The following is a 137,148-nucleotide window of genomic DNA, read 5'->3' on the forward strand; positions in this document are numbered from 1 at the left end:
GCACAAAGACACAAACTCAATTTACATGAATAATGATTGGAATGTGAGTCTTTACAGCTAATCAAGTCTTAAAGGTACAGACAATGTGAGTGGAGGGAGCAACATTGTCTGTACCTTTAAGACTTGATTAGCTGTAAAGACTCACATTCCAATCATTATTCATGTAAATTGAGTTTGTGTCTTTGTGCCCTGTTTGTAATCAGAACTCCCACCCACCTGACGAAGAGACAGCCTGTTCCGAAAGCAAGTGGCTTTTGCTACCAAATAAACCTGTTGGACTTTAACCTGGTGTTGTTAGACTTCTTACTGTGTTTACCCCAGTCCAACGCCAGCATCTCCACATCTTGGAAATATATTCCCATTCTTTCACTGTGGCTGGGTCAAAATCCGGGAACTCCCTCCCTAACAGCACGGTGGGTGTACCTACACCTCAGGGACTGCAGCGGTTCAAGCAGGCAGCTCACCGCCACCTTCTCAAGGGACAATTAGGAATGGGCAACAAATGCTGCTCCAGCCAGTGACGCCCACGTCTCGTGAATGAATAACAATTTTTAAAAAAGAACAGGAAGAATGGAATAGGCAGACATAAAACTGGATCTGAATTTTGGAGTTTATCCAGTTTATCTTTCACTTCCAGGATTTTGAAATTGCCAAATTTCAGAGATGATTTCAATGTGATTCGTAGGAGTAGCGAGCCCCTCACTGCACATGTCCTTAACACCTCAGTTATTCAGTGTTGTTCGCGTGTTTCATTGGGTGATTTCAGTGGCAAAAGTTGCAAAGTTGAGAACATCACTGGAAGAAATGCAGTTTGCTGGTGCCATCCCGGGCAGTATAGATTCGGGAAGGGGCTGTGTCCGATTCCTATAACGGAATTTTACCGGCACATCCGCCCCGGAATTGGAGCGGGCGAGGCTCGCAGAACAGAATTCTCCGTTGGCCTCGGGCAGGATTTTACGAGCCTCGCCCGAGCAAGGTCGTAAAATACCAGCCTAAACAGTGGGGTTAGGGCTAAGGTTGTGGGGACAGGGTAATTAGTCAATGCTGCCACTCCTGAATGCCCCTTTCAACTGTGTAATGGAGTACACCTGAGTACAAGGTTGAGGCTGGCTGTGATGCCCCTTTTAGCTGAATAGCTCGCCAATGCCCCACTTCTTAGCTTTGCCCACGTGTAACAGCCACTTCAGTCGAATTCTGCAGGGCTGCTGCCACTCAGGTAGACAAGTACTAGTAGGAATGGCAAAAAACAGGAGAAGTGAGAATGAGGGCATCGAAAGCAGAGTGAAGCATTGAGTCAGAAATGGGCTGTTTATCCCTGTGGCCTGGGATGGATTTTGTGGAGCCAACATGGGATCTGACCCACCAGCTGGACAACCAGGAGGGATTCCCCACCCGCCAGTTCAGTGGGGGAGGTCTGACAGAGTTGGGTATCTTCCAGGCCACCCTGGGGTCTTCCCCTCAGCTGAGGTGCCCATCAGTGGAAGGCCATTTGGAGGCTGCCAGCTACTCCTCACCACCAGTGCTAACGTGAGTGGTGGCAGCAGACAGTACTGCACCCACTAGAGGCCCGGGAAAGGCATGGGACCCCAGACGAAGAGAGAGTCAGGGTGGAATGGGGGCCCCGAGGAGAAGAGGACAGAGGGGGCGTGGGGTTGACTTTCCATGGGCCGAACTCTTCAGAATCAGAGATTCACAGAGTACTGCAGTGCAGAAGAGGCCCTTCAGCCCATCTAATCCCACTTGCCAGCACTTGGCCCTTAGCCTTGAATGTTATGGCATGTCAAGTGCTCATCCAGGTACTTTTTAAAGGATGTGAGGCATCCCGCCTCCACCACCCTCCCATGCAGCGCATTCCAGACCCTCACCACCCTCTGGGTAAAAAGGTTTTTCCTCAAATCCCCCCTAAACCTCCCACCCCTCACTTTTAACTTGTGTCCCCTCGTAACTGACCCTTCAACTAAGGGGAACAGCTGCTCCCTATCCACCCTGTCCATGCCCCTCATCATCTTGAACACCTCGATCAGGTCACCCCTCAGTCTTCTCTGCTCCAACGAAAACAATCCAAACCTCTCCAACCTCTCTTTATAACTTAAATGTTCCATCCCAGTTACACCCTGGTGAATCTCTTCTGCACCCCTTCCAGTGCTTTCACATTCTCCCTGATGCTGTGAGGGCACAGAGAACTCGATAATGAAGGACCCCATCCCGGGAGACCTTAATGGATGTTAGTTAGAATCATTCAGTCCAGGAATCGCACGTCAGTTCCTTCTGCACTCCAACTTAATTGGGGGTGGTTCTGACGCCACTGGGAGACTGATGAGGGGCCTCTCCCATGGTTAAGAGTGCCTGCCTTGTTCTTGCTGTGCTACTCTACATTAAACTGGGCGGCACGGTAGCACAGTGGTTAGCACTGCTGCTTCACAGCTCCAGTGACCTGGGTTCGATTCCCAGCTTGGGTCACTGTCTGTGTGGAGTTTGCACATTCTCCTCGTGTCTGCGTGGGTTTGCTCCGGGTGCTCCGGTTTCCTCCCACAGTCCAAAGATGTGCGGGTTAGGTTGATTGGACATGCTAAAATTGCCCCTTAGTGTCCTGGGATGCGTAGATTAGAGGGATTAGCAGGTAAAATATGTAGGGATATGGGGGTAGGGCCTGGGTGGGATTGTGGTCGGTGCAGGCTCGATGGGCCGAATGGCCTCTTTCTGTACTGTAGGATTTCTATGAAACTCAGGCCCAGTGTTCAACTCCTGCTCAGAGCTGTAGAATGAAAGTCTTTGGCACTAGTTGGTGATATTTGATTTGATTTGATTTATTATTGTCACATGTATTAGCATACAGTAAAAAGTATTGTTTCTTGCACGCTATACAGACAAAGCATACCGTTCATAAAGAAGGAAAGGAGAGGGTGCAGAATGTAATGTTACAGTCATAGCTAGGGTGTAGAGAAAGGTCAACTTAGTGCGAGGTAGATCCATTCAGAAGTCTGACGACAGCAGGGAATTAGCTGTTCTTGAGTCGGTTGGTATGAGACCGCAGACTTTTGTATCTTTTTCCCGACTGAAGAAGTTGGAAGAGAGAATGTCCGGGGTGTGTGGGGTCCTTGATTATGCTGGCTGCTTTTCTGCAGTAGTGAGAAGTATAGACAGAGTCAATGGATGGGACGCTGGTTTATGTGATGGACTGGGCTACATTCACCAGCCTTTGTAGTTCCTTGCGGTCTTGGGCAGAGCAGGAGCCAGACCAAGCTGCGATACAACTAGAAAGAATGCTTTCTATGGTGCATCTGTAAAAGTTGGTGAGAGTGGTAGCTGATATGCCAAATTTCCTTCGTCTTCTGAGAAAGTAGAGGCGTTGGTGGGCTTTCTTAACTATTGTGTCGGCATGGGGGGACCAGGACAGGTTGTTGGTGATCTGGACATCTAAAAACTTGACGATCTCGACCATTTCTACTTCGCCCCCATTTGGACCAACTCAATTCCATCCCTACATCCCTAGTGGGCACAGGTCAGTGGCACAAAACTCAGTCTAATTTGATTCTAATTGACAACCTGACTCAAAGAGGACACAGACAGAAAACAAAGCATTTTGAGTTTCTAGAGTCCTTTTCAGAATTTCTCGACATTCCAAAGTGTTTTACAGCCAATGGTGTGATTATAAAATTCCAGAAACAAACAGCAAGGAGGCCATTCAACCATCATGCCTGTGTTGGCTCTTAGAAAGAGCAGTCACATTTAATCCCACACCCCAGCCTTTAGTCCATAATCCTGTCAGCTCCTCATCCTCAACTCCAACTCACTTGTAAAATTATTTGTGGAATCAGCTTCCATCACCTTTCTAGGTCGAGTGTTCCAAATCATTGTTTAAATTCATTTACAGGATGTGGGCATCACTGGCTAGGCCAGCATTTATTGCCCATCCCTAATTGCCCTTGAAAAGGTGAGCTGCCTTCTTGAACCGCTGCAGTCGTGTGCTGTAGAAACACCCACAGCGCTGTTAGGGAGGGAATTCCAGAATTTTGACCAGTGACAGTGAAGGAACGGCAATATATTTCCAAGTCAAGATGGTGAGTGGCTTGGAGGGGAATCTCCAGGTGGTGGTGTTCCCAGGTAACTGCTGCCCTTATCCTTCCAGATGATAGTGATCGTGGGTTTGGAAGATGCTGTTGAAGGAGCCTTGGTGAGTTGCTACAGTGCATCTTGTAGATGGTACACACGGCTGCCACTGTGCATCTGTGGTGGAGGGGGTGAATGTTTGTATATTGGGTTCCAATCAAACGGGTTGCTTTGACCTGGATGGTGTCAAGCTTCTTGAGTGTTGTTGGAGCTGCACCCATCCAGGCAATTGGTGAGTACTCCATCACACTCCTGACTTGTGCCTTGTAGATGGTGGACAGGCTTATGGGGAGTCAGGAGGTGAGTTACTCTCCACAGTATTCTCAGCCTCTGACTTGCTCTTGTAGCCACAGTGTTTATATGATTGATCCAGTTCAGTTTATGGTCAATGGTAACCCCCCCAGGATATTAATAGTGGGAGATTCAGCGATGGAAATGCCATTGAATGTCAAGGGGCAATGGTTAGATCATAGAAGAATCATAGAAACCCTACACTGCAGAAACAGGCCATTCGGCCCATCGAGTCTGCACCGACCACAATCCCACCCAGGCCCTACCCCCATATCCCTACACATTTACCTGCACATCTAACCTCTAACCTACACATCGCAGGACACTAAGGGGCAATTTTAGCATGGCTAATCAACCTAACCTGCACATCTTTGGACTGTGGGAGGAAACCGGAGCACCCGGAGGAAACCCACGCAGACACGAGGAGAATGTGCAAACTCCACACAGACAGTGACCCAAGCCGGGAATCGAACCCAGGTCCCTGGAGCTGTGAAGCAGCAGTGCTAACCACTGTGCTACTGTGCCACCCCAACAAGATCCTCTCTTGTTGGTGATGGTCATTGCCTGGCACTTGTGTAGCGCAAATGTTACTTGCCACTTGTTAGCCCAAGCCTGGATATTGTCCAGATCTTGTTGCATTTGGACATGGACTGCTTCAGTATCTGAGGAGTTGCGAATGGTGCTGAACATTGTGCAATCATCAGCGAACATCCCCACTTCTGACGTTACAATGGAGGGAAGGTCATTGATGAAACAGCTGAAGGTGGTTGGACCTCGGACACTACCCTGAGGAACCCCTGCAGTGATGTCCTAGGTCCTGACAGGTCACGTGTTCTAGATCTTGACAACTCTCTGAGTGAAGAAACTTTTCCCTGTCTCCCCTCTAGCACTTTTCAAATCATTCACCAAAGAGAATAGTTTTTTAAAATCTTCTGACTCTCTTAGAGCTTATCTCTCAGTCCCAAGGAGAGCCGGGTTACCTTTTCCAACATCTCCACGTATCTGAGGTCCCCCTGAACATCCTGATAAACCTGCACTGTATCCTTTCCGAGGCTTTTACACCCTTTTTGTAGTGTGGCATCTCCAATAATGTGAGAATAGCAGCAAACAGCTCACCACAGCAATGTGATAATGACCAGAAAATCCATTTTTAGTTATGTTCATTGATGGAGAAATATGGGCCAGGACGCAAGGGAATAACTCTCCAGCTCAGCCTCAAATTAAATCAAATTGGGCGGCATAGGTTCATAAGACATAGGAGCAGAATTAGGCCATTCGGCCCATCGAGTCCGCTCTGCCATTCAATCATGGCTGATACGCTCCTCATCCCCATTTTCCTGCCTTCTCCCCATAACCCTTCAACCCATTACCAATTAAAAATCTGTCCAACCCCTCCTTAAATTTACTCACTGTCCCAGCATCCACCGCACTTTGGGGTAGCGAATTCCACAGATTCACAACCCTTTGGGAGAAGTAGTTTCTCCTCAACTCTGTTTTAAATTTGCTATCCCTTATCCTTTTTTTTATTCATTCGTGGGACATGGGCGCCGCTGGCTGGCCAACATTTATTGCCCATCCGTGGTTGCCCAAGGGCAGTTAAGAGTCACCCACATTGTTGTGGCTCTGGAGTCAAGTAGGCCAGACCAGGTAAGGACGGCAGCTTTCCTTCCCTAAAGGACATTAGTGAACCAGGTGGGATTTTCCGACAATCGACAATAGTTTCATTGTCATCAGTAGATTCTTAATCCCGGATATTTTTATTGAATTCAAATTCCTCCATCTGCTGTGGCAGGATTCGAACCCGGGACCCCAGAACATTAGCTGAGTTTCTGGATTAATATCTAGCGATAATACCAATAGACCATTGCCTCCCCTATCCTAAGACTATGACCTCACGTCCTAGAATGCCCTACCAGCGGAAGCATCCGCTCCATGGCTACTTTATGGCACAGTGGTTAGCACTGCTGCCTCACAGTGCCAGGGACCCGGGTTCGATTGCCTGCTCGGGTGACTGTCTGTGCGGAGTCTGCATGTTCTCCCCGTGTCTGCGTGGGTTTCCTCCGGGTGCTCCGGTTTCCTCCCACAGTCCCAAAGATGTGCTGGTTAGGTGCACTGGCTATGCTAAATTCTCCCTCAGTGTAGCCGAACAGATGCCAGAGTGTGGCGACTAGGGGATTTTTCACAGTAACATCATTGCAGTGTTAATGTAAGCCTACTTGTGTCACTAATAAATAAACTATGGGCTATGGGCTCTGCTACACTCACCTGAGAGTAGACACAGCCAACCTTCATGGTCTAATTCAAAATGCAGCACTCACTCGCCCTAGAAATTTGTCCTCAAGTGAGACTTGAACCCACCTCCTGACAAAGAGACAAGTCACCAATGCCACACCTGATACAGGGCGAGGAACATCTGGGGAGAGCTTCACTTCACACCTGGTGGGTTATATTTAACTTGTGGGTGCTTGTTCCTGACAAATGGGAACAAAAGATTCCAGACGTTAAAAAAATGTCTAAACCTCATTTGTAGAGTCACAGCTGTATTCCAGCCTACATAAATCTTTAGCGAGATCACAGATATTTGACCACAAAGCTTGATTAGAACGGAATGGTATGGTGGCACAGTGATTAGCACTTCTGCCTCACAGTGCCAGGCACCCAGATTCAATTCTGGCCTCGAGTGACTGCCTGTGCGGAGTCTGCACGTTCTCCCCATGTCTGTGTGGGTTTCCTCCAGATGCTCCGGTTTCCTCCCACACTCCAAAGATGTGCAGGTTAGGTGGATTGGCCACGCTAATTTGCCCCTTAGTGTCCAAACATGTGCAGGTTAGGCGGATTGGCCATGGTAAATATGTGGGGTTACATGAGCAGGGTAGGGGAGAGGACCTGGCTAAAGTATTCTGTCAGAGAATCGGTGCAGACTTGATGGGCTGAATAGTCTCTTCTGCATATAGGGAGTCTGTGAGTTTATGAATACATCTAACGTGGTCAATTCTTGAATGATCCAAAGGATTTTTGCTACATGTAACTGAAGCTATCTTGGATGTGAGATAGGTTGAATCTGCCCAGATTAGTGCAGAGCCTGACATAGTGACAGGTTCCCTGTGGAAATGTCACTCCAATCCTCGGAAGGCATTGCGACTCTTCGTATGAGCAGCTGGGAACTGTGCTGAAGTTTCCTTACCCTTAAAGCGTTCGGGTCTAAAAGACCCAACGTGAATGTTGCTGTTAAATAATTCTGGCCACACATAAAGTCTCCTAATGTCAGAGAGATCAAATGTTACACTAAGAGAATCCACTCGCATTATAGTCTAGACAGAAAGCTTTTGCAAACTGCAAAATTAAGTTTCATACTTTGTTGAATTGAGAGAACGGTCCTCGAGTTTTCACTCGACATCTGTGCTGAGCACTAAGCTGGTGCCCCCTGGAGAACACGCTCGGTATTGCTCTAATGAACAAGAGAAGGGGCTAATTTCTCAGGAAGGTCATTCCATTCGGAGACAGGTTTAACACTGCCTTAACTCATGGCTGTGTTGTACCTGAAACAGGCCAAATTCAACATGCTCCACAAATCAACTTGTGGCTCAATGTACAAAAAAATGCTGACTTTGAAAATATTTTATTAATTTCCATGAAATAAAGTTTATAAGTTTTTTAAATTTATTTTATTAGTGTCACAAGTAGGCTTACATTAACACTGCAATGAAGTTACTGTGAAAATCCCCTAGTTGCCACACTCGGGTGCCTGTTCGGGTACACTGAGGGAGAATTTAGCATGGTCTATGCACCCTAACCAGCACGTCTTTGGGACTGTGGGAGGAAACCGGAGCACCCGGAGGAAACCCACGCAGACACGGGGAGAACGTGCAGACTCCGCAAAGACAGTGACCCAAGCCGGGAATCGAACCTGGGTCCCTGGCGCTGTGAGGCAGCAGTGCTAACCACTGTGCCACCGTGCCGCCAAATACTGCGGATTCTGCGACTGGAACAAGAACAGAGGATGCTGGGGAAACTCAGCAGGTCTGGCAACCTCTGTAAGGATAGAAATAGAGTTAACGTTTTAAGTCCTTTTGTTTCCTCTGGTGCTTGATCTGATTTGAATTATTTTGTGTTTGTTCACAGAACATGGGCAATGCTGGAAAGGTGGCATTTTTTCTGACGAAGCGTCATCCAGACTGGAAACGTTGACTCTATTCTCTCTCCACAGATGCTGTCAGACCTGCTGAGATTTTCCAACATTTTCTGTTTCTGTTTCAGATTTCCAGCATCCACGGTTATTTGCTTTTATCTTGGCATTTATTTGACTGCAGCTACTTGCTTTGGAAGGCAGTCTCCCTGACTGAATGGCTGCAGTGTTTGCAGTGACAATGTTTGGGAGGGAGAGTTTTTGACCCAGTCGTGAGGAAGAAATGGCAATACACGCCCAAGCCAGGAAGGTGTGAGACTTGAAAGGGAAGGTGGAGATGTTCCCATCACAGAGACACGGTGGCACAGTGGTTAGCACTGCTGCCTCGCAGCGCCAGGGACCCAGGTTCAATTCTGGCCTCGGGTTACTGTCTGTGTGGACTTTGCACGTTCTCCCCGTGTCTGTGTGGGTTTCCTCCGGGTGCTCCGGTTTCCTCCCACACTCCAAAGATGTGCAGGTTAGGTCGATTGGCCATGTTAAATTGCCCCTTAGTGTTCAAAGATGTGTAGATTGGGGAATTAGCCATGGTAAATTGTCCCTTAGTGTTCAAAGATGTGTAGTTTAGGGGGAATAGCCATGGTAAATTGTGCGTTAGTGTCCCAAGATGTGTAGTTTAGAGGGATTAGCCATGGTAAATTGTGCCTTAGTGTCCCAAGATTTGTCGTTTAGAGGGATTAGCCATGGTAAATTGTGCCTCAGTGTCCCAAGATGTGTAAGTTAGGGGAATTAGCCATGGTAAATTGTGCCTTAGTATCCAAGACGTGTAGGTTAGAGGGATTAGCGGGGTAGATCCATGGGGTTATGGGGATAGGGCAAGGGCTGAGCCTGGGTAACACACTCTGTCAGATAGTCAGTGCAGGCTCAATGGGCCAAATGGCCTCCTTCTGCACTGTCGGGATTCTATGAAATTGCTGCTCTTGTCCTCCTTGGTGGCACAGATCACCAGGGCTGGGAGGTAGCATAGAGAGCGAGCTTCAGAAAATATTGATCATCTGTCTTGTAAAGTCATAGAAGTCATTTGGTGGACATTTTAAAATACACATGGACAAGGTCTCATTGACAGTAAAATGACGGGCCCGGAAAGAGCGGGAGAAATAGGAAATTTATGAAAATAACGATGAAGATGTGAGCTGGAGAGTAAATGGAGAATCTGCCTCACATTAACTCAGTCACAGAGAGGTGAGCAGAGTCTGGCTGTATCACCTTACATCCAGTACAACCCGATCCCCACACAGTATCAGCACACAGGCTTGGTTTTCATGGAAAGTCGCTGGGCCCATGGTCAGCACCTGTGTCAGGATCTGAATTAATATTTCAAGAAAGGCAGCCTTCATTAACAAATGTTTACCAGACACCAGTCTATTCTTGTTTCTGATTCCACTGACACTCCAGTGCAGAATCGCCGCGGTGCTGCTCTTTTAGGAGGTGCCATTTCTGGAGTAGAATCCATAGAATCCCTACAGTGCAAAAGGAGGCCATTCAGCCCATCGAGCCCTGCATCAACAACAATCCTACCTAAACCCGGAATCCTATGTATTTAGAATTATAGAATCCCTCCAGTGCAGAGTCTGCACCGATCACAATCCCACCCAGGCCCTATCCCCATAACCCCACCCATTTACCCTGTTAACCCCCTGACACTAATGGGCAATTTAGTATGGCCAATCAACCTATCCCGCACATGTTTGGACTGTGGGAGGAAACCGGAACACCCGAAGGAAACCCACGCAGACACGGGGAGAACGTGCAGATTCCACACAAACAATGACCCAAGACGAGAATCGAATTGGGCCCCTGATACTGTGAGGCAGCAGTGCTAATCACTGTACCACCATGCAGCCCACCTCTGTGGGAGGTGCTGTTTCTGGAATAGAATCCATAGAATCTCTACAGTGCAGAAGGAGACCATTCAGCCCATCGAGCCTGCACCGACCACAATCCCACCCAGGCCCTATCCCCATAATCCCACGTATTTACCCTGCTAATCCCCCTGACACTAAGGGGCAATTTAGCATGGCCAATCAACCTAACCCGCACACCTTTGTACTGTGGGAGGAAACTGGAGCACCAGGAGGAAACCCACGCAGACACGGGGAGAAGGTGCAAACTTCACACAGACAGTGACCCAAGCTGGGGATGGAACCCTGATCCCTGGTATTGTGAGGCAGCAGTGCCAACCACTGTGCCACCGTGCCGCCTTGTGGCCCATGCAGCATAAGACATTAAAATCGAGGCCCACCTGTCTTCCAGGGTGGATATAAAAAATCCCATGGATCTATTTTAGAGAAGAGCAGGGGAGTGACCCCACCTCCCCCCTACCGGTGTCCTTGTTAGAATGTAACCGGTGACAACTTTGTATTGGATGTAATGTGACCAATCGTAACAAGCTGTAAGGATCAGCTGACTCAGTAAACCATGGAACCAATTACAGAATGATGTGATGGTCAGCTGACCAACTATAAATAAGAACCTGTTTGGAATTGTGGGGTGTTTGGATTGGCCCATGGTGAGGCCCCAAATTTGGAACAATAAAGTTTCTTTATTGAACCCTTTCTTTGATTTATAAGTTGGAGTAAGTTTTTTTATATTTTCATTATCTGTATATGAAGAGTTCCTTCTGAAGAATCAGTCCTGGCCAATATTTACTGCTCAATCAGCATCACAAAATCAGATTATCTGATCACTGTCACAATGCTGTTTGTGGGAGCTTGCTGTGCACAAATTGGCTGCCATGTTCCCTGCATCGTAACAGTGAGTATGCTTCAAATATTTATTTGGTTGTAAAGCACTTTGAGGCGTCCAGTGATTGCGAAAGGCGCTATATAAATGCAAGTTTTTCCTCTCTCTGCAAGCTACATTGCTGGGAAGTACGTCCAAGCACATCATGGAGTCATGACAAAAGTACCCGGTGTCTGAGACAGGAGAACATACAGCATTGGAGCAGCTAATCCCATGCCCCTAGTGTAACATCAAATTGACTCCATATTCACATGGTTCATTTGGGTGTTAAAGGTCACTTTTAGACTTTTACAGTTTATTCATTAGTGTCACAAGTAGGCTGACATTAACACTGCAGTGACGTTACTGTGAAAATCCCCCAGTCACCACACTCTGGCGCCTCTTCGGGTACACTGAGGGAGAATTTAGCATGGTCAATGCACTTAACCAACCGGGAATCGAACCTGGGTCTCTGGTGCTGTGAGGCAGCAGTGCTAACCATTGTGCCACCCATAGTGACCTGGTGACCTGGTTAACATTCCTCCCACAGCTAACCCTGTCAACTGGCAATTTGTCTTGCCGCAGTTTGTGGGATTTTTCTGTCCACACAATGATTTCCCGCGACATTTATTTCCCTTCTAGCTACACACGGGCATTTGAATTAGGAGCAGGAGGAGGTCCCCAGCCCATCAAACCTGCTCCTCCAGTCAGTAAGATCATGGTTGTAACCCTAATCCCACATTCCCGCCTCACCCCCGATAACCTTTCACCCCCTTGTTCATCAAGAATCTATCCAGCTCTGCCCTAATAATAATACTCTTGAGGAAGAGAGTTCCAGAGACTCAATGCCCTCTGAGAGAAAAAAATTCCCCATGTTTCAGTCTTAAATGGCCGATCCTATATTTCTAAACAGTGACCCCTCATTCTAGGTTCCCCCCACAAGAAGAAACATCCTCTCCACATCCACCTAGTCAATACTCCTCAGGATCTTATACCTTTCAAACAAGTCAACCTGGGCGGCACGATGGCACAATGGTTAGCACTGCTGTCTAACAGTGTTAGGGACCCGGGTTCGATTCCAGCTTCGAGTCATTGCCTGTGTGGAGTTTGCACGTTCTCCCCGTGTCTGCGCAGGTTTCTTCCGGGTGCTCCGGTTTCCTCCCACACTCCAAAGATGTGCAGGTTAACTGGATTAGACATGGTAAATTGCCTCTTACTGTCCCAAGATGTGTAGGTTAGGTGGATTGGCCATGCTAAATTGTCCTGTTGTGTCCCAAGATGTGCAGGTTAGGTGGATTGGCTATGCTAAATTGTCCCTCAGTTTCCCAACATGTGCAGGTTAGGTGGATTGATCATGCTAAATTGCCCCCTTGGTGTCCCAAGATGCGTAAGTTAGGTGAATAAGCCATGGTAAATGTGTGGGGCTACAGGGATAGAGAGGGGAGAGGACCTGGGTAAGATATCCTGTCAGAGACTCAGCGCAGACTCAATGGGCCGAATGGCCTCTTTCTGCCCTGTAGGGATTCTATGAAGTCACCTCTTACTCTTCTAAACTCCAGTGGATACAAGTCTGGCTTGTATGGCCTCTCTTCATAAGACAATCCACCCATTCCAACTCATTCATTGGGAAGCATTTGGAGATAAGTGGGATATTAGCGAGGACATGTCTCTCTGGTCACAATATAATGGCATCTTTCCTTCAGCAGGCTGTGTGTGCTGTGATGATGTGGATTTTGTAGGATTTGAGCCAAGCGCATAGCAGCAGCTATGACTGCCTCTTTCTTGTCAATTCAAGATTGCCAGCATGCTGTTGTGAGGCAAAGCCTATCTGTCAAAGCAATATTGTCCTGCGCAATGGTGTCGCCTGGAACTTGGTGCCTGGTTAGCCATTGGTTTCCAATCCAAGCCTGTCAGAGCGTGTGTCGGTCTGAGAAACCTTGGGCTTTCTCACCAGCAATCGGACACAAATTTCTTTAACTCCAGGAAACAGTAGTAATGGTTGTAGGAGCTGCCTGTCACATTGTTAGTGATGTGTCTGATTCTACCTTATCATTCTATCACTTATTGTGAAAACTAGGTTTTTCATTTAACCGACTGCCCTCCCTTCTCTGCTCAGAAATGCTGCCCCCTGCTGGAGAGGGCCACTTAGTGGACATTCTGCATTGAGTCCAGATGGGCCAGTTGTTTGATGGGGCCTGTAGACATGTTGGGTTCAAACACTGACAACTAGGATCTATAACGAAGAGTAGTTTATTCACTAGCCTTGCAGCTACTTCATGCTTGTGTCCAGTCTGCACTCCCTGTGATAACTCCCGCACCTTGACACACGACCTTTATTTTTAACCATGTCATCAACGGAGAACCATTGAATCTCTACCGCCCATTCGGCCCATCGAGTCTACACCGGCTCTCCGAAAGAGCATCCCACCCAGGCCCATGCCACCGTCCTATCCCCATAAACCCACCTATTTATCATGGCCAATCCATCTAGCCTACACATCTTTGGACACTAAGGGGCGATTTACCATGGCCAATCCATCTAACCTATATCTTTGGATGCTAAGGGGCAATTTAGGATGGCCAATCTGCATAATCTGCGCATCTTTGGACGCTAAGGGGCAATTTACTATGGCCAATTCATCTAACCCATACATCTTTGGACGCGAAGGGGCAATTTACCATGGCCAATTCATCTAATGATGTGGAGATGCCGGCGTTGGACTGGGGTAAACACAGTAAGAAGTTTAACAACACCAGGTTAAAGTCCAACAGGTTTATTTGGTGGCTTTTGCTACCAAATAAACCTGTTGGACTTGAACCTGGTGTTGTTAAACTTCTTACCAATTCATCTAACCCACACATCTTTGGACGCTAAGGGGCAATTTACCATGGCCACTCCATCTAATCTACACATCTTTGGACAGTGGAAGGAAACTTGAGCACCTGGAGAAAACCCACGCAGACACGGGGAGAATGTGCAAACTCCACACAGACAAGGTAGGAATTGAACCTGGGTCAGTCTACAAGGTCTAAACCCATCATCATTCAACATTCAGTTGCACATGTCTTGCCAGTTACTCTCCCCTTCCCTCTCCCCTAAACCAAAGGCACTGAGGTCAATTATAACCCCAGTAAAAATCAGCTAAATCAGCAGAAAAGGAATTAAACCAGGCTGGCTCAGTACCAAGTGATTGTATTTATCCTGTCAGTGGGAATGGACAAACATTTTGCAGTGAGGTAAAGATATGCTAGGAGACAGTCACTGTTAAGAGCAATATCTTTGGTGTAGAATCATGCCACGCAGGAGGAGGACATTCAGCCCGTTGTCCTGTGCCTGATCTTTGAAAGATCTCTTCAATTATTCTTTTTCCCATGCTCGTTCCCCAATCCTGTAATCTTTCCTTTTGAAGTATTTTTCCAATTCTTGTTTGAAGGTTACTGCTGAATTTGCTTCTACCATTCTTTCAGGGAAGGGGTTGCAGATATATAACCCACTGTATAAAAAAAGTTCCCATTTCCCCCTTCATTCAAATTGCCTTCAATCTGTCTGCTCCGGTTACTGATCTTTCTATCAGTGTGCAGTAGCTGGCCCTTTAAGGGACGTACACTGGGAGGGTCACTGGATTTAATCGCCCAACGGGGAACAAGCATGGGGATCTCGATGCGGAGCGCGGGCTTTTGCAGAGTAGATCTAAAGCTGGAAGTGTCAACACTGTGAAAGTATTCTGTATATTTATCTACTTGTGAATGACCAGGGATGTGTTGTTGCAATTATACAGGGCCTTGGTGAGGCCACACCTAGAGTATTGTGTGCAGTTTTGGTCTCCTTCTCTGAGGAAGGATGTTCTTGCTCTCGAGGGAGTGCAGCGAAGGTTTACCAGGCTGATTCCAGGGATGGCGGGACTGATGTATGAGGAGAGATTGACTAGGTTAGGATTGTTTTCGCTGGAGTTCAGAAGAATGAGGGGGATCTCATAGAGATTTTTAAAATTCTAACAGGACTAGACAGGGTAGTTGCAGAGAGAATGTTCCCGATGGTGGGAGTCCAAAACCAGGGGTCACAGTCTGAGGATTCAGGGTAGATCATTTAGGACAGACTTGAGGAGACATTTCTTCACCCAAAGAGTGGTGAGCCTGTGAAATTCATTACCACAGGAAGTAGTTGATGCCAAAACATTGAATCTATTCAAGAGGTGGCTAGATATAGCACTTGGGGTGAACGGGATCAAAGGTTATGGGGAGAAAGCAGGATTAGGCTATTGAGTTGGATGATCAGCCATGATTGTGATGAATGGCAGAGCAGGCTCAAAGGGCCAAATGGCCTCCTCCTGCTCCTATCTTCAATGTTTCTATATTTCCATAACCACTATAGTTTGTTATATACTAACTGGTGGTCGCCAATTACTACACAGTGGAAACAGTTTCTCCTTTCCAACTCTGTGAGGATACTGCGCCTTTCAGAAATATATGTATATCATGTTTCTTGTAAGGGATATGTTTAGAATTCCGATCTGGTTTGCAAGATGCCGATTTGTCTAAGAAATTGGTAGCTGGGAGAACAGGATTAGTACCTGGGGGGTTTGTTTGAGCTGAGCTAATGCATTTGTGTTTACTTAGGTTTCTCCTGGGGTTTCAGAGTAGAGTTTTGATTCAGTTGATTGATAGGTACTGAGTCATTTGCAAATGGGAGGAGCAAAGCTTTCAGGAAGATACACAGTTTCTCTTTCATTTTAGAACAAGTAGTTACTGCCTGGTTCTGAAAGAAGCAAGAAGTGTCTCCCTGTCTATCTCTCTCTCTCTCCAGAAGTGCTCTGAGAGTTCTAAGACTGTTAACCTGAGACAAGCAAGTAAGCCTGTGCTTTTCCTGACTAATTTTAAAGAAGGGGTTATAAGAACATAAGAACATAAGAAATAGGAGCAGGAGTAGGCCATCTAGCCCCTCGAGCCTGCCCCGCCATTCAATAAGATCATGGCTGATCTGACGTGGATCAGTACCACTTACCCGCCTGATCCCCATAACCCTTAATTCCCTTACCGCTCAGGAATCCATCCATCCGCGCTTTAAACATATTCAGCGAGGTAGCCTCCACCACCTCAGTGGGCAGAGAATTCCAGAGATTCACCACCCTCTGGGAGAAGAAGTTCCTCCTCAACTCTGTCTTAAACCGACCCCCCTTTATTTTGAGGCTGTGTCCTCTAGTTTTAACTTCCTTACTAAGTGGAAAGAATCTCTCCGCCTCCACCCTATCCAGCCCCCGCATTATCTTATAAGTCTCCATAAGATCCCCCCTCATCCTTCTAAACTCCAACGAGTACAAACCCAATCTCCTCAGCCTCTCCTCATAATCCAAACCCCTCATCTCCGGTATCAACCTGGTGAACCTTCTCTGCACTAATATTGCTTAAATCGGAGCTCATTGTGATAGGTTAGCAGTTAATTGTATCTTGTTATGTTTAAGTATTGTTCAATTGTTAAAAGTTAAGCGAATTCATTTGTAATAATTAAACTGTGTTGTTAAATAAAAATTGTGCCTGGATTGAAATATCCTATCCTCACATTAATGTCAAAATAGAAAAATTATTGGGGGGTCTAGTCTGACTTCATAATATGCCTTAGGGTTTCTGATCTGGTCGCCGAACATTGTTGAAAACTCACATCATAATCTTGAACATTTCTATTAAATCTGGCTCTAAGCAAGGAACACAATCTCAGCTCCTCCAGTCTCTCCACATATTGTACATTTTCACACAATGTACGGGGTGTTAATATTAGGAAATAACGGGAGATATGGACAATACACGAGGGAGCGCATGCTTTATTGGAACGAATAATGTACCTGACGCAATATAATCCTCCATCAAAAATCTGAACATTGAATTCAGCGATTTCAGTCCCGTAATCTCTGCCCCTGTTTTCTTACATTTTCTTTGCATGTTTTGCCTTTCCTCTTGTTTTTGCTTTGGAACAGCTGCTTTTTAAAATTCATTAGATGTGGGTGTCAGTGGCAAGAACAGCACATGCTGCCCATCCCTAATTGCCCTTGAACTTAGAACTTGCCAGTGCCGTTAAGAGTCAGTCAAATTGCTGTGGGTTGGAGTCACATGTAGGCCAGACCAGGCAAGGACTGTCCTTCCCTACATTAGTGAACCAGATGGGTTTTTTTTTTTGACCATTGATAGTTTTCATGATCACTATTACTGAGACTAGTTTGATGCCTCACATTTTAATTAATTGAATTTAAATTCCACCATCTGCCATGGTGGGATTTGAACCTATGTCCCCAGAGCATTAACCTGGACCACTGGATTACTAGGCCAGTGACATTACCACTATGCTGTTACTCACAACAAGTGACTGTGGTGGAAGAATCAATCCAGAATCGTCTTCGAGGTTCAAGAATGTTTATTATAAGACACCTCCTCAGTGCTACTAGCCTACAAGACGTTCTCCACCCAAAGTATTCCAGCTGTCTCTATTTAAAGGACAATCCATGTCACATGTTTAACTAGCAATTTCCTTAACCAGGTAATTGCCATAGACTGTGATAATAGTACATTAACATATGCCACCATCTCCTTTATCACCCATCAGTTTGCTACCATTCACACCTCCTTTAGCCATGCCTCTTGTCTCTTTACTTGTCCCATTACCATTCCCTTCGGTTGTGCACCGCCAACTCTTTTGTCGTTTCATAGAATGGTTACCGCACAGAGGGAGATCATTCAACCCATTGTGCCTGTGCTACCTCTCTGAAAGAGCAGGTTATCTGGTACCACTTCATTGTTCAACTTCTACCAGCCACTTGGTGAGGGAGGAGACCAGAATTTGATCTTTACTCAGTTTTCGATTTATTCACAGAGGCAGTACAAATGTATAGCTCCTAACTCAACCACCAACTCCCCACCGGTGTCAGTGAGCCTCCCTTTGTATATGTTCAAGACATTATCCAATGGGTGCCCCTACCTATACACCTTAATTTATAGAATTAACAGCCCTCACTGCCCTGCATTTTTTCCCTTTTCTGATAATGAGCCAATTCCCTTCTGAAAGCTCCGATTAAATCTACCTCCTCCACACTCGAAGGCAGAGCATTCCAGATCCTAACCACTTGCTGTGTGGAAAAACATTTATTGCCAATTTTTTTCCCCAATCACCTTAAATCAGTGCCCTCTAGTTCTCAATCCTGCAACCAAGGGGAACCATTTCTCCCTCTCCACTTTTCCCAGACCCGTCACGATTTTGAACACCTCAATCTCATTATCTCAAACAATGTCGAGACACAGTACAGGAAAGAGATAGAGAATCTGGTGAACTAGTGCGACAACAATAGTCTCTCCACAAAACGAAGGAGATAGTCATCAACTTCAGGAGGCGTAGTGGAGAACACACTCCTGTCTACATCAATGGGGTCGAAGTAGAAATAGTTGAGAGCTTCAGGTTTTTAGGTGTCCAGATCACCAACAACCTGTCCTGGTCCCTCCATACAGACACTATAGTTAAGAAAGCCCACCAATGCCTCTACTTTCTCAGGAGACTAAGGAAATTTGGCATGTCCGCTACAACTCTCTCCAACTTTTACACCATAGAAAGCATCCTTTCCAGTTGTATCACAGCTTGGTCTGGCTCCTGCTCTGCCCAAGGCCGCAAGAAACAACAAAGGGTTGTGAATGTAACCCAATCTATCACGCAAACCAGCCTCCCATCCATTGACTCTGTCTGCACTTCCCGCTGCCTCGGAAAAGCAGCCAGCATAATCAAGGACCCCACGCACTCCGGGCATTCTCTCTTCCACCTTCTTCCCGTCGGGAAAAAGATACAAAAGTCTGAGGTCACATACCAACCAACTCAAGAACAGCTTCTTCCCTGCTGCCGTCAGACTTTTGAATGGACCTACCTCGCATTAAGTTGATCTTCCTCTACATCTTAGCTATGACTGTAACACTACATTCTCCATTCTCTCCTTTCCTTCTCTATGTACGGTATGCTTTGTCTGTACAGCGCACGAGAAACAATACTTTTCACTGTATCCCAATACATGTGACAATAATAAGTCAAATCTCCTCTCTGTCTCTTCTCCAAGGACAGCACTCCTGGCTTCTCGAACCTATCCCGTCTTAAACCCCATCGCAGACTCTCCCTTTCGCTCTTTATCTAAGATCACCTGCTTAGAACCTTTTATGTTCCTGAACATTTCCTAGTTCTGATGAAAGGTTATTGAGTTGAAGCATTTACTCTGTTCCCCTCGCCATGGGCGCTGTGTGAGCTGCTGGGTGCATCCAGCATCTTCTGCTTTTATTCCAGATTGGCAACATCTGCGGCATTTTTCTTGTGTACACACTCACCCTCCCTCTCTCCTCACGGCTGATCGACTTGTGTCTGTTCAGCAATTTCTGTTTTTATCTCAGATTGCTAGCATTTGGGGCGGCATGGTGACACAGTGGTTAGCACTGCTGCCTCACAGTGCCAGGGACCCGGGTTCGATTCCCGACTTGGGTGACTGTCTGTGTGGAGTTTGCATGTTCTCCCCATGTCTGCGTGGGTTTCCTCCGGGTGCTCCTGTTTCCTCCTGCACTCCAAAGATGTGCTGGTTAGGTGGATTGGCCATGCTAAATTGCCCCTTACTGTCCAAAGATGTGCAGGTGGATTAGCCATGGTAAATTGCCCCTTAGGTCCAAAGATGTGTAGGTTAGGTGGATTGGCCATGGTAAATTGCCCCTTAGTGTCCAAAGATGTGCAGGTGGATTAGCCATGGTAAATTGCACCTGAGGTCCAAAGATGTGTAGGTTAGGTGGATTGGCTATGCTAAATTACCCCTTAGTGTCCAAGATGTGTAGGTTAGGTGGATTGGCCATGCTAAATTGCCCCTTAGTGTCCAAAGATGTGCAGGTGGATTAGCCATGGTAAATTGCCCCTGAGGTCCAAAGATGTGTAGGTTAGGTGGATTGGCCATGGTAAATTGCCCCTTAGTGTCCAAAGATGTGCAGGTGGATTAGCCATGGTAAATTGCCCCTGAGGTCCAAAGATGTGTAGGTTAGGTGGATTGGCTATGCTAAATTACCCCTTAGTGTCCAAGATGTGTAGGTTAGGTGGATTGGCCATGCTAAATTGCCCCTTAGTGTCCAAAGATGGGGAGATGGATTATCCGTGGTAAATGTATGGGGTTATGGCAATAGGGTGGAGGATAGGACCTGGGTAAGCTACTCTGTCTTAGAGTCGGTGCAGACTTGATGGGTCGAATGGCCTCTTCTACACTGTAGGGATTCAATGGTTTTGCCAGTCCACCCACCGTTTTATTTTACGGTCGATGTTATGGATCACAATCAGCCTCGCAACCCCTGAACATAAGTTTAAAGAAAATGCTTCAATTTGTTTGACATATACAAATGATCTGCGATAGTGAAAACGCAGTTGGAATACAGAGGAAGCATTCTGTTATTCACAAAGCAGAGACTGTGTTTCTGGGAAGTATAAGCCTGGGATTCCATTAGCCTGCTACCTGACAAAGAAAATCAATGACAACAACATCCATTTTCAGCAGAATAGCAGAAAATACCCGGCCCCGGAGATCAATATCCCATTCACATTTCTGTAATTCCTTTTACAAATCTTCAACTCACTAAAGCTCCCGGCAAACCTGATCACAGCAATGCACTGATTCATGACAAGTAGGAGTTAGTGGCATTTCTGATCTTAATGGCCAAATCACATCAGATCAGAGATGTATTCAGCACCTGTATTCAGAGCGAGACCTGAGAACAAAATTACTGGCTAGTTACAGGGCGGTTCTCCAGGCGATTTGACCAACTCTCAATCAAGACTACGCATCAAAAATATTCCATTGGCTGCAAAGTCCTTGGGGGCGTCCTGAGATTGTGAACGGTGATATTTAAATGCAAGTCTTTTCCCCTTTCACCACTGGAGTAAATTAACTGTCCGTCCATCCTTCTCCATGCTAGGGAGACCTGGCTGTGCAAGAACTGGTTCTGCAGATTGCCTATAAATCAAAGTGACTACACTTCAAAAATAATTAAGTGGTTGTAAAGTACTTTGGGATTCCAGAGGTCATAAAAAGTTGTTTTATAAAAGTTTATTTATTAGTAACGCAAGTAGACTTACATTCACACTGCAATGAAGTTACTGTAAAAATCCCCGAGTCGCCACACTCCGGTGCCTGTTCGGGTACACTGAGGGAGAATGTAGCATGGCCAATGCACCTAACCAGCACGTCTTTCAGACTGTGGGAAGAAACCGGGGAGACACGGGGAGAATGTGCAGACTCCACACAGACAGTGACCCAAGCCAGGAATCGAACCCGGATCACTGGCGCTGTGAGGCAGCAGTGCTAACCACCGTGCCACCCCATGAAGTCTCAAGCTGAAAGTAAACTGAAGTCCTCAGGTTCCTTGAGTCTCTCAGTAATCACTCACTCGATGGGGATCACAACAGATACCCTGGCATTGCCATCCCAGTTGAAATCAGTCGACTTGTCACAGTGTGAACACTGAACTCCTGACTATTTGCTCTTTATGGCTCGTTGGAATCTGTATCTGCATTATAAAAAAAAAACACTTGCCAAATGTTTGAACATAATGAAATCTGTTTGGATCAGACAAGAAGCGGTTTAATTTCATGGAGAAGGACAGGAGGTTGACTGTTGATTGCACTGTATCTCCTTCCCTGAATTAGGCTGCCTCACCAGACACCAGAAGTATTTAATGAATTGCTGCCATGGGGCAAGTCCTTGTTAAATAGCGTGGAGCTTGTAGCTTCAGACTCTGGTCTGAGCTGTTCCAACTGGATGGATGCTGAATGGAAGTTACACTACCCCTTCAGAGAGGAGGGGAAATAGATGGGGTGAATCATGCCTATCATGGGGGTATAGCTCAGCGGTAGAGCATTTGACTGCAGATCTAGCGGTCCGGAGTTCAAATCATGATGTTCCCTTCAGTGCTTAATTAGATAGTTTTGGGCGGCACGGTGGTTAGCACTGCTGCCTCAGAGCACCAGGGACCTGGGTTCGATTCCCGGCTTGGGTCACTGTCTGGGTGGAATTTGCACATTCTCCTCAAGTCTGCGTATGTTTCCTCCAGGTGCTGGTTTGGAGGGTAGGTCTTATGAGGAAAGGTTGAGGGAGCTAGGGCTGTTCTCTCTGGAGCTGAGGAGGCTGAGGGGAGACTTAATAGAGGTTTATAAAATGATGAAGGGGATAGATAGAATGAACGTTCAATGGCTATTTCCTCGGGTGGATGGAGCTATTACAAGGGGGCATAACTATAGGGTTCGTGGTGGGAGATATAGGAAGGATATCAGAGGTAGGTTTTTTACTCAGAGAGTGGTTGGGGTGTGGAATGGACTGCCTGCAGTGATAGTGGAGTCAGACACTTTAGGAACATTTCAGCGGTTATTGGATAGGCACATGGAGCACACCAGGATGATAGGGAGTGGGATAGCTTGATCTTGGTTTCAGATAAAGCTCGGCACAACATCGTGGGCCGAAGGGCCTGTTCTGTGCTGTACTGTTCTATGTGCTCCAGTTTCCTCCCACAGTCCAAAGATGTGCGGGTTAGGTGGATTGGCTATGCTAAATTGCCCGTTAGTGTCAGGGGGACTAACTGGGGTAAATGCATAGTGTTATGGGGATAGGGCCTGGGTGGGATTGTGGTTGGTGCAGACTGAATGGGCCGAATGGCCTCCTTCTACACTGTAAGATTCTATGAGTATGTGTCTGTGTGGGTTTCCTCCCACAGTCCAAAGATTTGGTGGATTGGCTATGCTAATTTGCCCCTCAGTGTCAGAGGGACTAGCTAGGGCAAATGCATGGGGTTATGGGGATAGGGCATGGGTGAGATTGTGGTCGGTGCAGACTCGATGGGCCAAATGGCCTCCTTCTGCACTGTAGGATTCTATGATTCCATGTTAAATTCTTTACCGCAGAGGGCTGTAGAGGCTGGGTCATTGAGTATGTTCAAGGTCGAGATAGACAGATTTCTAATCAGCAAGGAAATCAAGGGTTATGGGGATAAGGCGGGAAAGTGGAGTTGAGGATGTGCAGCTTAGTCGTTCTGTCGTTGAATGGCAGAGTAAACTCAATGGGCTGAATGGTCTACTTTTAAAAATGCTTTTTACTCCATTTTAAGTTACAAAGCCGATGTTCAGAGTGGACTGGGAAAACCCAAATCCATTCCTTGCTTGGCCCAAAAACCAAATTCAAAATCCAATTGAATCCAAGGTACCCTCGAGAAAGACAAACGAGATCCAAGCTGACAAAAGGCATTGCATCCCATCCTGGACTTGATCTGACGCTTGATCTTAGCCAAAAGGCCAAGTAGCAAATGGCCTACTTCTGCTCCTATGTCTCATGCCTGGCCAATCCATGGCATCTCCTAGCAGCCAGCCTCAGAGCATCAGTACATCACGAGGAGGTGATGGCCTCGTGATATTCTCGCTAGACCTATTAATTCAGAAACTCAACTAATGTTCTGGGGACCCGGGTTCGAACCCCACCATGGCAGTTAGTGCAATTTGAATTCAATAAAAAGTATCTGGAATTAAGAATCTACTGATGACCATGAAACCATTGTTGATTGTCGGAAGAATCCATCTGGTTCCCTTTAGGGAAGGAAATCTGCCATCCTTACCTGGTCTGGCCTAAATGTGACTCCAGAGCCACAGCAATGTGGTTGACTCTCAACTGCCCTCTGAACAAGGGCAACTAGGGATGGGCAATAAATGCTGGCCAGCCAGCGACGCCCATGTCCCACGAATAAATTTTAAAAAACCACCATCCTGCTTGCAGAGATGTCAGGACAGATGGAAGGTCGGGAGGGATGACATTTAGAGAAAACACCTGGAATGGAAAAGAGGGAATAGTGGAGGACTCTCCGATAAGAAAGGATACGGTATGCTATGATGAAGGGTGAGAGTTAAAGTAAAAAATAAAGTTTATTAGTCACAAGTAGGCTTGCATTCACACTGTAATGATGTTACTGTGAAAATCCCTTAGTCGCCACTCCGGCACCTGTTCGGGTACACTGAGGGAGAATGTAGCATGGCCAATCCACCTAACCTGCACATTTTTGGACTGTGGGAGAAAACCGGAGCACCTTGAGGAAATCCACGCAGACACGGGGAGAACGTGCAAACTCCACACAGACAGTGACCCAATCGGGAATCGAACCCGGGTCCCTGGCGCTGTGAGGCAGCAGTGCTAACCACTGGGCCACTGTGCCGCCCCAACAGGTTCCAAGTTGGAACCCACATAAGTAAGTTCAAAGTAATGTTTGAAAGTTTGGAGACGATGGTGTGTTTTCTGTGCGAGACTTTTCAAGTGGTTAGTAAGTGGCCGTTAACATGAGCAATCTAACCAAATCAGCCAAGAGCTTTCTGAGTTTTAACTTTACTGCAAATCTAGAATGAGTTAGCATGGCGCCTGTTCAATTTGAGAGTAATTAGACACAAGGGAAATAAACTCTGCAGGGAAAAGATTTGAGCTGTTTTCTGAGCGGCGCTCCTGTATTCATTATCCGTCTGATTTGATAACAAGCTTGTGTTTCGATGTGGCAGCAGAGAAGAAATTCTAGCAATTCATAACATAAACACAGAGAATAAGGCTTTTTTTGATAAACGCCAATTCATTTGTTACTCGACAACCATCAAAGCAAAGCAGTCCAAGGCATCAGAAAGGACATTCACACCAACCTTTCACTCCTGACATCTATTTCTGCAGTGTATTGAGACTCCTGAAGAGTGTTATATTCGAATAAGGCAACAACACTGCTGTCATTTACTGCATATCCAATGGAACTCAATGCTGCAAAACCCTTTATTTAAAAAGAAATCCTTTGCGACATGTACGTCATTGGCAAGGCCATTAACATTGCCCATTCATAGTAGCCAGAGAATGCAGTGGTGAGCAGCCTTCTTGAACATCTGCAACTCATGCAGTGAAGGTACCCATCCAGGGGAGTTCCAAGACTTTTTAAATCATAGAATCCCCACAGTGCAGGAGGAGGCCATTCGGCCCATCGATCATGCACCAACAATTCCACACAGGCCATTTCCCCGCAACGACACATATTTACCCTGCTAACCCCCCCCCCCCGACACAAGAGGCAATTTAGCATGGCCAATCCAACTAACCTTCACATCTTCGGATTGTGGGAGGAACCCCATGCAGACATGGGGACGATGTGCAGACTCCACACAGACAGTGACCCAAGATCAGAATCGAACTCTGATCCTTGGCGCTGTGAGGCAGCAGTGCAAACCATTGTGCCCCCGATTCTGATGCAGTAATACAAAACAGTACTTGCCCAAGTCGATATGATCTGTGACACGAGAGTAACATGGAGGTGATGATTGTCACAAAATGCTAGGATGCTATTAAAATGAATGTGTTTATTTTTGCACAAGTACAATCAAACTGCCACGTATTTTGTAAACCATGCCTGGACAACAACTAAGAAAGAATAGGGAACAGGATGTGCTTTGCCATTGATACAATTAGAGTGCTATAAGCTAGGAAGCAGTTTAGACACAGATGAGGTGTTGAAGAAGCAGCAGCAAGAGAGAGGCAGCCATCCCCAGGCAGAGTTCAGCCAGAGATTAGGGGCTGAAGGTAGCAGAAGAGCTTGGTAGAAGAGCAGCCCCCAGGAAATAGCCCAGTGAGAGATGAATTGCTGAAGGCAAAAACCAGTTTGTGCATAAGGTCTCTTCACTAAACCAAAGTCCATTCCCAAGTCCTGGTCACTTAAGCTGCACAGTGTGGTAATCACTGACAAGATTTGAAGGATAGTCTTATGGTTTGGGAAATGAGGGTCTCAGTAGAGTTTAGGTACAGGGAAAACAGATACCCTGGGTGCCAACTTTCAGGGATCTATGTACATGGACACCAAGATCTCTCTGCTCATCCACACTACCAAGTATCTTACCATTAGTCCAGTACTCTGTATTCCTGTTACTCCTTCCAAAGTGAATCACCTCACACTTTTCTGCATTAAACTCCATTTGCCACCTCTCAGCCCAGCTCTGCAGCTTATGTCCCTCTGTAATCTGCAACATCCTTCCGCACTGTCCACAATTCCACCGACTTTAGTATCATCCGCAAATTTACTAACCCATCCTTCTACGCCCTCATCCAGGTCATTTATAAAAATGACAAATAGCAGTGGCCCCAAAACAGATCCTTGCGGTACACCACCAGTAACAGAACTCCAGGATGAACATTTCCCATCAACCACCACCCTCTGTCTTCTTACAGCTAGCCAATTTCTGATCCAAACCGCTAAAACACCCTCAATCCCATGTGTCCGTATTTTCTGCAATAGCTTACCGTGGGGAACCTTATCAAACGCTTTACTGAAATCCATATACACCACAGCAACTGCTTTACCCTCATCCACCTCTTTGGTCACCTTCTAAGAATTCAATAAGGTTTGTGAGGCACGACCTACCCTTCACAAAACCGTGTTGACTATCCCTAATCAAATTATTCCTTTCTAGGTGATTATAAATCCTATCTCTTATAATCCTTTCCAAAACTTTGCCCACAACAGAAGTAAGGCTCACTGGTCTATAATTACCATGGTTGTCTCTACGCCCCTTCTTGAACAAGGGACAACATTTGCTATCCTCCAGTCTTCTGGCACTATTCTTGTAGACAATGACGACATAAAAGATCAAAGCCAAAGGCTCTGCAATCTCCTCCCTACCCTCCCAGAGAATCCTAGGATAAATCCCATCCAGCCCAGGGGACGTATCTATTTTCACACTTTCCAAAATTGCTAACACCTCCTCCTTATGAACCTCAATCCCGTCTAGTCCAATAGCCTGTATCTCAGTATTCTCCTCGATGACATTGTCTTTTTCCTGTGTGAATACTGATGAAAAATATTCATTTAGCGCCCCTCCTATCTCTTCGGACTTCACGCACAACTTCCCACTACTGTCCATGACTGGCCCTAATCTTACCCTAGTCATTCTTTTATTCCTGACATACCTATAGAAAGCTTCAGGGTTTTCCCTGATCCTACCTGCCAAAGACTTCTCATGTCCCCTCATGGCTCTTCTTAGCTCTCTCTTTAAGTCCTTCCTATCTAACTTGTAATTCTCAAGCGCCCTAACTGAGCCTTCACATCTCATCTTTACATAAGTCTCCTTCTTCCTCTTCACAAGAGATTCAACTTCTTTAGTAAACAAAACTTATTACATTTATCAAAAAAAAGTTCCTCCATTTCAATTTTATCCCCCTTCTCATTATCTCTCGATGTAGATTCTGTTGCATTGTGCCAAGGGGTTAAGATGTTTATGTGAGAAGCTTCAGCTCACTGGAGTTAGAAGGCCTGGAACTTGTCTACATCTATAAAGGGTGATGTAGGCACAGTGGTTAGCACTGCTGCCTCACAGTGCCAGGGACCCAGGTTCAATTCCGGCCTCGGGTCACACACTGTGCAGTCTGCATGTTCTCCCCGTGTCTGCATGGGTTTCCTCCCACACTCCGAAGATGTGGGGGTTAGGTTGATTGGCCATGCTAAATTGCCCCTTAAGTGTTCCAAGATGTGGAGGTTAGGGGGACTTGGCAGGGAAAATACATGGGGCTACAAGGGATAGAGCCTGGGTGGGATACTCTGACAGGAAGTTGATGGGCTGAACAGCCTGCTTCTGCACTGCAGGGATTCTTTGATAATGGAAACCGCTGGAGGGAGCCTAAAACAAGCACATTTCCACAAACACCACTAAATGTTGAGAAAACTCGCCAGATTTAAATCAAGATACAAAATTAGGACAAGGCTAAGAGATGAGTGCAATTTATTAAATCTGTTTATTTAACAAGGAAGTCCAATAGGATCACAGAAGAATAATAGACTTTTTTTTCTATGTGTTTCTCTTCACATTGTTTAATAAAATTGATTCTTCAACTCCCAAATAAATACCGCAATATACTAAAATCATAGCCCCCTGACTTCCTTTTAATTAGATTCAAGTTATGATATACACCGTGAGCAACAGCTCAAAATGCTGCCAATCGCTTCTCCGTAATGAATTTACAAACTCTTACACAAGTACGCCATATACAGAATTGTTTGCACCTGGCATTGCAAGGCTGTACATTAATCTGTCTTTATTTATTTTTTATATATACAGTATGGCAACTCAGAACATAACTACATTCCAGAATACAACAACACGAAAGCCCCTAGACCTTCTCGTTTCTGTTTCCCCTTCTTTGCATCGTATAGCCACAGTAAAGTGAAATGTCGGGGTGGGGGAACTCTCTCCCTTGTGAGCCAATCAAATACCAAACCGCTTATTATAATTGTTGCGTTCCATGGGAATTTTTTCAGGATAAAAAGGTTTTTGTCAGCAGAGGAAGAGGAACAAAAAATCAGGGGGAAAGAGGCAAAGCGTCAAGTTTGGACTCAGACGGACGATAAACCTATTTCAGTTCAGTAGGTTCATTATAAATGCTCTGAGTTCCTAAGTTATTCAAACCTCTGGCACTGACAAACACCGTAATATTTAGTTCAGGGGCGAATACATGCAGATCATGTGAAAGCGATCTCGGGTTCACATTATTGGGGGGGGGGGGGGGGGGTGGAATAAGCAAAACGTCACATGAGAAATCTTTCATGATTTTTAAGGTAAAGGCAGTGGGGTCGGGTAACTTACAGGTGGAGTCCAAAAGACACTCTGCCACAATGTCTAATGAAATACTGATAAGTGTTGGAAAGAAAGGGTGTCATTGAGGGGGGCAAGGACAGAATACAGTGATCACACTATTGCTGGTATTCTACAGGTTCCTAAAAGAGAGACAGAAAAGATCAAATCAACAGGGAAATTGCAGAATTATGCGAGAATTATAGAATAGTGGTTATTGCAGGACTTGGAATTACTGAAACATTGACGGGGGGGGGGGGGGGGGGGGGGGGGAAATAACATTACCGCAAAGGGAAAGTGATGGGGGGTGTCTTGCAAGGGTAAGATCATTAAAACACCGATACAAAAGTATTCGTTACTCAGGAAGAGGATGCTGACAAAGTATCGATAGAAGTGGAGATGATCGAGGTATTGGATGGGGTAAGAATTGATCTGTAGGTTTTACCAGAAAGTATGGCGATGCATAGAATGGATGAGTCGCACTGTCTGGATGGCTTAGCTTGCTGGTTTAAGGGAGTTGGGGGGGGGGGGGGGGTGGTGGGTGGCGGAGTGGGCAGAGAATGAGAGGAGAGAAATTGGGGGGGTGGGTGAAGAGAGAGAAAGAGAGAAGAGAGAAATAGGAAAGCAAAGAGAGGGCATGAAAAAATATTGACGAATAAAATCAAAGAAAACCCCAAATGTTTGATAAACATGTAAAGATGAAGAGGGTGACTGAGGAGAATAATGCCACTGAGACACCAAAGAAAGTAACTCACATGCAGAGGGGCAAGACCTGGGCATAGCTCTGAAAGAATAATTTGCTTCCACAAAGAGATGAAGCAGACATTGTAGATGAGGATGTGGGGGGGGGGGGGGGGGGGGATGAAATATTGGATGGGATAAACATCACGAGGGAGGAAATATCAAGACGTTTAGCATCCCTGAAAGTGGATAAATCACCAGTGCCGGATGAAACATATCCCAGTTCGCTAAGCGAAGAAATATCTGATCATCCCCGCTAGCTACACATGTGGAAAACATAGCAGACCTTCAGAATCCATGTACAGAGAAACATGGCACACCTTTACAATTCAACCAGGTACACGGAATAACATGATACCATAGGTACAGAAAAACAAAATACCTTGAGAATTCTCATGAGCAGAAAGTCAGCTGAAGGGTAAAATATTAAAGGAGAGAGTCAATCTTTATCATCTTTACTTTTAAAATAATTTATTTACAAAGTTATATATTACACACATACACCACCTGACCCAACCACCAGTTTCAGTGTGCATCTATAGGGGCACATGAATCCCCGGTTAATGGAACCACTTATATACAATGATACACAATTCATGTACAATTAACAGGTATGTCATGCTTTCTTGCACATGACAAGATTACAAAGCTGTGGCACGATTACCTGTGTGTGAACAGGTAAACAGGTCCGTACACAGTCCGTGTACAGGTAAACTTGACACACCTTTACAATCTGACCATGTACAGGTAAACCTGACATCTTTACAATCTGACCATGTACAGGTAAACTTGACATCCAGGTAAACTGGACACCTTCACTTTCTGACCATGTACTGGTAAAACTTACATCTTCACCATCTGTCCACATACAGCTAAACTTGACACCTTCACCTTGACCATGTACTGACAAACCCAACACCTTAATTGTGTCCGTGTACAGATAACCATGACACGTCTTCACAATCTTATCAAGGACTGATAACCATGGCACATCTTCACACTGACCACACACGGGTAAACTTGACACTGTCACAATCTGTCCATATACGGGTAACCATGACACACTTCCATCATCTCACCATGTACAGTTAACCAGGGCACATCTTCACATTCTATTTACAGGTAAATATGACGCCTTCACAATCTGACCATGTACAGGTAACCACGGCACACTAATGAGCCAGGGCGGAGATAGCAGAAGGGCCTGCCATGATCTTCCAAAATTCCACAAATGCAGGAGAAGCGCCAGAGGATTGGGAAAGTGTCAAATGTGACACTTTTCAAGAGAGAGTGTAAGGAAATTCCTAGTAACTACACAGTTGCAGTGCTAGGTAAGGTGACAGAAGCAATAATCGGAGGGGGGGGGGGGGGGGGGGGAGGGGGGCGGCAAAAAGATAACAGGCACTTGGAGAGGTTGGAATTAAAAGCCAGCAACAAGTTGTGATGTACCTTCATTAAGACACTGACTCGGCCCCAATTGGAGTGTTGCATCCAATTCTGGGCACTGAATGTGAGGAAGAATGTGAAGCCTTGGGAGAGGAAGCAGAAGAGATTTGAGAGTGGATTCTGTTACACGGATAGACACGAGAAGCTAGGGTTCTCATCTTAGAGAAAGTTGAGAGGTTTCATAGAGAAAATCAAAATCTTGAGGGTACAGAAGAGATTCACAAGGATGTTGCAAAGAATGGGGAATTTTAGTTTGAGGAAAGATTGTTTAGAAAGCAAACAAGGCCAGCCTATCCAGAGGATGCCAGGGGTAGATTTAATTGAAGAGTATAAAAATCCGAGGGGCTTAGATAGCAGATAAGCTATTTCTATTAGTAGAGAGATCAATACAAAGGAAGGGGCGTAGTTTTAAAGTAACTGGCGGAAGGATTAGTGGGTAACAGAGGAGAATTTCTTCGACCCAGAGGGTGGTGGGAATCTGGCAATCACTGCTGGTTAAAGCTAGTGGAGGCTTCATTTAAAAATACACTTGGATATGTATTTTAGGTACTGCAACCTAAAGGGCTACAGAGCTGGAAGGTGGGATGAAAATAAAGTTTATTTATTAGTCACAAATAGGCTTACATTAACACTGCAATGAAGTTACTGTGAAAATCCCCTAGTCGCCACACTCCGACACCTCTTCGGGTACACTGAGGGAGAATTTAGCATGGCCAATTCATCTAACCTGCACATCTTTGGAGTGTGGGAGGAAACCGGAGCACCCGGAAGAAAACCCACGCAGACACAGGGAGAACGTGCAAACTCCGCACAGACAGTGACCCAAGCCGGGAATTGAACCCGGGTCGCTGGCCTGAGGCAGCAATGCTAACCATTGTGCCACCATGCCTAGCTAAACTGATCTTGTCACAATGGCCTCCTTGCGCTCTGCAGAAAATCTATAATTGTCCAATCTGTGGCTTTGGATCATTAGACATGTCACTGAGCTCCCGATGCTCAGCACATGACTTACTGAAATTTCCCCTTGCTTACGGTACATTCACTAGTGTGAACCTCATTCAAAAACAAGAGTAACAGAAACGTACAGGATAACATGTCCCCTAAAGGCCCCAGATTCTGCTGAGGTCAGGAGCTTGGGTACCTCACTCCAAGTGTCTGATTCGCAACATGATAGCCTGGGATAACAAGGATCAAAAGTCAATCTGATCTCGGGGTCGAACCTGTTCCTCTGGTTGAACATCACATGCATGGTGGTGCCTATACCTGCTAGACCCTTTTGGGTGGGGGAGCTTTAGAAACGCATTTCTAAATTTAAAAAGTACAACAACTTAAATAAAGATTTCTTTTTACACTTAATACATAAAATGGTGGGAATATCTATTTCAAAATGCAAGTATTTTCACAATTCCCCATCGCTGTCTGGTTGTTAGAGAAATGTACTAAGTTGCCATAGAGCCTTAAGGATAGTGTGATAAGTCTACAAAAGCAGTCTGGTCAAATGGCTACTGATTGGGACAATCCTACCATCATCATTTAAGAATTACAAGAACTCAAATCTTTGGGAAGGGAAGGTAGGAATGGAAATCGCCAGAGTCGGATTTAAAAATTCACAATATAAATGATTATGTTTGTAAACGGTTTCCAAGCAGCTGTTAAAGGAACGGTTTAGAATTACTGAGGCATTAATAGAGGTCATGCTAGATTAACACTGGCGCTTGGTAGAATCTCGGCTTCTCTCGTCTCAAAAATTCCTCATCGTTATACCAATGTTGGTGATCATAGTTTTTTTAAATCCTTAACTATATAACTTTTTACAACACTCTTGCCCTCAAAAATATTGCATTCCCTGTGTTTGAATCGATTGGATCTCTAGACGACTTCGATCTTCATGATCCCGTTTTCAGTAAGTTTGTAGAAAAGGGGAACACAGTTGATAAAGGTCAGGGTGGAGCTCGGTTGAGCCTGTGGGTTCTGGATTTCTTCGGTAAGTTCTATGATCTTTTTTGTAGTGTAGTCCTCGGAGGGTAAACCTGCTTTTGGAGCAGGGCCGCGGCTGGAAGAACGGGAGCTGAGGGAAGTGCTTTCAGACTCGATATCATCCCCCAAGCCGATGTCTTCTAGATCTGGAGGGGGGGGGGGGGGGGGAGGAGAAAGAAAATTGAAAACATTAATCTGGCTGAGAATTTATCAGGTTACGGAAGTGTTCTGTAGCTGAACTGTCATTCTAATGTTCCACATGGTAAGTACAGAAATGTGTGGTATTTCCCATGCTGTGTCAAAATCCTTGCTCTAATAATGACCACAGTGAATCTTAAAACGCTCATTAGGGCGGGGCACCCCGGTAAAGTGGTCTATGGATCAGTCGACACAGAATTCCTACAGTGCAGAAGGAAGCCATTCAGCCCATCGAGTCTGCACCGACTCAGCATCTCACCCAGGCCCACCTCTCTCTCTATCACCATTACCCTGCTCTTTTACCATGGCCAATCCCCCCTAATCTACAAATCTTGGGACACCAACGGATAATTTAGCATGGTCAATCCATTCTAACCTGCACATCTTTGAACTGTGGGAGGAAACCGGAGCATCCGGAGGAAACCTACGCAGACATGAGAAGACATGCAAATTTCACACAGCAAGGAGACGTGCAAATTTTCACAGTCACCAGAGGCCGGAATTGAACCTGGGTGCCTGGCGCCGTGAGGTAGTAATGCTAACCACTGTGCCAAGACAGAGGCAGGGTGAGGGACAAATAGAAGTTGAAAAAATACTATAAATTCTTAACTACACCAGGCAAGTTGCAAATTTAAAAAAGTTTGCCCTGAACGACCATATCACACAAAGCTTTTCCACCCACTGTAGGTTAAGGGAAGGTCAAGACTGATCATTTTCAAGCTCCTCACACAAAAGTCAACTCTCTTGGGTTGCAAAGATTTCCCCTGTCGCATCAAAGGGTGTCCCTCAAAACTGTAACTACAGGATAACAGTCAGTTTCTAGCTGCAAGATACTATCAGGGAGCAGGCGGAACCTTTTTCCCGTTAAGTAGCCTCTGTACTTCACAAATCAGAGCTGGATATTCACAAGGCTCAACAGGGACTGCTGGCCCTAGTGGCTGGATGAGTAGAGCTGAAACTGACCAAGGACCAACTTTCCCATGTGCTTCCCTCTCCCTCCAATCCAGGACCAGCTTAGAGGGCAAGAATTGGACGACAGGCATTGAGATTTTGGGAGGGGCAAGAAATGTTCAGGTTTATTTATTAGGTGTCACAAGTAGACTTACATTAACACTGCAATGAAGTCACTGTGAAAATCCCCTAGTCACCACACTCTGGTGCCTGTTCGGGTACAATGGGGGAGAATTTAGCATGGCCAATGCACCTAACCAGCACGTCTTTCGGACTGTGGGAGGAAACCAGAGCACCCGGAGGAAACCCACGCAGACATGGGGAGAATGTGCAGACTCCACACAGACAGTGACCCAAGCCGGGAATCGAACCCGGGTCCCTGGCGCTGTGAGGCAGCAGCGCTAACCACTGTGCCACCGTGCTGTTGAAACAAGAATAGAAGATGCTGGAAAAAGTGATTTGGTGCCAAATTAAAACATTTTACCACCTCAAAGGTATTATAGAATGAACATTTTGATGGTTGCTTCCCCCACTGCTTTCAGCAGCTTTGAGTGCAGGTAAGTGCAATGGTTTGTCAGAGTCAGTAGCTTTTACAGGCACTGTGGTGAGAAGGTGGTATTAGTTGAGGACAGCAGTAGACAATGAGATTTCTCTGCAGTTCTAAAGGAGAATGGGAACAGGCAGAGGGGGAGCCCAAGTGAAACAGCACTCACAGGACGGCACTGGAGTGTCACCCCAGACGGTGCACTTCAACTGCTGGCGTGTGACCCCAGGCACAAAGTTGCTCCCAAAAGGTAAGGTGGAAGGAAATCCTAGTATAATACAACATTCTTCTGTCAAGAAAGACAGAGGGAAATAGATGAAAAACAAAGGAAGGACAACAAAAGATATACAGCTGCAGAGAACCACTTAAAAATGACAAACCTTCGAGGTTTGACACTAGATCTTCTTCCAGTACGTCCTGTCGCATCTCAGCTGTTAATGGCATCTTTGACTCTCTGATGAAACGAACGTATCGATCGTACCATTTCTTTCTCTCACTCGCCAACTCCAACGAAAGTTCCTGCAGTTCTCCTAATTTTTTCTGAAATGATAGTTAACACCTCACGGTTATACCAAATAATCAAGGGTCAAAAGGGTGGGGGGAGGTAATAAATAAAATAATTATCACGAGAGGAAAAAGTACTAGGGAAACTAATGGAGCTGAAGTCCCTCGGACCCGATGGGTTGCATCCTAGGATATTAAAAAGTCAGCTACAGAGATAGTGGTTGTACTGACAGTAATCTTCCAAGAATTCTTAAATTCTGGAAAAGTCCCAGAGGATTGGAAAACTGCCACTGTAACACCTTTTTCCAAAAAAGGGGAGATAAAAACAGGTAAACTATAGGCCAGTGAGCTTAACATCCATCATTGGGAAAATGTGTTCATTATAAAGGATGCGATAGCAGAGTATTTTGAAATAAGTTGCTAGAACTATACAAGGCACTAGTTAGACTACAGCTGGAATACTATGAACAGTTTTGGTCCCCTTATCCAAGGAAAGATTTACTGGCATTCACACCTTCTATTCTCTCTATGGGCTGCCATTAGCAGCCTTTCCCCTGGTTTCTGTGGCAATGACTCATTTTTCATTCCCTCCCCCCTGCAGTATAAATATCTCCCACTCTCTGTGCCTTTTAGCTTTGACAAAGGGTCTTCTGGACTCGAAACGTCAGCTCTTTTCTCTCCTTACAGATGCTGCCAGACCCGCTGAGATTTTCCAGCATTTTCTCTTTTGGTTTCAGATTCCAGCACCCGCAATAATTTGCTTTTATGCAGTGCATTTCGTGAACACCATCTCAGTTACTGAGCCTAGCTGGCAATGAGCTGAGTTAATGTAGCACAATTGTTGCGGCAACCTTGGGCAATGACCACTGATATTATTAATTCAGCATCTTTGCTCAGCAATACCTTTCAATCACGTCCCCCACACACCACCACCTCTTAACAGATGTCAGAGAAGCTTGGGCTGTTTTTAAAAGAGAGAGCGACAGAGGTAAGCATCTTAAAAGAGTGGATATTCAGCATTATCGGGACCACAATTACCCTCAGCTTCTCCTTATCCTGAGCCAGCTTGCAGATGTACTCCTCCTTCACCATGTGCCTCTCTTTGAGTATAGCTCTCTGTTTTTGGTAGAGTGCGATGTATTCACCTGGAGGCAAAAAGGTAAACGTCATCATAGGAAAGAAACGTTCGACTCTATCCACAACCAGTCATGTTCAGCACAGGGGAACAAAGAGGAGGGGAGAGAGAAACTGAAAAGAAAAAGGTTGCAAAACTGTGGGAAAAGAGAGCAAGTTTCAAAAGACCTGGCACAGGAATAAAAGGGAGAAATGACCTATTTCTGCACTGTATCATTCTAGCAACCTGCTGTGAACCAACTGTCTGGGCCACAACATTTTTACAAAGCCACTGAACCTCAACAAGGCTTCAGTTACGTCGGAGCTGCTACCTCGGCCCTCATCCCAATGATTTCATAGAATCATACAGTGCAGAAGAGGCCCTTTGGACCATCGAGTCCACACCGACACATTAGAAACAGCTCAACTCCCACCTAATTACATAGCCCTGAATGTTATGATGTGCCAAGTGCTCATCCAGGTACTTTTTAAAGGATGTGAGGCATCCCGTCTCCACCACCCTCCCAGGCAACGCATTCCAGACCGTCACCACCCTCTGGGTAAAAAAAGTTTTTCCACACAACCCCCGCTAAACCTCCTGCCCCTCACCTTGAACCTAAGCACCCTCGTGACTGGCTTTTCAACCAAGAGGAAGAGCTGCTTCTTATCCACTCCGTCCATGTCTCTCAATCTTGAACACCTCAATCAGGTCACCCGAGTCTTCTCTGTTCCAACGAAAACAACCCAAGCCTACGCAACCTCTCCTCATAACTTAAATGTTCCTGATTTGTCCACATTGTCCACCTTATCACAGGTGGCATGGTGGCACAGTGGTTAGCACTGCTGCCTCATAGTGCCAGGGACCTGGGTTAGATTCCTGGCTTGGGTCACTGTCTGTGTGGAGTCTGCACATTCTCCCCGTGTCTGCGTGGGTTTCCTCCGGGTGCTCCGCTTTCCTCCCAGAGTCTGGTTAGGTGCATTGACCCGAACAGGCGCCGGAGTGTGGCGACTAGGGGATTTTCACAGTAACTTCATTGCAGTGTTAATGTAAGCCTTACTTGTGACTAATAAGTAAACTTAATTTTACTCATCATTGCTGAACATTTTTCAAAAAAAAAGTGATCCCCGACAAGATGAGTTAAAGAGACATTGACCAGCAGGGTGTTAATATTAAATAGCAGTTCTACTGGATCTAGTACTCCCAATCCGATTTCTATTCTCCATGGTTGCTACCAGCACCCAATCAGCACTGTACTGAACAATAACAAGGACAATGAGGACCAATAAGTAGTTCTTGCGTAGGAAAGAAGCTAGTTCAACCAAAGAACCATAGAATCCCTACAGTGGAGGAGGCCATTCAGCCCATCGAGTCTGTATTACCTAGGTGCTGCCCTCCATGATAGGATAGAGTACAGGAATGAGATAGAGAATCTGGTGAATTGGTGCGGCAACAATAATCTCTCCCTCAATGTCAACAAAACGAAGGAGATTGTCATCGACTTCAAGAAACGTAAAGGAGAACATGCTCCTGTCTACATCAAAGGGATGAAGTAGAAAGCGTTGAGAGCTTCAAGTTTTTAGGTGTCCAGATCACCAACAACCTGTCCTGGTCTCCCCATGCCGACATTATAGTTAAGAAAGCTCACCAACGCCTCTACTTCCTCAGAAGACTAAGGAAATTTGGCATGGCAGCTATGACTCTCACCAACTTTTACAGATGCATCATAGAAAGCATTCTTTTTGGTTGTATCACAGCTTGGTATGGCTCCTGCTCTGCCCAGGACCGCAAGAAACTACTAAAGGTTGTGAATGTAGCCCAATCCATCATGCAAACCAGCCTCCCATCCATTGACTCTGTCGACACTTCCCGCTGCCTCGGCAAAACAGCCAGCATAATTAAGGACTCCACACACCCTGGACATTCTCTCTTCCATCTTCTTCCTTCGGGAAAAAGATACAGAAGTCTGATGTCACGTACCAACCGACTCAAGAACAGCTTCTTCCCTGCTGCTGTCAGACTTTTGAATGGACCTACCTTGCATTAAGACCATAAGACATAGGAGCGGAAGTAAGGCCATTCGGCCCATCGAGTCCACTCCACCATTCAATCATGGTTGATTTCAACTCCATTTCCCCGCTCTCTCCCCATAGCCCTTAATTCCTCGAGAAATCAAGAATTTATCAATTTCTGTCTTGAAGACGCTCAACGTCTCGGCCTCCACAGCCCTCTGTGGCAATGAATTCCACAGACCCACCACTCTCTGGCTGAAGAAATTTCTCCTCATCTCTGTTCTAAAGTGACTCCCTTTTATTCTAAGGCTGTGCCCCCGCGTCCTAGTCTCCCCTGTTAATGGAAACAACTTCCCTACGTCCATCCTATCTAAGCCGTTCATTATCTTGTAAGTTTCTATCAGATCTCCCCTCAACCTCCTAAACTCCAATGAATATAATCCCACGATCCTCAGACGTTCATCGTATGTCAGGCCTACCATTCCTGGGATCATCCGTGTGAATCTCCGCTGGACCCGCTCCAGTGCCAGTATGTCCTTCCTGAGGTGTGGGGCCCAAAATTGCTCACAGTACTCCAAATGGGGCCTAACCAGTGCTTTATAAAGCCTCAGAAGTACATCCCTGCTTTTGTATTCCAAGCCTCTTGAGATAAATGACAACATTACATTTGCTTTCTTAATTACGGACTCAACCTGCAAGTTTACCTTTAGAGAATCCTGGACTAGGACTCCCAAGTCCCTTTGCACTTTAGCATTATGAATTTTGTCACCGTTTAGAAAATAGTCCATGCCTCTATTCTTTTTTCCAAAGTGTACGACCTCGCACTTGCCCACGTTGAATTTCATCAGCCACTTCTTGGACCACTCTCCTAAACTGTCTAAATCTTTCTGCAGCCTCCCCACCTCCTCAATACTACCTGCCCCTCCACCTATCTTTGTATCATCGGCAAACTTGGCCAGAATGCTCCCAGTCCCGTCATCTAGATCGTTAATATATAAAGAGAACAGCTGTGGCCCCAACACTGAACCCTGCGGGACACCACTTGTCACCGGTTGCCATTCTGAGAAAGAACCTTTTATCCCAACTCTCTGCCTTCTGTCTGACAGCCAATCGTCAATCCATGTTAGTACCTTGCCTCGAATACCATGGGCCCTTATTTTACTCAGCAGTCTCCCGTGAGGCACCTTGTCAAAGGCCTTTTGGAAGTCAAGATAGATAACATCCATTGGCTCTCCTTGGTCTAACCTATTTGTTATCTCTTCAAAGAACTCTAACAGGTTTGTCAGGCACGACCTCCCCTTACTAAATCCATGCTGACTTGTCTTAATCCGACCCTGCACTTCCAAGAATTTAGAAATCTCATCCTTAACGATGGATTCTAGAATTTTGCCAACAACTGAGGTTAGGCTAATTGGCCTATAATTTTCCATCTTTTTTCTTGTTCCCTTCTTGAACAGTGGGGTTACAACAGCGATTTTCCAATCCTCTGGGACTTTCCCTGACTCCAGTGACTTTTGAAAGATCATAACTAACGCCTCCACTATTTCTTCAGCTATCTCCTTTAGAACTCTAGGATGTAGCCCATCTGGGCCCGGAGATTTATCAATTTTCAGACCTTTTAGTTTCTCTAGCACTTTCTCCTTTGTGATGGCAACCATATTCAACTCTGCCCCCTGACTTTCCTGAATTGTTGGGATATTACTCATGTCTTCTACTGTGAAGACTGACGCAAAGTACTTATTAAGTTCCTCAGCTATTTCCTTGTCTCCCATCACTAGATTACCAGCGTCATTTTGGAGCGGCCCAATGTCTACTTTTGCCTCTTAAATTAAGTTGATCTTTCTCTACACTCTAGCTATGACCGTAACACTACATTCTGCACTCTCTCGTTTCCTTCTCTATGAACAGTCTGTATAGTGCGCAAGAACCAATGCTTTTAACTGTATGTTAATACATGTGACAATAATAAATCAAATCAAAATCATTCTATAATCATAACCCCATGCATTTATCATAGCTAACCCATCTAATCTACACATCGTGGGACACTAAGGGGCAATTTAGCGTGGCCAATCCACCTAACCTGCTCATCTTTGGAAGGAAACCAAAGCACCCGGAGGAAACCCACGCAGACACGGGGAGAATGTGCAAACTCCACACAGACGGTCACCCAAGGCCCGAATTGAACCCGGGTCCATGGCACTGAGGCAGCGGTACGAACCACTGCGCCTGCCCAATGTTTATTGCAGCTTGGCGCTCCTCAAATGACTCATTCCATTGAAAAAAATGAAGCTTTTACATGCGAAGTTTAGTGATAAAGGTGTTGCAGTTTTCACAATAATGCAAATTAGAAATTCATTCGCGTACTTCCCCGAATGGCCAAGTTAGTCAATCTTGCCAGGTTTAGCAGTGCAGATGAGAGGGGTCGAGGGATGAGAGAAAAATCAGTCTAGAATTTCCGTTCCTAGTTGCTATAGAGTAATTCTTGTTGAAAACTGCACAGGATCAAGCTTGACTGGGGCATCAGTCATGAAGGAAAATGGCCTTCAATCAGTTACTGCTCAAGCTTTTCCAGAAAGGAGATGGAGTGTGGAGAATGTGGGGGGTGGGTGGGGAAAGAGGTGAAGGTGAAAGCGGGAGGGTGGGTATGATAAAACAATTATAACCAATTATGATAAAACAATTATAACCGGGTTTTCTCCGGGTGCTTTGGTTTCCTCCCACAGTCCAAAGATGTGCGGGTTAGGTTGATTGGCTATGCTAAAATTGCCCCTTAGTGTCCTGGGATGCGTGGACTAGCGGGTAAAATATGTAGGGATATGGGGGTGGGATTGTGGTTGGTGCACTCGATGGGCCGAATGGCCTCTTTCTGTACTGTAGGGTTTCTATGATAACGTTAACACCAATATCTCTCAATAGGGAGTAGCTGACAGAATGGTGGCGACTAGGGGATTTTCACAATAACTTCATTGCAGTGTTAATGAAAGCCAACTGGTGACACTAATAAACTATAAAAACATGGCATTGTAGAACAAGTCAGAGATTTCTCTCTAATAAAATGACATACCTATTGTATCTGTCTCCCCAGATAACTGTGTACAATAATGCTCCAGCTGTCCCAACTTCTGCCTTAGATCAATCTTTTCCTCCAACAGGTTTCCTAATTGAGCCTATTAACAAAAACAAAACAGCATGAATAGTGTCATCAAACAAAAATAGTGTGACAGAAAGAACATTTGATACAGATGCAAACACAGTGCTGACAGGGGGTTACATCAGAACATTAGCCTGTTATTCCTTTCTACAGATGTTGACAGATCAGCAATGACTCGATATTGAAATCCTCATCCTTGTATTCAAATTCCACCTCCAACTCTGTAAACTCAGACCGTCAACCTCAGAGATCTGGGTACTTTTCCAATTGCAGCCTCTTGCACACGGCTGGTCTTCACTCAGCCACTGACAGCTGAGCCTTCAGCTCTGGTCCAAGCTTTGAAAGTCCCTCTATAAACTTCTGACTCTCTACCCATCCCTCCTGCTTTGGGCCTTGTGTGGACTATGAATGCCAGCATAGACTGGGATGTTTTTCCCTGGAGCATAGGCGACTTAGGGCTGAGGGGCATAGATCAGCTAGATAGTCAACATCTTTCCCAAAGGTAGGGAAGTCTAAAACTAGAGGGCATAGGTTTAAGGTGAGAGGGGAGTGATACAAAAGGGTCCAGAAGGGCAATTGTTTTCCATACAGAGGGTGGTGAGTGTCTGGAACGACCTGCCATAGGCAGTAGTAGAGGCAGGTACAATTCTGTCTTTTAAAAAGTATTTAGACAGTTACATGGGTAAGATGGTTATGGAGGGATATAGGTCAAATGCAGGCAATTGGGACTAGCTTAGTGGTTAAAAAAAAAACGGCGGCATGGACAAGTTGGGCCGAAGGGCCTGATTCCATGCTGTAAATCTCTGACCATGCACCCTTGTTGGTCTCCCACATTCTACCCTATTCAACATGCAAAACTCTGCTGCCCATGTCTTATAGAACCATGGAATCAGCATCTTACCCAGGTCCACCTCCCCAACCTATCCCCGTAATCCTGTGCATTTACTATGGCTGATCCCCCTAACCCACACATCACGATATTAAAGGGCAATTTAGCACGTCTAATCCACCTAACCTGCACATCTTTGGAATATGGGAGGAAACTGGAGCACCTGGAGGAAACCCATGCAGACACGGGGAGAATGTGCAACTCCACACAGACAGTCACCCAAGGCTAGAATTGAAAGTTGTACAGGTTAGGTTGATTGGCCATGCTAAAATTAACCCTAGTGTCAGGGGGATTAGCAGGGTAAATATGAGGGGTTATGGGAATAGGGCCTGGGCGGGACTGTGGACGGCGCAGAATCGATCATTCAAATGGCCTCCTCCTGCACTGTAAGGATTTTATAACCTGGGTCCCTGGTGCTGTGAGGCAACAGTACTAACCACCTGTGCCACCATGCTGCCCTCACAGCAAGTCCCATTCACTTGTCATCTCTGTGCTCAGTAATCTACACTGGTTCCCAGTCAATTTCTTGATTTTGAAATTATCAACCTTGTTTTCAAATCCCTTGGCCCTCCCATCTCTGTAATCTCCTCCATCCCCACAACCCTCAGATATCTGCGCTCCTCTAATTCTGGCCTTTTGTGTATCGCCAATCATAAACCGCTTCACCATTGGAAACCGTATCTTCACGCCCACCAACGCCTCTACTTTCTCAGAAGACTAAGGAAGTTTGGCATGTCAGCTACGACTCTCACCAACCTTTACAGATCCACCATAGAAAGCATTCTTTCCAGTTGTATCCCAGCTTGGTATGACTCCTGCTCCTACCAAGACCACAAGAAACTACAAAAGGTCATCAATGTAGCCTAATCCAACACTCAAACCAGCCTCCCATCCACTGACTCTGTCTACACTTCTTGTTGCCTCGGCAAAGCAGCCAGCATAATTAAGGATCCCACGCACCCTGGACATTCTCTCTTCCACCTTCTCCCGTCAGGAAAAAGATACAAAAGTCTGAGGTCACGCACCAACCGACTCAAGAACAGCTTCTTCCCTGCTGCTGTCAGACTTTTGAATGGACCTACCTCACACGAAGGTGATTTTCCTCTACACCTTAGCTATGACTGTAACACTACTTTTTAAAATTTATTCGTGGGACACGGACGTCACTGGCTGGCCGGTATTTATTGCCCATCCCTAGTTGCCCTCGAGAACACTACATTCTGCACTCTCTCGTTTCCCTCTCCATGAATGGTATGCTCTGCCTATATAGCACACAAGAAACAGTACTTTTCACTGTATGTTAATACATGCGACAATAATAAATTAATTCAAACTGGTCTAGGTCCAAGCTCTGGAATTCCCTCCCTACCACAGTCTCTGCCACAGTTTCCTCCTTTAAGACACTTCTTGTAATCTTCCTCTTCGACCAAGCATGAGGCTCGATGTCACAGTTTGGATAATGCTCCTGTGAAGCATTGGGGCATTCATTATGTTAACGGTACTAAAGTTGCTGTTGGTATTAATTTGATGCTGGTATTTGACACCACAAATGGCATCGTCGGGTACCCTAGCGAATAACGTCACAGCTGGCTACTCGGGCCGTACAGCATCAAAACAACACATTTGAATCATATTCACATTAGGAAGCAAGAATAAAACATACAGGACAAAAAGCTGTCAGCTCAGAATTCAGAAACCACCTCAAATTCAATCTGGATTCTTTGTCTCGCTAACAAATAGTATGCCCAGAGGAAATGAGACACCATCACCCAAATACACATCTACTGTACAAACATATAAATTAGGAGTTAGTCGGCCCCCTCAAGCCTGCTCTACCACTTGATAAGATCATGGCCAACCTGATTGCGGCCTCAACCCTACTTCCCCGTCCAACCAACCTTCCATTCCCTTGTCACAGAATCATAGAGGTTTACAGCATGGAAACAGGCCCTTCGGCCCAACTTGTCCATGCCGTCCTTTTTTTTTTTAAACCTCCAAGCTAATCCCAATTGCCCACATTTGGTCCATATCCCTCTATACCCATCTTATCCATGTAACTGTCCAAACGCTTTTTAAAAACAAAATTGTACCCGCCTCTACTAATACCTCTGGCAGCTCGTTCCAGAAACTCACCATCCTCTGCGTGAAAAAAATTGCCCCTCTGGACACTTCTGTATCTCTCCTCACCTTAAACCTATGCCCTCTAGTTTTAGACTCCCCTATCTTTGGGAAAAGATATTGACTATCTAGCTGATCTGTGCCCCTCAAGATTGTCAATCAGGAATCTGACTCAGAGTCATCGAGCAATACATGTGAACAGGCCCTTCGGCCCAACTGGTCCATGCCAACCATGCTAGTCCTCCCAGCTAGTCCCAATTGCCCATGTTTGACACATATCCCTCTAATCCTTTCCCATCCAAGTACTTATCCAAATGCTTTTTAAACGTTGCTATTGAACCTGCCTCAACCACTTTCTCCGGCAGCTCATTCCATATACGCACCATGCTCGGCATGGAGTTGCCCCTTAGGTCCCTTTTCAACCTTTCCCCTCTCACCTTCAACCTATGCCCTCTAGCTTTAAAAATATTCAACAACTCAGCCTCCACAGCTCTCTGGGGAAGGAAATTAAGCAGGAAAAGAATTCTCATGAGAATTAAATGGGAAACCCTTTATTTTTAAACTGCGTCCCCTAGTTTGAGTTTCTCCCATCAAGGGAAATGTCCTCTCAGCATCCACCTAGTCAAATCCCCTCAGGATCTTGTATGTTTCAACACGATCTCCCGCTCTTTTAAACTCCAGTGGATATAGGCCCATGAAGTAATACTCGGGCGCCAGTGTCTCAGGTCATCTGTTGCATTTGCTGTGGCGGATCACGTTTCATTGTTGAAACCAAAGGCCTGCCAGTCTCCAACAACAAACATTTGCTAACCTTAACCATGAGTTATGTCTGGTTCATGGGGCACACCACCAAGAGTGGAATGCGACTACCCAACTCCAGGGATACTGAACACAAGTAGAGAGGCAAAGGAGCGCCACCATATGCTTAAAGGTCTATTTCGCACCAGCGTTCCTAACTGACCACAATGAAAATGACTTGCATTCATATAGTGCCATGCACAACCTCAGGATGTCCCAGTGCCCGTTACCCTCCTGAAGTATTTAATTAGCTGCATTCATAGAATCCCTACAGCACAGAAGGAGGCCATTCGGCCCATCGCATCTGTACTGACCACAATCCCACTCGGGCCCTATTCCCGTAACCTAATTTACCCTGCTAACCCCCTGACTCTAGAGGGCAATTTAGCATCGCCAATCAACCTAACCTGCACATCTTTGGAGCATGGGAGGAAACTAGAGCACCCGGAGGAAACCCACACAGACACGGGGCAAAGTCCGCACAATGACCCAAGCCGGGAATTGAACCCGGGTCCCTGGTGCTGTGAGGCAGCAGTGCTAACCACTGTGCCACTGTTGTAATGAAGGAAATACAGCAGCTTATTGCTGCACAGCCATAACAACAATAATACAATCAAGACTACGCAATCTATTTTTTGTGATGTTGGGAGATAAAATATTAGCCAGGAAGCACTCGCCTATTCTTTAAACCTGCTGTAACTTAGGGTAAATTCACTAGTCCTGCACTCTCAGGCAGGAGCCACACTATAAAGGTGCAGGAGAGGTGGTGATTACAGCACTGTAATGCTGATTTTCTACCTTGGATTATTTTCAAGCACATGAAGCGGGCAGCATGGTGGTAGTGGTTAGCGCTGTTGCCTCAGTGTCAGGGACCTGGGTTCAACTCCCAGCTTGGGTCACTGTCTGTGTGGAGTTTGCACATTCGCCCTGTGTCTGTGGGGGTTTCCTCCGGGTGCTCCGGTTTCCTCCCACAGTCTGAAAGACGTGCTGGTTAGGTGCACTGGCCGTGCTAAATTCTCCCTCAGTGTACCCGAACAGGTGCCGGTGTGTGGCGACTAAGGGATTTTCACAGTAACTTCATTCAGTGTTAATGTAAGCCTACTTGTGACACTAATAAATAAACTAAACTTTATAAACTTGTGAATTTAGTTCTTATGTTACCAGCATGATAGTCGTTGAAGATATGTTTTAGACAATTCCCAAAGTAAAACATGGACAAATAACCAAAAGCAGAGACAAGCTTCCATTAGTATCTACTACCTTCATTGAGAGACACTTTGTAATGTCCTTTAGGGAAGGAAATCTGCTATCCTTACCTGGTCTGTTCCACTTGTGTCTCCGGGCTCACAGAAATGTAGCCCTCTGAAATGGCCTAGCAAGCTGCTCAGTTCAAGGACAATTAGGGATGGGCAACTGGTCTTGCCAGCGACACCCATATTCCATGAAAGAATTTAAAAAATGAAGTAAACTATGTACAAATATGAACTACTACGTACTTGAAAGCACTACTGTAAAGTGGGCACATTAGAGTCTGCACTGAAGGGGCAATAAATCTGCATCCACTCACCTGCAGTTTGTCCATCGTAGTTTTCAAGGCTTCATACAGATCTGTTGGTACAGTGTCTGCATCATTTACTGCTCCTGAGGGGACAAAAATTTTTTTTTAAAAAGGAAAATCATACAAAAGAAATATTATTCACATACTGACGCCAAAAGCTACCACAGACAAGTTACAGGAAACTAACTTTTAGTTCAATAACAGCTTTAATTTACAGCTTCCGGAGTTTTGGTGCAGGATACAATTCTCACAGATAAGGGTCTAAAAGTTAGCCAACTGCCAAAAAAAACAACCAACACATTTATTGGTTAATGGATTAAGAGGGGAAAGGACGCAGAGCAGGACAAGTTGGGTATTTTAAATGCTGATGGCGAGACTTTGAAGAACAGGGGATTGAGTGTTCCGTAGAATCTTAATGGCACGGAAGAGGATATTCCACCCATTGTGATTGGTTCCTTAAAAGAGCCAGTAAATAGTTCCCCTCCATTACTCCTTCCCACCAGCCTGGAAATTTCACTTTTAAAAGAACTTACCCAATTTATTTTGAAAAATCATTACTTAATCTGTTCCCACCACCCTTCTTGATAAGGTATTCCAAATGACAACTCGCTATTAAAAAGAACTCTCATTTTCCACAAGTTCTACCTTTTTCTTTGTCTGTACATGTGTAGTATATCTGATAGATATTGATGGATGCGTAATTTATTGTACTCTGTTGTTGCACACCGTCATCCCCTTTACAGCAAGGGTTAACTCGTCTTCCTTCAATGTTGTGCGTCATTGGTGTGATTTTCCTTTTTCAAATAAGGTCATATTGTGAAGGTCATGTTGTAAAAAAAACACCTCTTTTACGGCCAGACCCAAGAAACAAAGTGACGATCTCAGACATTTACCTTATAGGGAAGACCTTACTGAAATATCCAGCCATGGATCAACACTGGCACCTAGGAGCCAGAAGATTGTGGGTTCAAGTCCCACTCAAGAACTAAAATGAAAAGCAGCTCGAGTCGGGCACTGAGGGAGCAGGGCACTGTCAGAGGCGACATTAACCCAAGACCTTGCCTGCACTCTCAGATGCATGTTAAAGAACCCATGGTCATTATTTTGTACAGCAGCAGGGCAGTTAACTCTTCTGTGCTGGCCAACATTTATCCTTCAACCAAAATGACAAAAACAGATGATTAAACTGCTGTTTGTGACAGCCTGCTGCGTGCAAATTGGCTGCTGTGTTTCCTATGTTTTAATTCAAAGTACTTCACTGACTGTAAACCCCCTTCAGAACATCCTGTTCTGTAAGAGGTGCTATATAAATGCAAGTCATTTTTAAAGTCACATACAAATTGCCAACACAATGAAATGTCATAGTGTGTATAGTATAAACATACATGTCATAATATCATATTTTCAAAATATAGCATTAACTATTCTCATGGGGCAGCACAGTGGTTAGCACTGCTGTCTCACGGCACCAGGAACCCAGGTTCAATTCCAACCTTGGGTGTCTGTCTCTGTGGAGTTTGCACGTTCTCACCGTGTCTGCGTGGGTTCCCTACGGTTACCTTCCACAGTCCAAAGATGTGCAGATTAGGTGGATTGGCCAGCCGAAATTGACCTTTAGTGTCCCAAGATGCGCAGGTTAGGGGGATTAGCAGGGTAAATGTGAGATGGGCCTGGGTAAGATGCTCTGTTGGAGAGTAGGTACAGACTCGATGGGCCAAATGGCTCCTACTGCACTGTAGGGATTCTATGCCTTCATGTCAGACTACGCAGTAGATAATCCCAACACAAAATCAAGTCACTATTTCAATTCAGTAAAATCTATTCCAAACAAAAACAATCATATTTAATTGGACAATGCCAAGTTACTAACTGCATTCACGATATCAGAAGTGATCTTCCAGTTACTTTCATAAAGGATATTTGTCATCTTATAAAAACTGCAACTTGAGCATAGGAAGGAGAGACTCTACAATGGATGACTGTTTCCAATAGTCCAGTCCATCATCTTTTTAGTGCAGAATTGATGGAAGTCCCACCTTCTCCACATGATGCTGCTGTTGCTCTAGATGTGGATGGTCCAATTTAAACATATTAGATTATACATCCGAGTTTGCCTTTTGAGGATATTAATACATAATTTGAGCACATTATTCAAATTTCACTTATTCCATACATTCTGGAAAATGATTTCCATTCTGTACTCTAATTTCTCCTTTGTGTAATTATCAGGTCACCCTTTGCTGGAATTTGCAGTATAAAAGGTAACAAGAATCATAGAATCCCTACAGTGCAGAAGGTGGCCATTGTGCCCATCAACCCATCTGCACTGACTCTCTATCAGGGCACCCCACTCAGGCCCTATCCTCCTAACCTACACATCTTTGGACACTAAGGGCCAATTTAGCATGGCCAGTCAACCTAATCCACACATCTTTAGACTGTAGGAGGAAACCGGAACACCCGAAGGAAACCCACGCAGACACGGGGAGAACGTGCAAACTCCACACAGGCCGTAATTGAACCCAGATCCTTGGCACTGTGAGGCAGCAGTGCTAACCATTGTGCTGCCAAACTTAATAGTTATAGCATATTCATAATTCCAAAGCGTCAGCCCACTGCAGTTTTAGATTATGGAGAACCAAAGTAAAGCAATTCAAGGGAATACCTCTGAACGGTTCTTGCTCGTCCATTACAGCTGACATTTCTGGTAGTGCCTGCTGCTGCTGTTCCTGGTCCAAGCTTTGCAATGTTAGTTGATCTTGGTTTAGTGTTAAATTCTGCAAATCAGCCTGAAGGAAAGAAGGAAGAGGATTTCAAACAAAGAATTTATAAAGGTTCTACATCACTGGGGGATAACCGCCCAATCACTCAGGGTGGTTACACTGCAAAAGGCCAGGGGCGGACATGTGGACAGGAAAGCAGGATGGTATGTTGAAATTCGAGGAGTTATGGGGGTGAGGATGGTTAACTTGAGAATAGGGCGTATCCGCATTTGCAGCTGTCAAGGTACCTCGTGCTGACGTCCTAATCTGTGAAAATGAAATGAAGCATCGCCCTGATCAGTTGATCGCCCTCTTTCCTGTGCCCACCGGCCAAGTTTGAGATGCCCGCAAGAAACTACAAAAGGTCATGAATGTAATTCAATCCATCACGCAAACCGGGCTCCCATTCCATTGACTCTGTCTACACTTCCCGCTGCCTCGGAAAAGCAGCCAGCATAATTAAAGGATCCCACGCACCCCAGACATACTCTATCCCTCCTTCTTCCATCGGGAAATAGATACAAAGGTCTGAGGACACGTACCAACCGACTCAAGAACAGCTTCTTCCCTGCTGCCATCAGACTTTTGAATGGACCTGCCCCGCATTAAGTTGATCTTTATCTACACCCTAGCTATGACTGTAACACTACAATCTGCACTCTCTCCTTTCCTTCTCTATGAATGGTATGTTTTGTCTGTATAGCACGCAAGAAACAATACTTTTCACTGTATACTAATACATGTGACAATAATAAATCAAAACAAATATGTGCATGTTTTGAACTGGACAGCAGGAGACGAACAAAACCTGTACCCTGGGGAGGTCAATCCATCTCTTATTCCATTCTGGTCAGGAATTCCTTGTCCACAGCACAAATGTTTTTCCAAAGCAACGCTGCTTGTCGAACGCCACAACAACATGGCTGAACCTATATCCTTTACTCAGAGATTCTGCCTGCTGATACGCAAGTTAAACATCCTTAGGATGTTCCTGAATTGTCCGAAAGGCATTCTTACCATTTCCTCTAGACTTTCCAGTTCTGCTGGTATTGCAACATGATTGGTCTTCTGATTTCCCTGCCTGGAAGCAAGATGATCTTCCAACACATCATCTGTTGGTGCAAAGTTAAAAATGAATCAACTTCAACTGGAACCTGCTGAACCTCGGAACAACAAACCAAATGATCCACAACCCATTGATGGTAATCACTTCCTTTAATGAAAATACTGTTTTTTAAATTAAGAGCGAAACCATAGTGTAGAATACAAGAGCAGGGATAGACTTCTGAGGCTGTATAAGGCTCTGGTCAGGCCCCATTTGGAGTACTGCGAGCGATTTTGGGCTCTGTATCTAAGGAAGGGTGTGCTGGCCTCAGAAAGGGTCCAGAGGAGATTCACCAGAACGATCCCTGGAATGAAGAGCTTGTCTCATGAGGAACGGTTGAGGACTCTGGGTCTGTATTCGTTGGAGTTTAGAAGGATGAGGGGGGGGTCTTATTGAAACTTACAGGATACTGCGAGGCCTGGATAGAGTCGACGTGGAGAGGATGTTTCCACTGGTAGGAAAAACTAGAACTCGAGGGCACAACCTCAGACTAAAGGGACGATCCTTTAAAACAGAGATGAGGAGGAATTTCTTCCACCAGAGAGTGGTGAATCTGTGGAACTCTTTGCTGCAGAAGGCTGTGGAGGCCTGGTCATTGAGTGTCTTTAAGACAGAGATAGATAGGTTCTTGATTGATAAGGGAATCAGGGGTTATGGGGAAAAGGCAGGAGGATGGGGATGAGAAAAATATCAGCCATGATTGAATGGCGGAGCAGACTCGATGGGCCGAATGGCTTAATTCTGCTCCTGTGTCTTATGGTCAAACTCTCAGGCCATGTTCAAAATACTAAAAAATTGTGAAAATATAATGGAAAAGCAGTAATTCCAGAATTTCTTCAGAATGTGCTGCCTGGAACATTTGCTCAATGACAATCTTGAGAGTTTGAGGTTTCAACACAAAAACAAACAAGCGCACACCATAATCAAACTGAGGGTGTTTGGATGGTGACTTGATTAGAGGCCCCAAGCCTTGGGGTGAATAGAACTATTTAGAATTTCAAAATAATCTGGAGACCAAGGTCTAGATTTCACTGGCACAGCCCCCTACACCCAAGGCTCACAAGATCGTGCCCGAAGGCAACGGGGAATGCCGTTCTGCGAGCCTCGCCCGCCCTGATTTTGGGGCAGCCGTATCAGTAAAACCAGGGGAAGTGTATGAGACAACAATTCTGAAGAGGCTGCAAATGAAAGTTCAGGTTCCCCGCACCTTCCCCAAGATGTGAACTGATCTTGCTCAAGTCCGCTGATAGTTTGCTGATCATGGACTTCAGGCCCTTGTTTTCATCGTTCAAACGTTCCAGCTGCTCCTGTGGATGGACACATTGCACTGTTAAAAAGGTAACTGTGGATACACACAGTCCTGACCTCTGATCCCCTTACTAGCTATTACAACCTCAGGAATCTAAACTAGCAGAGACGTGCACTCACTTCCATTCTTCAAACATTAGATGCAATTTATTAAATTCAGCAAATGTCACGTTTAAACTGGCTGCATCAAATCCTGAAATGGAGTTTGGAAGGCAGACAGAAGCTGAATGGTAGCTCTTTAGCATACTACTAATTCTAGTTCCATTTTCAAATTTTCCACATGTTAAAATGGCCACTATTTATTCTCTCTCATTTGTAAGATAAAATGTCACTAAGTGTTGAAACTCCGGGTGCTCCGGTTTCTTCCCACAGTCTGAAAGACGTGCTGGTTAGGTGCATTGGCCATGCTAAATTTTCCCTCAGTGGACCCAAACAAGTGCCGGAGTGTGGCGACTATGGGATTTTCACAGTAACTTCATTGCAGTGTTAATGTAAGCCTATTTGTGACGAATAAATAAACTAAACTAAACTGGCATTATAGGACTAGTAGCTAGAAAATCACAGGGATCGTGCTGGCAATATGTATTCCCAGGAGCTCCCCAAAATAATAGCTGGAGACAGGAGGAACTTCGCTCAGTGCTTCCCATGTTGTTATGTTTTGGGAACTAACAGACCCACTCTCCCGCAGGCTCTTTGCCAGCAGCGCACATGCAGGATATTACATATCTACAATAACATTTGCTTAAAACTATCAGTTCTCCACTGAATCTGTAATCTCACCTTTGTAACCATATGATTCTTCGGTTGCAACTCGTTTTGGACTCCCTCTTGTACCTCCTCATGCTGCGACCTATCCACCAAAGTTTGTTGTAGGTGCTTCTGAAACTCCTCCCGCTCAGCCACCAGTTGCTGGTAAGCTGCTATGTACTGCTGTAGATGAGCGTAGATCTCATTCCTCTCCCCCTGCATGGCCTGAGCTTCCTGTGCCTTCAGTTCAAGCTACAAAACAAAGACACAAGCAGCATTGGAATATCAGCTGAAATAATTACAAATGTCAAATTACAAACAATGAGAGTTTGTTTTGGCAATGAGCTTGCTGGCTTCTTGATGGTCCAGAGGACAACCAATCCACACACTTCAAACTCTGATCAGTTTTCAGATAAGGCTGTTAGACGAAGCACCACAGGAGAGGGGGCAGGAGGAGATGCATACCATGGGTAACAAAAGCCTTCCCTTTACAACCGGCCGGACAGTTGGAAACGAGCATCATCGGCTTGCCTCATTTGAAGTATGTGGTTCCGGGGATAGGGCCCGGGTGGGATTGCCGTCAGTGCAGGCTCGATGGGCCGAATGACCTCCTTCTGCACAGTAGGGATTCTATGAATATTTCTAATTATTCACTGAGGAGAGATGGCAATATAGAAGCCAGCAGTTTACATCATCCTGCCTGGAGGGGGTAAAAGAGACGGGGAAGTGGCAGATGCCAACAGTACTGATTACAGTACATAGTGTTACGAATGATGGATGTTATAAGATGGTTATGTTTTAAACTGTCTTCTTTAATTCAAGGTAAAATGGAGTAGTGGGAAGTGAGTGACCTCCAACATGATCTGCCAGAGACAAACCCATGTGCCTTCATATTGAATCTCCCTGGAGAGAAACCCATTGTGACCCATTTATTATGGAGACAGAAATCCAAAATAAAAATTATTCAAAGATGCAAGCTTTAACACCTGGACACAAAAGAAGATGCAGGTGGCCTTATTGCTGCCCAGACTGAGTCAGCAGACCGAGGATTTTAGGGGTGCAGATGCTGAAGTATCATGCGGAAGAAAAGTACTGCTTTGGGATTAATCACCGAGAGGAGGGCTGGTGAGGATCAAATCCTTGTTTGAGGAAACAAACATATTGTGAAGAATTGAAGACCACAAAATCACCCTGCAACAGGAAGCCTATTGAATTATGCTCAAAGGGTTGAGTGAAGAGGACTGTTTGAAAAGGACATGGGAAGATTGACCCCAGCCGGGCAGAGAGAAGAGATAGTGTTTGAGTTGTGTGGAAATCTGGATCCAAAGATTTTGCATGGTGTGTTGTATGAATACAACATGGGGCTTTCAGTTGTCCAGTAAATTACTGGGGAACACTTTTTCTGTGCTTTGTTATCTAATGCCGTATTCAGTCTATGTTGATTTTAATGTGTTTGTTACAGTAACAGTCTTAAAACATGAAACTTCACTTGATCCATTTGAGTCCCTCACTGGGAAATTCATATCTCTCTTTTGAAGTGAAGGGTTACTTTATCATGTTTAAAGAGACACATGCTGACACAGAGGGCAAGTGAAGCTAGGAGGTATGTACTTGTAATAATTCACTGCAAATAAATCTGTACCACATGAAGACTGTCTCTGGTTTCTTCCTCCATCGACTGGCTAACAGCAGGAAAAGAAACACCGCTCTTCAGGACAATTGTGGCAATTTATGTTTTAAGCATTTCTTCCACCTGTTATTTTTTTTAAATTAAGACATTCAGTGCATCTGTGTGTTTTTCCATTAAATGAAGGCAAAATGACATCCCTCCCTCCACACAGTGAATCAATCTGCTAGAACATTTATTTCCTTTTCTTTTTTGGGGCAGCATAGTGGCACAGTGGTGAGCACTGCTGCCTCACAGCGCCAGGGACCTAGGTTTGATTCCCGGCTTGGGTTACTGTCTGTGCGGAGTCTGCACGTTCTCCCCGTGTCTGCATGGGTTTCCTCCGGGTGCTCTGGTTTCCTCCCACAGTCCGAAAGATGTGCTGGTTAGCTGCATTGGCCATGCTAAATTCTCCCTCAGTGTACCCGAACAGACGCCGTGTGGCGACTAGGGGATTTTCACAGTAACTTCATTGCAGTGTTAATATAAGCCTACTTGTGACAATAATAAATAAACTTTAAAAGATAAACTTTTAAAAACAACTTCAGAACAAAGAACAAAGAGAATTACAGCACGGGAACAGGCCCTTCGGCCCTCCAAACCTGCACCAACTGTGCTGCCCGATTGAACTAAAACCCCCTACCCTTCCAGGGACCATATCCCTCTATTCCCATCCTATTCATGTATTTGTCAAGACGCCCCTTAAAAGTCACCATCGTATCTGCTTCCACTACCTCCCCCAGCAACGAGTTCCCAGGCACCCACCACCCTCTGTTTAAAAAAATTGTCTCGTACATCTCCTTTAAACCTTGCCCCTCGCACCTTAAACCTGTGATCCCTAGTAATTGACTCTTCCTCCCTGGGAAAAAGCTTCTGACTATCCACTCTGTCCATGACTCTCATAATCTTGTAGACTTCTATCAGGTTGCCCCTCAACCTCCGTCGTTCCAGTGATAACAAATCAGGTTTCTCCAACCTCTCATAGCTGATGCCCTCCATACAAGGCAACATCCTGGTAAATCTTTTCTGTACCCTCTCCAAAGCCTCCACATCCTTCTGGTAGTGTGGTGACCAGAATTGAACACTGTATTCCAAGTGCAGCCTATTAAAGGTTCTATAAAGCTGCAACATGACTTGCCAATTTTTAAACTCAATGCCCCAGCCAATGAAGGCAAGCATGCCGTATGCCTTCTTGACTACCTTCTCCACCCGCGTTGCCACTTTCAGTGACCTGTGTACCTGTACACCCAGATCGCTTTGCCTATCAATACTCTTAAGGGTTCTGCCATTTACTGTATATTCCTCTCTGTATTAGACCTTCCAAAATGCATTAAAAACAATACATTAAAAAAGGGACATCTTTTATCTAAATTTGCATCGACAGTTCAAGGATCAGATCATCCTGATTTCATGTCCTACTGTGTGTGCCTATAGTGGAAAATCTTTCAACTTTCCCATTGTTCCGTACAGACCTTCCGAGCTGTCGGAGTCAAAAACTCAGTGTTCCACCTGAAGAGAAATTATTTGTTCTGCTGCATAGCGCACATTGGTCTCCTATTACAGCAATGTTTGGGGAGAACATTCTCCATGTAACCCAAGGCAAACTGTACATTCCAAGGTGCGAAAAGAAAAAAAAACTGAGTACATCAAAAAATTTGCAGAGGGACAGCGATTAAGCTCCCTGCATATAGCAGGAGTTCAGCACGATGATACTTCAGATGAAACTGCAAGTGGGTTAGGATGCGCATTTATACTTCGGAAAGTACAAATCACTCGACATTTTTGCACTGTGGGAGGAATCAATACCTTTTCTTTCAAATCCGCCACATCCTCATGCATATGTCCCACCTTCTTAGCCAACTCTTTCTTTACATACAGTTCTGACTGCAATGCACCGGTGAGCTCCATGTTCTCGTTGGTCTGTGGAAACAGTCAGTTGAGAGGATATATACATTATAAAACAGCAAACCTCTAACATTCCTCAAAATAATTCTTCATAATCCCCATGCAATACGGCTTACTGCGCAACTCGTCCGCATGATTTGCTAATATGGCCAAATAATTCTTTCCAAAATTGGTGCAAGAATTATTGATATTTTGATTTAAATATATGAAGTGGAACTTGGAGAGGGCGAGGTAGGGTTTAGCGCAGGTTGGGACGGAGGCGGAAACATTCTGAATTGCTTAAAGCTTGTAATGACGTTGTGGTTGGAAGCCAGTTTGAAGAATATTAGCAAGCTACAGCCTCAAGGATCAGGCATCAAGTAGATGGGAGGACAGGCAAGGGCAGAGGCCTATAATGCTTCGGAGATGGAAGAATGAGGTCTTGATAACAGAATCAATGTGGAACAGAGCTCTGGTTTAAGTAGTTCCACAGTTCTTGGCATTCTGCTGGGCGACCAGCAAGACTGATGAGTGAAAGCCAAAAGCACACAAGTGCCAGCAGGAGCCAAACAGGCTGCCTTTGGTTTTGCGGAAGGTGCTTCGGAGAAAGTTTAGACTCATCCAGGTTCAGGTGTCACAGACGATTGGGGGTGCGTCGCAACAACCTCTGGATTAATGGAGAAATCCTAACAAGGTACCACACCATCATCAGTACGTGTGGCATCAGATCCCAGATTTTAAACTGGCACCAAGAGATTGCATGTAGATAGTAAAGAGGTGACCAAGGATGGCTTCCTGAGGTAAACCAGAGATGATCATGCAGACAAGAGCTGGACAAGCTACTGAAAGCAATGCGGCGTCTGTGGTGTATCAGACCAGCAGGGTGCAGACTGCAGGGAAAATATATTAGAGGAGAATTGAATAGTTAACAGTGTAGAAGGCAAGTCACACAAGATGCTCTTGCTGGCTTTGATCAAGTGAGTCCTGGGTGCTGTGAGGGGCAGGGTGGAAGCCAAATAACAGGGTTCAAAGTGGGAGAAGTGACAGCATAGTTGACGGAATCAAGAAAAATCTGGCAGAGCAGCAGCAGTTTGGGGGGGGGGGCAGAGAGAGGGGGTGGGGGTTAATAATGCATTTGTTAAGGAATGAGCGACAATCTTGACAATTGTCAAATGACAATTCGCAGCACAACAATAGGCAGTTTGTTCTCAAGATTCCTGTGAACACTGCTCGGAGATTAATATCCAGTGGAAGAGTTCACATGCAAACTTTGGAAATAAACTGGGCATTGACATTGCAAATAAATTGTACAGAATAATCTGAGAGAATTAGGACTAATTATGTCACAGGAAAACTTAGATTTAATTACATTGCCAGAAGCCTAGCTGAAATCTGGGCAGGTGTGTAAAACAAACATCTTGGTTTACAATATTTGTTAAGGAGGATGGGAAAAAAAAGGAGTTTTGGTGAAGAAACAACAGAAATGTGATATTGTTTATCCTACACCAAGTGATAGTTTTAATCTCATGTTCCCACATCCATTCATTTTCCTCAATCAACAAACCCATTTTAAAATATTAACATCTCCATCTACGGCAGTGCATGATGCAGCCCGACAACCCTTTTAAAAAAATAATTCCGTTTTATCCTTAATCTCATTTCTATCTCTAACCGTCCCAGACTCCGCCGTCAAATGCTTCTATTAAAACATTTCCCCGTCTCCTCCAATAAAACAGAAGAGAGTTCATTCTTTCAGAAACTCGATGGACAACACCCGAACAGGAAAAAGAAATCTGTACAAGAACTTAAGAACTAGGAGCAGGAGGAGGCCACCTGGCCCCTCGAGCCTGCTCCGCCATTCAATAAGATCATGGCTGATCTTTTCACGGACTCAGCTCCACTTGCCCGCCCACTCACCATAACCCTTAATTCCTTTACTGTTCGAAAATTTATCTATCCTTGCTTTAAAAACATTCAGTGAGGTAGCCTCAACTGCTTCACTGGGCAGGGAATTCCACAGATTCACAACCCTTTGTGTGAAGAAGTTCCTCCTCAACTCAGTCCTATAGATGTGGCCCTTATCATTTGAACATCTTTCCCATACAGTGGACCCAAATAATATACTGTTCCCCAGAGCTTTATACCGATTCATCATTATACTCCATTGACTTTTATATTCGATGGGTGGAATCTTTCCATCCCGCCCATGGGAATCGTAGCAGGCGGAACACAGACCAGGCAAAGATCCCTTGACCTTGGGCAGGATTTTCCAGTCTTGGGGTGAATGTGGCTGGAAAATCCCACCCTATACCTCTTACCATAATGCCGTTTCAGTATGTTATTATTTTTTTAAAAACTGCATCATGTCACACTTGCTGACATAGAATTCTCTCTGCCTCCGCTTTTGCCTATTCCACCAGCTCATTACTATTGCCTTTCCACTTATCTTTGGCCCTCAGAAATATTTACCGACGCTTTCCATTTGCACACCTATCAATCCAAATGCTCTTCTCCATTGCTCCATACCAATTTGTTGCAGTTGTTTGCACAGTATAAAAGTTAACAAGGCCAGAACAGAACCCTGTTGGACACTGCTACCCATTCCCTATCAAAGAACACATATAATTACAGCACAGGAGCAGGCCCTTCGGCCCGCCAAGCCAATACCAACCATGCTGCCCAACTGAACTAAAATGCCTTACCCTTCCGGGAACCACATCCCTCTATTCCCATTCTTTTAATGTATTTGTCAAGAGCCCCCTTAAAGGTCACTATCGTATCTGCTTCCACTAACTCCCACGGTAGTGAGTTCCAAGCACCCACCACCCTCTGTCTAATAAAAACTTGCCTCGTACATCTCCTTCAAACTTTGCCCCTCGCACCTTAAACCTACGCTCCCTAGTAATTGACTCTTCCACCCTGGGAAAAAGCTTCTGACTATCCACTCTGTCCATGCCCCTCATAATCTTGGCAATTTCCATCAGATGGCCTCTCAAACTCTGTCGTTCCAGTGAGAACGGACCAAGTTTCTCCAACCTCTCCTCATATCCTTGGAGAAACTGCCCTTAACTCATCCTGCTTCCTCGCTCCCACCCAATTTTAAATCCCTTTGGCACACTTTCTCTTATTCCAGACATGTGTACAACCTGCGTTAACTAGTTTTTCAGTCAAAGGCATTCCAAAAGTCCCTGTACACCGTAGCCCCCATTATGTCACTTCTTGACAAAAAAGTTATGGGTTTTGTTAAGCATGATTTTCCTTTATACAATCAGCAACACTAATTTCAATTATTTTCTCACTTTGATATTTACTAATTTTATCTTTAAAGTTTCCGAAAGTTGGCATGGAAAAATAGCAGAAGGTTTAGGTCATACGGCTCCTAAAGCCACTCATGGTCAGTCATCTACCTCCACTAGTTTCCCTCCCTATCCCCATTTCCGTTCCAAAAATCTATTAATCCAAGACTTGAATATACTCACTCAACATGCACTGATGCTAACTAGTCTCCAACTATTCAGATTAGCTGTGTCATCCTTTTTAAAGTATTACGCTAGAGCTGATTTCATAAAAGTTGAAGCCACTTCACAGTATAAAAGTGCAGACAAAATACACAGAATGGAGCGTCCTCAGTTTGATCGACTATGTAGCCTTTGTGTTCCAATGAAATAGATTAAACAACACATTTGAAAGCGGAGGAGTAGAGTTTTACATAGGAGGTGATGGTAGAGTACGCACAAGTTTGACAAATGCATTCTGAAGCTCTGCTAGCTGCTCCTTGAGCTCGCGGTTCTGTGTCAATGCTCGGCTTATTGTAGCCTTGTCACTCTGCATGTTTTCCAGCAGTTGCTTCCGGTCTACGGAATTATCGTTGTAACGCTGCACCGTCCGCTCCAGTTCCTGCAGCCTCTCTTCCAGCTCCAGGTTTAAATGACTCAGCTGCTCATTGTCACGAACCTAAAAAAGGTCAAACGATTGTAGATTATTAAATGTGTACATCCTTAAAATATGTCTGATGCTGCTGTACAGATATCACATTTGAGCTGGCACCGTAAAAGTCCACACCATTCAGGCAACTCTGGGCTATATCTGGAGAACAAAAGTTTAAAAAAAAAAAGTTGCTGTGGATGAGATGTGTCATAAGCTCATAAGAAGCAGAATTAGGCCATTTGGTCCGTCGAGTCTGCTCAGCCATTCGATCATAGCTGATATGCTCCTCATCCCCATTTTCCTGCCTTCTCCCCTTCAACCCATTACCAATTAAAAATCTGTCTACCTCCTCAAATTTACTCACTGTCCCAGCATCTACCGCACTTTGGGGTAGTGAATTCCACAGATTCACAATCTGTGGAGCTAAGAGTCCATCCCAAAGCGAATTAGTGTGGATGTTGGAAATCTGGAATTAAAATAGAAAATACTAGAAATACCGGCAGCGCCTGTGGAAGGAAACACAAAGTTAACATTTCAGGTTGTGACCTATCACAGCCCGAAACTTTAACTCTGTTTCTCTCTCCACAGATGCTGCCAAACCTGCAATTTTGGTTTTAGTGTGTCCATCCCATCACTGACTGATTAGACTGGGACTTCTTCCGAGACTCACTTCAAGAGCAGAGCACATAATCTAAGCCAGTGGTTCCCAAAGGGTGCGGCGCGCCACACTGGTGCGGCAAGAGAGGATGGCAAGTGTGGCGGGAAGATTCAAGGACAATCAAAGAAACATTTAAACATGGTTTAAACAAGCATTGTTTTATACTTTCTGGATGTCCCATGATCATATTATAAAGTAGTTGTGTTCTATGTTATGAAACAAGCACTGCTAGGAGTTATTTTTTTTTGTTTTTGAATGTATTTCTTATCAATAAAAAATTTGGTGCGGCGTGAGCAAATTTTTATTCCGAAAATGCGGCCCAGTGAAAAAAAATGTCCCTATTCTTAATTTGTGACAGAGGCTAAATGTAGCAACACAGCTCAGCACAAATCTGTTTATTTATTATTAGTGTCACAAGTAGGCTTACATTAACACTGCAATGAAGTTACTGTGAAAATCCCCTCGTTGCCACACTCCGGTACCTGTTTGGGTACACTGAGGGAGAATTTAGCATGGCCAATGCTCCTAACCACCACGCCTTTCGGACTGTGGGAGGAAACCAGAGCACCCGGAGGAAACCCACGCTGAAGCGGGAGAACGTGCAAACTCCGCACAGACAGTGACCCCCAAGCCGGGAATCGAAACCGAGACCCTAGCACTGTGAGGCAGCAGTGCTAACCCACTGTGCCACCCCAAAATCTGGAGAGACTTTGGACTTCCAAGTCTCAGTAATTCCTTTCCCCACCACAGGGTACTCATTAAGCCTGGAGGGCAGGTGAAGCAACAAGCGGTCACAAATAATTTTGACCCAATTTCTGGCGCCGATTGTATCAATTGCTGTTCTTTGCTTTAAATGAATATTTGTGCCTCACGATGAAGCGAGAAATTGCAATTGTTTTCTCAGTTCACTGCAGTTAAAACTCAGTGTATTGTTTAAGATTCGTGTCTGCTGAGGAAAACCAGTCCCCCGCCTCACCAGATGGAAAAGAAGCCTCTTTTACCTGAGCCTGGTACTGTGTGTACAACTCCTCCTTCTCCCGTTGCAGGGTTTGAACATTATCCTCCAGCAACTGTTCTTGCTCGGTTGGGCCTTCAGGCTGGGGCGTGGTCTGGCTCTCACTGACCTCGCACACTTGTGCTAAACAACACAGAGCAAGGCAGCGTTAAAAACTCACATCTTCAAAAATATATCACCACCATCTGTTCACCATGAAAAAGGGCCAAATGAGCTACACTGACTGCACAAGTCAAGCACTCCTTAAAGAATCGTACAGTTTTACAGCTCCATTTCTCCAGCACTCGGTTCTCACAGCCACCCACTATTCATTGCCTCAGGCTCATTGCTTTTTCAACAATTATCCACCTTCCGTTTAAAAATTACTTTTCATTCTCCGACCATCACTGTTTCAGGGAAAGGGCATCATGCACCGTAACAACCCCCTGAGTTTCTTCTAACCTGTCTTGATGGGTCTTAAGATTTACGGCCTCAATAGTTTGGGAATGCATTCAAAAATTTTTCCCACTTTTCCAAAAAGTAATACTGGAGGCCAATGGATATGCAACCACACTTATCCTGCCAGCAGCTTCAGGGAGCTCCAACCCTGCTCAACGGCACATCAAGCACACCGAGTACCTCCGTGTGCATACCAAAATTCTCAGCTCATCACACATCTTGACCAATGATAGCCTGTGACACTCTGTATAACTTGGTACCAATTTATCTTTGAAAATTGATAACGGCACTTCAAGCACACAGATCTCTTATCGCCATTCGTGGGATCATGCTGTGCCGAATCAGCCTTTGGGTTTCCTCAATTACATCATTGACTACAGTTCAAAAAAAACAGCATTTTGCTGGATGTAATGGGTTTCTGGATATCACCAGGTCATGAAAAGCGCTGGAGAATTGCATGCCTTCCTTTCTTACAGGTTTGAGGATAAAAGCAACCTGTTGTTACCCAAGTCTAGGTTGTACAGTACACCAGCATTACAGTAGTGTTCATGAGGAACAATGTGAGTTCTTCTGTGATTTGCCTCTTGGAATTTTCTGAGACACTGTTTGAAATACTTTTATTATCAGGTTTCCCTGTCTAATAATCAGGGAGTTATAACATTTCTTTGTGCTCAAGGTGAGGTGAGAGAGGTCAATAGTGGGGAATGGAACCTATTTCATTTCAGGCAATGCATGACTGTATTAAGCACTCCCAAGTCAGCTACAGCACAAAAGTAAAGTCCTCTCTCCAACGTACCTCAGATCCAACTGCAGAAGAACACTAACTATTGTAACGTTTGATTTTCCACACTAGCCAACTTGTGTCTTCTCTGCACCAGATGGCAAGGTACTCCAGAGTCAGAAGGGTGAGAATTTAGTCCCTTTCCAGTGACAAGTCCAAAATCTATGCTAGCACACCAGCACTGAAGCAAAAGGGTTCTGCACTGTCAGAGGTGAGGTCTTTCAGGTGAAATGTTAAACCAAGATCTTTCAGGTGAGTGTAAATGTAAAAGATCCCATTACACTACTCTGAAGAGCAAGGGAGTTCTTCCCAGTGCCCTGGTTAAAATATTTATCCCTCAGCCATTATCAAAAAAGACTTATCTGGGTCATTGTCACATTACTGTTCACGGGAACTTGCTGCCCATTTGCAGCACTGACTCCTCATCCAAACAAAGAATGGCTATGAAGAGCTTGGGACATCCTGAGTTTGTGATTCTCAATGCGAGTCTCTCTCTTCTTTATCTCACCAATTTTTACAGATGCACCATAGAAAGCATCCTTTCCGGATGCACCACAGCTTGGTATAGCTCCTGCTCTGACCAAGACCGCAAGGAACTACAAAGGGTTGTGAACGTAGCCCAGTCCATCACGCAAACCAGTCTCCCATCCATTGACTCTGTCTACACTTCCCGCTGCCTCGGAAAAGCAGCCAGCATAATCAGAGATCCTACGCACTCTGGACACACTCTCTTCCACCTTCTTCTGTCAGGAAAAAGATACAAAAGTCTGAGGTCACGTACCAACTGACTCAAGAACAGCTTCTTCCCTGCTGCCAGACTTTTGAATGGACCTACCTCGCATTAAGTTGATTTTTCTCTACATCCTAGCTACAACTGTAACACTACATTCTGTACCCTTTCCTTCTCTATGTACGGTGTGCTTTGCCTTTAGCGCACAAGAAACAATATGTTTCACTGTATACTAACACATGTGACAATAATAAATCAAACATCACCAAGAGTGCCAAATCAGGGACATTTTTACAGCTTTACGGACCAGATCAAAACTGAAGGGAGTAAATTTAAAGTAAAGTTTATTTATAAGTTACAAGTAGACATACATTCACACTGTAATGAAGTTACTGTGAAAATCCCCCAGTCGCCACACTCCATCGCCTGTTCAGGTAGACTGAGGGAGAATTTAACATGGCCAATGCACCTAACCTGCACATCTTAGGACTGTGGGAGAAAACCGGAGCACCCGGAGGAAACCCATGCAGACACGGGGAGAACTTGCAAACTCCACACAGACAGTGACCCAAGCCGGGAATCAAACCCAGGTCCCTCGCGCTGTGAGGCAGCAGTGCTAACCACTGTGCCACCCCAAGACAGGGAAACCAGAATATGAACCTCGGTCTTGGAGGAAAACAAAAACATTGTGTCACCCCAAAACCTCTTCTTCAAAGCAGTTTCAGTCTTGTGATTTATGGATGGATTGCAATGGGTAGCCTGGCCTTGAGGCCTTACTACCCAACCCAACCATGTGAGGGAGCTAAATACCAAGAGCACAGCAATGCTTAAGATATACAGGTCATTAACATGAATTTACAAATGTGATTTTAACTAGCAGGTGGCAACTGTTTAATTTTACAACCCTTTACATTAACACAACATGTCTTTTTTTAATAGGGATTAAACAGAGAGCAAGTGCTTGCTTCAAATAATCCCCTTCGGCTGAAAGGGAATTATTTTGTTCCTCTGATCAGATTTTTATTGCTAACTTTATACATAAAACTAAGAGCAGCATGGTGGCATAGTGGTTGGCAGTGCTGCCTCTCAGCACCTGAGACCAGGGTTTGATTCCAGCCTTGAGTGACTCTCTCTCTGTGGAGTTTACAAGCCATTATGGTGTAATATAAAGCCGCAAAGGCTGCAGTAATTTATCTGCTAAGCAAAGATGTTGGGCCTAGTTAGGACATTACCCCGAGGAACTCCATGCAGTGGTGTCTTGGAACAGAGAAGATTGACTTCCAATCACCACAATCATCTTCATACCTGGCACAGCGGTAGACGATTGTGGCGGTTGGAGGTCAACCATTTTAATTCTCCACCTTGCTCTCACACTAACATCTCCGTCCTTGGCCTGCTGCACTGTTCCAGTGAAGCTCAATACCAGTGTGAGGAACAGCATCTCATCTTTGAATTAGGCACTTCATTGCCACAGAAAGACTTGACCCCCAAGTCCAACCATTCGCGATCATAAACTCCGTATCCCAAATTTGTTTCCTTTCCATGTTTCGGTTTTTCTCTTGCTTTCATTTTCAGACTGTAACACACACTTGTTCGAGGCACAACTTTTGTTCTTTTCTTGCCCCATTCCCAATCCCTTTGGTCCTTGACGATCAACTCTTCCATCATTTAATCTCACCCGCCTTCCAAACATTTCTTTGTCCTTGACCCACCCATTCCTTGTTAAAATCCTATTTCATCTGTAACTTTTTTAAAAAATAGAATCCTACAGTGCAGAAGGAGGCCATTCGACCCATCGAGTCTACACTGACCACAATCCCACCCAGGCCCTATCCCCATAACCCCATGCATTTAACCAAGCTAGTCCCCCTTACACTAAGGAACAATTTAGCATGGCCAATCCACCGAACCAGCACATCTTTGGACTGTGGGAGGAAACTGGAGCACCCGGAGGAAACCCACGCAGACACAGGGAGAATGTGCAAACTCCACACAGGCAATGACCCAAGCCAGGAATCGAACCCGGGTCCCTGGCGCTGTGAGGCAACAATGCTAACCACTGTGCCACTATGCCGCTTCTACAGTATTGATGAAAGATCAACCTGTAGTGTTAACTGTTCCTCTCTCCACAGATGCTGCCTGACCTGAGTATTTCCACCATTTTCTGTTTTTATTTCAGATTTTCAGCATCTACAGTCTTGTGTTTTGATTAGTACCAGATTAGGAAATATACTTAGCACCAAACCCAGAGGATTCAGAGGACAGAAAACAAGAAAAAGAAACAGATGCACCATTTACATGTAGTGTCACTTGGTGCAAACCACTTCCAATGTGTTTATAATCAGTGACATGCAACAAATAAGGCAATGCAGCAAGGATCCCCTGCCTTATTTATGGATACATGAATCAGCAAACACCTTTCTGAGAATGCTTAGTCCGCTGCTATGAAATCTCTACAATTACCTGATCTGTTCTGAAGTTCAGTCAATGACGTCTCTAGCTCTTGCATACGGTTGAGATTCCATTCCTTCTCCTCTGAAAGTGCATTTATCTGCCAAGACAAATTGATCAATGACTAATTTTTAACACACAATTTCATGACACCCAGAGTATTAGCACGGATAACCTTGCTCCAAGATTGACGACAAACAGGAGGGTGACTTTGATGCTGTTTGGAGTTGGGGATTGAAGGTAACTGACCATAAACCTTGACGTTGACAAAAGCGTGGAATATCATCCCAACAGGTATAAGTGACTAGGTAGCTGTTTGCATGGTTAGTTGTCTAAAGAGCTGCCTTCAATGCATCATCTGATAGGAATTGCCAATTTTAATTATCTACATTAACGTAGGAAAAGCATGCACAGTTAATATGATACAGGTCACAGTCTGAGGATTCAGGGTTGACCATTTAGGACGGAGAGGAGTCATTTCTTCACCCAAAGAGTGGTGGGCCTGTAGAATTCATTACCACAAGAAGTGGTTGATGCCAAAACATTGAATGTATTCAAGAGGTGGCTGGATATAGCACTTGGGGTGAATGGGATCAAAAGGTTTTGGGGAGAAAGCAGGATTAGGCTATTGAGTTGGACGATCAGCCATGATCGTGATGAATGGCAGAGCAGGCTCGAAGGGCCGAATGACTCCTCTTGTTCCCATCTTCTATGTTTCTATGTGGCCCTTGTGGCTCAAGGAATCAAGGGGTATGGCGAGAAAGCAGGAGTGGAATGCTGAAAGTGCATGATCAACCATGATCATATTGAATGGTGGTGCAGGCCTGAAGGGCCGAATGGCCTACTCCTGCACCTATTTTCTATGTTTCTATGATAATAAGCATGCAACCACCACCTGGAGAAACACTGAAACGACAACACCAAAACAAATAGCTAAACTCGACTAATAACCAATTTGAACAATTCATCATTCCTGGCCCTCAGGGTTCTGGTGTTAGTCTTTACCCACTCTGAATTTACACAACACCCTTGCGTGCATGCCGATGCCCCATCTTGGGTATGTGCCTTTGTTCCAGATGGGGATTTGCATGACGACTGTATGATCACCTGTCTCTCAAGATTTGTTAGTGTTTCAGTGTCAGCAGGATTGTTAATCTGGAGGCAAATTGGGTGAGAGATTTATGTTTTTGGATTTTAAGGAAATGCACAAGGCTGTTGTTCAAGTCCAGTCACTTCCCTCTGGCTCCCATGTCGAATCCAAAGAAACTGATGGATGCATCACCAGTCTGTTCCAGTATCCCACCTTTCAAATGTTAACTCAGGCTTTCTCCACTGGGCGATTATTGCCCTCATGTCCCACTGCTACATCTACTGCATTAAGTCGCATTTCCAAAGTGTCCCATCCTTGACGATGAGTCTTGGTTCGAGGCAAGATGTCCAACCAAATTTAGAGAATAACTACTACACGTGATCTGAAACGTTATTGTGCCATTATATTCCGGCATTCTTTAAGAGTGGGTAAATACCAGAGATGTGAGCACATGATTGGGTCAGGACCTCGCTTCCTGTGCACAATTAAATGGTGTTTGGACGTCTCTATGTCAAAAGTAGATCAGGTTGGATAAAGGCTACATCTCAGTAATTAACTGTTTGAGGTGCGATTGTTTAACTTTATAGCATCGTCTGAGCAGTCATTGCCATAGTGCTTAATCCCAGTTCCTTGCCTTTGAAGGATGGCCCACGTTAAACATTCGACCTCCCTCCATGCTGCATATCTATTGATTGGTTTGGATTTTGCTGTTGGGAGGATGTCCGCCCAACGCATATCGATGAAGTCACTAGGATCGCCCTCATCTTGGATCGGCACCGTACCTCGTTCTTCAGATGTCCTTGATTTCAGAATGCTCTTCAGGTTTCTCAGAGATTCTATTGCCACTTTGTTATTTATTCCACTGTATTCAAAAGAAGCTTGAAATACAGTGTCTGTCAAACTCTCTGGTGATTCCAATTTACAGATGATAGCTGTTAGAACTTTGATGTCCAGTTTCAGCATGCCCAGTCCTCTGTTCCTGTTGCTGCTCTACAGGATTCCATCTGTAATGTGTTGAGGGAGGTGGAAGATTTCATTCACTGCGTTCTTGATTGCGTGGTTGAGCTTCAACAGTGTGCTTTAAGATATACCTCAGAATCCCGACTGTGCAGGAGGAGGCCATTTGGCACATTGGGTCTGCACCGACCACAATCCCACCCAGGCCCTATTCCCGTAACCCCACACATTTACCCTGCTAATCGCCTGACACTAGGGTCAATTTCGCATGGCCAGTCCACCTAACCCGCACATCTTTGGACTGTGGGAGGAAACTGGAGGAAACCCACGCAGACACAGGGAGAATATGCAAACTCCACACAGTGACCCAAGGCCAGAATTGAATTCAGGCCTTGGCGCTGTGAGGCAGCAGTGCTAACCAATGTGCCACCATGCCACCTACACCTGTATGTATCAAATGAAAATATATTCTCGGTACCATGCAAGTCTTAAGGATGTTGATGAAAGCAAAATACTGCAGATGCTGGAATATGAAACAAAAACAGAAAATGCTGGAAAATCTCAGCAGGTCAGACAGCATCTATGGGGAGAGAATAGAGCCAACGTTGCGAGTCTAGATGACCCTTCGTCAGAACTTTGACGAAGGGTCATCCAGACTCGAAACGTTGGCTCTACTCTCTCCCCACAGATGCTGTCTGACCTGCTGAGATTTTCCAGCATTTTCTACTTTTGTTAAAGATATTGATCCCTTGGATAGGATCTAGTGCTGCTGTCTTCAGACTCTCTATCCAAGCTTCCAATTGGGGCCAATTCTCAGCTAGCCTTGTGCAGGGGATGGTTCTCACTCCCAAGCCTCAGTTTTGTCAGGTATGTGTATGAATTAGGGCCACCTCATAGTTGCCAGTTTTCCAGGAAGTTGTACGGGTAGGTTTTAGCTTTAATGTATAAAGTGGAGAACAATGGTCTTCCAACGCCCTTTCAAGTCCCTTCCATTTACAGAAAGCCTGACGATGGATACAGTCATACTCGTGCTGATGCCTACATGGGAGTTGCTGAGGAGCACTATGTCACAGGCAAAAGCCAACAGCGAGCAACTGATCCTCCTTCAATTCAGGGGCAGTGCCATACCCAAGTCTTCCTCCTAATAAAAGCAAATCAATGGGTCCATTGCAGTAGCGAACAGTATGGAAAAGAGCTGGTCACCTTGCTTATCCCTCTTTGAATGCACATTGGACTGGTCTAACCGCTGAGCTCTCGATAATTGCGCTGTTGTCCGAATATAGGTCTCCGATCATCGAGATGAACCGTTTAGGAGGGCATCAGTCTGCATTTTATACCCTATGGAATCAAACGCTTTAACCAAATCGATGAAGACAACTGCAAGCTCCTTCCAATTATGTTTAGCCTCTTTCACAAAGTTACGCAAGATGGCGATGTTCTTGTTGAAGTCTGGGGTCACCACTAAAAATCCTCTCTGCCGGGGGTTAATCTCCACGGTCTTGCTGAGTTGTATAGCAATGATTTTGTTCAAGAGCAGTAGTAGAACCAGACCAATAGTTATTGGCTGCCAATTTTCAATGCAATTTGCTATTCGCTCCAATGGTCCCTTGGTGCCATCTGTTTTAGGAAGGAGCACAGTACGACTCTTTCAGAACTCTGGAGATGGAGCTTGATTTCAGCCAGAGGGAGAATAGACAAGGCGGGCGGAGAGAATCGCAGAATCCCTACAGTGCAGAATGAGGCCATTAGGCCCATTGAGTCTGCACAGACCACAGGCCCTATCCTTATAACCCTATGCATTTACCCTAGCTAATCCCCCCTGACACTAAGGGGCAATTTAGCATGGCCAATCCACCTAACCCGCACATCTTTGGAGTGTGGGAGGCAACCCACACAGACACGGGGAGAATGTGCAGACTCCACACAGACAGTCACCCAAGCCAGGAATCGAACCCAGATTCCTGGCGCTGTGAGGCAGCAGTGTTATTGGTGTTTCTTTCCAAAGAGGAGCCAAACCAGCATGGTGGGAACTGTGGAAGCCCATCCCATGATCGTCTACCCAATAAATTTAACATGCATTCTTCAGTAAATAAAAAAATCCCACACTGACAACTGCAAATCGATTATGCATTACAAAGCTTTGTAAAGTGGGATTTTTACAAGTGATTTTTTTTACACTCTGTACAAACATGATGCCTTGTTTTTTTGTTTAAAATGGGAGTGGGAGGATCCTCTACTCTCCAGGACTGTACTGCTTTCATACATTGATTCTGAAAACTGCAGCCTTTGCACTGACTGCACTGCCATCTGGTCTGCCATTGTGATTCTGGTCATGAAAGGTGACCTTTCAGTCTCAATTGGCCTTTTGTCAATGCTAATCCAAACAACCCTTCCACAAACACCAAAAGGTGGTCCACAACCAGAATCATGAAGCCATCAATGCAAATTTTCAACCAAACTTAAAATAACCATTTAAAAAAAGCCAGATGAGTGGAAGACAAGGAGAACGCAATTCCTCTTTTTTAAAAAAAATTGTTGCACAGCAAGTTATCATCATAGAAATCATCATAGATGATGATTGTGATGATTATCTGAAAGAGTGGAAGATGATTCAATACAACTTAATAAATTCACTTCCAAATAGGCAGCGCATGCACATTTAAAATAAGGAAATATTTGCAGAGCTTCATGGATGGAAGGAGCAGCAGCAGAACAAACGGCGCAGTTCCTTCAAAGAGGCAGCCAAGGCAGAATGGACCAAATGGCCTCCCACATGCTGCAGTATTCTATGAAATCTTGCACACATCACTCAAAGGTGCAGACAGGTTTGACAGTTCTTTAAAATTTTAAACCTGAACATATGGCCATGTTGTTATTATTTTCTTGACGCTGCAAGTCAAAAGAATTGAGCAACGATTGGAGGCCTTTCCAATGACGGGCCTACCTCTTAACGTCGCCACTTACTTGTCCTGCCAGCTGCTGAACCTTCTGCTGCCAAATGCTGCCCTCTTCCACCAGCTTTTGGGCATACTGGTCTCTCTCAGCAAGAAGGAGCTGTTGTGATTTTGAAAGCTACAAAACAGAACGGCACAGATTCAGTTGGTCAAGTTTTCTCCCTTTCTGTAAAATTCACTTCTTCTACCTTAGAGATGTGGAGATGCCACCGTTGGACTGGGGTGGGCACAGTAAGAAGTCTCACAACACCAGGTTAAAGTCCAACAGATTTATTTGGAATCACAAGCTATTGGAGGGCTGCCCCTTCATCAGGCGAGTCACCCGAGGAAAGAGCAGCGCTCCAAAAGCTCGTGATTCCAAATAGGCCTGCTGGACTTTAACCTGGTGTTGTGAGACTTCTTACTCTACCTTATTGTGACAGGCAGCACAGAATTTGATTCAAACTCCTAATTTAAAATGCATCGCAACCACAAAGTGAGCAAAACAATTCTTTGATATTCATTCTGAAAATTCAGCAATCCTTCAAGGAGGGCAACAGTTTCTGATTGTTGCTTTTTCAACAATACTTTTAACCAATTCTATATAGACATACAGATGTTTGAGTAGCCAAATAATCTGAGTTTGACCAACTGCACACAAAGTAGCAAGTGACTAAACTGATAGCTCCAAAATCCATGCAGACCATAACATCTCCCAACAAATTCCCTTGCACAAGGTTCTGTTCCTAAACTGGCATTTCCCTCTCTAAAGCAACTTCTATTTCGACTGTTCTGGCAGAAATATCAAGTGTCTCCTTTCCTCACACCTCCAGACTCTTTCCCAATAGGATATGTTATGGTTCAGGTCAGAAACTCCAAAGTGTGTTACGGAGCCCGCCTGAATCATAAGCTTTGCATCTTGAATTTGGCTAGGATAAGCATGAGATGTTGCACTTCAAGTGTGATTCAAAAGACCCACTAGGGAGCTTTTATCAAAGTTTTTTCAAAAGAATGTAGTTAACATATACGGAACGAAAATTAGCAATAACTTTTATCAATTACAAGCGAAAACAAAATAACCACAGTAATGTCAGATTATTAACCAATGTCAGATGTTCTAATCAAAACCAATATCCAGTAAACAAAACCCTTCAAACAGGTTTATCACTACACAGGCCAAAGCTCACATGATACTGGAATCCAGTTCCCTGGGTTGAATGTTGATTTCAAATGATCTTGAAACCTCAGAGCAGTTTGTAGTTAGATCAGCTCCCCAAAACATCAAGCATAGGTTCTTTACTGCAGCATGGCAACAAGCCTTTCTTTCAGCTAACTGGTAAATTTTTCAAAGCAAAAGAGAGAGAGAGAGAAAGAGACTTCTTTTCCATCTTGCTTCTAAGACTGCCTCTAACACTGCAGCCAAAATGAAACTGAAAGCTGAAAAACTTCAGTCACCTGACCAGCCTAGTTTTTTTCCTCCTTCCAACAATGACATCACCTAAGGCTGTGAGCATAAGACACACTGACTGTGAGAGCTGCAGAGATCGTGATTTTAAAAAAAACTTTCTTAAAAGGGACACTAACGTCACAGATAACTACTCCCAAAACATGGAACTGAACAATCTGCAAGCGTATCAATGATCCTCTACTGCATTCACTGGAAACTGGCTGAATGCTAATCATATGCACAAGAGTAAAGAACACCATCGTTTTGTGCACATATTGAAGCCAAGCTCAGCAATTTTCAATCAAATAATCCTTACTTGATTCATCTGTGCCTCTAAATTAGCCTTTTCTTCAAGTGCCAGGTGCAGCTGCTTCTGAGAATCCGGAAACTCCGACTGATTTGAGAACTTGAGGAAAAGATACAAAATGAAATAGATAAAATATTAAACTCTGATCCACACAACAATATACATGTTCTGCAATATTCAGTATAAACAACCGAGTGTCTCAATTAAGGGTTTATAATAAATAACACTGTGACACAGAAAACAAGTTCATTCACATCAATTAAATGCTGCATGGGAGTCCAAAGGTGCAATACTTCTGAAAAAGATAACTTTTTGGGAAGATCTGCCAGAGCTCAAATCTCTTAACCCAATTACCAGAGGTCATCAAACAGTGAACAACCACTGAATTGGACTGTAAATAAGAACAGTCAACACTTCAGGATGTGATGAGGCAGGAACATATCATAAATAAAGGCGGATCGAAACATAAAGGAAGAAACCCTCCCCCTTAAAAACACAATGTTTTGGCTTTGGGGTAAAGTTAACAGAGACAGCCGGCAGGCTTCCTTAATCAGCTTGCAAAGCTCCCGCCATTTCCTGTTGGTTTTGTGCTTGTACACAAACCCAACTTTGCCAGATTTTCTATTCCAATTCTTTTGAGATCCCTGGGACCTGGAGGACGAGACAAGGCTGTTCCCAGATTGGCTCGATGTTGACCAACTGGACTGGAGTTCTTCAAGCTCAGGAAGCTCAGGTGGGATTTTATGGCCTCGCTCAGCCGAAACCGTGAAATCCCATTAGAGGTCAACAGACCTTTCTCTGGTCTGCCCCTCGCCCGCTCCGATTAAAGTAGCGGGTGGGCCAGTAAAAGTCCAGTCTAAATCTTAGCTCTTGGGGTGGAGAGGATCTAATGATATGGGAGGGGAAGTGAGAACAGGTTACTGAGTTGGATGATCAGCCATGATCAAAATGAATGCGGAGCAGGCTTGAAGGGCCGAATGGCCTACTTCTGCTTATGTTTTGTGTTTCTAAATCGGTTTCATAGTTAAAGTTTCCAGTTTTAGAGGAGGGGACTGTGGGGGAAAAAGGGAAGATGGGGAAATAGGGGGCTCTTTGGTTTATGACAGGAGGAAGGGAAGATCTTGCTATTCTGTGCGCATGTAGGTTTCACTTCTTGTATATGGGGATATTACATTTCATGTATGTCATGGTTTTGCTGGAAATAATCATTCCACTCAGTGGTCTGCCACATGTATTCAACTCCAAAAGACTGGACATCTTAACCAACAAGAGGCCTGTGCAGTCAATGCTGGGGGAGAAGCTTTGCTCCAATATAGGCCTCTACTTTTTGTTTGATTATTTGATTTATTGTTGCCACATATATTAGTATACAGAGAAAAGTATTGTTTCTTGTGCGTTATACAGACAAAGCATACCGTACATAGAGAAGGAAAGGAGAGAGTACAGAATGCAGTGTTAAAAGTCATAGATCGGGTGTAGAGAAAGAACTGAGCAAACTTTGAAAAAAGGCATTGATGAGATAAAATCTTTAGCATAAATAGACAAATTATTTGTCCCTTCTCCCACTCCTCTGAACAACGTACCACCCCCCCCCTAGCCGATTAGAGTATCCTTCTCTTTTATTCTTCAGCTCACTGGGTCTCTTTGCCCTGCTCAAAGAGTGAAAGAGTTTCTCTTCCTGCCTCTCCTATTCCAAAAACACGTCCACCTCTCTCCATCTTAGTTGCTTCAACCTCTCAAGAGTGCACTCGCCTTCATTCCCTTGGAAAGGGTTTATGTCACTTATAGAAACGAGGAGGAGGTGGTCATTCGGCCCTTCGAGCCTGCTCAGCCATTCATTTTGATCATGGCTGATCAGCAGGTTCAATATCCTGATCTCCCCCCTTCCCCCCATATCCCTTGATCCCTTTAGCCCCTGGAGCTATATCTAATTTCGTCTTGAAATCAGACAATGCTTTAGCCTGAGCTAGATTCTGTGGGAGTGAATTCCACACATTCACCACCCTCTGGATGAAGAAATTTCTCCTCACCTCAGTCCTAAAAGGTTTACCCCTTATCCTCAAACTATGACCAGTAATTTCTGGACTACCCCACCATTGAGAACATTCTTTCTGAATCTACCCTGTCTAACCCTGTTAGAATTTTATAAGCTTCTATGAGATCCCTTCTCACTCTTCTAAACTCGTGAATATAATCCTAACCGACTTAGTCTTGCCTCATATGACAGACCTGCCATCCAATGATCAGCCTGGTAAACCTTTGCTGTACTCCTGCTACAGCAAGGACATCCTTCCTCAGATAAGGATGCCAAAACTGCACACAATACTCCAGGTGTGGCCTCACCAACGCCCTATACAATTGCAGCAAAACATCCTTATCCTGATACTAAAACCCTCTCGCTATAAAGGCCAACATACTATTTGTCTTCTTTACTGCCTGCTGTAGCTGTGCACTTACTTTCAGTGACTGATGCACGAGGACACCAAGGTCTTGCTGAGTATCCACCTCTCTCAATTTTCACCCATTCAAATAATAATCTAACTTCCTATTATTGCTACCAAAGTGGGTAAACTCATTTATCCGCATCATACTGCATCTGCCATGCATATGCCCCCACACACAGCCTGTCCAAATCACACTGAAGCATCCTTTATCCATCCATCAAGCAGAAGAATCTTCCTCTTTCTCACAAACACATTCCCCCCCTCCCCCCACCTTAAGATTCGTTCTTCTTCCCTCTTCTCAAAAGCACCCACTTCCCCCTTCAACATGGCCTTTGCTGCTCTACGTATGGGTCTACCAAGTTAGACACAGTAAGAGTTTTAACAACACCAGGTTAAAGTCCAACAGGTTTATTTGGTAGCAAATACCATTAGCTTTCGGAGCGCTGCTCCTTCGTCAGATGGAGTGGAAATATGCTCTCAAACAGGGCACAGAGATACAAAATCAAGTTACAGAATACTGATTAGAATGCAAATCTCTACAGCCAACCAGTTCTTAAAGATACAGACAATGTGAGTGGAGGAGGGAGCATTAAGCACAAGTTAAAGAGATGTGTATTGTCTCCAGACAGAACAGGAGGCAAGCTGTGGGGGTTACTGATAGTGTGACATAAAGCCAACATCTCGGTTTGGGCCGTCCTCATGTGTGCGGAACTTGGCTATCAGTTTCTGCTCAGTGACTTTGCAGTGTCGTGTGTCGTGAAGGCCGCCTTGGAGAACGCTTACCCGAAGATCAGAAGCCGAATAATCAGTATTCTGTAACTTGATTTTGTGTCTCTGTGCCCTGTTTGAGAGCAGATTTCCACTCCATCTGACGAAGGAGCAGCGCTCCGAAAGCTAATGGTATTTGCTACCAAATAAACCTGTTGGACTTTAACCTGGTGTTGCTAAAACTGTTACTGTGTTTACCCCAGTCCAACGCCGGCATCTCCACGTCATGACTACCAAGTTTGACCAGGACAAGGGAAAACGATATTGAAACAAAGAGCAGTCCTACCTGCTGAATTGTCAACTCTGCCATTTCCAGTCTTTTTTGCAGATCTTGAACATTCTGCTTCACCAAGTCATTTTCTGATACCTTCGAGCTCAACTGCTCCGAAAGCTCAGAGTTCTGTTGCCTAATCTCGTCATTCATTTTACTGCAAGTTTATAAAAACATTTAGTTTGTTCTTCAGTTCAGCTCTTTCAGAAATAAACGATGCGACTTAGAAATGATTTAACACCTTCTCTAACTCACTTTAGTTTGTCCAGTTCTTGTTTCAGGTTCGCTCTTTCTCTCTCGAGTTCTTTGTAGTACTGCGAAGAGAAGATGTTTGAGAAATATAATAGACGGCAAATTTTATTTCCAAAGTAAGTTGGCCTTTGTAATAAAGAGGAATTAGTTGTTTACTTTGTCAGACTGTTTCTGTTGGGATGAGATGCTGGATAGAGTTTGCTCCAGCTCTGTCACTCTTTGACTCGAGGCACTCAACTTGCTATGGAGGTCTCCGGCTTCATCTGGGAGCCACAAAGAGAGGCAAAAACCAAGTGTCAGACTACAATGTCACATCTTTACTCTAACATACCTTAGGAGAAGAGGTCTTCAAAAGTTGACTATTGGAAGAAAGGACAAGTGAAAAAGAAAGCTTGCCTATAGTGTCCTCAGACTGCCCCTAGCTGCTGCATTGCCAATACAACAACGCTGTGTCGGCAAACGCAGTGACCACAATTCGTGCACAGTAACTCACCAACAGCAAGGATGAACCACCAGTTGGAGATGTTAGTTGAGGAAGAATATTGAACATAGCAAGCACCAACACCCGCTGAATGAGAATACTTCCAGCAATGCAGCATTCCCTCAACACCGCACTGAAGTACAACCAATACCATGCAGCAAGTTCACAGTGCACTATGTAGTACAGACTTACTTCCAAGCCAACATTGTTGTACTTAGTCATGTATATTTTAATGCTAAGGGAATTGTAAACTGAACTAATATTTACTGAACGATACCCAATTTCTCTTTTATTCATTCATGGGATGTGGGCTTCGCTGGCTAGACCAGCATTTACTGCCCATTCTCAATTGCCCTTGGCGGTGGTGAGCTGCATTCTTGAACCGCTGCAGTCCATGTGGTGTAGGTACACCCTCAGTGCTGTTAGGGAGGTAATTCCCAGATTTTGACCCAGCGAATGAAGGAAGAGTGATATATTGCCAATTCAGGATGGTGCATGACTTGGAGGGGGAGCTTGCAGGTAGTGGCATTCTTAGGTGCCTGCTGCCCTTGTTCTTCGAGATGGTAGCTATCATGGGTTTAGAAGGTGCTGTCTAAAGGAGCCTTGGTGAATTGCTGCACTGCATCTTGTAGATGGTATACAGTGCTTCTACTTTATGTCGGTGGTAGAGAATGAAGGTTTGTGAACACTGCTGCCACTCAAGTGGGCTGCTTTGTATTGGATAGTGTCAAGCTTCTGGTGCTGTTGGAGCTGCACTCAGTCATACAGAGCAGAAAAGGCCCTTCAAGCCCATCAAGTCTGCACTGAAAATAGCTACGATGTGCAGATGCCGCCATTGGACTGGGGTGGGCACAGTAAGAAGTCTCACAACACCAGGTTAAAGTCCAACAAGTTTATCTGGTAGCACAAGCTTTCGGAGTGTTACTCCTTCCTCAGGTGAGTGAAGTGTTGTGTTCACAAACAGGACATATACAGGCACATATCAATTTACAAGATAATGGTTGGAATGCGAGTCTTTACAGGGAATCAAGTCTTAAAGGTACAGACAATGTGAGTGGAGAGAGGGTTAAGCACAGGTTAAAGAGATGTGTATCGTCTCCAGCCAGGACAGTTAGTGAGATTTTGCAAGCCCAGGCAAGTCGTGGGGGTTACAGATAGTGTGACATGAACCCAAGATCCCGGTTGAGGCCGTCCTCATGTGTGCGGAACTTGACTATCAGTTTTTGCTCGGCGATTCTCCGTTGTCGAGTGTCATGAAGGCCGCCTTGGAGAACACTTACCCGAAGATCAGAGGCTGAATGCCCGTGACTGCTGAAGTGTTCCCCGACAGGAAGAGAACACTCCTGCCTGATGATTGTCGAGCGGTGTTCATTCATCCATTGTTGTAGCGTCTGCATGGCCTCGCCAATGTACCATGCCTTGGGACATCCTTTCCTGCAGCGTATCAGGTAGACAACATTGGCCGAGTTGCAAGTGTCTGTACCGTGTACCTGGTGGATGGTGTTCTCACGCGAGATGACGGCATCCGTGTCGTTGATCCGGCACGTCTTGCAGAGGTTGCTGTGGCAGGGTTGTGAGATGTCATGGTCACTGATCTCCTAAAGGTTGGGCGGTTTGCTGCGGACAGTGGTCTGTTTGAGGTGGTGCGGGTGTTTGAAGGCAAGAAGTGGGGGTGTGGGGATGGCCTTGGCAAGATGTTCGTCTTCATCGATAACATGTTGAAGGCTCCGGAGATGTCGTCGTAGCTTCTCTGCTCCGGAGAAGTACTGGATGACGAAGGGTACTCTGTCCGCCGTGTCCGTCTTCTGAGGAGGTCGGTGCAGTTTTTCACTGTGGCGCGTCGGAACTGTTGATGAGTCGAGTGCCATATCCTGTTCTTACAAGGACATCTTTCAGTGTCTGTAGGTGTCTGTTGCAATCCTCCTTATCTGAGCAGATCCTGTGTATACGGAGGGCTTATACATAGGGGGTGGCTTTTTTAACGTGTTTAGGGTGGAAGCTGAAGAAGTGGAGCATCGTGAGGTTATCCGTGGGCTTGCAGTACAGTGAAATGCTGAGGTGACCGTCCTTGATGGAGATGCGTGTGTCCAAGAATGCAACCGATTCCGGAGAGTAGTCCATGGTGAGTCTGATGGTGGGATGGAACTTATTGATGTCTTCATATAGTTGTTTCAATGATTGTTCACCAGGAGTCCAAAGGAAGAAAATGTCATCGATGTATCTAGTGTATAGCATCGGTTGAAGGTCCTGTGCGGTGAAGAGGTCTTGTTCGAACCTGTGCATGAAGATGTTGGCATATCGAGGTGCGCATTTGGTCCCCATAGCTGTTCCGTGTGTCTGGATGAAGAACTGGTTGTTGAAGATGAAAACGCGTCATGGTTCAGGATGAAGCGGATGAATTGCATCTGGAGATTGGCAGTTGTCGGCGTTGAGTACTGAGGCCGTTGCAGCAATGCCATCATCGTGGAGGATGCTGGTGTAGAGTGTCAAGACATCCATTGTGACGAGGAGTGCTCCTGGTTCAACTGCTCCATATGTACTGAGTTTCTGTAGGAAGCCCGTAGTGTTGCGACAGAAGCTGGGGGTTCTTTGTACAATGGATTTCAGGATGCCCTCGATATAGCCGGAGAGGTTCTCACACAGGGTCCCATTGCCTGATACGATGGGACGGCTGGGTATGTTGGCCTCGTGTATCTTCGGGAGGCAGTACAGATCTCCAACACGGGGAGTACGGATGAGAGCACGGAGGGTGCTTGAAAGTCCAGATCAGTCTGTTGAGTTGACGGGTGTGTTCTTTGGCCGGATCTGCGGGTAACTGTCTGTAGTGTTCCTTGTTGTTCAATTGTTGTTACACTTCTTTGCAGTAATCCGTTCTGTTCAGTATGACAGTCGCCCCTCCTTTGTCCGCTGGTTTGATGACAATGTTGCGGTTGGTCTTGAGAGTGCGGATGGCAGTGTGTTTACCTGTAAAGACTTGATTACCTGTAAAGACTCGCATTCCAACCATTATCTTGTAAATTGAGTTTGTGTCTATGTATGCCCTGTTTGTGAACACAACTCTTCACTCACCTGAGGGAGGAGCAATGCTCCGAAACCTTGTGCTACCAAATAAACCTGTTGGACTTTAACCTGGCGTAGTGAGACTGCTTACCGAAAATAGCTACCATTAAAGTCACACTAATCCTATTTTCCTGCACTTGTCCTTGTGAATGTTACATTTCAAGTGCTCATCCAAATATTTTTTAAAGGTTGTATGGTTTCAACTCCACTACCTTCCCAGGCCGTGCATTACAATCCCAGGATATGCCAAACCTTTAGTGTCAATTAAGTACTTTTTGAAGTATAGTTAGTTGCTGTTGAACTCGAGAACCTTGACAGCCAATTTGTGCACAGCAAGGGCCCCTCAAATGGCAATGTGACAAATGGCCAAATCATCTGTTTTATGGAGGTTGGTTACTGGATAAGTATTATTCTCCACAGGACATTTACTTCACTGCGCTGCTCTCAAACAGCAGCTACAAGGTGCTAACAAAAGACAGCACAGAATTCTCTGCAGATACCTCGCAAACGTTACAATAACAATAACAGATTTAATGGAGGTGGATATTGGCATTGTAGAAGCAGGAAAAGTGTCAAACTGTTAACAGTGCGACAAAAATACTTATAAGTTCGTAGAAAGAAGGATCTAGTGCATTTAGGTGGGAGAAATGAGGTGGCCACATAATGCTTGGATATTAATGGCATAAATAGACAAGAGATGCGAAGATACACAAATCACAAGTTAATGAAGCCATTAAAAAAGCACAGGGGATTCACTTCTAGACGGGTACATCTGAATAATAGGGAATTAAGCAAAAATTGCACAGAACATACGGCGCACAATTCCAGTTCCATTTTACAAATAGGAAATTGGATGAGTATGAGAGAAAGGAATAGAAATAATAGAGTTGGAAGGGTGGAGGTAGCACCAGCATGGACCAGTTAGCCTATTCCTGTGTTAATAATCCAAGCAAATCTATGCAAAATGATTGGGCCTGCAGGAAGAAGGTAGCCATATTTGCTGACTGCTCGATGAGCAACCCACAGTAGTGAGTGTAGTAACGTTATGCTCACTGTCTTGCATACGAAGGTCCATCCATTGTGGGATGTACGGCAAGTATGCAAGCCTTTTTGTTTCTCATATCTTCGCACACACTTGCTTTCCCTTTGGAAAATAGTGGGAATAGTGTTGGAAGGAGTAGCAGGCTGATTATTAACCTGTAGAAATAGATCCTTCCATGACTATCAAGTCCTGGAGTGGGACTTGAACTCAGAGCTTCTGGCTCAAAGGCAGGGATGCTACCACAAGGCATTTCTTTGCAACCATGAGCCTCAACTCAAAATCTACAACCCAACACAGGTGAGGTTTCATTCATGCCCGTATATTGGAAACCATTTCCTATATTCATCTGTAATCAGATGGCTACATGTTCCCACCAACTGATTATTATATATGCATTACGACAGGACACACCCTGGTTTCAGGTTGCCAAGCATGTCAGGGCTTAGAAAACTAGTTCTGCCAGAACGGTTTGTTCTGGCACTGCCATACATGGGTGTTAGCTTTTGTAAAATCATTGTCTTCTCAACAATACCCCATTAACCTTGCGAGTGAAGCAAAAAATTACAGTACTTTAAATTTAGGACTTCCAATTTGACATGAACCTGTCGAACCCTGCACAAGTTAACTAGGTATCAGGAGACTCACCTGATGAAGGGGCAGTGCTCCGAAAGCTCGTGCTACCAAATAAACCTGTTGGACTTTAATCTGGTGTTGAGGCTTCTTACTGTGCCCACCCCAGTCCAACGCCGGCATCTCCACATCACAGATATATGTAGGCAGGGATTTTGTGGGTAGGGAAGGGGCAAAATGAAATGAGGCAAAGCGTTGCAATATTGACTATTTTTATTGAAAAACAGTTTAAAGCACGTAATTGCTTCTCGAGTGTGAAACTGGTTAGCAGCGGCAAATGGATTATTTGGTAATTAATTCAAAAGGCTTTACCTGCTTTACTCCGTACTATTTGCTTTGCATGAGCCAGCGCTAACTGGAGTTCCGATTTTTCAGATACCAAAATCTCAATCGTGTCTACATGAAGCTGTGAATGAAATTAAAATTATTCAGACTTCTCACAATCCAACTGAAGAATCAACAGAAGACAACAATCACTGGTGTAAAAACCTGCCGAGGACAACTATTCAACATTTTAGATCGAAGCCATGGCCAAAGTGCAAGTTACTCCCATCAAATGCAGAGATATCGGCAGGTTGCCTTGTACGTAGAGGCGTAAATGCATAGAATCCTACAATGCAGGAGGGCCGCCATCTGGCCCATCGAGTCTGCACCAACCGCAACCAGACCCTATCCTCATAACCCCAAGTATTTACCCCAGCTAGACCCCCCTGACACTAAGGGGCAATTTAGCATGGCCAATGCACCTAACCCACACATCTTTATACTGTGGGAGAAAACTGGAGCACCCGGAGGAAACTCACGCAGGCACGGGGAGAACGTGCAAACTCCACATAGACAACGACCCAAACCGGGAATTGAACCCGGGTCCCTGGTGTTGTGACGAAGCAGTGCTAACCACTGTGCCACCGTGCTGCCCCTTAGTAGTAACCATTTTAGAAAATGGACAAGGTTAAACCAAGTAACCTGTATGGTATTGTCAGTTATCAAGCTTTTTAAACTGCAAAATACATACAAGAGAGCTGCAACTGTTGGCAAAGATTTTTAATAAAACTACTTGTGAATGTGAGTATAGACAGTCAGGCAGAAAGCTAAAGTGCAGGACCTCGAAGGTAGTAATTTCAGGACTACTACCGCCGCCACGTGCTAGTGAGAGTAGGAACAGGAGGATTAGGCAGATGCCTGGCTTGAGAGCTGGTGCAGGGAACAGGGATTTAGGTTTTTGGATCATTGGGATCTTTTCTGGGGAAGGACTGACCTGTTCAAGAGGGATGGGTTACATCTGAACTGGAGGGGGACTAACACCCTGGCGGGGAGATTTGCTAGAGCCACTCGGGAGGGTTTAAACTAGTTTGGCAGGGGGGGTTGGATCCAAAGCAGCAGGGAGACAAAAGAGAAGTGTGAGGATAGCACAGAAGTTAAAGAGAGCACATTAAGTAGTAACGGCAGTGTCAGTAATCCTAGTACCAGACAGATCGGGCAAAAGCAAGACAGAAAGCAAGGGAAGTCCAGATTAAACTGCATTTATTTCAATGCAAGAGGCCTGACGGACAAGGCAGATGAATTCAGGGCATGGATGAGTACATGGGACTGGGATATTATAGCAATTACTGAAACATGGCTATGGGAGGGACAGGACTGAGAGCTCAATGTTCCAGGGTACAGATGCGATAGGAAAGATAGAACAGGAGCTAAGAGAGGAGGGGGAGTTGCACTTTTGATTAGGGAAAACATCACGGCTGTAATGAGAGTGGATATATCCAAGGTTCGGCCACTGAGTCTAGATGGGTAGAACTGAGAAATAAGAAGGGGGAAATCACTTTGATAGGGTTGTACTATAGGCCCCCAAATAGTCGGTGGGAAATTGAGGAGCAAATATGTAAGGAGTTTACAGATAGCTTTAAGAAAAATAGGGTGGTAATAGTCGGAGATTTTAACTTTCCCAACATTGACTGGGACAGCCATAGTATTTATTAGAGGGTTGGATGGAGAGAAATTTGTTGAGTGTCTTCAGGAGGAATTTCTCATTCAGTATGTGGATGGCCCGACGAGAGAGGGCCCGACTAGAAGTGACCTTCTCTTGGAAAATAAGGAAGGGCTGGTGACAGAAGTGTTAGTAAGGGATCACTTTGGGACCAGTGACCATAATTCTATTGGTTTTAAGATAGCTACGGAGAATGATAGGTCTGGCCCAAAAGTTAAAATTCTAAATTGGGGCAAGGCCAATTTTGACGGTATCAGGCAGGAACTTTCAAAAGTTAATTGGGGGAGTCTGTGGGAAGGCAAAGGACATCTGGTAAATGGCTCGCTTTCAAAAGTGTGTTAACCAGGGTTCAGGGTAAACATATTCCTCTTAGAGTGAAGGGCAAGGCTGGCAGAAGTAGGGAACCCTGGATGACTCGGGATATTGAGGCCCTGGCCAAGAAAAATAAAGAGGCACATGACATGCAGAGGCAACTGGGATCAAGTGAATCCCTTGAAGAGTATAGGGGGAGTAGGAGTAGAGTTGAGAGAGAAATCAGGAGGGCAAAAAGAGATTGTTTTGGCAGATAAGGCAAAGGAGAATCCAAAGAGCTTCTGCAAATGCATAAAGGGCAAAAGAGTAACAAGGGAGAGAGTAGGTCCTCTTAAGGATCAACAAAGTCATCTATGTGCAGATCCACAAGAGATGGGTGAGATCCTAAATGAATATCTCATCAGTATTTACTGTTGAGAAAAGCATGGATTTTAGGGAACTTGGGGAAATAAATAGTGATGTCTTGAGGAGTGTACATATTACAGAGGTGGTGGTGCTGGAAGTCTAAAAGCGCATCAAAGTAGATAAATCCCCGGGACCTGATGAAGTATATCCCAGGACATTGTGGGAGGCTAGAGAGGAAATTACGGGTTCCCTAGCCGAGATATTTGAATCGTCAATAGTCACGGGGGAGGTGCCTGAAGATTGGAGAGTGGCAAATGTTGTGCCTTTGTTTAAGGGCTGCCGGGAAAAGCCTGGGAACTACAGGCCAGTGAGCCTCACATCTGTGGTGGGTAAATTGTTGGAAGGTATTTTGAGAGACAGGATCTACAGGGATTTAGAGACGCAAGTACTGATTAGGGACAGTCAGCATGGCTTTGTGTGTGGAAAATCATGTCTCTCAAATTAGATTAAGTTTTTTGAAGGGGTAACCAAGAAGGTAGATGAGGACAGTGCAGTTGATGTTGTCTACGTGGACTTTAGCAAGGCCTTTGACAAGGTACCGCATGGTAGGTTGTTGCATAAGGTTAAATCTCACGGGATCCAGGGTGAGGTATCTAAATGGATACAAAATTGGCTTCTTGACAGAAGCCAGAGGGTGGTTGCAGAGGGTTGTTTTTCAAACTGGAGGCCTGTGACCAGCGGTGTGCCTCAGGGATCAGTGCTGGGTCCATTGTTATTTGTCATTTATATTAATGATTTGGATGAGAATATAGGAGGCATGGTTAGTAAGTTTGCAGATGACACTAAGATTGGAGGCATAGTGGACAGTGAGGAAAGTTCTCCAATTGCAATGGGATCTTGATCAATTGGGCCAGTGGGCTGACGAATGGCAGATGGAGTTTAATTTAGACAAATGTGAGGTGACGCATTTTGGTAGATTGACCCAGGGCAGGACTTACTCAGTTAATGGTAGGGTGTTGGGGAGAATTACAGAACAAAGAGATCTAGGGGTACATGTTCATAGCTCCTTGAAAGTGGAGTCACAGGTGGACAGAGTGGTGAAGAAGGCATTCGGCATGCTTGATTTCATCGGTCAGAACATTGAATACAGGAGTTGGAATGTCTTCTTGAAGTTGTACAAGACATTGGTAGGCCACACTTGGAATACTGTGTGCAATTCTGGTCACCCTATTATAGAATGGATATTATTAAACTAGAAAGAGTGCAGAAAAGATTTACTAGGATGCTACAGGGACTTGATGGTTTGAGTTATAAGGAGAGGCTGGATAGACTGGGACATTTTTCTCTGGGGTGTAGGAGGCTGAGGGGTGATCTTATAGAGGTCTATAAAATAATGAGGGGCACAGATCAGCCAGATAGTCAATATCTTTTCCCAAAGGCAGGGAAGTCTAAAACTAGAGGGCATAGGTTTAAGGTGAGTGGGGAGAGATACTAAAGTGTCCAGAAGGGCAATTTTTTCACACAGGGGGTGGCGAGTGTCTGGAACAAGCTGCCAGAGGTAGTACTAGAGGCGGGTACAATTTTGTCTTTTAAAAAGCATTTAGTTACATGGGTACAATGGGTATAGAGGGATATGGGCCAAATGCGGGCAATTGGGATTAGTTTAGGCATTTTTTTAAAAAAGGGCGGCATGGACAAGTTGGGCTGAAGGGCCTGTTTCCATGCTGCAAACCTCTATGACTCTACTTATTAGTGTCACAAGTATGCTTACATTAACACTGCAATGAAGTTATTGTGAAAAGTTATTGAGTCACTACACTCCGGGACCCGTCTTGGTACACTAAGGGAGAATTTAACATGGACAATGCACCTAACCAGCACGTCTTTAGGACTGTGGGAGGAAACCGGAGCACCCGGTGGAAACCCACACACACATGGGGAGAACATGCAGACTTCGCACAGACAATGACATGGGTTATGGGGAAAAGGCAGGAGAATGGGGATGAGAAAACTATCAGCCAAGATCGAATGGCAGAGCAGACTCGATGGGCCGAGTGGCCTAATTCTACTCCTATGTCTTATGACCCAAGCAGACAATACACATCTTTTTAGCCTGTCTTGATGCTCTCTCCACTCCCATTGTTTTGTTTCTTAAAGACTGGATTAGTTGTAAGTATTCGCATTCCAACCATTATTCATGTAAATTGAGTCTGTGTCTTATAAGTTCTGTTTGTGAACAGAATTCCCACTCACCTGAAGAAGGGGCTCAGAGCCTCGAAAGCTTGTGTGGCTTTTGCTACCAAATAAACCTGTTGGACTTTAACCTGGTGTTGTTAAACTTCTTACTGTGTTTACCCCAGTCCAACGCCGGCATCTCCACATCATGACCCAAGCTGCAGGATCACCATTTAAATATGGATTTTGTTTTTGTAATTCTGGCTGGAAGCTCCCCAATTTCTTAGATGATCAAAACAATGACTAGCAGAATCCCATATATCAGAAAATCTCAGGTTTTGCAGCCAGTCTGTTGGCTGAATTCACTGGTCACTACCGGGATGGCAATAAGGCACCACAAATCGGCACATCACTGTCCTAGCAAGAAGCGAGCGGGAGGTCAAAAGAGAAAGAGGAGGAAGAATCAACTTGGTCAAGATTCCCAATTGGGATGGAGGAAAGTATAAAAAAAAAGGAATGAATGAATGAATTCATTCATGGCATCCCAAAAGACAATACAGGCAAGGAATTACACGTGGTTGCTAATTTAACCACATGTTACATTACAGAACATTAACTTAGCAAGAAATTAAGGTCGTTATAAAAGGAGGGCGTGAAATGGAGAACTGACTTCCCAACAAGTTTTACTTACTTTTAGCTGTTCCTTCATTGATTCACACTTTTGGTTGGACTTCTGGTCAGAAGCATGCTTTTCCTGTGCAAAAGCAGGGGTGCACAAAGAGTATGATCACGTCATGTGGTACAGAACAAATTATTCTTAAACCTCCTAGTTCAAATTGAAATTTGCTTTCAAGTGTAACCAATTTAACATCTGGAACATCTGATGGGCAAAAAGACCCACAGAAATAAAACACACAAAAAAAGCACAGATTACAAGACCCTTTTATTGAAGGCAGCACGATACTCTTACAATGACTCAGTACAATCACACTCAAATAAGGGATTCACCTAAAACATGAATGTTTAAAAGAATAAAACACTAGATAAGAAAAGATGAGGGAAAGTACTCTCACCCACAACTATACCTTTACAGATACATACAGATTTTCAAGGAGAGTGACGCTAAGAATCACAGAATCCCCTCAGAGCAGGAGGCAGCCATTTGGCCCATCGAGCCTGCACCGACAACAATCCTACCCAGGCCCTATCCCTGTAACCCCATGTATTTATCCTGCTAATCCCCCTGACACTAAGAGGCAATTCAATATGGTCAATTACCTTAACCTGCACATCTTTGGGCTGTGGGAGAAAACCAGAGCACCTAGAGGAAACCCAACAGACACGGGGAGAACAAGCAAACTCCACACAGTCACCCGAGGCCAGAATTGAACCTGGGTCCCTGGCGCTGTGAGGCAGCAGTGCTAACCACTGTGCCACCGTGTCGCCCATACAGTCAAGGCATTTATAGGCAACCTGTGGTCAGACACACCACACTCTGAAACTAGCTGAAAGATGCTACCCAAAGCAACTTCTATGGATGTCTCATCAACTTCTCCCAAATGCTTCCAACTGTGAGCCAAATGGTCCCACTGGAGCTTGGCCTTTTAAACTTGTGTTGCCCATCTCCACTCTCAAAGAATTCACCTTCAAACTTCCTCCCAAATGATATTTCTACTTGGATATCATCAACATGGACCCAGCTCCAGGGTTTCAACCTCCCCTTCTGATGTTCCACTCCCCCGAATTGTCACGCACACTTGAGCTTTGCCTTTCACGCACACTCTCGAATACTTAGCCAACAGTACACGAATGCTGCTTCACAGGCCCATAGTAAGGAAACAGCAACATTTCGTGGTCTCCTCTGATTTTCGTGCTTCTCACAAACCCACTTTGTCTTACTTCTGCTCCCTATAACTCCGTTTCAACTTGGATGCTTTTCCTCTGCTCCTTATTTTATCACTGAACAGGAGGACCTTGTTCAGGTTCCTTTATTCAGATTCCTGTTCTTATTTCTTGACTGGATTGTCTTCCTGGACTTTTTTGTGTGTGTTTTCTGGGACCTTTTCCTTGAGAAATCTGCTTCCTGCAATTCCACTGTCCAGCTCCCCCAGCACCTGCTTCCATCTAAACTAAAACTGCTTTTCTGTTTCTCCATGTCTGTTCTCTGTTGCTAGGCAACAGCCCAGTTTTTCTGCTGTGCGTTTTTGTTAAGTTCCCTAAACCACTCACCTCTTGATAATACAGCTACCCACTTCAAGGGCTACTGAACCTCATTAAAAATGCAGGTATACAAAACAAACCCATAGATGTGCAGACAACTTTTTTAAAATGGAACCGAAACCAGATTCCCCCTTTAACACCCAAATAACAGAAATATGAATTCAAATTTAAAACTATAGCTTATTCCTCACACTCACAAATGCAACTTATTTAACTATCTCTATTTCCTAACACAATGCAGATTTCAGCCTAAGTCCATACATGCACTTTCCAGAAGGGACCACCGGATGGTAGTCAGGAGCTGGAACATTGGCTCACCTTCGACCAGAGATGTTAGGGTAAAAGTGAAGTGTCCCTGTTTGCTGGGCAAACTATTAGGGTAACATTAACCTTCCCCTATTTCTCTCCATACACACCCCTCTCACCCAGCCTCCCACCAACACCGCCATTTCAAATGTCAGCAGAGTGGCTTAACTTCCACAATGCCCCAAACAAGTGCATTTGTTACACACTTCCAAATGTTAGAATTAAACACTATGCTCACAACAAGTTTTGAAATTTCAAGGTGTAGCAGTACGTGTTGCTATTCTAGGGAACCTGAACTGTGAACTTGCTCTATGGGCTTTGGAAAGGACATTCTGTTTACAACAATTGCCTCTACAGGGGAATCGCCACCAACTGCCAAGTTGACGATTGAAACTGGTGCTGGGAGAAAGCACAGAACTCAGCAAAATGCCACGGGATACAAGAGGGCAAGGAAGATGGGGAAATTTACCCAAATATCCCAACAGCAAATAAAAGATACTAGGAAAGGCCTGGAATTAAGTCCCTTTTCAACTCTCAGCAGGTCTGGCAGCATCAGTAAGGAGAGAAAAGAGCTGAGATTGAGAGAATGGGGATGAGAAAAATTTCCGTCATGATTGAATGGCGGAGCAGACTCGATGGGCCAAGTGGCCTCATTCTGCTCCTAGGTCTTATGAGTCCAGATGACCCTTTGTCAAAGCTAAAAAGCTTTGGACTTGTCAGCTCTTTTCTCTCCTTACAGATGCTGCCAGACCTGCTGAGATTTTCCAGCCTTTTCTCTTTCGGTTTCAGATTCCAGCACCCGCAGTAATTTGCTTTTGCCTTCTTCAACTCTACTGATTGGAAATAGGGCCAATTAACAACAGAATGGGGCAAAACCCACAGGGCACCAGAAACAGAACAAATGAAGTGTTATTCTACCTTCTCTAGCTGATTCTTAAGCTCCTGGATGTGTTTGTCCTGTTAGGAAGAAAGCGAGAGGACAGCTGTGAAATAGCAAAACAAACCGGTTGCCTTTTTACTCCTGTACACCAATAAAAAGTGAAGAAACGCAGCAATTACCAACACATACAATATAAAAATGTATTTGTAATGTTGCACTCACAAAACCAGCTAATGCACGCACAACTGCTTTCAATATTATTTGAAATGCTGAGCTGGGGAACCACTCAAAATAGATATCCACTTTTCAATGCCTTCAGACATATACAGCAACCTAATTGCTGTCATCAACCTGAATGAATTCTCAGTTTCCGATCAGATTATTCATAAATCTGTGTTGATATAGCAGGCAGCATTACAGCTGTCAAAGTTTGGGGTGCAGGAAAGAACACAGCCATCCACTTTTACATACCAGCAGATCTCCCACACTACTGCTCGAAATGAGACGGAGTGGAGTTTAAAAACAGCGAGGCTATGTTGCAGCTGTATAAGGTGCTGGTGAGGCCACACCTGGAGTACTGTGTACAGTTTTGGTCTCCTTACTTGGGAAAGGATATACTGGCACTGGAGGGGGTGCAGAGGAGATTCACGAGGTTGATTCCGGAGTTGAGAGGGTTGGCTTATGAGGAGAGACTGAGTAGACTGGGGCTACACTCATTGGAATTCAGAAGAATGAGGGGAGATCTTATAGAAACATATAAGATTACGAAGGGAATAGATAAGATAGAAGCAGGGAAGTTGTTTCCACTGGCAGCTGAAACTAGAACTAGGGGGCATGGCCTCAAAATAAGGGGAAGCAGATTTAGGACTGAGTTGAGGAGGAACTTCTTCACACAAAGGGTTGTGAACCTGGTGAAATTCCCTGCCCAGTGAAGCAGTTGAGGCTACCTCATTGAATGTTTTTAAGGCAAGGATAGATAAATTTTTGAACAGTAAAGGAATTAAGGGTTATGATGAGCGGGTGGGTAAGTGGAGCTGAGTCCACGAAAAGATCAGGTATGATCTTATTGAATGACGGAGCAGGATCGAGGGGCCAGGTGGCCTACTCCTGCTCCTAGTTCTTATGTTCTTGTGCTCTGTTTTTCTTAAAACAATAATGCTGTTATAATTCTTCTTCCCAGCAAGGTAAGCACTATCTACCACCTATCATTTTGCCCACTACCATTTTCTCTCCCTCAAGTCCATGGACCATTAACTGGATTGTACCTAGTGCAAAACTGGATTAGCTACTCCTCAGGATTAGCTCCAGTACACCCCATTAACTACTTTATTCTCCTCAGCCAAACCCAGACTAATACCAGATCACCCAGGAGGGCAAAAATAATCCCAGCCTCTCTTTCGCAACCTCCTCCAACTTTTCTCCTTCATCCCCCTTCAAACTAAACCCAAACACCAATTGCAAAGAGTTCATGAATTCCTTTGGCATCTATGGCTGTAGACCATCTATGCAGCTGCCTCCAACAAGTCCTCCTTTTCCCATACTCCCAGTCCAGTTCCAAATTACCATCTTCCTGCTGTTCCTTCGCCATTCACATCAGCAAGCTGCACGCCAACCTCACCCCTCCCACCCCCACATAGATTGTAAGACATTCGCTCTAGCAATCCATTCGCAGTTTATTGTGCTTGAATATGAGCATATTGTATGCGTTCCAGGTGAACGGCTGGTAAGTGTAGCCATTTTACAGCTGAGTTTCTGCTCAAGGCTGGGAATTAGTCTACAGTTGGAGCGATCATGCAATACATTAACAGTCATGCACAGACACAATGAAAATGCAAAACCTTCCATGCAGTTCTCCGTGGTCTGAAAATCCACAGGCACAGAAGTTGATCAGTTAACACCACAAACCAAATGTTAGGCTCCATTTTCCAAATGCTAGTTTTGATTCCAGACCAACCTTAGATTGCAAGACATGAAATAAGGAATCACTCGCTGGAAATGCCATGCTGGCAATGTGGCTTAATGATGCAAACATAGGGCTGTGCTCACTGTGATTTAAAACAATTAAGACACACACTCTGGCATTGTGCATTCCAAAGAATTTCACGACCGACATACTACAAAAGTCTCAACAGCTCTAGTCTCTGAGGCAAAAGATTGTAGATTCAAGCTCCACTTCAGAGACAGCAGCACAAAAATCTAGGCTGACACTTCAGTGCGGTATTGTCTGAGATACAGTCTTTCGAAAGAGACATTAAACTGAGGCCCATCTGCCCCAACAGGGGATGTTAAAATCCACCGGCACCATTTCATCATCAGTGGGAGCTTGCTGTGCATAAAGTAGTTGCTGTGTTTCCTACATTGAGACTCACACCCGACGCCCCAAAACGCACCTCCACACCCCAGTAACAGTCCAGCTATAGGGGGTTCTAATTTTCAATAGATTAATGAACCTCTCTCACTTGCAGGATCCAGGAAGAGGAGTTAACAGGGATATTGAAATACCATGCTACTTGGTAAGCTTTTACTGGACCCAAGGAAAGACTTATGGTGCTACTTGAACTAAACTTATAGTTGCACAAGTCCAATTCAACACTGTCCCATTGAAATTATGCATTTTTGCATACATTAAAGAAAATCAATCTAGCACAGTCTGTCCAAACTTATGGAGAAAAAGCTGGTTGTTCAGTAACTAGTACTCAACAGGTTGTTACTGATTACACTGACATTGTGTACAGTGTTTCAAACAGGGTATAAGTGGAGTGTATTTTTTTAAGTTGAGAACTACTGCTCAAAGCTTATTTTATATATTTCACAAGTAGGCTTACATTAACACTGCAATGAAGTTAGTGTGAAAATGCCCTAGTCGTCACACTCTGGCACCTGTTCGGTTACACCGAGGGAGAATTTAGCATGACCAACGCACCTAACCAGCACAGCTTTTGGACTGTGGGAGGAAACTGGAGCACCCAGAGGAAACCCACACAGACACAGGGGAGAACGTGCAGAGTCCACACAGACAGTGACCCAAGCCAGGAATCGAACTCGGGTCCCTGGTGCTGTGAGGCAGCAGAGCTAACCACTGTGCCCGGGGTGGGAGGGGGGTGGGTTTGTTTACAGGATCTTATTTCATTAAGTCTCCTGAGTTCTATTCTTCCACACCCTAATCTCTAATCAGAGATCCAAGTACCTCCCTATGCAACACTCCTCTCTCCCACGAAAAACTATGCCTTATGTGGGAGGGAGAAAAACAGAAAGGAGTGGGCTAACATAGCAAACTAAACAAGGGTTTGTTTCAGAACACTACATGTAGTAAAACAGGTGTAATTGCAAACCTACTTGTGCTGCACTTATCCTTTGAGAGTACAATTGTTCAAAGAGGATGTATAACGACCACACCTCTTTCAGTACTACTTGGAATCTGGAGCAAATTAACACAAGAAATCTTTATAACGCCTTTCCAGCCTGAGTATATGGAGTCTGATGATGACTGATCAACATCTTTTTAATCAAGCTGCCTAACTTAGTTAAGCGGAAAAAGCACACAGAGGCACCCAGATAACATCACCCGATGCTACATCAAACTCCACATTCCCTTACCAATTCTTCTAGCTTTGTGCTTTGTTCTCTATTTGTCAAATTGCTGGAGTCAAGGGCTACAGTCAGCTCTTGGTTTCGTGTCTGTGTGCACATGCAGAATCAGAGAGTGAAGTGGAGGAACAAAACAAAACGAAAGAAAAGTTAAATTAATAAAAAAAGTGAACTCATTGTTGGTTTCGACCAACGCATGCTTAAAAATTAAATGAAACTGCATCAGTCCCTCCATGGAAACTTTCAGGTTTTACAATGCACTCCAACCTTGACCAATGTTGCATTACACTATCCCAATTTTTGAAATTAAAATTTATAGGGTTACACATTCATTCTGTTCAATGTAATCTCTGCTCCTCGGAATTCAAAGTTGTTTCTTTTTTCCCCTGGTGTGAAAAATTCAAATCAAGCCATTTCTAGATGGATATTAATTTGTATTAGCAGAGGTCAAACTTGCCCGACCCAAATTACGGAGAACCTTCGATGAAGACTGAGCACTGTCTGCAACTTTCGGATTTCTCCACTTTGATTAGGAAGTCAGAAAGAATCATAAAAACCCTACAGCGCAGAAGGAGGCCATTCGGCCCATCGAGTCTACACCGACAACAATCCCACCCAGGCCCAATCCCCGTAACCCCACATATTTGCCCTGCTAATCCCTCTAACCTACGCATCCCGGGACACTAAGGGGCAATTTAGCATGGCCAATCAACCTAACCTGCACATCCTTGGACTGTGGGAGGAAACCAGAGCATCCAGAGAAAACCCACGCAGACATGGGGAGAACATGCAAACTCCGCACAGACAGTGACCCAAGCTGGGAATCGAACCCAGGTCCTTGGAGCTGTGAGGCAGCAGTGCTAACCACTGTGCCGCCCAAAGGACACAGATAGGCTAAAATTAAACACCAGACCGGTGCAAGATGATATTATATAATAGCATGGCTATCAAATGCAGCACGTTAGCTTTTCATCGATGATAAAGAAAGAAGTTTTAAGAAGATTATAGTTGAATAATTTGGAAAAGTGGATGTTCAGTTTGTGTCTATAGGCTGCTGGCAAGCACCACTAGTTTAACATTCATTTTTGTTTTAGCACTTTGCTGCAATCAGAACCTTCGGAATAAAAGGTCTCTGAAGTCACTGGGCAGGCATTCAAAAAAAAAAGTTATATAGTGTGTCAACCAGTTCTCCCTCATCCAAATTCAGGGTCAATTTGGTGTTTGCTGCAGCCATTTATCTTATGATAAATGCATTAAAATCAACATCTGGACCGATCAGCATGGTGGCATTAATCAACCAGTGAAATAAAAATATTTCAGTATTCGTCAAAAGCACAGCTGTTGACTTTCATCAAGTTGCCTTGAAAGATGTTATAAAGATGGGTCAGCTCTATTTTTTTTTTTACAATTTCTACAAATTTGGGCTTAATCCAGGACAGATGCTGAATGCAGCTGCTGCCTACATGTGCTGCATTTTGATAAGACCAGCAGAGGGGCCAAAAATATCCTTCTGAATGTAACGGTGAAACATCTCTGAATCAACAGATATTCATTCACCTTTTGAAATGTTAGATGTATATAAAGAATCAATGCTGAACTTGATGAACACTGGTCAACATCCAGTGGCATCCCCCACTACAGGAAAATGGATGTCTACCTCTGTTTCTTGTCGTATTATGGATCTCTCCTGGGCTGGTTTTTGAAAAGGGTTCTATTTGTTCAGTCCACATATCCAACCAGTTTGTCTAGTTTTTGTGTGAGCTGTGTCAATGTTATACAATTAAGTGACAATATCTTTTATCTATTCATGGGCGTCGCTGACTGGGCAGCATTTATTACATCCCTAGTTGCTCTTGGAGGGCAGTCGAGAGTCAACCACATTGCTGTGGCTCTGGAGTCACGTGTAGGCCAGACCGGGTAAAGACGTCAGATTTCCTTCCCTAAAGGACATTAGTGAACCAGATGGGTTTTTCCGACAATGGTTTCATGGTCAGCAGTAGATTCTTAATCCCAGATGTTTATTCTTAAATTCAAATTCCACCAACTGCCATGGCGGGATTTGAATATGGGTCCCCAGAACATTAGCTGAGTTTCTGGATTAATAGTCTAGAGATAATACCACCAGGCCATTGCCTCCCCAAGTGCATCACCTTCTTAAAACAAAGGCTTGTAGTTTGTGTCATTTAACTAAAATGGTTGAACTCAAAAATCAGCATTGTCCACTGACATTTCCTAGGATGCTGCTGATAGGGAACTGGGAGGGAAAAATTTAGTTAAGAGGGATGAAGAATGGAAATGGTCTTTATAAATTTGAAGATTCAACTACCAATCATGATCATTTCTGAATGGAAAGTCATAGGGACATTATCCCAAGTCACTAGTGCGAGAGTCTCAAACAAGGAGGCAGCTACGAGTTAAAAGGGTTGTCATTTAAAACTGAGATGCGTAGAAATATCTTCTCGCAGAGGGTGGTGAATCTCTGGAATTCTCTGCCCCAAAGGGTGGTGGAGGCTGGATCATTCGAAGTATTTAAAGTGGAGGTGGATAAATTGACAGATTGAGTAAGAGAGGGCTATGGGGAAATGGCACAGAAAAGGAGTCGAGGCCGGCATAGATCAGCTATGATCATAATGAATGGCAGGGCAGGCTTGAAGGGTCTGATGGCTTACTCTTGCTTCTAATTCTTGTGTCCTCCACTAATAGAAATATTGGACTCTTCTATTCCACTTGGTGTGGGATTAAGGCTCTTCTGAACTATAAAAAAAAAAGAGGGGTGGAGACTTCTGGACGACAGTATGAATTTTATAGCTTTTAATAAACTCAGAATCTAAACAAACAGTAGGATTTGTTAAAGAAATGAAAGAAATGAAACCTTCCAATTCAGACCTACATTGAGAAACACTGAACACCGAGTGACACATGAAGTTATGTGACAAATATAAAAAGCACAAACATCTAAACAGTGCTAACGATGCAAGAATCCAGGAGTGTACATTTTTAATCCTGACAGGCAGGATGCAGTTTCATTTACTTTTTATTTAGCTACAAGCCATAAATCACATACCAATCACATTTTCCAATTGCAATTACAATAACCAAATTTGTTTTTTTTTTAAAAAACAACTGATGCAGAGGCATTGTGAAGCGAGAACTCGCCCTCTCTCCCTCAGGAAGATATGACCAATTATTGGTGCAGCAATTTCTGTGGTGTGAGAGAGACAAAAATAGCGACAGCTTGCGAGCGCTGCAATTCAGTCCTGGAGAAAAATTTAAATACCAGCACCTGGCACCCTCCCGACTCAAATTATACAAAGCTGGTGGAAAAAAAAAATTGTCCTTGTTCACAGACTCCGCTATCGAGCGGGAATCTCACAGCACAACTGACTTTTTTTTTAATAAACACATAATAAATGTAGAACACTGCAGATACTGGAGATCTGAAATAAAATCAGGTGGTGCTGGAAAAAACTCAGCAAGTCTGACAGCACCTGTGGAACTCAATTATTCTGAGGAGTTCACACTGGATTTAAAACGTTATCTGTTTCTCTCCCCACAGATGCTGCCCCGATGCGAGGTTTTCCAGCACCTGCTAATTTTAAAAATAAGACTGGTCACCCCGGAAGCTTAGTGAGTTTATAGATGCGTGCAAACCACACTGACTAGAAGTATCTCGGGTTTTTTTTAAAAAATTCATTCGTGGGACATGGGCGTCGCTGGCTGGACCAGCATTTACTGCCCATTCCTGATTGCCCTTGGAGGGCAGTTGAGAGTCAACCACATCGCTGTGGCTCTGGAGTCACAAGTAGGCCGGACCAGGTAAGGACGGCAGATTTCCTTCCCGAAAGGACATTAGTGAACCAGATGGGTTTCTCCGACAATCGACAACGGCTTCATGGTCATCAGTAGATTCTTAATTCCAGATTATTTTTTTTCATTGAAATCAAATTCCACCATTTGCCGTGATGGGATTCGAACCCGGGTCCCCAGAACATTAGCTGAGTTTCTGGATTAATAGTCTAGTGATAATACCACTCGGCCATCGCCTCTATATCACCAGTCAATGCTGAGTTGATTGTTGGTGGGGGGGAGGGATTATGTAGCCAGGTTTCCTGCCACCATTAACCAATTCCTGGGGCAGTGTGGATGGAGGCCTGCAAACAAAGCTCACACGTGCATGACGGGCAATCAATTGAGGCAAATAGAACCATCAGCTTCATAAAGAGGGGCAAAACATTTACACCTGTGGGATTGCAGGTGGGGAGCTGAAAAATAATAAAAAGTTGCATAAATGGAACATTTGACAGGAACAAAGTGGCAAACTGATGGAGATGGCCACATTATTAAAGCATGCAAGTCCGAACTGCTGAATTGTTGGGGTGGCACAGTGGTTAGCACAGCTACCTCACAGCGCCAGGGACCCAGGTTCGATTCCGGTGTTGGGTCAACTGTCTGTGTGGAGTTTGCACGTTCTCCCCGTAGTCAGCGTGGGTTTCCTCCGGGTGCTCCGGTTTCCTCCCACAGTCCGAAAGATGTGCAGGTTAGGTGGATTGGCCATGATAAATTAAACCTAGTGACAGGGGGATGAGCAAGGCCAACAGGAGGGATTACGGGAATAGGATCTAGGAATAGGACCTGGGTGGGATTGTGGTCAGTGCAGACTCAATGGACTGAATGGCCTCCTTCTGCACTGTGGGGACTCTATGGTTCTATGAATTATGATATCAATGTCACTGTGCAACAAAACACTGCAGCAGTTCTATTCTGGTTGAGAAGCCTTTATTTATTCAGAGTGGTGCTGCTAGTGATAAGCTCCTCAAAACTTTTGTTAACCTGAAGCTTTCACAAGCAAAACAAAGCTATTTTCCATCGGTGTAATCACATTTCTAATCACCAGCTTCTGGACAGAACGTATCTGGATTTACAGAGCCTATAGAATCAGAGTCCGACAAGATATTAAAAGGCCCCCAGAATTAATACTGCTGGGTTAAATGCACTACCAAATGAGGCTAAATGTGATTACCGTTATTCTAAAGTTGTTTAAATTCATATAAAAACAATATTATGTTAAAATTGTGCCCTCGACATGTATATCTTGGCCTGTCACCTTACCTCCAGCTCATTTGGGCTGAAAGAACACGCTGCACTTTCACCATTCATGTATGTAGTCTATTGAGGGGAAAAGAAACACATTTTCACTGACAGGTTAAACTTATACACCATCACACCAACTTACATATAGCACCGCAAACATAGTAATACATCTCAGAATTTACAGCTGTGTCATGGAACATAAAGATACATGTAGCCAGGTGATCGGAAGTTTGGCCGAAGTTGTAAGTTTTAAGGATCAGCTGAGGTGGACACACACACACAGAAACAAACACACACACACAGAAACAAACACACACACACAAACAAACACACACACAAACAAACACACACACACACACAAACAAACACACACACACACACAAACAAACACACACACACACACAAACAAACACACACACACACACAAACAAACACACACAGAAACAAACACACACACACAGAAACAAACACACACACACAGAAACAAACACACACACACAGAAACAAACACACACACACAGAAACAAACACACACACACAAACAAACACACACACACACACAAACAAACACACACACACACAAACAAACACACACACACAAACAAACACACACACACAAACAAACACACACACAAACAAACACACACACACACACAAACAAACACACACACACACACAAACAAACACACACAAACAAACACACACACACAAACAAACACACACACACACAAACAAACACACACACACACAAACAAACACACACACACACACACAAACAAACACACACACACACAAACAAACACACACACACAGAAACAAACACACACACACAGAAACAAACACACACACACAGAAACAAACACACACACACAGAAACAAACACACACACACAGAAACAAACACACACACACAGAAACAAACACACACACACAGAAACAAACACACACACACAGAAACAAACACACACACACAGAAACAAACACACACACACAGAAACAAACACACACACACAGAAACAAACACACACACAGAAACAAACACACACACACAGAAACAAACACACACACACAGAAACAAACACACACACACAGAAACAAACACACACACACAGAAACAAACACACACACACAGAAACAAACACACACACACAGAAACAAACACACACACACAGAAACAAACACACACACACAGAAACAAACACACACACACAGAAACAAACACACACACAGAAACAAACAAACACACACAGAAACAAACACACACACACAGAAACAAACACACACACACAGAAACAAACACACACACACAGAAACAAACACACACACACAGAAACAAACACACACACACAGAAACAAACACACACACACAGAAACAAACACACACACACAGAAACAAACACACACACACAGAAACAAACACACACACACAGAAACAAACACACACACACAGAAACAAACACACACACACAGAAACAAACACACACACACAGAAACAAACACACACACACAAACAAACACACACACACAAACAAACACACACAGTCTCGTCAATGGGTTCAGAAGTGCCATGTCAAAGTGAAGGTCAATTTGTCAGTTGAACCTCGAATTGGACAGTCTTGTAATCCATTCTGACGTTTAAAAACCCACTTCATTCTACCAGCAAATACTGGAAATCTGAATTGAAAACAGGACATTTTGAAAACCCACTTAGATCAATGACATATTGTGAAAACATTGAGCTTTCCATGCTGTGGTCTGGTCCAATATTTTCTGTTTTATTTCATATGATGTGGAGATGCCGGCGTTGGACTGGGGTAAACACAGTAAGAGTTTTAACAATGCCAGGTTAAAGTCCAACAGGTTTATTTGGTAGCAAATGCCATTAGCTTTTGGAGCCCTGCTCCTTTGTCAGATGGAGTGGAAATCTGCTCACAAACAAGGCACAGAGACACAAAATCAAGTTACAGAATACTGATTAGAATGCGAATCTTTACAGCTAATCAAGTCTTAAAGATACAGACAATGTGAGTGGAGGGAGCATTCGGCACAGGTTAAAGAGATGTGTATTGTCTCCACACAGGACAGCCAGTGAGATTCTGCAAGTCCAGGAGGCAAGCTGTGGGGGTTACCGATAGTGTGACATGAACCCAAGATCCCGGTTTAGGCCGTCCTCATGTGTGCGGAAGTTGGCTATCAGTTTCTGCTCAGCGACTCTGCGCTGTCGTGTGTCGTGAAGGCCGCTTTGGAGAACGCTTACCCAAAGATCAGAGGCCGAATGCCCATGACCACTGAAGTGCTCCCCCACAGGAAGAGAACAGTCTTGCCTGGTGATCCCCAGGCAAGACTGTTCTCTTCCTGTGGGGGAGCACTTCAGCGGTCACGGGCATTCGACCTCTGATCTTCACATAAGACTTGATTAGCTGTAAAGATTCGCATTCTAATCAGTATTCTGTAACTTGATTTTGTGTCTCTGTGCCTTGTTTGTGAGCAGATTTCCACTCCATCTGACGAAGGAGCAGGGCTCCGAAAGCTAATGGCATTTGCTACCAAATAAACCTGTTGGACTTTAACCTGGTGTTGTTAAAACTCTTACTGTTATTTCATATGGACAGCAAGAGCTTCAATTTTCAAAAATGTGCATTAAATTGACATTGAATGCAAGAATGTATCATTCAATATATTGCTTAAATCAATTTCCACACACTGATCAAACATTCAAAGGGGGGACAGGCAGGTTAGTTCCCTGGTTACATGAATAATGGAAATATTTCTCTGCCCTAAGCAGCCATTTCTCACCAACTGGTGACCACAATGTGATGAGTATTTCCAGTTTTAGAAATCAGGAAATAAAAACCATGCAACATTTCCCAATTTTTAAAACTTGGTGAGAAAGCAGGAAAGGGAACAGTGTAAAGGAGAGAGAAAAAAATCACAAGTAGATAATTGTAGTTTAGCTGGAGGTGAGGAGAGGCAGAGTGCTCAAAACGGAAACACAAAAAATCAAGTTGGAGAGAAGGGGCAGGACAGGCTAACCCATCAGACAAGTTCCTTTTCTTGTACTGGGCCCGGGAATCCAAAGCAAAACCAGACTGGAGGTCTAATTGTCTCCATTTTGTCACTGTTCTGGATTTTAAACACATCTCTGTGGGGTGGGGGACACAAAAAGAGAATCACGGTGACCACACCAACCGATTGGCAGGTAGCACATGCCGAATACTGTAAAGTAAGAAGTCTCAACACCAGATTAAAGTCCAACAGGTTTATTTGGTAGCACGAGCTTTCAGAGTGTCACTCCTTCAGGTGACTAAGGAGTTGTGTTCACAAGCAGGGCATATATAGGCACAAACTCAATTTACAAGATAATGGTTGGAATGCAAGTCTTTGCAGGTAACCAAGTCTTACAGGTAGACAATGAGAGTGGAGAGAGGGTTAAACACGGGTTAAAAAGATGTGTATTGACTCCAGCCAGACAATAACCTTACAATACCTTTAAGACTTGATTACCTGTAAAGACTCGCATTCCAACCAATATCTTGTAAATTGAGTTTGTCGTCTATATATGCCCTGTTTGTGAACACAACTCCTCACTCACCTGGTGAAGGAGCAGCGCTCCGAAAGCTTGTGCTACCAAATAAACCTGTTGGACTTGAACCTGGTGTTGAGACTCCTTACTGTGCCCACCCCAGTCCAACGCCAGCATCTCCCCATCACGAATACTGTAAATACAGGGCTCAACAACAATTGCAAAGCACAGCATAGCAAGGAGGAGTATGCTTTCATTTCTAAACAAAGTATTTGTTGCTTGTGTTTTAACAAACAGCCTTACCTGAGTCACCAGGCCATTTAATTGAGTAGACAATTGTCGAAGGCTTTCTGTGGAGGAGACTCCTCTATAGAAGGCAATAAAATAGAACAGTTTTTTTAAAAAAACTAGCCCCAAGCTCTGCCAGTTTAGTGATTTTATTCTGAGTGCTGAGCTACAGTGATCCTGGGTTTGATGCCCATTAGCTGGTCTAAGCTGATCACCAGTCTCAGCATTCCTTCGAGACACAAAAGAGACTGGAAAGGTACAAAAAAAAGCACTGGAATGCTAACAGTTAAACTTTGTCCCTGGTGGTGGGAGCAATTTAAGATGATTAATAATTATTAGCATTTCACTCGCGTGCTTTTTTGTACATTTCCAATTGGGAATTCTGTCTGATTCTTCTTTTCCCAGTCTCTTTGTTTGTCTCTAAGGAAGACAACAGAAGTGGGCAGCTAAGGCTCATCCCTAAACAATGATTATTTGGTCCAAGACCCAGGAGGGAGGCAACATCAATGAACTACAGCCAGCCTGGAATCAATGCCACTCAGAGAGAGAAAAAGGGCGAGCAGAAAGATTCTTCTAACCACATTTTTAAAAAAAACATTCAGGGGATGTGGGCGTCACTGGTTCAGCCTGCATTTATTGCCCATTGCCCTTGAGAAGGTGGTGATGAGCTGCCTTCTTGAACCGCTGCAGTCCACATGGTGTAGCTACACTTAGGTGTACATCAAGGATTCAAATAAACAATCCGAAACCAGGACAGTCACTGGGCTTAATTAGCAAATTGGTTCTGTCAGAATGCAGGGTAAAAGTGCCTAAGCTTTAATATTACATGATGCACTTCTTTGTGGCGCTCAGATTAATCATCTTAAATTGCTCCCACCGCCGGGGACAAAACTTCAACTATTAGCATTTCACTCCAGTGCTTTTTTTGTCTCAAATCCTAATCAGCAGATGACACATCTGAGAAGGACAAAACCCAGAGCCTTATTGTCGGATCCATTATGCATTATTGAAAGTCCGGTGAAAAGGACACTGGTGCTGTGCGGTTCTGCAGAATAATTTGCAATTGGATTGCCCAGTGACACCTGTAGCGGAGATTGACTGGTGAAAGCTGATGTGTGTTCATACCTGCTTTCTTCAGATTGCTTTTCATCTGCTGCCAGGCTCATCTGGAGAGGTTAAAAGAAATTAAAATTCAGATGGTCAAAGAGCAGGTCTCGCACACCACAAGCCAGTTAAAACTATTTTGCCAATTGATGGATTTATTGCTGGATCAACACAGGCGAGTGAGTGAGGGGGCTATGAGTAAATAAAGCGCTGTAGAGAACTCCACTTCATTCAGAGTCATCCAAAGCTGCTGCAAACACAATGGGCACTGCCCATGTTTCAGTTCTCTTGTAGCAAAACTTTGTCTTTTAATCAAGACAAATGATGGGCAACACGGTGGTTAGCACTGCTGCTTCACAGCTCCAGGGACCTGGGTTCGAATCTCAGCTTGGGTCAGTGTGTGTGGAGTTTGCACATTCTCCCCGTGTCTGCGTGGGTTTCCTCCGGGTGCTCTGGTTTCCTCTCGTAGTCCAAAGATGTGCGGGCTAGGTTGATTGGCCATGGTAAATTGCCCCTTAGTGTCCCAGGATGCATAGGTTAGAGGGGTTAGTGGGTAAATATGTAGGGATATGTGGATAGGGCCTGGGTGGGATTGTGGTTGGTGCAGACTCGATGGGCCGAATGGCCTCTTTCTGCACTGTAGGATTCTGATTCAAACGTGCAAGAAAAGTGCACAGCACGTGGTATAAACAAAATTCTGATGCTGAGTGGTTCAATATTACCTCTAAAGTTAAAAACCATTCAGACATGTGACAACAGCATTAAAACGACTTCATATTGAAATGGAGGGAAGATGGATCTGATCAGGATTTGCTGCTACTCTTAAACAAGCAGATTTCTCAAAAGCCAGCTGTTAATAAACAGCATACCGATTCTTACATATGCAGATCTCATTTTAATTCATTGTTATGGACATACAGCAGCACAGTGGCAAGTGCTGCTGCCTCACAGCGCCAGGAACCCGGGTTCGATTCCCGGCTCGGGTCACTTGCTGTGTGAAGTTTGCACATTCTCTCCGTGTCTGCGTGGATTTCTTCCGGTTTCCTCCCACAGTCCAAAGCTGTGCAGATTAGGTGGATTGGCCGTGCTAAATTGTCCCAGCAGGGTAAATACGTGGGGTTACAGGGATAGGGCCTCGGTGGGATTATCATCGGTGCAGGCTTGATGGGCTGAATGGCCTCCCTCTGCACTGCAGGGATTCTATGTGCACATTTACACTAAAAAATGGAATCATCAATACCTAGTAGCAAGCTCTTAAAAAAAAAAAAATAATCAGGTGCCACACAGCATAAAAGCAAACTACAAAACAGAAAAACCATCATGCTGATTTATTTACAAAACACCCAAAGCACAGACCTGGGAGAGGGGCTCATTCTGTATTGAGTGATCAATGTGCTGCGTTATGGTCATTGTATTTGGCAAGTTGCTGTTGGAGGTGTGGAATTGAGCAGACGTGGCATTGTCGATCCTCTGTCCTCTAACAAGACTGTCAACATCATTTTCCAGGGAAGCCTGCCAGAAAAGAGTGTACGTTGGTGATTTGCTGAACTGGAATCAACAGAAAAAAACCCATGTCTAGCTACCCCTAGCAAAATTACTTCAAATTTCAGTGCAGTGAATGCTCTTATAACAAGGGTGGGTTTTTCTGCATTCCTCTCATTTTATAAAGCAAACCCTAAGCTGTATCTTACTGGGTGAATGCACGGATTTTTATTTCAACTGTGGCCCCATCGATAGTCCACGTACAGGTCATCCAAGAAAAACATTCTGGTGGAATGTAACCAAATGAAAGGTATCCATCACACCACAGCATACCTTTTGAGGTACAGTATGAAAAGTGGCTTTATGTTCAAGCCAAGCAGCATGTTTGGGGCCTTTCAGTTTTATAATAAATCCATTCGTAACTGGAGTTGGCTATGGGGTGCCACAAATCAAAAATTACATCAATTAAAAGCAGCATTCAACCACTTTTTTTTAATATATAAAAGTGGCAGGAAAACAGATCATTACTAGCTCCAGGGTATTGTGGCCAAGCAATGATGCATTCAACTCGTCTTCCCAGCGCCCCAACACACCCCACAAAACTATTTGCGCCTCCACTTCTTCCCTAACACCCCTTGAAAGTAGACCACATTCCCACAACAGGAATGTGGAACAGTACCCACCCAATAGACACTGTTCTTCAAGTGACACAATCAAAGATTACCACTGGCAGGTGCCAATCCATAATTGAGGGGAGTTTTATTTGAGTGTTGGGGAAAAAAAACACCTTCAAGCTTAAAAGTCCTAAACAAAAATATACATGTTACGTAGACATGGAAACATAGAAGAAAGGAGCAGGAGGAGGCCATTTGGCCCTTCGAGCCGGCTCCGCCATTACTCAATAGCTGAATCCTGCTTTTTCCCATAACCTTTGATCCCATTCGCTCCAAGTGCTACATCTAGCTGCCGCTTGAATACATTTGTATTGAATGGAGCTGCCTGTAAAAACATTCATGTGGTAGGAAAGTTCTCTCAGTGCGAGATAAAGCATCCTAAGGATGGCTGCAGGATTTCTCTGCATCAGTGCTAATGCACTTCACTTCAACTAAAAATAAACAGCACTACTGATAACAGGCTATAGGATTGCATCACGGATCAGATTCGCACCCACACTACATTCCAAATATTATACAACATTGGTGTCCTGTTCAGTGTCCTGTTCAGTGTGATTCGTGCTCTTTTTCCCACCCAGATACACAATTAAAAGAGTTTGTTTCGGCTGTCAGCACCAAGGATTGGTCCAAGCACTTTATTGATCAGGCTTTAGTAATTCAGCCTCAAGACCAAAGGAACTGTTGGGTCAAAATATTTTTTTAATTAGTTCATGGGGCGTGGCCACTGACGAAGCCGGCATTTTTATTGCCCATCCCCAACTGTCCTCAAAGGGCCACACAGTGGCACAGGTTTCCTCCGGGTGCTCCAGTTTCGTCCCACACTCCAAAGATGTGCAGGTTAGGTGGATTGGTCATGCTAAATTGCCCCTTAGTGTCCAAAGATAGGTGGGTTAGGGGGATTAGCAGGGTATATATGTGGGGTTGCAGGGATAAGGCCTGGGTAGGGTGCTCTGTCAAAGAGTCAGTGTAGACCCGATGGGCCAAATGGCTTCCTTCTGCACTCTGGGGATTCTATGAAGGTGGTGGGGGGCTGTCTTTGTCTTTAACTGCTGCAGTCCCTATGGTGTAGGTACCCGCAGTGCTGTTTCTGAGGGAATCCAAAGGTTTTGAACAGTGAAGGAATGATCAATCTGGAAGGCACTGCCTGAAAGGGTGGCAAAAGCAGATTTAAACTGCTGTTTAAGGGAGGGAGGCAGCAAACGGTAAATTATAGGCCGGTTAGCCTGACTTCGGTCATTGGCAAGATTTTAGAGTCCATTATTAAAGATGAGATCACAGAGTACTTGGAAGTACATGATAAAATAGGACTGAGTCAGCACGGCTTCGTCAAGGGGAGGTCATGTCTGACAAATCTGTTCGAGTTCTTTGAGGAGGTAACAAGGAAGTTAGATAAAGGAGAACCAGTGGACGCGATTTATTTAGATTTCCAGAAGGCCTTTGACAAGGTGCCGCATTGGAAACTATTAACTAAGTTAAGCGCCCATGGTGTGAAGGGTAAGATCCTGGCACAGATAGAGGATTGACTGACTGACTGGCAGAAGGCAGAGAGTGGGGATAAAGCAGTCTTTTTCAGGATGGCAGCCAGTGACTAGTGGTGTGCCTCTGGGGTCGGTGCTGGGGCCACAACTTTTCACAATACACATTAACGATTTGGAAGAAGGAACTGTTGCTAAGTTTGCAAATGATACAAAGATATGTAGAGGGACAGGTAGTATTGAGGAAGCAGGGGGGGGGGGGGCTGCAGAAGGACTTGGACAGGTTAGGAGAGTGGGCAAAGAAGTGGCAGATGGAATACAACGTGGAAAAGAGGTTATGCACTTTGGAAGGAGGAATGGAGGCAGCGACTATTTTCTAAATGGGGAAATGCTTAGGAAATCAGAAGCACAAAGGGACTTGGGAGTCCTTGTTCAAGATTCTCTTAAGGTTAACGTGCAGGTTCAGTCAGCAGTTAGGAAGGCAAACGCAATGTTAGCATTCATGTCGAGAGGGCTAGAATACAAGAGCAGGGATGTACTTCTGAGGCTGTATAAGGCTCTGGTCAGACCCCATTTGAGCAGTTTTGGGCCCCATATCTAAGGAAGGATGTGCTGGTCCTGGGGAGGGTCCAGAGGGGGTTCACAAGAATGATCCCTGGAACGAAGAGCTTGTCGTATGAGGAACGGTTGAGGACTCTAGGTCTGTACTCGTTGGAGTTCAGAAGGAGGAGGGGGGGGATCTTATTGAAACGTACAGGATAGTGCGAGGCCTGGATAGAGTGGACGTGGAGGATGTTTCCACGAGCAGGAAAACCTAGAACCAGAGGGCTAAAGGGACGATCCTTTAAAACAGAGATGAGGAGGAATTTCTTCAGCCAGAGAGTGGTGAATCTGTGGAACTATTTGCCGCATGAGGCTGAGGAGGACAGGTCATTGAGTGTCTTTAAGACAGAGATAGATAGGTTCTTGATAAATAAGAGGATCATGGGTCATGGGGAAAAGACAGGAGAATGGGGATGAGAAAAATATCAGCCACGATTGATGGCGAAGCGGACTCGATGGGCCGAATGGCCTAATTCTGCTCCTAGGTCTTATGGTCTTAATAGCAATTTTCAAAAGAGTTGAATCTCTAGTTGAAATGGGAAGATTGGCAGGGCGATGGGGAAGAGGAAGTGAGCAGTATTAATTCAAAGAACCAAAAGTAAAATTGGTCAAATGAAGCCCCGCCATCACCCCCACATAAAATTACAGCAATAACTAATGTATTTTTTACATAAACCACCCAGCCTAACCAATCCATGGTCCATCCTTAGTCTGAGTGCTGTGCTAGCACTTCAAGATGTAATGTCGGAAGAAAAGGTGTCAGTCAGCTGTTGGCAGTTTTTAAGCATGTTCAGATCCCACTCACACCACAGCACCAACCAATCTGACACTAACTCTGCCTCCGAGGAACTGTTCGATTACCGTGGCATTCAGTAGCTAGGTTGTAAAATTCTGTGGGGAATTACAAAGGGAGTGATGAAACAAGAGCGTGGTCATATTAATCATAGCCTCAAACAAAATAAAAGATGCTTGGAAACCAACTTGTGCCTTACTGCAAGAGGTCTACTCAGCTCATCATGGCAGTGTTACTGTAAACACTATGACACTGGAGAGCGATAATCAAACATACTTCATACACCATGCTCCTTAACCTTTGTTCTCATGATTAACACTGCACAATCCATTATAATTTACTGTGGATCTACAATGTTAAAGGCAAATGCAATAGTACACCAGTTCCTGTGTCATTAAAAAGGAGATCATGGAATCCCTACAGTGCAGAAGGAGGCTATGCGGCCCATCGAGTCGGCACCGACCACAATCCCACCCAGGTCCTATTCCTGTAACCCCACATATTTACCTTGCTAATGCCCTGACACTAGGGTCAACTCAGCATGGCCAATCAACCTAACCCACACATCTTTGGGACTGTGGGAGGAAACCGGAGCACCCGGAGGAAACCCCACGCAGACACGTGGAGAATGTGCAAACTCCGCACAGACAGTGACCCGAGGCCGGAATTGAACCAGGTTCCCTGGCGCTGTGAGGCATGATGTGGAGATGCCGGCATTGGACTGGGGTGAACACAGTAAGAAGTCTTACAACACCAGGTTAAAGTCCAACAGGTTTATTTGGTAGCAAATACCATAAGCTTTCGGAGCGCTGCTCCTTCGTCAGATGGAGTGGAAATGCAGCAGTGCTAACCACTGTGCCATCATGCTGCCCCAAATCCTATCCTAATCAATTCAAACAAGTTTCCCCTCAACTTTCCTGCTTCCAAATGCAGAAAGGGTTTTTGTGCCTTGGCATTGTTGCAGCAATATATCCATATCCTTGATGGCTGCACTGGTCATAGAAATTATTTGGCGAACCGAAGTACAACATCCACAGAGAGCTTTCCTGCATTTTATACCACAAACAGAATGTGAACAGCCATTCTGGGTTATTTTGACTGCCCTAACAAGCCTTGTACCTTTACAGTGCCAATAAACAAATATAACCTTCTACCTACTTTCTCCCACTCGCCCTCTTCACAATGCAAACTATTCCCAAACAACACAGGACAAGGTCACGTGGCTCGCTATCCACTTAGTCTCCATTTCCTCGTTCTGAAATTTTTTTCCCCCCTTTTCAAATATTTAACCACTTCCCTTTTAAAGAACTTCATGAACTCTGGCTCCACCATAGCTGCCGGTAATGGATTGGTCCAACAAACACTTTTGCATGAAAAAGAAGTGATTTCCTTATCTTAACTTCTTGTTGGCCTTAAATCTTTGCCCTCTAATTAACTCAACAGTTTTTGACATTTACTTGCCTCAAGAAAATGCAATCATTTTGAACGGGTCTACCAGTCTCCTCTTAATGCTCTCTGCACTCATGAAAATATCGTCCCTTTTTACTTTAATCTCTCCAAATTTATTCATCCTTAGTGTCACCCGAGCAACCCTCTTATTTCCTTCTTTGACTCGATGGCAATTCTGCCCGGTTATGCTTCTGTGATTGGGAATTTCTCTGCATTAGAGCGCTATAGAATTAACTTGCAATTCTTTAACAGCTAATTATTGTCAAAAATCATTAACTTTTAAAATCCAGCTGAACAGATAAGATTAAGGGCGAAGGAAAATTATTAAGTACTGCCAACACAGCTGATAACACCAAACTAGCTTCAATTATTCCAAAAGACAGAGATAAGCCAAGCACCTAACAAAATGTTGAAATTCCTCAAATACTGCGATGCCTCTTCTCTCTGGGCTATTCCACTTCCAGCACATTTTAATTAGAAGGTGTTACAAACAAATCATTAATGTTGATGCTAAAAAGGCCAAGATTTTTTTAATCTAGTAAAAAATTAACACTTGTAACAGAAGCAATGTTGAATTTTGTGCTAAGACCATAAGACATAGGAGCAGAATTAGGCCACTCGGCCCATCGAGTCTGCTCCGCCATTCGATCATGGCTGATATTTTTATCATCCCCATTCTCCTGCCTTTTCCCCATAACCCCTGATCCCCTTAGTAACCAAGAACCTATCTCTGTCTTAAAGGCACTCAATGACCTGGTCTCCACAGCCTTCTGCGGCAAAGAGTTCCACAGATTCACCACTCTCTGGCTGAAGAAATTCCTCCTCATCGCTGTTTTAAAGGATTGTCCCTTTAGCCTGAGGTTGCGCCCACTTCTCAATCTGAGCTGTGTTGGGCGGACGAGTACCGAGCAGAACTATTGCATCTCCCAATCAGGGGTAGAGGTGGAAAATCAGAGGGATAGCTACAGTGGACAGTCAGTTAGGACGGAAGACCTGAGAAGAATCCAAGTTACCATGCTTTATGCTCTGGGTTCCAGGCTAGGCAGAGGAAGGAGGTGCTAAAACCCACCCAAAAAAAAAGGAAACTTTCAATATACGTGTGCAAAACAAAAACTAATTAGATAGTTCTTTCAAGGAATCAGCACGATAGTCTGATAGAATCTCACAGCACAGGAGGAGACCATGATTCATCAGCACCACTGTTGCACTCCACATTGAATAAAGAGCAACTTCACACACTGAACAATACACCAGTGGAGAAAACAGACCAAATGCACACAGAAGCAACACCAGCTTCAGAACATAAAGTTACAACTCACAACAAAGGGATGTAAAAACCTTGCTTAAAGTTTGAATGAAAGCAAGCAGGCAGAAGCAACATCAGAAATCACCAAGTAAGCAAATTTCTCTCCCCGTCTCCCAATTATCCACTCTCAACCACACACACACACACAAAAAATGGCATGCATTGCTAGCAAGTCAGCCAAACAAATAGGTTACCCGTCCAAAGCCACCTCACCTTCAGCCTGTCCAATGAAGGCAGTTTTACCCCATTGGATTTACTGCGGTCTGCCACCAGCACCTTCAGAATGTTCTGCAAGGGCATCTGAACAGTAGTAAAGAGACAGGGATAACTCAGAGAAAAGGGAAGAGGATGAAATGATAGTGTCCAGCAAACAAACTAAAACCAAGATTAAATGAAACAAGTGACACACTTTATAATCTTACTTTCCTGCAATCTGATGGACAGGAACCATCAGTTTTGTTTAACGATATGAAAAATATACTGAAGGCATTTATTTAACTTTTATAAATCTGATTTCAAAAAGGCAAGATAGAGCGAGGAGCATTGTTAACTCCCCACTTGCTGAGCAGAAGCGATGTCTCAGATCATCCAAATTTACCAAACACGTACCCAATGGTTCAGAACCTAGAAAACACCCCAACCCTATAAAGGGGTTAAACGCGCCAAGTTTACTACATTAGTACAGTAACCATGTTGTACCATTTTTATTGCAAAGAGTTGCCATTGCTCAAAATAAATAACAAACTTTGGTCTCCAAAGATTCTGTAACAAAAATGTCGATAAATATTTGTCAATCTGAGTGGGTCTTCAAATTTAATGGCCCATGTTGTAGTGCAGTTTTGTCTGCTCTCTTATCAAAGCCATTTTAAAACCAGCAAACACAATCCGAGCTGCGATCTTTGCAGCTACGACGCTTCCTTGGGGCACACAAGCCAGAAGAAAACATCCCGAAGCAGCGAAATCCACTTCTGTTCAATAAAAACATAACAGATGGCAGTAATACTTCTGAAGGTGTGAGCTTCTATTTTGCCAGCAAGCTCTCACTTGAGAGACAAGTCAAATACTTCAGACTTCAAAAGCTGGATCAACTCAGCACACTGGAAAGTTTGGTTGGGGTCTCCGCAAACTGTGCCAAGTGCCTATTATATGTTCCTTGCTAATTTTAAGCCACACTGTCTGCTTTCGAGTTTGGCTCCACTCGAATAGAAAACATTTGATGTCGGCTTATTGCCTATGCAAGTTTAAACAATACTTGCAAACAAACCTGGGAGTTAACCTCTTCTTTCCAACACAAGGTGAAAGGTAACTATGGGTAATTACTTGCCTATTTGATAATTTAGTTATTTAAATAAAATACTCCCACAGTGACTTGTTTACTTTTGGGCAATGCTGTTCTTTCTGATTGTGTTCACGGAACAGAAAAAGAGACTCTGCTTCAAAATCAGTCTCAAAAATCTGATCTGGGAACATATCTTTCACTTCGACCCACTGAACATAATGAATACAATATTCAGCCTGAACTAATCCTGCAAGAAAACGAAAGCTGTATGATAGATTCTGGGTGATAATCCCCTAAAAGATATCACCCCATCACGTGTGCCACACACATACAAGCTGCAAAAAAAAACACACGGACATCGGCTGGCTGGGTGTGATTTCAACAGATTACTTACGAAGTCCGAACCTTTTGTACATTATTTTACAAAATTCATTGCTTCCCATATTGATGCAGAACTTCTGATACTCCATGCACAAAAGCCAAGCGCCTCACATAGCCTCATTTACAGGCTTCTCTGTTGGCTCCCAGAAATTAAAACTAAAATGACCGGAAGCCAAGAACTCAATGAACAAGCACCCATCAGAGATGATTCTTCTCACATTTAACCTACAGGGTTCAGTGAGTTGAGGGAAAGGGGGGGGGGGGTGAGAGCAGCTGAGCTAGAAGCAATACACCTGTCATTCACTAGTCTTACTTAGCCAGAGGTTAGCCATGGGACAGTGGATAGGCCATAACTGCCTTCAGTAGCTTTGGTTGAAGGAAAGGGAAGAGGAAAAAAATTGGCCAGGCCTCCCGCTCCTTAAGGCTACCCTGCTGGAACTATCATGTGTGAAAGGCAGGCGAAGGCACAATCAGGTTCCACTTTCCTCATATCCCTCTCCACCCTGCCAAAATCAAACGAGATACCAACAGTGACCATCAAGGCCCACAAATTGAAGAACAGCTATTTGAACCAAATACCAGAAGGTGAAGGGCAGCTCGGTACTGTACTCCAGTACAAGGTCAACACAAACCGGCAAGCAGGGGAGAAAAGTGGCAAGAGAAGTTAATATTTTTTTTTAAAAGAGTGCTGTTTCACACCTAAAAATCTCAAATTTGTACTGCAACGGAGAGTTTTTTTTGGCACATTGAATTTTAATTATAGCCAATGTCGTTGCTTAACCAGCTTTAAGGCAAGTCCAGAAGCCCCATCCAATTTTGTTTTTCCATTACATTACAAATACAATATGCAAAAATGTACATTTCCAGCACAATCTACTTGTTACACTGTTGTTCTATTCAATGGCACTTGTGTAATCTCCAGGGTTAGATGTTAATACCCATTCATAGTCGACAGCAGAAAAATCTCATCCGCCAACCCAAGTTCTTTCACCTCAGACAAGTTGATGGGGGTGGGGCGACAGAAATGAAGAATTTTAGCCAGCCTTGGGGCGTCAGGCAAGTCAGATACCGGCCTGGAATTACTGCTGCAGCTGCAAACCTCTATTCATAACCTTACAACAAGGAAGTCCTGCATTTTAGAGAGCAGAAAATGTGACCGCATAAAGAGAGAGGCTGAATTTATTTAACAAACCACCCATTTTATCTTTTATCAGCATAATTGCTATCCTCACTGAAGTGAGAGAGCATTTAATTATCCAATTAATGCCTAACAAACTCCAATGGATACTAGGTTTCTACGTTTTATGTGGGTACCGGGAGATTGGGACATTGCAATGCACTTGCGTTCAGTCTCCAACGTTCAATCTATCCTGATTCGCGTAGAGGAAAATATGACAAAGACGGGAGATTTATACAAAAGCAAAATCAAACAGCATCAGCCACATGATTCATTAGTGCAAGTTACAGCACTGAATGCATAAATGATTTATTTTCCAAAAACATCTAATGCATATTTAATCAATCATTCATGAATCACTTCCACAAATGGCTCTACTGATAAAGGTATTGTAATACCGAACCATCGAGGGAAATGCTCCCAGGTTCAACTCCCATTCGGCACCGAATTAGCGGCTCTCAGTCGATTTGCAATAGGGACCCTATCATTAGCCTGCAATTGGAAGGAACTGCTGACAAATTGTGTACAGTTCTGGTCACCCTATTATAGAAAGGATATTATTAAATTAGAAAGAGTGCAGAAAAGATTTACTAGGATGCTACCGGGACTTGATGTTTTGAGTTATAAGCAGAGGCTGGATAGACTGGGACTTTTTTCCCTGGAGCGTTGGAGGCTGAGGGGCGGCCTTATAGAGGTCTATAAAATAATGAGGGGCATAGATCAACTAGATAGTCAATATCTTTTCCCAAAGGTAGGGGAGTCTAAAACTAAAGGGCATAGGTTTAAGGTGAGAGGAGAGAGATACAAAAGGGTCCAGAGGGGCAATCGTTTTACACAGAGGGTGCTGAGTGTCTGGAACGAGCTGCCAGAGGTAGTAGTAGAGGCCGGTACAATTCTGTCTTTTAAAAAGCGTTTAGACAGTTACATGGGTATAGAGGGATATGGGCCAAGCTTGGTGGTTGGACAAGTTGGGCCAAAGGGTCTGTTTCCATTCCTCTATGACTCTGTCAATTTTGGGATCCCACACCTACCTCAAAGCTACAATGTTCACTATAAAAAAGACCATTTAGCAGAATGACAAGTTAGTGTTTTTAAAAAGGGAAAAGTTGGAAAGATATAGTTTGGAAAAAAAATAGAATGTATTCAATAAATGATTTATTCTTCGAGTGTTTGCAGCATTTTCAGAAGGGCTTACCAGTGGAGGTAGTGTGGAACAACAGGCAAGGCCATCTTACATGAAGACAGTCAAGCAACTCAAATTCATGTTAAAACAGTACACCTCGGGAGCATGTGGTCTAAAACCAAATCACACGTGGCAGCGGCAAAAACAGTTTTTAAAAACAGGAGCGGCTTCACAAAAGGGTAGGAAAGGAACCCAAACCAGAATGCAAATCATTTGGAAAAATCTATCAACAATGTACATGCTGTCAGAATGAATGTGACAACAAGCTGAAGATCAACAACAAAAGCAGAAAATGCTGGAAAACCTCAGCAGGTCTGACAGCATCTGTGGAGCGAGAACAAAGCTAACGTTGACTCTGGATCCAGACTCGAAACGTTGGCTCTATTCTCTTTTTCCACAGATACTGTCAGGGCTGCTGAGACTTTCTAGCATTTTCTGCTTCAGATTCCAGCATTCACAGTATTTTGCTTTCAACCAAGCTGAGGATTAGGATTCGCATTTTGTGCGAAACAAGGAAGTTAAGGTCACTGTGCAATACTTTGGGGCGGGGAAAGAAAAAGCAGTAAAAGTGTAATGATGGAACTCAGAAAATTAGAACTCCATCTGTGGCATTGTATATCCAGAAGAATTTACCTCACAAATTTCGCTGTTATGCTCTACGGAAGTTGCTGCTGTTTCGGATCCATCATTTGTTGTCTTCTTCTTGGCTCCTGAAGAGGCTGGAGTCACTTTTTTCTGCTGGTATTCCTTCAACTTTTAAAAAGGGAAAACATTCTTTAACATATCGAAATGGTATAGTTTTCAACAGGTCAGTTCTGCTCGGGAAATGATTGAACCATATAGTTCTTTTTAAAATGGAAAAGTGTTAACTCAAATATTAATTTTCACTTAATTTAGTTTTTCCCAACCTAACAGAGTCTGAAGGCCATCACTCCACTACAAATGTTTCCAACAAGGCATTCATCACAAGGGAAAGCTCAAGTTTGGGTACACAAGTGCACCACATTTAATAAAAGCATCGTAATAATAGACCTAATGTACTATTCCGACATTTCCAACAGCTGCCATCTCAGGATTACAAATCACTCATCCACCGGCACTAAGGTCACTCTTGCGTTACAAAATGTAGGCAGCTGCTGGCAATCTCATTCTCTGATTGTCCCTCTCAGTACAAGAATATGGCTCAAAGAATAAAATCAAAAAGTTGTTATTTCGATTGAGAATAGCCATTCTGTGGCACAAGATTCAAAGCAGCCACTCCAATTTCTTATTATCAATAGACCTTTCGATACTTAAAAAGAGGATGCACCACCTTTGTTGATGAAGTATATTATACTTGTCAGTTAATCAAATGTTCATTTTCCTGCTATTTCTAGATTCTAAAACAGGGCCTTGGCTGAGCATGATCCTTAAAATGGCCGAACAAGTTTGTTGGTAACCCCAAAACAAAAGAAATCACTTTACAGTATCAGGAAAGCTCACACCTCGGTATCCGAGGAGCCACTAACGATCAGACGGGGACTGCACGGCCCAACTTCAGAGAGAGCTATACAAAGTCCATTTTTGCATTTGATAACCCAGCGGAAGGTCTGCTAAGCCAAGAAAGGCCCCTCAAACATACCTTTCAAATCATAATGGCTGGGGCGTTTAGCCGTCTTTGAGATCCTGCCGATTTCCAGAAGATGGATACACGTCCTTTGTTGAAGGCCTGATGGCGATGTTGGGGGTCATGTGACCTAGGCCTCTGGCTTGTAGGACAATATATTTGTGGGCGGCACAGTGGTTAGCAATGCTGCCGCAGTGCCAGGGTTGATTCCTGGCATGGATCACTGTCTGTGCAGAGTCTGCATATTCTCCCCACGTCCGCGTGGGTTTCCTCAAGGTGCTCCGGTTTTCATCCCATAGTCCGAAAGATGTGCTGGTTAGGTGCATTGGCCATGCTAAATTCCCCCTCAGCGCACCCAAACAGGTGCTGGAGTGTGGCGACTAGGGGATTTTCACAGCCTTCTTGTGACACTGATAAATAAAACTTAAGTATTATTGCCTTGCTGAACGGTACAGTTCAGTCTGTTCTTTAACATCCAACTAACAGGCCACACAGTAAGGAGTTCTGTCCAAGTTGAACATTGGGCTTATCTGCACTGACTCTGTTGGAACTTCTCTGCTATCACCTACAAGAGGGGTTCATCTCTGCAGATCCTGTGAAGTGAATGCCACTGAAAAAATGAATTCTATAACATCAGCTTTCAGCTTGCTGACTTCCCTGGAAGAATACCTCACTGGAACTGTGGACTCTGGAACTCACTTGAGCCAATATTTGTTTCCTGTGTTCTTTGTACAGTAAAGCCTTTTTTTCTCTATCCCTCTTTAGCATCCGAGTGTGGAGGTGATGCTGCAAACCCTTCTTCCAGTGGTTTGAGTGCACACAGATAAACTAGCCCTTTGACACCATCCTACCTCGAGTTTGTTGTGGGTTATTAATAGAGACTTGGATCACAGAAAACAAAAGGGTTTGCAAAAATATGGCACTGTTTATCAAGAGGAAAACAAATCAAAACACTTCTGTTTATGAACAAGTGGAGAGAGGAGAAATTAGCGCTGTTTAAATATACTCCTCACCTTCATGTTCAAAGCATCAATTTTCAAAGATAACTAACTCATTAAGACGTGAATTGTGGAGCGATGCAGACACTGTACTATGTTATGCCTCCACTACCCACCATGAAAACAGATGATTTAAAGTTTACCAGCTGTTGTTGTCCAATCTGTTTGTCAGGAGTTTACAGTATTATAGGTGACAATCCCACTATTGCGATGATCCAATACCAGGGGCACAAGATAAAGAGCTGATTCAAAGAACAGGCGCACACTGCAGCCAGGGATTCATCGGCATGTGTGGAATCTGGGAGGGTTTTTTAAAATTAAAACAAAGCTGTTGGATTTCCTTGCATCAGCCAATGAAATAGATACCAACACTGATAACACTCCCGATACTGTGCAAAAGCTAAGGGAAACCTGTCCTGACGACTGAGATACTCCGAAAATGGCAAAGAAAAAAGTGAAGCAGTAACACACTGAAAAACACAAATAACTATTTAGAAAGAACAAACTTGCATTTAAACTCTGCCTGTCGCAGCCTCCAAGTCCGTTACCCACATTGGGGGCAGGGAGGGGGGAGGAGAGAGATTAGCTGATCATTATCTCATTGTTGTTTGTGGGAGTTTGCTCTGTGTAAAATTGGCTGCAGCATTTCCTACATTAGTGACCACACTTAAACATTAGCTGTCCTGAAGTCTTTTGTTACAATGAATCACTTTTGAAGCACATTTCACTGTTGTTTTGTACATGAAAGTGGCAGCCAGTTTGTACACAAGATGCCACAAACAGGAAATCTCCTCTTGATAATGTTGCACGCAATTAAACCTTAACCTCAAGTCAATTGTGTATGCCATACGTGAAGACACAGCTAGTTTTTAAGACTCTCCAAAATCAATACAAGTTTGTCTTATTTGTTTGCCTTGTATGGAATATACCAACTTCCTACGAGTCATGCAATGTAAACAGAGACTGATAACAGCCAGTAGGAATAGAACTATCCCTCGAGTTCAATAGGTTAAAGCCAACCAGCTGCCTTGCAGAGAGTAACACTCCTATTACCTGCTTACACAGGAGCACTGACTAGAATAATTATCCACTTAATCAGGTAGGTCATCTCCAAGGGATGATGTGGAGATGCCGGCGCTGGACTGGGGTAAGCACATCTCCAAGGGAGCCAGGGTGGTGAAGCCTGAGGTCATGCAAATTTTCCTGGCTGAGGGATTCTCCTGCAGAAAACAAACTCCATCCCAATCTCCTCCTCATCCGGTGTATAGCCTTCGAGTCACTTTGACCCCCAGAAACCCACTCCTCCCAGGAGGCCAGTCACTGGACTATCATTAGACAACACAGGAGCACAGGTTCATTCTTGCACCAGCTCCCACAAATGAACTTAAATCTACTTTGGTGCACTTGAACCCCCCCCTCCCCCCCATACAAAAAAAAAATTCAATCATTCTACTTCATCGCTTGACATTTTACTGCACTCTAAATTTAAATCCCAGCCAGATGCACAACTATTGATGTCAGATCAAACATTTGCAAGCAAAATGGTGTTCTTGGATTTTGCCATGGGGGAAACTAATCCCCAGCATCAGGGAAGTTGAGCTCCTCCATGGTCAAGGAGTGCAGGTTGGGGGGATTAGTCATGCTAAATCACCCCTTGGTTTTGATTTATTATTTTCACATGTATTACTACAATGAAAAGTATTATTTCTTGCACACCATACAGACAAAGTATACCGTTCATATAAAAGGAAAGGAGAGAGTGCAGAATGTAGTGTTACAATCATTAGCTAAGGTGTAGAGAAAGATCAACTTAAAGCAAGGTAGGTCCATTCAAAAGTCTGATGGCAGCCAGGAAGAAGCTGTTCTTGAGTCGGTTGGTAAGGGATCTCAGATTTTTGTATCTTTTTCCCGACAGAAGGTGGTGGAAGAGAGTTTGTCCAGGGTGCATGGGGTCCTTGATTATGCTGGCTGCTTTTCCGAGACAGCAGGAAGTGTAGATGGAGTCAATGGATGGGAGGCTGGTTTGCGTGATGGACTGGGCCACGTTCAAACGCTTTTGTAGTTTCTTGCGATCTTGGTGTCCCAAGATGTGTAGGTTAGGTGGAGTGGCTATGCTAAATGTGTGGGGTTACAGGGACAGGGCAGGGGGTGGGACAGGGCAGGGGGTGGGGCAGGGCAGGGGGTGGGGTGGGGTGGGGTGGGGTGGGGTGGGGTGGGGTGGGGCGGGGCAGGGGGCGGGGCAGGGGGCGGGGCAGGGGGCGGGGCAGGGGGTGGGGCAGACTCAATGGGCCGAATGGCTTCCTTCTGCAGTGCAGGGATTTTGATGATGATTCTATTCTGGGATTCTATGATCCTCGAGTCACCTCTGAAGTCCTCAAGCATTACCCAAGGTCTGGGCTCAGTCCAATTCGCAGAGTAGAGGCCAAGACTGAATAATGCAAGAAGCTGTGAACTCAATGGCCTCCCTGATCTGTCAAGGAGCAGGGGGAAAGTTTTAGATCACCAGGCAGGGGACCCTGAGCTCCCATTCCCTCCCAGGACTAAGGTGACTCCCTACCTGACACTTTAAACAGGAGCTGATTGTTTGTCAGGAGCTTTGGGACGTCCTGAGGCGGCTGGAAAAGGGGGGAGGGGCTGTTGCCAACCTGCCTGACAGAGGCCCCCAGGAGAGGGTTCACCCACCGTCCCGGTTTCAACCCCCTCCACCCCGCCCCTTTGCAGCGAGAAGGCCGCAGAGTCCTCGGACTCGCCTCAGTCCCTCCCAGCCCCGAGGGTGCCAGGCGGCGGACACCCGGCCGCTGGAGAGAAGGGGAGACTTCCCCGCACACTCTGCCTCGGGGAAGGGGGGGCTCCGATCCTTTTGCCCCACCCGCCTCGGCTTGCCTGTCGCCCCTTCTCCCTCTGCCTCACCTTCTTCTTGGCGGCCGCCAGCTTGGCCCGTCTGCTCCCGTCAGCCATGGTATCCGGGCCCGCACACGTCACCAGGCAGCTGGCGGACTCCTCCAGTATCCCGGCGTGCACCCGGCAGCGGCGGCGTCCTGACGTCAGATATACTTTATTACGTCACGGCGCAAGGGGCGAGACTGTGCCTCTGATGTCACCGACACTGCTATAAAGCAACATTGAGTATCAACATAGCACAGGTAGTAATAAACCAGGGGAATCAATATAACACAGGTAGTAATAAACCAGGGGAATCAATATAACACAGGTAGTAATAAACCAGGGGAATCAATATAACACAGGTAGTAATAAACCAGAGGAATCAATATAACACAGGTAGTAATAAACCAGGGGAATCAATATAACACAGGTAGTAATAAACCAGAGGAATCAATATAACACAGGTAGTAATAAACCAGGGGAATCAATATAACACAGGTACTAATAAACTGAACTAGTAATTGTTAAACTAATAAACTAGGGGGATAAGACAGTCCCAAATAAGTAGAATAATAAAATAAAGTATAAACTGAAGGCGTGTTGTGGGGTTTTTCAGAGACTTAGTAATGCTGAAACTTCAGCTAATACAAAGACTTGCAAATTCAGTATCCTCGTTAAAAACGTATCTTCATTTGACCAACAATCGCCAGGAGAGATTAGCATTGGGCAGTCTAACAGCTCTCTGACGAGAAGGCCCTGGGCATTCCAATACCACTCAGAAGTGACAATACATCCATCAGAACAATTTTACATTTCTCAACTTTGCTTTGCCCGCCTTTCCGTTAGTTAGGAACCAGTCATCATTAATACAAATCTATCATTGTTAACGTTGTCACAAGCCTTAGCCAACTACATTCTCCCCTCTGACATCATGGGATTTCATTGGTCTGTAGAATCCGGATACTTCTTCCCCTGTTGCTTCGCAACCCCTGACGCTTAGTTATAGGGTTCAAAGGTGATGTTCTCACCGACTCTCAATTACACCAATGGTTGAGCCAGAATGTTGATATTCCCATGTCTGAGTAGCACTGTCTTATCTGTACAAATTGAACAGCCCTATCCATACCATGGTTTTGGGAGTCCATTCTGTCTGTTACTAATGCTGATAAGAATATAAACATTCTGTGGTTTCATTGTTCCAAAGAATGTGGTTCATTTCACTAAGTCTTCATCCCAGCGCCCTTGGTGCTGCCTGCTTTTGGCTAAACTGCAGTAAGAAGTCTCACAACACCAGGTTAAAGTCCAACAGGTTTATTTGGTAGCAAATACCATAAGCAAATACCATAAGCTCCGAAAGGAGCTGTGCTCCGAAAGCTTATGGTATTTGCTACCAAATAAACCTGTTGGACTTTAACCTGGTGTTGTGAGACTTCTTACTGTGCTTACCCCAGTCCAACGCCGGCATCTCCACATTTTGGCTAAAGTGCACAGACCATTTTAAAAACACATCTGAAATACATTTTAAAACCCAAAATACATATTTAAATCAGAAAAAACATGTTCAAATCTCTTACTTGTTAAATCTCTTACTGTGAGCATATGTGTCTTTATGCAGACGGGTACCCTTGTTAGTCTGTGAGTCTGATCTGGAGCCATTTCACTCAGTGCTAGTAATTTATTAGTGCCTTAAATCCCTGATTATTTGAAATTTCTCTCACACAGAGTATCAATATAAAAAACGAATGAAACAAACTAATAATTATTAAATTAATAAACCAGGGGAAATCAAAATAAGACAGTCATTAATAAAATTAAACTAAGGGGGCATCAATATAAAACAGTTAAAAATAAACGAATAATTGTTAAATTAATAAGATTCAAAACCTTCTGAGTGAAGAGATTTCTTCTCAGTCCTGGAATTTCCATATCCTAAAGCTGCGTACCCATGATCTGGATTTCTCAGAAAGAGAAATAACCTCTTACAGTCTACCCTGTTAAGCTCCTTCAGAATCTTATGTGTTTCAATGTTTTTCAAGTGAGCGTAGTCCCAATTCACTAAGTCTGTCATCATAGGACAACATTTCCTCTCACGGATAAGGGAATCCAGATAAACATGTGAGGGAGGTGCTGAGGGACTGTCTCCCCTGAGAGGAGAATCTAGAACAATAAGGCACCGCTTCCAGATAAGGAGCCACTCATCTAGGACTGCAATAAGTAGAAATTTCTTCATTGAAAGGATTGTGACTCTTTAGAATTCCCTACCCGGAGGATTGTGGATGTGCCATCGTTGAATATATTTTTAAGACTGAGGTAGATTTTTCGTCTCTCAAGCTATGAAGGGATGTGGGGAACAGGTGCATAAGTAGACCTAACATTGGCCGTGATATTATTGAATGGTGGAGCAGGCTCAAGGGGCTTCTTCTGCTTCTAATTCCCATGTTCTACTGAAATGAATAAAGGGTTTAATGAGCAGATTGATGGGTAACGGATAGGATGAGGAGGTAAGAAAGGAAGCAGATTGAAGGGAACGCAACCTGACCATCTATCACTAGGATCCGGCTTCAAATACCACTGACTGATAGGCATTCCTAGAGATTACAGTCCTTGCCTCCCCAGTTCAGTCTATGCCTCGCTCACACCTTTTTGCTTAAGGCCGCCAGTTGAGTCTGTCTGTTTATGTCAGCCATAATTTCCGGTCCATGTTTCTCTGATTCTGTAACTTGCGGATTTTCTATGCTGCTATCTCCTGCACTGCATTTTTCCCTTTTGTCTCAATAAACAGAACTGGATGCAACCTATATCTGATCCATATTTGCTGTTTTGACTTTGTAGTCTGACATCCTCCCAACTTCCTTTGCGGCACGGTGGCACGGTGGGTGGCACGGTGGCACAGTGGTTAGCACTGCTGCCTCACAGCGCTAGGGACCAGGTTCGATTCCCGACTTGGGTCACTGTCTGCGTGGAGTTTGTACGTTCTCCCTATGTCTGTGTGGGTTTCCGCTGGGTGCTCCAGCTTCATCTGAAAGGCGTGCTGGTTAGGTGCATTGGCCATGCTAAATTCTCCCTCAGCGTACCTGAACAGGTGCCGGAGTGTGGCGCCTCGGGGATTTTCACAGTAATTTAATTGCAGTGTTAATGGAAGCCTACTTGTGACACTAATAAATAAACTTCATTGCTGCTTGATTATGGTAGGACATGTGATACACCAAACCTACCATGGACCGTAGATATCTCCCAGATTCGTAATTTGTAACACTATTCATGATGGCTGTGTGCTGACTAGCAATAACACCAGGAAAAGCACAGAAACATTGCAATAAGCGAAACAGAGGGACATAGAAACATGAGTTGACCACTCAACACCTTGAGCCATTTCTGCCATTATACGAGATCATGACTGGCCTGAATCCCAGCTCCATTTACCTACCTTGGATCCATGGATATCCTGGTCTAGCTAAACTCAGGTTTTGATTTGATTTGATTAGATTTCACTTATTATTGTCACATGTATTAGTATACAGTGAGAAGTATTGTTTCTTGCGCGTTGTGCAGACAAAGCATACCGTTCATAGAGAAGGAAAGGAGAGAGTGCAGAATGTAGTGTTACAGTCATAGCTATTGGTGTAGGGAAAGATCAACTTAATGCAAGGGAGGTCCATTCCTACCTTTATTAATTGGGCTAGATGGTATATATTATATTTTGTGGCATTGACTCCAACACTTCTAGCAGCCTTTACATGACCAAGTCCTTCCTGACTTATCCCCCGAATGGCTTGGTGCTGATTTTCTGATTAGATCCCACTGTCCTGGCCCTGGACTATCCTGTCCCAAAACAAGTGGAATCGTTCAAACAGAAAGAGTTCAATAGGAAGACTAGCATGGTGATGAATTGAGGAAAACTAAGCCAGGGGAAATCCAAATTAACATTAATAATTCCAACTGTTCAAAGTTCCAGATCAAAGACTACACCATGGGGGCTTTTTGATATGCTGGGTGAAGCATATCTGCATGATATCGTCACCCTGCCACCCCCCCTCAAACAAACTCAAAGCACATTGCAATAGTGAGCGGCAAGCAGATGGTGTACATGTCTAACAGCAGGAGAGATTGAATAATCTGGGATTGTTCTCCCTGGAAAGATAGAGGCTGCGGGTGCGACCTGATAGAAATTTATAAAATTGTGAGGGGTATAGATCGGGTGAACAGTTGGAAGCTTTTCCCAGGGCAGAAATGACAATTACAAGGGGGCACAAGTTCAAGGTAAGGGGGGAAAGGTTCAGTGGAGATGTGTGGGGGATGTTTTTTACACAGAGGGTGGTGGGGGCCTGGAATGCACTGCCAAGTGAGGTGGTTGAGGCAGCTACGTTAGCCACATTTAAGTCTTAACTGGATAGACATGTGAACAGGCAGGGAATAGAGGGATGCAAGCAATTGGTCTAGATAGGACAACGCAAGCAAATAGAGGGATGCAAGCAATTGGTCTAGATAGGACAACATATGATACAAGCTTGGAGGGCCGAAGGGCCCGTTCCTGTGCTGTACTGTTCTTTGTTCTTTAATATTACAAAGAATGAATGATTTAAATGGGTGGCAATGGGCTTTTCCTATGCCTAGTACTTCAACCATTCATATCATTCTCAGTTTTAGCTATGTTATCAATTAAGTAGTATCAATATACTAAAAATCCTCTGCACTGGATATCAACATATTCCTACCTTTGTATTTATAATGGAAACTGGCTATGGATGTTTAAACATTTCATGCACCCTCTGTAATTCCTCCTTCAACAGGAGGTCACAGTAACAGCGTACAGATTGACATAGGCAGCTTCCACTAATAGATGTGACCTTAAGAATTAATAACAATAAGCACACAATGAATGTAGGTATTTGAAAGTTTATTTATTAGTGTCACAAATAGGCTTACATTAGCAATGAAGTTACTGTGAAAATCCCTTAGTCACCACACTCCCGCGCCTGTTCAGGTACACTGAGGGAGAATTTAGTATGGCCAACTCCTCGAGTACAATACTGTGGGAGATTGATTAGTAATAGATAAAAAGAAAATTGTACAGATGCTGAGAATTAGTAATAATTTGCAGCACGGTGGCCAGGTGGTTAGCACTGCTGCCTCACAGCGCCAGGGGCCTGGTTTCGATTCCCGGCTTGGGTCACTGTCTGTGCGGAGTTTGCATGTTCTCCCCATGTCTGCGTGGGTTTCCTCCGGGTGCTCCGCTTTCCTCCCACACTCCAAAGATGTGCGGGTTAGGTGGATTGGCCATGCTAAATTGTCCCTTAGTCTCAGGGGGACTAGCTAGGGTAAATGCAAGAGGGTTAAGGGGATAGGGTGTGGGTGGGATTGTGGTCGGTGCAGACGCAATGGGCCAAATGGCTTCCTTCTGCACTCTGGGGATTCAATGATTCTATGAGAACCAAAAATGCTGGAAGTATGTAAAGAGGTAAGTGAGTAAATGAAAGAGAATGAACATAAAATAAAAGTGACCAATTGGGCCAGTGGGCTGACGAATGGCAGATGGAGTTTAATTTAGACAAATGCAAGGTGATGCATTTTGGTTGATTGAACCAGGGCAAAACTTACTCAGTTAATGATAGGGCGTTGGGGAGAACAAAGAGATCTAGGGGTACATGTTCATAGCTCCTTGAAAGTGGAGTCACAGGTGGACAGAGTGGTGAAGAAGGCATTCGGCATTCTTGGTTTCATCGGTCGGAACATTGAATACAAGAGTTGGGACGTCTTGTTGAAGTTGTACAAGACATTTTTAAGGCCAGACTTGGAATACTGGGTGCAATTCTGGTCACCCTATTATAGAAAGGATATTATTAAACTAGAAAGAGTGCAGAAAAGATTTACTAGGATGCTACCGGGACTTGATGGATTGAGTTATGAGGAGAGGCTGGATAGACTGGGACTTTTTTCTCTGGAGCATAGGAGGCTGAGGGGTGACTTTATAGAGGTCTATAAAATAATGAGGGGCACAGATCAGCTAGATAGTCAATATCTTTTCCCAAAGGTAGGGGAGTCTAAAACTAGAGGGCATAGGTTTAAAGTGAGAGGGGAGAGATACAAAAGTGTCCAGAGGGGCAATTTTTTCACACAGAGGGTGGTGAGTGTTTGGAACAAGCTGCCAGAGGTAGTAGTAAAGGCGGGTACAATTTTGTCTTTTAAAAAGCATTTAGACAGTTACATGGGTATGATGGATATAGAGGGATATGGGCCAAATGCGGGCAATTGGGGTTTTTAGGGGTTTTTTAAAAAAGGGCAGCATGGACAAGTTGGGCCGAAGGGCCTGTTTCCATGCTGTAGACCTCTATGACGCTAAGGGAGGTTAATATTACATCCGGCAGTCCTTGCATCAAAGTTAGTGCTTCAGGGAAGCCCACTTGGAAGATGCACAAAATGGAGAGGCGAACAGGGCAAAAAGCTTATCAAGAGGAAATATTCTCTGTAAGAATCTTTCCGTGAAGCAGTTCGGTGGCCTCCCGTCTTGCTGGATCTCAACTTCTGTTTTAACCCTATTGTGTCCTATTACCAGGCATGGTTTCCTTCCCATTGTACAATTACTAAAATCTATTTTTACATTTTTATTTCCTAGATTCTTCATGTCCATTTTCTTCCCTCTGATATTTTGTTAGTTCCATTTTTGAGAAAACATAGAATCCCCACAGTGCAGAAGGAGCCATTCGGCCCATCGAGTCTGCACTGACTCTCTGACAGCAGCCCTCTCCCTGTAACCCCACACATTTAAGATGGCTAATTCATCTAACCTGCACATCTTAGAATCCCTACAGCACAGAAAGAGGCCATTCGGCCCATTGGGTCTGCATCAACCACAGTCCCATCCAGGTCCTACCCCCATATCCCTACATATTTTACCCACTAATCCCTCTAACCTAAGCATCCCAGGACACTAAGGGGCAATTTTTAGCTTGGCCAATCAACCTAACCCGCACATCTTTGGACTGTGGGAGGAAACCGGAGCACCCAGAGGAAACCCACGCAGACACGAGGAGAATGTGCAAACTCCGCACAGACAGTGACCCGAGCCGGGAATCGAACCCAGGTCCCTGGAGCTGTGAAGCAGCAGTGCTAACCACTGTGCTACCGTGCCGCCCTTTGTGCACATCTTTGGAGTGTGGGAGGAAATTAGAGCACCCAAAGGAAACCCACACAGACCCGGGGAGAGCATGCAAACTCCGCACAGTCACCCAAAGCCAGAATCGAACCCGGGACCCTGGCACTGTGAGACAGAAGTGCTAACCACTGTGCTACCGACATCATTCTGATGCTGCCAGACTCACTGGTGTGGAATGCTGTGTTGGTTCCCTTGCCGCATGCAAAATGAAGTGTTCCAATTCTCAACGTTCACATCTGGATGAGTGTAGGAGTGTTCAAACACTTTAAACAAGCTTAAGTGTATTGAGAACAATCCTTCAGTGTACACAGTAATCATCCAGCCTGTTTTTGTGAAATTTCCATCTCATTTCCATCTCAGGGGAGGCAATGGCCTAGAGGTATTATCGCTAGACTATTAATCCAGAAACTCAGCTAAAGTTCAGGGGACCCGGGTTCGAATCCCGCCACGGCAGATGGTGTAATTTGAATTCAATTTTAAAAATCTGGAATTAAGAATCTACTGATGACCATTGTCGATTGTCAGGAAAAACCCATCTGGTTCACTCCTGCCCTTTAGGGAAGGAAATCTGCTGTCCTTACCTGGTCTGGCCTCCATGTGACTCCAGAGCCACAGCAATGTGGTTGACTCTCAACTGCCCTCTCAACTAGGGATGGGCAGTGAATGCTGGCCCAGCCAGTGACGCCCATGTCCCCCGGATGAATAAAAAAAAATCTGAGTTACTCAAAAAGAAAAGATCAGTGAGACTTGGAAATGAGTGGTGTTGGTCTGAACTGGAGTTCTCTGTTAAGGTATACAAGTAAGAAGTTTAACAACACCAGGTTAAAGTCCAACAGGTTTATTTGGTAGCAAAAGCCACACAAGCTTTCGAAGCTCTAAGCCCCTTCTTCAGGTGAGTGGGAATTCTGTTCACAAACAGAGTTTATAAAGACACAGACTCAATTTACATGAATAATGGTTGGAATGCGAATACTTACAACTAATCAAGTCTTTAAGAAACAAAACAATGGGAGTGGAGAGAGCATCAAGACAGGCTAAAAAGATGTGTATTGTCTCCAGACAAGACAGCCAGTGAAACTCTGCAGGTCCACGCAACTGTGGGAGTTACAAATAGTGTGACATGAACCCAATATCCCGGTTGAGGCCGTCCGCGTGTGTGCGGAACTTGGCTATTATACAAAGAACAAAGAACATTATAGGTATACATAGGTATACATAGGTATATTATAGGTATACAACAAGGTATACAAGACCAGTGTGGACTTGTACCAGTTATTTCCCAAGTTTTACCACAGTCACTGCTTCGCGAAAACAATGACTTAAATCTTCAACTGGACCTAAAGACATTTTGAAACCCATTTCTTCCATGAAGGAATCATTTGTTACTGGTGGCAATAAATTAAGAATGTAGAGCTTTCTCCCCGCCCTCTCTTGTTGGCTCAACTTAATTGGGCGGCACGATGGCACAGTGGTTAGCACTGCTGCCTCACAACGCCAGGGACCAGGGTTCGATTCCCAGCTTGCGTCACTGTCTGTGTGGAGTTTGCACGTTCTCCCCGTGTCTGTGTGGGTTTCCTCCAGGTGCTCCGGGTTTCCTCCCACAGTCTGAAAGATGTGCTGGTTAGGTGCATTGGCCCTGCTAAATTCTCCCTCAGTGTACCCGAACAGGCACCGGAGGGTGGCGACAAGGGAATTTTCGCAGTAACTTCATTGCAGTGTGAATGTAAGCCTACTTGAGACTCATAAATAAACCTTACTTTACTTTACTTTTACTTAATTCAGGAAATGAGTAGCAAAGCCATTCAAAAGCCAGGAGGAGCCAGGTTCAATCTCCAGGCTGCATGAGCTCAGTTGATGTTGGATTGGGAAAGAGTACAGCACTACAGGCTGTTTCATAACGTCTGGAAAAGATGGAAAACACTACAAAAAGAACCAAGAAAAAATTTAAGAGCAGAAAAAGGCCAATAGACCCAACGAAGCTGACTCTTTTTTCATAGATGAATCTCACCAAACCATTTCTTCATCCTGTTGTCTCCTCAACTTCCTGTGAAGTTGTTTATATTGGGGCAGCAAAGTGGCACAGTGGTTAGCACTGCTGCCTCACAACACCAGGGACCCAGGTTCAATTCTGGCCTCGGATCACTGTGCGGAATTTGCACATTCTCCCTGTGTCTGCGTGGGTTTCCTCCGGGTGCTCTGGTTTCCTCCCACGGTCTGAAAGACATGCTGGTTAGGTGGATTAGCTGTGCTAAATTCTCTCTCAGTGTACCCGAACAGGCGCCGGGTGCTTCGGTTTCTCCCACACTCCAAAGATTTGGTTTGGTTTGGTTTGATTTGATTTATTATTGTCACATGTATTAACATACAGTGAAAAGTATTGTTTCTTGTGCGCTATACAGACAGAGCATAGCGTTCATAGAGAAGGAAACAAGAGAGTGCAGAATCTAGTGCTACAATGTAGAGAAAGGGTGTAGAGAAAGATCAACTTAATGCAAGGTAGATCCATTCAAAAGTCTGACAGCAGCAGGGAAGAAGCTGTTCTTCACTCGGTTGGTATGTAACCTCAGACTTTTGTATTTTTTTTCCCGACGGAATAAGGTGGAAGAGAGAATGTCCAGGGTGTGTGGGGTTCTTAATTATCCTGGCTGCTTTGCTGAGGCAGCGGGAAGTGTAGACAGAGTCAATGGATGGGAGGCTGGTTTGCTTGATGTATTGGGCTACATTCATGACCTTTTGTAGTTGTGTAAGATGTGTAAGTTGGGTGGATCGGCCGTGCTAAATTGTTCCATTAGTGACCCAAGATGTGCAGGTTAGGGGGATTAACGGGGTAAATATGTGGATTTACGGGGATAGGGCAGGGAAGTGGGCCTGGGTAAGATACACTGTTGGAGAGTCAGTGCAGACTTGATGGGCCAAATGGCCTCCTGGCACAATAGTGATTCTATTGTTTGCTTCCAAATCCTTCCGTGGTAATCTTTATCCACAATTCATCAACACTTTGGGCAAAGGGGTTCTCTTTCCTCCTACATTTCTCCCCTTTATTTCTAGAACCAGGGGTCACAGTCTGAGGATTCAGGGGAGACCATTTAGGACAGAAATAATAAGACGTTTCTTCAGCCAAAGAGTGGTGAGCCTGTGGAATTCAATGCCACAGGAAGTAGTTGATGCCAAAGCACAGAATGTATTCAAGAGGTGGTTAGATGTAGCACTTGGGGCAAACGGGATCAAATTACATGGCGAGATAGCAGGATAGGAGGTTGAGGGGAGATCTGATAGAAACTTACAAGATAATGAACGGCTTAGATAGGATGGACGTAGGGAAGTTGTTTCCATTAACAGGGGAGACTAGGACGCGGGGGCACAGCCTTAGAATAAAAGGGAGTCACTTTAGAACAGAGATGAGGAGAAATTTCTTCAGCCAGAGAGTGGTGGGTCTGTGGAATTCATTGCCACAGAGGGCTGTGGAGGCCGAGACGTTGAGCGTCTTCAAGACAGAAATTGATAAATTCTTGATTTCTCGAGGAATTAAGGGCTATGGGGAGAGAGCGGGTAAATGGAGTTGAAATCAACCATGATTGAATGGTGGAGTGGACTCGATGGGCCGAATGGCCTTACTTCCGCTCCTATGTCTTATGGTCTTATGGTCTTATGATTAGGCTATTGAGTTGGACGATCAGCCATGATCGTGACAAACGGCAGAGCAGGCTCGAAGGGCCGAATGGCCTCCTCCTGCTCCTATCTTCTATGTTTCTATGAAAGCTGAGCCTCTTCATATTGTGAACAAAGTAGCTTGAGAAACTTGCTGGTCCACATTACAATCAAATCCAACTGTTGTTTGTAACTTCGAGTCCTTGCGCAGGGAATTGCCTTTGGTGTAATCATTGCTAACTGATTTGCAAACTCATGCAATTTTTGGTTGCGATCTGAAACTATGACCTAATTAAGCTTCAACGTTGCATGGTGGGTGCAGGTGATGTTTTGATTAAGAAAACAATCGCTTCATCTCATTGGGTTCAAATCCAGTTCAAGGTTTCCCTCCACCCGCTACAGAGAGCCTATACAAAATCAACTTGGAACTACTTCAACCGAATTCCCCTGTGACACTGACTCCAACAATACAATGAATCCATGTGGCAATGCAGTACAGAGACGCATCGCAGGTTAGCACTAATTCTTTTCTAGGATTATAATGTGCTAAGATGATGACAGTTGTTGCTTTATTTTCTTAAAAGCAAGGTCTTGGCGGGCAGACCAGTTTGGTCTAAATTTTCCGTAGTACATCACCAACCCTAAAACTGACTGTAACTTCTGGATGGACATGGGAGCTGGGGCATCTTCAACCACCTGCACCCGTCCTCCAAAGATGTAGACCCGACCTGTCCACTTTGAGACCTAGATAGGTTACTCGAGGTACCGGGAAGACACATTTCGCTCTTCTTAGGTACACACCAGCCCTTGAAAAACAACAAAGAACTTCAGCCAGGTTGTGTAGGTGTTCCATCTTTGTTTTACCTGTAATGAGAATGTCATCCAGATAAATGGCCACCTGGGGTAAACCTCGTAACGTGTTCCCCATTGTTCTCTTGAAGATCGAGCATGCTGACGATACTCCAAAAGTTAACCTAATTTATTGATAGAGGCTCTTTAGAATATTGATCATGGAATATTTTTACGAATCCTCATCTCGCTGTAACTGCAAATAAACATGAGTCATATTTAATTTTGAGAATAAGTGTTCCCCTGCCAACTTCTGCATATAAATCCTCGATCCGGGAATCGGGTATTTATTCAGCTGTGAATAATAGTCATAGAGGTTTACAACATGGAAACAGGCCCTTCGGCTCAACTTGTCCATGCCGCCCTTTTTTTTTAAACCCCGAAGCTAGTCCCAATTGTCCGCATTTGGCCCACATCCCTCTATACCCATCGGAGCCATATAACTGTCTAAACGCTTTTTAAAAGACAAAACTGTACCCACTTCTACTACTGCCTCTGGCAGCTCGTCCCAGACACTCACCACCCTCTGTGTGAAAGAAATGGTTTATTGTTTGTTCAAAGTCCCCGCAAAGACGGACTGAACTATCTGGCTTCATTATAGGCACAACCGGTGCAGCCCATTCTGTGAACTGGACAGGTTTTAAGATACCTCCTCGTTCCAGTCTTCCAATTTTTGTTGCCACTTTTTCCCTTAAAGCTGCTTCAGCAGGTACTGGGCGGGCCTTGCAAAATCACGGGATTGGATGAGTACTTGAAAAGAAAATAATTCTCGACCAGTGGGGAAAGAGCAGGGGAGTGGGACTGATAGCACAGAGAGGCCATGCAGACAATGTGCCGAGTGGCCTCCCTACACTGCAACATTCTGAGATTTGATGAAATTAAAGCCACTGTTCCAGTTTCGACCTGCAGATGGGGGTAGAGAGCAGTCTCCGGTAAAGCTGCAACTGGGGCGATGACCACTGACCCCACAATCTAAAGTTTATTTATCAGTGTCGCAAATCGGTGACACTGCAATGAAGTTACTGTGAAAATCCCCGAGTCGCCACACACCGGTGCCTGTTCGGGTACACTGAGGGAGAATTTAGCATGGCCAATGCACCTAACCAGCACGTCTTTCAGACTGTGGGAGGAAAGCAGAGTACCCGGAAGAAACCCAAGCAGACACGGGGAGAACGTGCAAACTCCGCACAGACAGTGACCCAAGCCGGGAATCGAACCCGGGTCCCTGGCACTGTGAGGCAGTGATGCTAAACACTGTGCCACCGTGCCACCCAGTCAATGCTAGTCAGAAAATATGAGCTTGCTGTCTGCGATGCATTCTTGTTTCCTTTTATTCCTCTTTTATACGTGTTCTTTATGAAATTGAGGAACAATGGGTAGATGTAATTCACCGCTGCTCTGTGTTTAAGGCGATCAGCAGCACGGTGGCACAGAGTGTGGCGATTAGGGGACTTTCACAGTAACTTCATTGCAGTGTTAGTGTAAGCCTTACTTGTGACACTAGTAAATAAACTTTAAAGGAGTTGATAGCTAGGGCAGGTGGAGAGAAGCTATTTCCACTCATGAGGAAGTCCAGAGAAAGGGGGCTACCCTTCAAACTGGAGCTAGGTTGCTCTGGAGTGACATCAAGAAGGATTTCTCTCACAAATCTAAAAGACACTTCGCCAGATAATGGGCGCTTCATTCCTTATTCCTAGTTCTTAGGATCTTATTAATTGGGAATTTCAAAAATAAGATTTGTTAGGGAAGGGTGTTAAAGGGTTAGGATTTGGATCAGCTGCAGTCTAATTGAGAAACGGGACACACATGAGGGGTTGGATGGTCTGATCCGTCCAGTTCCCATGTGCCTTAGCCATCTCAGCCAAGTTGGCTGCGTCCTCAGCAGATTTCACACGCACTTGAAGGCTGTCGTATCTCTGGATAGAGGGGGCCAATCATTTAGGACTGAGATGAAGATAAATTTCTTCACTCGTAGGGCTGTGAATCTATGGATTTCTCAATCCCAGAGGGTTGTGGATGCTCCATCGTTGAATAAATTTAAGGCTGGGATAGACAGATTTTTGATCTCTCAGGGAATTCAGGGAAGTGGGGAGCGGGCAGGAAGATGGAGGGTTTTTTTAGATGGATTTTTTTTCAAGATGGCGCTGGAGCAACGCGACGTTTTGTGAGCTGTGCCCAGCACACCTTCTAATTCTATCTTTTACTCTCGTCCTATGCTTCCAAAACTTAATTCTAACGGCACGGTAGCACAATGGTTAGCATTGCTACTTCACAGCTCCAGGGTCTCGGGTTCGATTCCCGGCTCGGGTCACTGTCTGTGTGGAGTTTGCACATTCTCCTCGTGTCTGCGTGGGTTTCCTCCGGGTGCTCCGGTTTCCTCCCACAGTCCAAAGATGTGCGGGTTAGGTTGATTGGCCAGGTTAGAAATTGCCCCTTAGAGTCCTGGGATGCGTAGGTTAGAGGGATTAGCGGGTAAATTAGCGGGTAAAAAAAAAGGGATTAGCGGGTAGGGCCTGGGTGGGATTGTGGTCGGTGCAGACTCGATGGGCCGAATGGCCTCCTTCTGCACTGTAGGGTTTCTATGATGAACTCTTTTAAACTCTCTAACAAAGCTCTAATTACCTACCTTGCATTAAGTTGATCTTTCTCTACACCCTAGCTATGACTGTAACACTACATTCTGCACTCTCTCCTTTCCTTCTCTATGAACGGTATGCTTTGTCTGTACAGCACAAAAAGAAACAATACTTTTCACTGTATACTAATACATGTGGCAATAATAAATCAAATCAATTCAAAAGTTAAAGCCCAAGGTCAGCCATGATGGTGTTGAATGGTGAAACCATGTGATCAACTCCTGTTATTATTTTGTGTGTGTACAGCAATCCTGAGCATGTCTGTCTGTGATTGGTCCTTATACAAAGTTCATCTTCATCAGTGATTGGCCCTTCGCCAAAGCATACCTTCATCTGTGATTGGTCCTCCACCAATGAAGGATTCTGACCCAAAGAGCATCTTTCTAGTTATTGGTCTATACACAAACAGCATCTTTATAGTGATTGGTCCTTACCCAAACAACATCCAGCCAGTAGTTAGTATATAAGAAGACAGCACCTCCATCAGTCGGTAATAGATTTCATTCAGTCCTTACTTGGCTGGAGAATTCCTTTACTGGTAGCAGCCAAAGAGTTTTCCAGAGGTTCCAATTGTTTGCCACTCACATTCTTTAATCACCTTTCCTTGTGGACTGTCGCTAAGAATCCACGGATGCAACACTCTCAGAGGAAATGTGTCGAATGGATGCAGCCAAACTCCTTCATGCCATCCATAAAAGATTGTAGATCTTTGCAGAGATTACTCACTTCCGCTCTCTCTGCTCTTCTAACCCCAACTTTACTTCCTTAACCAACTCTGCTTTCTGCTGCTGCTCAAATTCTTCAACAGAAAGAATCAGAATCATAGAATCCCTACAGTGCAGAAAGAGGCCATTCGGCCCATTGAGCCTGCCTTGACAACAATCCCACCCAGGCTCTATCCCCATAATCCCCTGCTAGTCCCCCTGACACTAAGGGGCAATATTGCAAGCCAAATCAACCTAACCCACGCATCAGTGGTTAGCACTGCTGCCTCACAGCGCCAGGGACCCAGATTCAATTCAATTCCTCGGGGTCACTGTCTGTGCGGAGTTTGTACATTCTCCCCGTGTCTGCGTGGGTTTCCTCCGGGTGCTCCGGTTTCCTCCCACAATCCAAAAATGTGCGGTTTAGGTTGATTGGCCATGCTACATTGACCCTAGTGTCAAGGGATTAGCAGGTTAAATAAGTGGGGGTACGGGAATAGAGCCTGGGTGGGATTGTGGTTGGTTCAGATTCGATGGGCTGAATGGTCTCCTTCTGCACTGCAGGGATTCTATGATTCTATCTTTGGACTGTGGGAGGAAACCGGAACATCCGGAAGGAACCCACACAGACACAGGGAGAACATGCAAACTCTGCACAGACAGAGGCCATAATTGAACCCGGGTCCCTGGCCCTGTGAGGCAACAGTGCTAACCACTGTACCACAATGCTGCCCATCTCTTCAGTCAGGCGATTGAGTGGTCAGAATGTGGAAATCTCTACCACAAGGTGTCATTGGGTCAGTTTGTATAGATACATTTAAAATTACAGTAGATAAATATACGAGGGTAGGTTAGTGTGGGCAGCACAGAGGAAGAATGATAGATAAAGTAACTAACTCCACATTGTGTCATGCCAAAATAGGGTCTTTCAATTTGGA

At 44.5% G+C, this 137,148-nt stretch overlaps 1 protein-coding gene across 4 annotated transcripts; it reads right to left on the reverse strand.

Moving 5' to 3' along the window:
- Positions 1-28,102: 28,102 nt before the first annotated feature.
- Positions 28,103-121,342, reverse strand: golga2 (golgin A2). 4 transcript variants are annotated; one of them, XM_078226281.1, is made up of 29 exons: positions 121,248-121,342; positions 116,367-116,486; positions 111,927-112,013; positions 105,288-105,443; positions 103,953-103,993; positions 102,843-102,906; positions 99,036-99,092; positions 93,936-94,016; positions 90,377-90,415; positions 87,624-87,686; positions 82,429-82,522; positions 77,060-77,166; positions 76,907-76,965; positions 76,667-76,808; positions 73,178-73,267; positions 71,446-71,553; positions 66,447-66,534; positions 62,021-62,157; positions 60,170-60,388; positions 56,357-56,470; positions 52,918-53,136; positions 52,037-52,136; positions 50,742-50,836; positions 49,628-49,751; positions 46,972-47,045; positions 41,513-41,615; positions 36,361-36,467; positions 35,199-35,358; positions 28,103-33,271 (listed from the first exon to the last, which is right to left on the reverse strand). In XM_078226281.1, exons 1-29 carry the CDS (start codon positions 121,293-121,295, stop codon positions 33,018-33,020), a joined length of 3,150 nt encoding a protein of 1,049 aa, XP_078082407.1. In that variant the 5' UTR covers positions 121,296-121,342; the 3' UTR covers positions 28,103-33,017. The 4 variants fall into 4 exon arrangements, with proteins under 4 accessions (XP_078082407.1, XP_078082409.1, XP_078082410.1 ...); XM_078226283.1 differs by lacking the exon at positions 111,927-112,013; XM_078226284.1 differs by lacking the exon at positions 105,288-105,443.
- Between the last annotated feature and the right edge of the window lie 15,806 nt (positions 121,343-137,148).

The sequence above is a fragment of the Mustelus asterias genome, chromosome 13 (genome assembly GCF_964213995.1).
Source record: "Mustelus asterias chromosome 13, sMusAst1.hap1.1, whole genome shotgun sequence".
Lineage (NCBI taxonomy): Eukaryota > Metazoa > Chordata > Chondrichthyes > Carcharhiniformes > Triakidae > Mustelus > Mustelus asterias.

What these genes read in the sequence shown, in the direction of transcription:
- golga2 (XM_078226281.1), bottom strand. Translation starts at nt 121,295, where the DNA reads ATGGCTGACGGGAGCAGACGGGCCAAGCTGGCGGCCGCCAAGAAGAAG. An exon ending in AGAATGAGCCCCTCTCCCAG is followed by an intron (nt 103,994 to 105,287) that starts GTCTGTGCTTTG and finishes TAACCTCTCCAG; the next exon opens with ATGAGCCTGGCAGCAGATGA. An exon ending in AAGCAATCTGAAGAAAGCAG is followed by an intron (nt 102,907 to 103,952) that starts GTATGAACACAC and finishes TGCCTTCTATAG; the next exon opens with AGGAGTCTCCTCCACAGAAA.